This window comes from Pyrgilauda ruficollis, unplaced genomic scaffold, assembly GCF_017590135.1.
Source record: "Pyrgilauda ruficollis isolate IOZ18807 unplaced genomic scaffold, ASM1759013v1 scaffold9, whole genome shotgun sequence".
Lineage (NCBI taxonomy): Eukaryota > Metazoa > Chordata > Aves > Passeriformes > Passeridae > Pyrgilauda > Pyrgilauda ruficollis.
The window spans coordinates 4171951-4313419 of NW_024531043.1; the positions used below are offsets into that span (position 1 = coordinate 4171951).

Sequence of the window (141469 nt, forward strand, 5' to 3'; positions counted from 1 at the left end):
GAGGGAGGGAGGAGGCGGCGCGGGAGGGAGGGAAGGGCTGGGAGCCGGATGCTGAGCGGAGCCAGCGGCGCCCGGAGCTCGTCCCGCCCCGTGGGAGCCGCGGGGCTGCGGGAGAGGGGCTGGGGCTGAGCCCGGCCCTGTCTGCAGCTCCCCACGAGGCGCAGAAACATCGGAGACGCAGGATCCAGCTCTTTCCGGGTGAAGACGGTAACTGGGAATGAAACAGCGCCGTAAATACCCCAAATATTGTGACTTTCCAAAGCCCCGTGCCTCGCGTGGGCAGCTCTGTGAGGATGCTGGCAGGGTGATGATGGAGGGGAAAAGCTGCTGCTTCACCCAGCTCCCTGAATCTCTGTCTGCCTCCCTGCCTGCGTCTCTGTCTGCTTTTCCTCAGATCCTTGATGGAAAACCCATCCAAAGCCAAAATTCCAGCAGCAGCAGCAGCATCCTGCATCCCACAGCCCTGCTGGACCCCCCCACGCTGCACCAAGAGGTGCCTTCGAATTGGGCACACCAAAGAGGATAAAACTTCAATGTATTTATGTGTGTAAATATTTCTCATCCCCTCTGGTATTCCACCAGGCGCTTTGGCTGTTCTCTAAATGAAGCCCTGAGTTTTTCAGGGGTGCCTGGGAAGATGCAGCCCTAGCCCAGTGCTGGTGTGCTGTTCCCATTTTGCTGACCTGCAGATGACTCCCAGTATTAACCAGATCAACATTTCTGCTTCCTTTCCAACCCAGGCTGGGTTTTTAGCTACAAAAATCCTGAAATCCCTCCCTGGGTGAGGGAGTTTCTCAGGTGTGCCCAATGATTCCCACATCACCAGGTGTCTGGAAGCACCCACTCATTTTTCCTGCTTTTCCCCTGTTATGTATGACCCTATCCCTCAAACACTGAATTAAAGGAAGAGCTGTATCATACCCCAAATAACCCCAAACCAACCCCTGCTGCTGGGGTAGGGCTGGGGGACCCATCACTGGGGCAATCCTGCTGTCCTGCACCCACAGCCCTTCCAACACAGGGCAGTTCCTGTGGGAAAGCTGAACCCCACAGGGCTGAGGGGTGCCCAGGGTCTCACTGGCTTTTGGGGGTCCCCCCAAAGCCCAGCCATTCCCCTCTGCAGTGCTCTCCACACCCTGTGTTCCCATTATTCCTCCTGGGAGGACAGAACAGGATCAAAGGGATCTCCATGTGACCAGGGCAGCCATCACTCTCCTCCATCCCTGCTGGAGCTGCTGCTCCCTGGGGAGGATTGCAGGGAAGAACCTCAGCTCTGCCCAGCCCTGGGCGAGCCCAGGAGCTGCCCTTTCCCACGGGAGGGTCTCAGTGGAAGATGAAGCTGGGCTGGAGCCTTGGCAGGGCAGCTGCAGTTTGGCTGTGCCCAGCCCTGCAGCTCCTCCCCGCGCTGGCACCCCGGAGCTCCTCTCCTGCCTGCTGAGGGCACTGCCCTCTCTGCGGCCTGGAGCCTGTGCAAGCCTGCCTGCAACCCTGCATCCCTGCCAGGATCCCTGCCTGCATCCCTGTATCCTTGCCTGCAACCCTGCATCCCTGCCTGCATCTCTCCCTGCACCCATTCCTTCTGGCATCCCTTCCTGCATCCCTGTATCCATGCATCCCTGCATCCCTGCCTGCATCCCTGCATCCCTGCATTCCTGCCTGCATCCCTGCCTGCATCCCTGCATCCCTCCCTGCATCCCTGCCTGCCTCTGCCCCCACATCTCTCCCAAGCCATCCTGAGCATCCCCTCCCCCGGCACGCTTCTCCCCCACCCTTTTGCAGCCTCCCGAGGCTCCCGCTGAGCCAGCCCTGCACCCGCAGCGCCCGGCCCGGCCCCGGCCCGTCCCGCTCCGCCGAGCCCGTGACCCCGTGCCGTCACCGCGGTGTCGCTGCCGAGGCCACGCCGGGGAAGCGCCTCCTCCCCCCCACGCTCGGGCGCTAAATGGAAGCGGCAGATCGATCCCGAGTGTGCCAAACTGACACGGAGCCTCATTAGGGGTTAGTTTTCATCCTCCTGCTCCCTGGCAGCCTTCACATTATCCCATAAAATTTATTTACTATTTCATGAATACATAAGCAGCAGGCAAACGCCGGCTTTTTATATATTTACACTGTATATATTTCACGGGAGAGTTATGTGTGTCTCTGAGGCAGAGTGGAGGGAGCGAGAGGGGAGCAGGAGCAGAAGGAGAAAGCAGCTGTGAGGGAAGAAGCAGGAAAGCAGAGCCGTGGGGGAGGATGGGGATGGAGCACGCCCAGCCAGGGCGGGAGAGGCGGCCCGAGGCACGAAGAGCCCCGAGCAGCCCCAGCTCCAGCCCAGCCTGCAGCTGGGAGCGCCAGGGCTGGGCGTGGGTGAGGGCTGGGGGTGGGCGAGGAATGGGGATGGGTGAGGAATGGGGATGGATGAGGAGCTGAGGTGCAGGGTCTGGGCTGGGGGATGGATGAGGGCTGGGGATGGATGAGGGCTGGGGGTGGATGAGGAGCTGGGGTGCAGGGTCTGGGCTGGGGGCACACAGGGACTGTGAGCTCAGGTTGTGAGGAGCCCCCCTGGCACCATCCAGATCCCCCAATCCCACGATCCTAGCAGCAGAGTGGGATTTTCCCTGTCCCTGCTGTGCAGCACCACCCCACACAATTCCCAAGCCAGCCCAAGGGTACAGTGAGGGGCTCCTGCCAGCCTGGGATCCCTGGAGAGCCAGCAGCTGCCACCTTGGGAATGATCCCCAAGCCCTGGCACCTCGAGCTGGGCCAGGGAGCCCTGACTGGAGGGGCTGGGTCTCCTCCAGCAGCTCCCACCTCTCCCAAACACTCTACACTCAGGAATAATTTAATTCTGAGTGTGTTAAAGTCCTGTAGCTGGGGAGTCACTCATGGTTTGTCTGGGGACAGTGGGGAGAAGGAAGGGACAGTAGAAGGGGGGCTTCATTCACAACAGGGCCTGGCAATGTTATTTGTTTCCTTCAAGCCCAGCAGAGATGTTTCTATTAACCACAGAAATTACAAGAGGATTGTTTGCAGTCTTGTTTGTTTTTCCCTCATTCAGCCTGGCTTGAGGAGGAAGATCCCTCACCCTCCCCACGAGGTTTGGGATGTTGCAGCTGCTGGTTGTGAGAAAGAGTTCAGAGAGGGGAAACCAGCATTTTTGGGGGTCTGAAGCTGGTCTGAACTTCTGAGCAATAAACTTGGAGGCTGAGCTGCATGAATCACTAAGGCAGCTGGAATATGTGGATATGGATTTATATAATGGTGCAGGGAAAGCTCAGGGTCACAGCAGCCTGTGCCAGCACCCATCACACCCCAGGGGTGGTTCCAGCCTGAACACCCCATGTTTTGGGAACCTTTGCCCCTGAAACACCCCACAGCCCAGCCAGGAGCTGTTTCTATGGCCACTCCGTGCTCCCAGAACCAGAATCCCACTGGTCCCATGGCTCACAGGAGCACAGCACCTCCACCCCAGCAGGATGGGGGCAGGGGATTTCGAGGAAAGCCAGGAAAACACTGGCAGCACCAAGCAGTAGGTGGGGCCCACACAACCCCTTCCCCTCCCTCAAACCCCCTTTGATCCCCTGTTCTGAAGGAGAGCTCCTCTCTGTAGGAGGGGTGGGCACCCGGCCCCAGCACTGCTCCCCCAGGTCCATTTGGTGAAAACATCGAAGGATCTGCTCCCTCTGGGCACCCCAAAACACAGGAGCACCACGGCTTAAGGCACCTGCACTTCCAGAGCTCTCTGCATTCCTGGAGTTTGGCTGACATCCTCTCAGAAGGGGACAGAGGGACAGGCCCAATCCCTCGGGAATGCAGCTGGAGGAGAGCAAACATCCCCATGGCCAGAGTGGATGCAAGGGGAAAGGAAAAGAAGAGAAACCCATAGTGATGGTGCTCATTTTCATTGTTCAGCCACTTGTAGCCTGATGCCATTAGAGGGAACAAACAGGTGAGAGGCACTCAAACAGGAGATGGGAACAGAGACAAAACAAGGGCTGGGAGACAGAAGGAAGCACCGTGGCTTCCAACAACCAGTCAGGATTAAACAGTACCCTTTAAGAAAAGAGGGCAGGGAAGGAATCAGGCCAGTGATTGAAAACTTTTTACAACAAGGATTACTAAAAGAATGTCAATCTGACTTTAATACTCCTATTTTACCTATTTGGAAACCTGATGGATCATATCAGGTGGTGCAGGACCTACAAGCTGTTAACAAAATGACTGAGGATCTTTACCCAGTGGTAGCAAACCCATATACCCTATTGACATGTTTAATGCCAGAACTAACCTGGTTCACTGTTCTAGACTTGAAAGACGCCTTATTTTGCCTTCCTCTCCATGAAGCCTGTCAGAAATTTTTTTCATTTGAATGGGAGAACCCTAGAAGTGGACATAAACCCAGCTCACATGGAAAGTGCTTCCCCAGGGCTTCAAAAACGGCGTGAGCAGCAGGAGATGGGAACAGAGACTAAACAAGGGAGACAGAAGGAAGCACCGTGGCTTCCAGGAGAATCCAGGAGCTGCAGCAACGCTGCCTTCCCGGGCTCCACAAAGTTGGCAGCAATGCCTGTAGAAGTCCCTTTAAAGGCTGCGAGGGCACAGCCCTGCCCCAGTCAATGGCACTGTCACACCCTGGTCCCCGGGGGGCTGCTGGCGCCGGGAGGGATTGCTGCGGGATGGATCCTGCCGCTTCTCCCCGCTCCCAAAGCATCGCTGAGCTGCCGGTGTGGCTGGCAGTGCTGTCCCCGGGCGGTGATGGACGAGGGGAGCTGGCACCGTCCCCGCTCGATACCTCCTGGAGCGCGGCCATTTGTACCCCGTGATGGATGCGCCCATCAAGGGCAGCGGCCGCGGCTCCTGCCACCCCCTCCGTGCGCCGGCAAAGGGTGTAAATTTGGCAGAACAGCTTCACTAAGCTCTGGTTGTTTATTTTCTGCATCCCCAGCTCGGCCCCGTGCACCGGGAAAAGCGGGTGGGGGATGCTAAGGGACATTCCTCACCTGGAGGAGGGCTGGGAAGCACGGCCCGGCAGCAAAGCCTGGCTATCCAAGCACTGCCTGCCTCCAGCGGGGATTTTTGGATGTCTCCTGTCACCCCGAGCAGGCAGAACCCCCATCCCGTGTCACCCCTCCAGGTCCCCATCCCCAGCAGGAGCAGGGATTCGGCCCTTGGTGACCCCTCCTCATGGCACTGCCCGGTGTGGGACCCCCGAACCACCCCAAATCCCCCTCCTCTCACACACAGCGGCCTCAGCCGAGCCCGACATGTCGATCCATCCCCCGATTTCCCTCGGAGAAATGAAGGGATTTCTGCTCTCGAGCTGCGAGACGATTGCAGAAATGGGTTTGCTTTGCCCACTTTCTTCTCCCTTCCCACCGTGCATCACCTTCCCCCCCCAGCCCGCCGCATCCCCACGCCAACCACCGGGACACCGGGATGGCCTCTGAGCTCCTCCAGCTCCAACCAGCCCGAACTGGGCTCATGAATATTCATCAGCCAAAGGGCTGGAGCAAAAGGTGCGCACAGCTGGGCAGCAAACAAGGCTGGGACGCGGAGATATCCCAAGGAAAAAGGGGAAAAGAGGAGGAATTGCAGCACCGAGGGGGTCAGGGGTGGGTGAATAGAGAGCACCAAGCGGCTGGAGCTGCCGCTGGCGGGGCGGCGGAGGAGGAGCGGCCCCATCTGTCCCCGCTGTCCCTCCTCCCGGCGCTCCTGGCAGGCTGCAGAGCCATCGATGCCATTTGCCTCTGCCCCGGCGGCGTTTTGGTGATGGAAGATGCCTGCATTAGCACGAGGGGAAGCAGCAAATGTCTAGAGATAAAGAAAAAATATATCTATTAAAAAAAAAGATAAAAAAGATAAAAACCAGGCGAGTTCCGGAGGTGCATGCTACAGGGGTTGGGGTGCGGCAAGGGTTAAGCACAGGTTTGTTTCGGGAAATGGACACCTGGAGGGGAGACATGGGGAGCAGGAGAGTTCAGTCAGTGAGAGGAGCTGCTCCCCGGAGTGTCCCGGCCGTGCTGGGGTCTGTCACCCCCTCCCTCCCTCCCTCCTGCAGCAGCAGAGCCGGCTGTGAGGAGCCACACAAAGGGGGAGATGGCTGGGCCTCCTCTGCAGATGTCACAGGTCACAGGGAGGCCACCGGCTCCAGTGCTCCGAGGTGCTCCAGGCACACAGAGGTGCTGCCAGTCACCGGCCCAGCAGCAGCTCCTGGCTCTGTGCTTTGATCAAAGCCTGCCCAGGAGTGGAGCTGGGACCTTTCACCTCTGCCAGGGAGGTTTCAGATTTGGGGCTCAAATAATGGAATGGTTTGGGTTGGAAGGGACTTTCCAGCTCATCCCATCCCACTCCTGCCATGGCAGGGACACCTTCCAGTGTCCCAGGGTGCTCCAAGCCCCATCCAGCCTGGCCTTGGGCACTGCCAGGGATCCAGGGGCAGCCACAGCTGCTCTGGGCACCCTGTGCCAGGGTCTGTCACCCTCACAGGGAACAATTCCTTCCCAACATCCAACCTAACCCTGTCCTCTGTCAATTTAAGGCCATTCCCCATCACCCCAGGCTTTATTGCCAGTTCCTCTCCAGGTTTCTCCAGGGCAAACCAGTGTAAGAGCCCCAGCCCTCAACCAACCCTGACCCTTCCCAAGGATCAGCTTTTCCCGGGCCACCACACCCAGAAGCTTCCCTCTCCATGGCCAGGAGGTTTGCGATAAAAACAAGGCACTGACCTTCCCAGCTCCCTGCACAGGCACTTTCCCAGTGGGAAAACTCTCTCCACACCCAGGCAGGTGCTGCAGACCTCAGCTGAGGAGCAAACACAGCTTTTCCCCACACTTCCAGGCAGGGAAAAGGGAGCAGCCAGTACCAGGGAGATGACAAGGGTCACCTCTCCCTGTCCTTGTCCCCAGCCCCAGGTGCCTTTCCCACAGAAGGATGCACCAGTCCTGGGTGGGTGTTTCAAACATCACTGAAACACTGAAGGGAAATAAAGAGATGTTCCCAGGATTGCTGAAGTGGCTGCTGTGCCAGTCCTGCTGGAACATTAATATTTGCCAAAGATAATTTGTCTTTAATCAGACACGGCCATATATATTCAGTTTTATGTCCATTCTGGATCAGACTTTATTACCTGGGGCCACTTCAGCTCCTTCATGGCCAGCCAGGGATCAGCACCCAGGAGGGCAGGAGCTGGTGGCACCCAGGGGAATGTCCCCAGGGCTGTGTGTGCAGGGTGAGCCCCAAAAGCAAAGTGCAGCTGGAGAACAACCCCAAGCAGAAGAAGTTTTGTGTTTTTGTGGGTGGAACACAGCTTGGAGGAGGATCAGGGGGTGTTTCATTCACTTCTGCTCTGGAACAAGCCCCGTTATTTTTCCTCCTGGCCCCACCCAGCAGTAACAGGTTCTGTGCATGCCCAGGACAGCTTCCCAGGGATGACAAGCCCGTTCCTGCCTGGGTTTGCACCTCCAGCTTGTGCCAATTATCGACGTGTCACCCCTGAGTGTCACCCTGAGCCCGCCCTGCACAGCCCCCTGCCCACCCTCACCCTCCTGCAAAGCTCTCTCAGCCCCTCTCCCCAAACAGGGGGTGCCCAAATCCCAGAGGATGGGCTGGAGGAGGGAAATCAGCCCCCAAAGCCCAGTGCCACCCCTCTGGCTCCAGGCTTCCTCCCAGAAGGGAGGCTCCAGAGCTGGGCAGAGCACCCTTAATTCAAAAGCTGCTCCAGAGCAGCCCTGCTGTGGCCCTGGCAGCAGGCAGGGACCTGCCCAGGGACTCTCCTGCTCCAAACCCCATTTCCAGAGGCAGAGCTCTGAAAGGAGGGCTCCAGCTGAGCAGGTTCCTGTGGTCCTGAGCTGGGCTGGCTCTGCAGCCCCACACGACACCAGGAGCAGTGACTTTGGGCTGGCAGAGCTCGCTGGGGTGGTTTGGGGAGCAGCCCCAGCCCTGCCCTGCCCAGGTGGGAGCTGAGCTGCTCCCTGAAGGAAGAGCTCACCATTCTCCAAATACAACATCTGTCAATAAATCCCAGTGCAACACCCCAGACCTGCCTGGAGGTACCACAGATGTTCATCAGTGATTTTGCAGTCGTGGGGATCCCACCAAAACCACCCAGAGGTGCCCAGGAGCCTCTTCCAGCCCCCAAGGCCAGCCCTGTGCATCCCTCACCCCAAACCACATCCAGAACCTGCATCACTCAAGGCTTCTCCTCCCACCCAGTTCATCCCACAGACACTCAGAGAGTCCATGTGGATTAAAGACCATCAGAAGTGGAGAATTCTACAGCAAAGCTCAGAGCTTGCAAGACAAGGCCAGGTTGGAGGGGCTGGGAACAACCTGCTCTGGTGGAAGGTGTCCTTCCACCACAGGGGTTGGGATGGCATGAGCTTCAAGGACCCTCCCAACACAAACCATTTAATGATTTTAAGATCCAGGCTCCCTTTGGTTGAACTCTGCCCCCAACCCACAGTTGAATGTAGGGGGTGGGCACAACCACGAAACAAAACTCAGAATATTCACAACCAAGGCAGTCAGGAAAGGTTTGTTGAATACATTCACATAATTAATACATATGAGAACATTGCAATTCCCCTCTTTGCTGGTCCACAAACAGAAAGAAGCTAAATTCATTAGATTAATATTTGTTGAGACTTATTAGTTTAGCTCTAATTTCATGATCAGATGGCATTTTTGGGGAGTTGAAAAGCAAGCCCTAAAGATTCATTGGATCTAAATCATGGCACTAAAAAGCAAGGAATTTTAAAAATTTCTAGGAAAAGAAATTTCCTGTTGCTGGTTTTCTTCTAACGCTGTTCTCCCACCAGCTGGGGAATCAGGCACTTCTGTTCCTCACTCAGTCCCAGCCCAGGGTCCAGGCTGGTTGATATTAAAGCAAATAAACAGCTTCTCAAAGCTTCCCAAAACAGGATGGCCTCCTGGCTCTGATGGTGCCACCACCCATGAGAGCTCAGAAGAAGGTCCAGATGCCTTTAAGTCATTCTCACTGAACTGGGTGGTGACACCTGAGCAGACTCGGGTGGTGTCCTCATCACCAGGGTGACCCCAGCCCAGCAGAGCCCTTGTCCCGAGGTGGGGCTGCCCTGCAGCTGTTCCTGGAGCCCCCACCCCATAAAACCACGGCAGGAACACAAACCACGGCTGCCGATCCCGCTCCGCCCCTGCCGCTCCAGGCGTGAGCTCCTGCAAGCCCCCGGAGCCAGGGGAATAAATTTCATCCCAAGGAAGGCTTTGTGCAGCAAAAAAGGCTTCACTGTGTGCACCAAGGGCAAGGAATGCTCAGGGGATGGCTGTCCAGCAAAATTCCTGCCCCCAAGCAGCTCTGGATGCTGGAGGATTTCCCAGGCTGGGGAAACCTGGCCACATCCCCGAGGCAGCCTGGGGAAGGGTACTGCCCTTGGAGTGACACCATGCTGCATTCCTGCACCTGAAGGAAACTTTCAGGGAGGCAGAATTAATTCTGAAGTGTCATTATCTCAATTAGAGCACGGCAGCAGCCAAGGCTCTCAGCTGGCAGAAGCCACGGCAGAGTTTTGGTGGCTTTGCCGCGGCTGGGGAGAAACCAAAGCTCAGGTGACCCTGCCAGGTGCAGATTCCAGGTCCATTCCCAGGCTCGGAGGCACTCAGGGCTCAGTCCTCCTCCCGTGCCGTGTTTGCCGTGGCCAGGAGCTCCCTGGCGGGGCCAGCAGCCCGGCAGGGCAGGGTCCATCCCGGCGGGACCCCTGGGCCGGTCCCGCGCTGGCAGCTGCCGGGTGGGTGACCCCCGCGGGTCCCCGCGCTGACAAAAGGCCTATCTTCTCTCCGCCTAAATGATTTAAATTCTAATCAAACATCATTTATAGCACATCTCGGAGCCGTCTCCCGGGAGCTGGTCCCACGTGAGCCGTTGCCAGGGCAACCGGGGGGTCTCATTTCAGAAATGTCAGATTGCATTATTGTCTTCACACTTCTCTGATAACCCGGTGTCTCTCCCTCTCCTGCCAGCACCCCCCTCCCCGGCAGCCAACCCCCACTCTCGTCCCTGCCCCGCTCCCCGGAGGAAATCACCGGCTCCGTTTCACTCCCTGCCCTGCCAGCACCACCCTCCCACGGCAGGGTCCCCCCAAGGTGGGCTCAGCTGCCGGTTCGGGGTCCCGTTATTTAGGATGGGAGGGAAAAGGAGGGCTGGCTTTGTGCTGGGATGGAGGTGATGCTCCCGTCACCCCCCTTGCATTCCCTGCCTCGCAGGGAGAGGAGCTGCACGGGGCTACTCGCTGGGCACCCAAAAAATTAAGGGGAGAGGGGTGGACAGAGCTCAGAGGGAGGTTTTGGTCTGCCTGGATGAGCTCCTGCAGCTTCCACAGGGCATGTCCCAGCACATCCAGAGCAGGGTGTCCTGCAGGATGCAGCCCTGAGGGGACACTGCCCCACGGCAGGGTGAGCTCCGGGGCCAGGCCAGTGAGGGACAGACCCCAGGGACACCTTCTGGAGCACAGCTGCTCCTCTGCTCCGTGGTTTTCCCTTCCTCCCTTCTAGGAGGGGTGTCCCTGCCCGTGGGGAGGGGTGGAACCACTTGAGAGGATCTTGAGGGTCCCTTCCAACCCAAATATAAACTCCAGCTTCTCGTCATTCCCACATCTTCTGGAGCCACCACCAGCTCCCTGCAGCCAGCTGAGCTGCTCTGGCCCCCTCCATGACTCCAAGGAACCCCCCAGAGGTCCTTGTTCTCGGGTCCCAAAGGCCAGCCTGGAGCAGTGACACCACAGATGAACCTTCAGTGAGGTCTTGCCCAGCCCTGAGATGTCCAAACCCAGCAGAGCTAGGTCTGGCACAGCCATGGTTCTCACACACTGCTGGGAATAAATCCTGGGGAAAACAGTCCTGGCAAGGGTTTGGCCAGGAGCCAGTGACCCAGGGAAAAACTGAGGTGTTTTTATGATTGTTCTGCTGCAGCTTAGGGGAGCTGGGTGCACAAACTGTGCCTGGTGTTGTGGTTCAGGTGGTTTCCTGCAGGAGCTGTCCTTGCTCATCTCCCACACCATCCCAACAGCCCAAATTCCTCTGTTTTTAACCCTGTGTCCTGCTGGAAGGTGACAGGGAAGTGGTGGTGTCATCCCCACAGTCCCCAGGCACTGTCAGGAGCCCACATGTGCTGTCCCACGTCCGTCCATCCCTCCATCCATCCATCTGCCTGATAAACCCCTAATGAACCTCCCAACTCTGCCTCTTCCCAAAGAATAAACCAGCCCTGGCCCAGGCGGTTAATATTTAACTGAATAAGGGCCATAAATATGGAAAATGGGACTTTTAATTAAATAAGCAGCTTTTAAAAGGGCCCTTGGGCCGAAGAGGCTTTTGTTTAAATATGATTGATTTGACACGTCCTTTCCCTCCCGCTTTCTCCCGCTCTCTCCCTCTCCTGCTTGGTGCAGGGATGGGAAGCAGGCTGCAGCACGGGCCTGCTGCAGGACCCTGTGCCTGCCTGTGCCCCAAAACCTGCCCACAGCCTCGGGCACCCAGCTCTGGGAGCGTGGGAGCGCCTGGATGGGCACCCAGGCAGGACAGCTCCTCTGCAGCTGCTCTGGTTTTAATGGGAGCAGGTTTTCCCTGGCTGCTGAGCCCCCCCAGCCCACCCCAGCTGCTGAAACCAGGGATACTGGGGTGCCCCTTGCACCCCCGGGGCAGCACTGACCCCTCATCACACGACCCTGCGACTGTCCCCACGGAGGATGTGGTGGGTCCCTTACAGAGGTGAGGGAAGGGAAACTGAGGCAGGCAGCAGCTGGGCAGTACAGCCAGGGGAAGGGACTCTCCTGGTGCTTTGAGGCTGGATTCACCCCGCAGAATTTCCTCACACACACACACAGACTCTGGGAGCAAAGACGGAGTGAAACCAGGTCCTAATGACTTTGCTGTCCCTGACATTTGGGCACTGCCTGCTGGAGCAAGCGGCACTAATTACTTCCTCCTCAGCCAGGCACGACAGGAGCAGGGGGTTCAGGGAGTGCCAGGATCTTTCCAGCCTTGGGGACACCCTGGGGGGGTGCTGGGGTGCGGGGGGCCCTGTCCAGGCCAGCAGTGTCACCCCCTGAGCAGCAGTGCCCTGGGCTGAGGGACCCTCCGTGCTCCCAGGAGCAGCTCCAGGCCTGGCTCTGCAAGGAACAGGACGGGGGTGAAGTTACAGGGGCCTGAGGGGCAGGAATCCTTGGGAAAAGATGGGAAAAGAACCAGGGCCTGAGGGGCAGGAATCCTTGGGAAAAGATGGGAAAAGGACCAGGGCCTGAGGGGCAGGAATCCTTGGGAAAAGATGGGAAAAGAACCATGGCCTGAGGGGCAGGAATCCTTGGGAAAAGATGGGAAAAGAACCAGGGCCTGAGGGGCAGGAATCCTTGGGAAAAGATGGGAAAAGGACCAGAGCTGCACCCACATGGGCAGGGAAGGATTCAGTGCCCATCCCTGGATGCCGTGGGGCACAGAAAAGGATGTGTCACCTGCGTGGGGCACCTGTGAAAGGATGTCCCCAGATCTGAATGGCCCAGACTGAGGGACAGGGACAGACCAAGGGAAGAAGCAGCCCAGGGCAGGTTGCTCTCAGCTGGTTCCTCCCGTGTTTTCCAGCTGTGGTTGTCCCAGTCCATCCCCCATGGATGGCACAGGCCCCAGGCTGCCATGGCAGGTTTCAGCTGAGAACACACAGTTAATTATCTCCACAAACAAGCAAAGTGCTCCCTGGGCCCAGACCTGTTGCTTCCATGGGATTTCATGAGTGAAGATGTGAAAATGGGGGGGAAAAAAATGGGAAAATTTGGGAAAGAGCAGGTAAGGATTCCCATCACTTCTGGGTATCCTTGGGTGTGGAAATGCCCAGCACATGGTGCCCAGGGCCAGACTGTGCTGCTGAGGGTGCTTGTCCCACAGAAATGCCAGTGGGATCCCCTCAGGTGGGTGGATCCAGGGCTGGAGGCACTCCCTGGGGAATGTGTCCAAACTCTGCCCAGCGCTGGGTCCCCAGAGGTCTCTGGGAGCAGGCAGGTGTCCCTCAGTGGTGGCACAGGGACAGCTGCTGGCACTGCTGGATACCTCCAGCTCCTAATCCTTCAAACCCATCACTAAAGTTTTTGTGTTTCCCCTTTAAAGCAGCCGAGGCACTGCCTGGATGAGTTGGTGATGAGCTGCTCCCTGCCAGGGCTCCTCTCCCCCAAATCCCCCGGTGGCACCCCCAGGTTTGGGTGCCCATTCCAAGGCACTGCAGTGTCCTCATTTTTCTCCCTCTGAAATCTGGGCATGTCTCAGCCCTGGTGTGCAGCTTCTGAGCAGCAAAACATCCCTGAATCCTGGTGTTCCCTTCATCCCACCTTCTCCCAGCCCTTCCCTCTGGGTGCCAGTGCTGCTGGGAGGACACGGGATGGTTTTTGGACGGGGCAGCTCAGGAGGTAGAGCCAGGGGACAAATCTGGGCAGGGGTTTCTCAGCTCTGCTCATCTCCTGCTGGTACCATCTGAGGGTTTTAAGGTTTTCAAAGCCTGAACAGATTTGAAAAGCAAATTGTGAACCTGTCCCAGCTGGAGATGGGAGAAACCCTTGGCTCATGAGTTGGGAAGGGGTGTCCTGATGTCCCTGAGGTGCCGAGAGGATCAAATGTGGTCCCCAGTGTGACACTGGGAGCCTGGCCCTCAGCACCACTGAGTCCCCCTGACCTCCAGGGATGCTGTGGCTGCAGCATTTTTGGATGCTGAGGGCTCCTAAAATCTCCACCCCCCAAACCCTGAGCCAGCCCATCTGATGTGCTCAGCCCTGATGGAATCAGTGACATTTTCATGGATTCAGGCTCAAATTAACCTCAGTGAGAAAACCAATCTGGCCAGAGGCAGCACCCAGGAGGTCTGATGCCACCAGCAGATCCCAGCATCAGGCTGCTCCTGGGGGCTGGAGGCAAAAGGCAGAGCTCCTCCTGGCACTGCAGAGATAGAGATTTATTTTTTTTTTTAAGAAAAAAAAAAATAGGGGGGGGGGAGGGGGTAAAAAAAGGCCCCGTGTTTGCAGCCAACACGTGTAATCTGTTGCAGCCCTTGTCAGACAAAACAGTTTTGCCGTAAGACAGCGATTCCCAGAGGGGAAAGGGGCGAAGTGAAAATACTTTATCAGCTGCCTACATATGTAAAGCAGTACCCTGGTTGAAAAGCAAAGCCTCTTTCCCTTTGAAAGCTGGGAAGGGAGAGACGGGAGGCGACTGCGTGGGAGCGGGGACAGAAATGACACAGGCACAAAGCCCAGCACAGCAAAGCCCAGGCCTCCCTCCTGAACTGCTCTTATCTCCCTATCGGCCCCAAAAACTACCTGGCTGTGGAGGAGAAACAAAGCCAAACAAAACTCAGACATGGCTCAGCTTGGGAAATTAAAAATATGGTTTTTAATGTACAGAATGTGGTTTTTAATGTACAGGAATTATTTAATTCAGATATTAAGAGCAGGTTCTGTCAGAGTCCCCAGGTCAGCAGGGAAGTGTCCATTGCTCCAGGTTCCTCTTCCCTCAGGTTGGGCTGAGATGAAGGGAATCATTGCCTGCCTGGATTTAAGAAGTGATGCTCAGGAGCTGCCAGCAGACAAGGGTTTTCCTTCCTCTCTGAATTTCAAGTCTGCTTCAAAGGCTGGGAATCCCAGGACCTGGACACACGGCATAAATCAGCCCTTGGGGTCACAAGATGAGTGGACTCTACTGGCAACAAGTGGGCTGGCTCCTCATGGAGGCTTCTCCTGCTCCATCCATCAGCCAGAGACCTGAGAAGGTGGGAAAAAAAATGAATTCCACATAGCAGCTCCCTCAGGGGACAGGGGGGACACGGAGCTGGGCTGGAGAGCCCAGGAGGGGCTGAGATCCCAGGGCACTTCCACGGATAGGGATGCACAGAGGCAGGAGGGAGATAAGGAATGGGATGGGGGGGAAGGGGAGCAAAGGAAGGAGGGAAGCAGGAGAAGGGCAGCAGGGAAGCAGTGGGAAGGGGGAGAGGGAAGGAGCCCGCGTGCCCATCTGGGCCATGCATCACATTGAAATTGTCCCGCATTAAAAATTCACCAGCCAGTGAATTTTCAAGGGATTTGTAGTAATTAGATGACAAAATGCTGGCAAATCTCAGGCTTGCCAAAGATGTTACTCAGGGGTCAAAGACTCGACACTTTTGGCTGGGTAATTTGTAAGTGTCAATCACACTCAGGCATCAGAGGGAAAGCAGAGCTCCAAGGGCTGAATCCTAACGAAGCCCAAGGCTGCTGCCTGCTGAGGCCCCCTCCTGCTGCCACCCAGGCCTGAGACCCCCAGCTGAAACCACACCGGGCTGATTTGGCTTCTCATTTTTTAAATTAAAAGAAGAAACTTCCCAGGTTTTGCTTTTCAGCAGGGAGAGCTGCTGCTGCTCTGCCTGGGGTGATGTGCCTGTCCTGTTTATCTTGCTGGGGGGCAGAACGGGCTGTGACCCCCCCAAGGCTGATCCTCTGCAGCCCTGCACCAGTTCTTATGCCACCTGGTTGGAACTGCTCCTGGGACAGTCCACCCTGCTGCTTCCTGGGGCTGACACACTGGGCTGAGTTGGGCTGAAAATGGAATTAAAGCATCTCCTGCCTTGTTCCTGCCTCCCCATTGGGTGTCACGGAGACTTTGGGGCCACCAAAGCAACCCCATGGGCTGTGCCTGCCTGTGCTGGCTCTGTGGAAAACCCAGGTTCACTCAGAGCCACAGGACACTCCTAGCCCTGGGCTGGAGGGGGGCTCACCTCAGGCTGAGCCCATGGCAGAAGCTCATCCCACACACCCACCAGAGCCTGGGGGAGAAATGTAAAAGTTTTCTACATCACCAGCTTAAAACCAAACCATAACATGCAAAAATTAATACTTTGCCCAAAACACCAGGGGAGATCCCTGTCCCAGCCAGGTGTGAAGCTCCAGTGTGAGCTCAGCCTTGCTGAGGCTGAGGTTAAGCCTGGGCTTTGCTGCTGGGTTTTGGGGCAGAGGATGGATCAGAGGGGTGGCTGCCTAGCCTCAGATCTCTCCTGGAGAGATTTTTGCCTTTTGTGGTCTGGTTTCTAAGCTGATGAAGTAGAAAAGTCCTGGATTTCTCAGCCCCACCAGCACCAGGGGCTACTCTTACCTCCAAAAAGATTTGGGGTCACCACATGTGGGAGAGGCAGGAGCCTGCTTTTCTCTCCATCTCTCGTGACTTACAAAGCTGTCCTTGTTACCCCTGCTAAACCCCACCTCCAGTTTTGGGTGTGAGGGATGACTGAAGCTGTAAGGGAGGGATGGGGAGATCCTGGCCATCAGCTGTGAGGTGCTGAGGCATCAAACAGCACCCAGCACACCCCAAAGAGAAGCACTGCACACCCCAAACCCCTTCCACTGGAAGGAGCCAAGTCCCAGAGCAAAGGAAGCTACAGGAGCATTGTTGGCTCCATCCCTCCCCGTGTGCTGGATCTGGGGAGTGCTCTTAATCCAGTGGTGTGGGGAGGGGAGAGATGGGAAAGGGAGGGAAAGGGCAGCAGGGAAATCACCTCTGGTCAGAGCTGCTGTGGTTTAGGTGAATGCAGGGCCATTCTTGCTGCAGGCCAGCAGCACTGGGAGAGCTGGAAAAGGAGGCAGGCAGCAGTGTGATGCTCTCCAGCCACTGTGCTGCCCCAGACAGGGGAGCAGAGGGGACTGGGAACGTGGCTGGAGGTTCCTCCTCAATTTCCAAAGTCATTCAGCAGCTGCAAAACACCTTGCAGGGGCAGCCTTCCTCCAGCTCCTCATCAGCTGCACTTCCAGCTCCTATTCCATGTATTTAAATAGCCCAAATCATAGGCTGAGGTCTGCAGGGGGGCCGGGCTGAGGGGTTTTTCCCTGGTTTTATCTTCACTTGATCTAACAGTGCCTTCAGATGGTGCTGCAAGGATATTTGTTGGGAAGGACCCTGCCTGTCACTGCTCTGTCCAGTGTTGGGCACTTTGAGCCATTCCCTGCTCACAGGAGGTGTCCTTGGGATGTTTCCTGCCTGTCAGAGCCTGCTGCTGGCAAATAGAGACCCCCAGCCCCACCCCACTGCACCTGAACACAGCTCCCACCACCACCCCACTCACTCTTTCAGGAGAAAATGAACCAGAAAACGCCAAATTTTACTTGAGGGAACACAAAGAAAACCTTTTTCCCCACAGATCACCTCTCCTGACACACACCACAGCCCTTACTGCCCTCCCACTCTGTCCCAGCAGCTTTGCTAAACCCTGAGCTGGGGATGATGTCATGTGGGGACATGGTGATGCTGGCTCTGTACCCCCTGGTCCACACTCACCCCAGCAGCCCACCATGCTCCTGGGGCTGGAACAGAGAGACAAACGTAATTACATACTAATTATGGCCTGTGGAACGCAGGGACTGTGCTTCTGCAGCTCCCAGGGGAGGTGAGATCCTCCCTTCTCCAGGAGCCTGCCCACCTCCCTGCTCCTGTGCTGGCATCACTTCCCGTTTGTCACCGATCCAGGTCACACCCTGCACATCCCCAGCTCTGCTCTGCTCTGCCTCCCTTCCCAGCTCCAGTTTGGGGTGAAAGCCTCCCTGATTAGCCAATTTGGATCCCTATTTACTGTGAATTACTGAGCCTGATTATTATTCATGGCTGTCGAGGCTGAGCTCTCAAGCCCGGCCATGCGATTTCTCTTCCTCTCCAATGCATATATTTAGGGAAAACAGGAGGCAGAGTGCCTCAGTCAGGGAAGCTGCACTCTGCCTCCTCCTCCTCCTCCTGCTGTATTTCCTGCTGAGGAAGGTGCTGGTGGGTGCTGGAATGTGGTGCCAAACACTGGTGGTGATGTGACCCAGGGTGAAGTCCAGATGTGTTGGAATATTGGTCCCTTTCAATTCAGCTTCTCTTGGGATTCTGGGATGAAGGAGAAGCTCCCCAAATCTCCCAGCCAGCATCCAAGTCAACTCTCTCAATCTGTATTTGCAAATTCTTCCTGAAGTCCAACCTGAACCTCCCTCAGGAGATTCCAGAGCTCCAGGAGTCAGCAGCTGGGCTGGAAGGCAGCAGGCAGGACACAGGGGATGCAGGATCTTCCTGCAGCCCTGCAGAGGGTGAGTGAATGGCATTTACTGTGCCTGCTTGGCCTTTAAGTGCTTCCCAGACCTCATTCCATGTGACACACTTGGGAGGAAGACCAGGCAAGATGGGCCTGAAGGGGTGAGAAGAGCTGGAATTCCTGAATTACTGCAGGAGCAGTGCACTGGTGATGAAAAGAAGCTCAGATATGCTGCCTGCCTGTCCCTGCCAGCTCTTCTGTGGGACAGAGAGGAAAACACAGATGGTGGTCAGGAGTTTTCCAAAGGGAATGGGTCACTTTGGGCACTCCCAGGGCACCGTGGCACAGCAGAGCCAGGCTCCCTGGAGATCCTCTGTGCCTCGCCTTGCTTTGCTGCCTGTCCCTGTAAGGAGATAAAAGCCCACACAGGCCTCTGGCAACAGGCAGCAATGAGGGAGAGCTGCTTCTACATTAAAACCCCTTAACCCTCTCATTCAGTAAAAAAAGCTGCATTTGAATAATATCCTAATCCAATTGCAGAGCTGGCCCTGGGGAGCAGCTGCAGCCACCACAGCTCCTGCTGCTGTCCGGCTCGCCAGGGTCTCACCCTGCATGAAGCTGTCACAACCTGACAGACACCCACTGGCCAAGGCAGAGGACTTCAACCCCTCAGGGATCCTGCAGTGTATGCCAGCAGCCAGAGCTGAGTGTAAAGCACTCGTTTGGGCTCTCTGAGGGGAGAGCAGAGGCTGAGCACAGCCCAGAGAGTCCAGCTGGGGTGGCTGTACCCCTGCTCTCATCTGCACAGCCAGGGCTGGTGGATGACTCTGCCTTGGAGCTGCTCATCTTCTCTGCCACCAGCACAGCCTGGCTACAGCACTCACACCCAGAAAGGACACCCAGATGAGCATCACACCACCCTGTGCCCAGCTCTGCCCAGGGAGCACAGGGCAGCTGAGGGGTGACAGGCACACACGGTGACACCAACCCTGGGCTGTCAAGAGCCAGCAGAACGAGGGGGACAGGGCTACAGCTCATCCCAGCCCAGTTACAACCATCAGTGTGCAATCATTTGGTACAGACAAAACCTTCCTGAATAATAGAACAGAAACTGGTCCCTCTCCCAAAGCAAACAAGAGCATTGCAGCAGCACTGCTGAGGTTGAGGACCAGGGGGAGGCTGTTCCCTGCTTTGGCTCCATGGACAGGTAACAGAGTTTGCATTATTTTATCATTAGGATCGCTTCAGATCAGGGGGAAAAAAGAAAACAGCCAGTGGGGAGTGCTGAATTTCTGCAGACCTACTTAAGTGATCATTTTAATTCAGGTGTAGGCTCGTTTTTAGAAAATTCCTGCTGTAATTTTAGGGGTGCAAGGTGTGGGATTCTCAATACGTAACAAATAAGTGGAGCAGGAATTAACTCCAACTGTTCTCCAGAGCTGTGATCAGCACTTCCATAATTAATGTCCAGGCACATATATATCTGTGTACACATACACAGCCCCCCCCTGCTCACATCAAACAGATTTCCTGATACCAAATTGCCTGAAAAATTAACCAATGTCAAACTGCTCCACAAGATAAGTATCATTAAGGGAAAAAGAAAATCTTCATTATGTTTGAAGGTACAGGGAAAAAAAAAACCCTCATGAATGTTTTCCAGCCTGTTCCCAGCCTGGGAAATAACATGTTTTAAAACATATCAAAGGGTTAAATTAATTTTCATTAAAATTTAAATTTGAGAAGGCTCCCTCTCTTCTTTCCTCCCTCCTCCCCCTTTGAACGTTTGACTGGCAACCATTTCATATTTCAATCTCGGCAGAACAAATTGAATTAGATGTTGAAACCAAACTCTGCTCTGTTCTCTAAAGCCTACATGCTCTGCTTGTGCTAATCCTTTTCGTCGCCGCTGCAGACCTCAGAGACACTCAGCAAGAAACCTGCCCTGCCACAAAAGACAATGAAGGGAAAGAGGGAAAAAAAAAAAAAGAAAAAAACAGGAAAAAAAAAAACCCACAGGAAAATCCAAGCCTAACCTGCAATGCTGCAGAGCTTTGCTGAAATCATGTGCTGGGTGATGTGTGTGCCTGGAGGGGACCCTGCCCAGCTTCTCTGTCCTCTGTGCTGGATTTGGACTGGTCCTGCCCAGCCAGGGTGGTCAAACATCCCTGCTGAACTGAAATTTAACTTAGCTAAGACTCAGGTTTCCCTGCAGTGACCCCCTGGTGCAGAGCTGTGCCAGTGCTGGGGCAGGTGGTGAAGGCAGTGGGGAACAGGGACAGGAATGCCACTCATCAATGCCAGGCAAAAAAAAAGGGAAGCAAGCTGGTCACCACATCAGGTGACACTGCCACCCTCTCTTGACAGCACTGCTTCCACCCCTGTGCCTCAGTTTCCCCACCTGCTGCACAGGATGAGGGTTTCACACCACAGCCCTGAGACATCCCAAAGGGCTATTCCTGAATTTTGGTGTGTCCCCTGAGCCAGCACTGCCAGGTCCTGGCAGGAGTGGATGCTCTTGGGTTTGGGAAGCCTCTCAGTGGCAGCAGCAGGGCTCTGGAGCTGCAGCACAGTTTGGGGGACCAGCAAGGGGTGTCACAGCTCTGGTCCCTGGGCAGGAGCTCAGCCTGGGACTGCAGCTCAGTGCTGAGCCCTGTTCTTGGGAATTCTGCAGAGAAGCTGGGACTGGACATGTCTGTAAGCACAGGGTGGGCTCTGAGCAGCACCGTGTGCCCTGGCCCTCGGGCTGCTTGCTGGACAAGTGTGCACAGCACACACCCCTGGAGGCACCCCCAAATCACAGCTGGGCAGACAGCACCCCAAAGCCCTGGCACTCCTGCAGGGGCCCTGCATGGAGCAGGCAGTGTGGTTTAACCCAGATCAGGTGCTGTGAACAGGCTCCCAGCAGATAGCTCAGCATTTCCCCTGTGGCCACACACACACCAAGGACACCACGAGCCCATCTCACCTCTCCTGAGCTCACACAGGGTGAGCTTGGGGGTCTCAAAAGGATCAGAGGGGCTGGCAGGACTGCAGGGTTTGACCTCAGGGAACCATTTCATCCTGGCTCCCTCCTGCCATCCCATATTTTCCAGCCTTGAGATGCTTCCAGCCAAGACACACCAAGGAGGAGTGATGGCAGCCAGGACTCACTTGGGGTCTGGTGCTTTTGGAGGGAGAGAAGTTGTGGAGATTTTGGTGCTGGCAGGGAAAAGGCCTTTGCCAAACTATCTGTGACATGGTGGCAGCTGCAGGTTGGTGTCCAAACAGGGATTTTGATTTTTTGGCAGCCCATCTGTTCTCCCCCAGCCACAGGGAGGGACAATTCACACCCTGACAGCGATTCCTGCTGCAGCAGAAATTCTGCTGCCCTCCCCTGGGAGGATGCCAACAGCTAGGGGAGCACACAGAACACACCCAGGGCTTGCACTCACTTCAACACTGGGCTCCAACCAAGCCAAATCTGGGCTGTAACCCCTGGCAACACAGCCAGGAGCCTCTGGGGTCACAGTGGCAAGAGGCAAAGGGTGGGATTCCTGCTTGGAGGCTGCTGAGCCTTTGGAATTCCACCTTCTCCTGCCCCTGGCACTGCCGACCCTGCAGTGACACTGCCAGTGACAAGCCAGGACACTGTGACTTTTAGGGCCAGCTGTGCCCACCCTGCCCCATTACCCACCTCACCAGACCCCAGGCAGCTGTTAAATGTCCTCATCCTTGTTATTCTCCTCCTCTTCCAGGTGCTCCATGATTTCATTCAAAAGCTCTGATCGTTTTTTCTTCTTTGGGGAGTCTGTCCAGGCCCAGGTGGGAACAAAGGGGAAAAGAGAAAAGCAAAAATTACAACCTGGACCCACCTTGGAAGGAGCTGAGGGGGCTGGAGGGAGCAGGATACCCTTCCAGGTGAAGGCCATCAATATTATCTACTTCTCCTCCCCAGGCAGGTCCTGGCAGGAGCTGGGATTCCAATACCTCCCACCCATGCTTTAGTTCACAGGCTGGGAGCAAACAGCACCCAAACAGGTGATGGTGATGCCAACCCTTCCGCTGACCCAAATTCACCACGGAATTCACAATTTCCCGGTGGAAAAGTGGCTGCAAGCCTCAGCAGGAGCTCATCAGGGCTCTTGGCAGGACACAGCCCCACCAACACCCTGGCTGAGACCACCCCATCCCAGCAGCCCAGTGCACATCCCTCACCTGGTGGGACCACGTCCCTGCTCTGCCCCTCCTGCCCCGCAGCGCTGCCCTGGCACTGCCTGTGGCACACAGCACCATGCACACATCCCTCCCAATGCATGCAACCCTGGGGGCTGCCAGCACCTGAGGGAACATCCCAAGCCCAGCTCTGAGGTGACAAAGCCATTTGGTCCCTGATCTGAGGCTGACATCCTCCTTTATGCTGGGCAGGCAGTGCCCTCCCGGCAGGAGCCGTGGCACAGCCCCCTCTCCCCCCCTGGCTCCCCAGCTCGCTCACAGCACATGGAGAACAGCTGTTTAAATCCTGCTTTCAGACATCAAAAGCCTCGCTGGGTTTCTCAAACAAACAAACATACCATAGGACTAAAGAAAAGGTGTAAAATAAATAAATGGAACAAGCTGTGCATTTTCTTTTAGTATTACAGCTGCTGCGGGAGATAAACAACAAGTAAATGTCACAAAACATCAATACAGAAGAAATTAACCTGACAAAAGCTCACATCCCCCCCCTTTGCCTCCCCCCAACTCCCAACAATTTTGCATTTCTGGAGTTCCCATCTAATGATTTTATTTTTCAATTAATTCCTTGACAGAGAGCCAGAACCTGCCTCCCTTCTCCCTGGGGGCTGTGGGGACAGGAGGGGGACGAGGGTGCTGATGGACCCCACTGCCCTCCCAGCACCCATCCCACTGAGCTCAGGGGAGCCATGGGGGCCACAAGGTGCCACCCCAAGACCCTCCAGCAGCTCTTCTCAGTTCAATCACCCAAAGGCACCACCCTGGAGGAAGGTGCCAGCTCAGCAGTTCTTCCCCTCCTTTACTCTGCTCTCAGCTCTCCTGTTTTGGAATGGCATCAAATGTGGTCTCATCTCCCAAATCCACTGTAGGAGTGTGTCCTGTACCTGCCACCCCTTCCCAACCAGAGCCTCATGGAGATCCCACAAAGCTGCAGAGCAGAGGAAAAGCTGGATATGGGACACTGGGTGCACAGGGTACATCCCTCAGCAGAGCAGCACCTGCCATGGCACAGGGTCTGGCAGGGAGATCCCCCCAGTGCATCTCCCAGGGAGCACCAGCAGCATCCCCTCTAGTCTAACAAGGGGAAAATAAAAACCCAGGAGGGTGGGGAAGCGAATTGGTTGGACTTCCTTCCGTTCTGCTGCTCCAAGCTGGTTAAGGTTTGCCCGCTAACGATCCCATTTGCTTCCTTTAAACAATGGGCAAAGCCGGCAGGGGTGGGCCGGGAGGGGGATTACCACGGGATTAGAACGTGGCAGGGTTGTGGATGCCACGCTAATCCTGCAGGGTTTTACTCTCCGGCTCCGGCATGTGTTTGCATTAGTTACAGATGCTCTCGAGAAAAAAAAAAAATTAAAAAAAAAAAAAAAGAAATAGGAAAGGACAAAGGAGAAAAAAGGGAGCCCAGCGGTGGGGAGGTGAGGGAAAAGGAAACCTGGCGGTCTGTGGCCAAAGGAGGAGCGATCTGGCAGAGGGGATGGAGGGGAAGACTTTCCCACCCCGCCAGGAGGATCAGGACCATGCCTTCCCCCAAGGCCCTGCTTCCAGCAGCAGGTGTGAATAACCGGGGATGAGCCGCAGCGGGGCTCGCTGCTCTACAGCCACCCACGGCCCTGGGCCGAACCCCTCCTCACACGCCTCCCTCACACAGCCTCCCCACCACAACCCCCCCAGCAGTCGTTGCTTCCCCTCCCGGCGTGGCGAAATTCCCCATCTGTCAATTTAATTCTTTGATCGATGGGAAGGAGCAGGGAAAGCGGCCCGGCACAGCTGGCTGCCCACGTTAGGCCTGGCGGGAGAGCGGGGAGCGGGCTGAGGAGAACGAGGAATTGTCATTTAGTGCGATTGGGAGGCAGGGCCTTCCCCGCACGGCCCGGGCTCCCGGGAGAGAGCCCAGCGGCCGAGGGGTGGGCAGGGCTCGCCAAGCTCCCCTCAGGATGGAGCTGGGGGAGGAAAGGGGCTTGGAGCTGTTCCAGACCTTTGGAGCGGTGGCTCCGTCATTTGGGGACACAGGGGTGAGTCTGGAGAGTTCCCCATGCACAGGGCACACATCCATGGCTGCCCCTTGGCCCAGAGGGATCCCTTGGTCCCAGAGCCGGGACAGCCACCCTGCTGGTTTCCAAAGCTTCAGTGATCCTTGTTTTCCAAAGGGAGATCCCCCTGCACAAGCCAGGCTGAGATGCTGCTGCTGGCAGCTTTTGTCACCTGTTTCTGCCCTGCTGTGGCGTTTGTCACAGCCTGCTCCAGGTTATGGGCTGCACTAGAGGGTACAGGGATAACTGTTGGCCAAGCTTTCCCTGGCTGCTCCTTCCCACGTTAAAGAGTCACCAATTTTATCCACACAGCCTGTCCCCCGGGCCCTCCGGCCACCTTGCAGCAACGGATCCCCAAATTAAAAGTGGGGTGCAAACAAAATTCAAAGTGTCTTTTTTATTTTTTCCCTAATGTAAGAGCCTCCTGCCCCAGGATGAATAGCAGATACTCAGAAATGAGCAAAAAGCCTTAAACCCCTCCCAGACTGCTGGGAGCCAGCATGGAGTGCAGGGCTGAGGTGCCAGGCCTCAGGGCTGGGCTGTGGCTTCACTCCTGACAGAACTACTGAAACCACCCATGGCAGTCAGTGACCACTCCTGGGCTCCTCACTTTCTCCTGGAACATTACAAAGCCTCAGAACAAGCCATAAAGAATGACCTGAAAACTACACAAAATGGGAAGGAAGCCTATTCCATTTTATTGCATCTATTAGACCTATTGAAAAGTCGGCTCAGAAGTGGTTTGATTGCCATGACAAATGCCTGCATGGAGAAAAGATTTGGGAGACCAGACCTCTCCTTCACAAATAACAGCAGAGACCTGGAACTGGAAGCCCAATCTCTCTAAATGATCTCTAGAAATAAGGTGTGTAATTGTAGCAGAGAGCAGAGTGGTAGGACACATCTGTCACAGCCCAGGTCAGGACCTTGAAATACTAAGACAAAGATGATGAGGCTGACATTAGAGCTGGGGACACCACAGACCTGTCTTGATTGTTTCCTGAGGCTTGATGATCTGAAAGGATCTTTTCTTTCCCATTTCCAGCTCGGGATGGGGACCTGGCCACTGCAGCTGTGGGAAGACCTTCCCTCACAGTTCACCCACACTGTGCTGGGAGAGAACCCATGGGACCTTGACAAGCAGCACAGGGATGTCTGAGCTGCTCCTGTGCCCTGTGGGGAGAGGAGGAGGCTTGGGAAAATGGGGATCAGCAGGAAAAATCCTGGTTTCTGGGCTGTACCACCAGTGAAAAGAGATGCACAGTGTCAGCCTGGCTGTTGGGTGCTGTGTGTGCTCTGCATCCTCCCCATGCCTGCTCCATGTGGGAAAAGCAGCCTCCAGGCACGCCAGGGAGGAAAGCTGCAGGAGCATCCCGTTTTCAGAGGGCTGCAGGCAGAGTGGTGCCAGTCTTTTTGTCCTTCTTTATCACTATCACCCTTTGCACACCCACAGAAGGGACAGGGTGCAGCTCCCTGCTCACCCCAGAGCCACTGAGCAGCCCAAAGTGCCTTGAAATCAGGGGCAGGCACTTTCCAAGGGAATAAAATCTCACCCCTGACCCTCCAGTGTGGCACAGAGAGGATGAGACCTGGTCCCAGGCACCAGCCAGACCCTGGTGCCTATGGGTGTGCCCCAGCCTGGCTTTCCTGGCACAGATCCCCTCCTGGCACACCCTGCTCTGCCACAGCATTAGCCACTGGCAGTTTGGCCAGGCCTGGAGTCACTGGATGTTCCTGAGACAGGCTGGAGCACAGCAGGGATTGTGCTGCCATCCTGTTTCCCATCCCAAAAGATGGGGAGTGGTAGCCTTGCTCCTGTTTCTCAGCTGAGACCCCAGAGCCACTTCAGCTCCAAGGCTGCATTCCTGCTGGGATGTGAAAATGCTCTTCCTGCTGCCCTCCCCAGGGCCCCAGCTCGGTGAGGAAGAGCCCAGACAAGGAGGCTGGAGCAAAGGCAGGCAAAATCAGGAATAAGCAGAGCTTGGGGGAGGTGACAGAGCTCACAGCCACATCTGCTGAGAGTCTGCAAGGATCCCAAAGCCAAGACTGCTTATTTCCCCCTACACTGGGCAGAGTGGAAAGGGAGGAAGGAGATCCTGAAGATAAAACTAGGTGCTTGGAACATCTCACCTGCTGTTTTCTCCACCCAGGCAGAGCTTCACGTGCATGACGTGTCCCCACTCCACTGCTGGGTTCTGGGTGGGCACATCTACCCTCAGCCCTGCCACCACCAAACTGCAGCTTCCCCAGCCTGGAATGAGCAGCCCTGCACTATTTCAGGGACACGGGGATCAGTCAGGATCACTGAATAACCAAGCTGTGCTGCTCTTCCCTCACCAGGGATGTGCAGCCCCACAACTGCTGCCAAACCCCCAGGCCACGGGCATGTGCTGATGGAGAGGGGAAGCAGGGAGGGGATGCAGGAGGAGGAGCATTGATCTCCAGCTTAGCCCTGCAGCCCAGGGGAGCCCTTCCTACATAAATATTTGCCAAGCAATGCATTTGTGCCTGTCGATGGCTGTCAATAGGAGCCTGCAGTGCTGTCATCTGCGGAGCTGTCACTCCCAGCAGCCTGAGCCAAGCAGCCCCTTCTGCATCCCAACCCATCACCACACAGTTTTCCCTTTTAAATCCATGTGCTGCATACACAGAGCCTGTCCCCACCTCGGGAGCAGCCAGGGGAGGGAGCAAAGGCGCTGTGGCTGGCAGGTGGCACCGTGGTGCCCGGGCACGGCTGGCACAGGCAGAGTTAACAGCTCCCAGGCAGAGCTGTCAGACAAAGGCCTGGCCTGGATGCCTCCTGGCTCCCCAGCAGGGAGCTGGCAGCCCCAGCAGTGGCAGCAGTGACAGTGACAGTGGCAGTGGCAGCAGGAGGGGTTACCGTGGAAGTGCTGGGCGGTTTTGCGGCGCAGGGCCTCCAGCGTCTCCTCCGTGTCTGCCCACTCCAGCACCAGCCTGCGGCCGTACAGGTGAGTGCTGTGGCACAGGGCCTGGAAGGCTTTCTGCAGAATTCAAAGAGAAAAAAAAAAGAAATTAAAGGAGAAAATAAGAACAGGCTCACAGGAGGGAAGGCAGAAATGTCGCTCCCTCTGCCCCGGAGCGGAAAGGCCACCGGAGAACATCGTACTGGGAGTGCTTTGCTCTGATGGGGCAGGATCCATCTCCATCAGAGGCTCTGACTCCGTCATTTATCTTCTCTGCACTTGCAGCAGAGCACATTCCCATCACCACTGCTGCTGGCTGCTGCTCGTGGGGGGCAGGCTGGAACCCAGCACAGGGTGGGACCACCCTGAGCTGGGAATGCTGCAGCCTCTGGAGCTCTGGGTGGGACCCTGTGACTCCCTAGCACCCTGTTCTCTGCTGGAACACAGGAAAGCACAGCTCAGCTGTGAGAGAGAAGTTTCTTTCTGCTCTGGAGGCAAGATGGAAAACTGCCTTTCTCCTGCCAACCATTTGGTGACTTGGCCATGGTAGCAGCAAATGTGGCAGAGCAGAAGCCAGTACAGAAGTCCTCTGCTCTTTCCGCTCTAATGCAGAAATCCAGAGGTTTCCTGGTGTTAGGTCCTGTTTGGTAACACCCATACAGCTGGAATCTCTTGCTGATGTTGAATACAAACGTGCCAGACAGTCCAGAGCTCAGATGGCTTTCTCTGTCCATAGCCAACCAGCAGAGACACCCAGAAAACACTGACTCAGCCCAGGGAAGTTTGATCTTGTCTTGATTTCCCACAGAATTTTAAGGAAATTCAGGACTGAGCAGGATTGGGCCCACAATGCAAATACACAAACACATTGGCCGAATATTTTTATCCCCAGGGGCCCACAAAGTGCTCCACAGTAAAGGCTGGGCACAGGGGGAGAGAAATGCCCCAAATGCTTTTTCAAAACTCCAGCTGAGACTGGGAATAGCTCAGGTTTTGAGTTCTGCAAACTCTATCCCTGGAACAAAAATGGCAACTGTAGGATCAGACACACATCCTGCTGTCCAGCAGGGCCCTGTGCTCCCATCTGGAGGCCCAAACCAGCTCCCAAGCTGTCCTGTAGAAGCCCACATCTCTCCTGTGAGCCACCTGCTAAAAGCAGCTTTGAACCACTGCAGCTGTCCCCAAATGCCACATCTCTGGGCAGAGGGGCTTGCCCTGCTTTGCTGCCCACAGCTGCTCCTCAGGACCCTCCTTGAGCTGCTGGGTTATGAAACCCATTAAAAAAATCCCATTTTCAGTAACCAGCACCCAGTAACCTAAGCTTTCCTCTCTTTCCACAGTCCTGTCACTCATATAACCCTCGTGTGCTATAAAACAGTGACCAGGAGCACCAGCTCCACCATGCCATGGGTTAATTCCCATTATCCCAGCACTCCCAGCCCCCCAGGGTGATCCTGGCAGGGCAGAGTGCCCCCTTTTCCAGGGGCACATTCCTCCTGGAAGAGCTGCAAGCTCCAGCTGTTTTTATTTGCTGCTGCTGTGTTTTCAAGGCCTATCTCCCAATTAGCAGAGCAATGTGTTGGCTTAAACAAACACTGGGGGGAGGTGGTGGGAGGGAGTTGTGAGGGCTGTTTACGTTGGCACCAGGAGCCTTTTCCAAAGCCTGGCACACAACCCACAGCTCTAAACACTGCATTTCCTTTGTTAATTCCTATTTTTTGATTCCTCCTTCCCACAGCACAAGGAAGAGGAAAGTTGGGTGACAGCACACAGCCCATCTGTGTTCCACAGGTCATGGAGGAGGGCAGACCATGATGAACATGGCACTTGGTGGGCTCTGCTCCTCTGAGCCACTTCTCTGCCCCCACCACCTCCTCCTCCTCATGGGATTGGCATCCTCTAGTTTTGCTGGCAGCCCTGGGAAAGGTCATGGAGCAACAGAGAAGGCAGATGCTGCCATCAAGTAGTGTTATGTGCAGGAAACCCGCTGGGTGAGACACATCTGCCACCAACCTAGTGACATTGGCCTTTCCTGGCCAAACACATCCCCAAAATGAGTTTGCACCCATGATGAAGGAAAGCTCCAGCCTGTACTGGGATCTCTGCTCCCTGTCTTCCAGTGGACTCCAGGAGCTGGGAATGCAGAAGGGAAGCTGCACATTTCAGGTGACAAACACACAGATGTCACTTCTTTTGAAATGAGCTAAAAGACAAAACTAGCTATTCATTGCTCTGAGAGGAATTAAGACTTTTTCATGGGAGAAAAAAAAAAAAAAGAGAAAGCACTGATGATTTAAAAGACAAAGGGATGAAGGGGAGAAATGTCATCCCCACTGCTGGAAATCTTCCAGGGAGAGGAGGAAATCTGCCACGGCTGTTATTCCAAATGAAGAGATAGGTAGGGAAAAAATATATTTTAATTAGGTGACAAGTATGAAATGAGGAGAAGCAGGCTGGCTTTTACAAAAAGCAGGAGCTATTTGTGGGGTGCAGCTCTTCTCCTCCTCTCCTTCTCTCCTTTGTGAGCATCTGCCTTCCCAGGACACCTCTCTGGAGGAACAAAGAAGGGCCAGAGGTTTGTGGAGTTGTATCCAAATGAGGAATAAAGGCAGGTGTATTGTCTGCTCATCCAGGAGAGAGACTCACCACAAAAGCCCTCTAATTCCCAGGGCTCCATATATTCCTACACCTTAAAGGAGAGCCTTTGCCACAAAAAGCTCCTTTGGAAATGCCCAAACCTGATTCTGCTGCATTTGGTAACACACCCTCTGCCAGGCCACCCCAAAGCCCGCAGATCCCTGGCAAACCTTCTCCTGGGCCTCTTTTGCTTTCCAGATGCTTTAGGGGTTGCATGAAAACACTATGGGCTTCTCCTCCTTGAGAACAGGATGTGAGCATGATTAAAAATGCCATTTCTGAGCATTTTTTGCAAAGTTTGGTTCAAGCTTAACATTACGGCTCAGCAAGGTGGGAAAAAGCGGGGAGAGGAAAGGGAGCGGCTGGAACAGCAGCTTAAAAACGTCTGTGGGATTCAGAAAGAGAATTTCCAAGTGAAGAGGCGGCTGATAAACCCCCAGGAAGGCCAGGCTGCTGGGATGAGGCAGGCAGAGTCTGGAGCAGAGCCTGCTGTGCTGGGAGGGCCGGGAGCAGAGACAGGACCGCAGCGTCTGTCACCCGCGGGTGTGACAGCGCCAGCCCTGACTGCTGCATTCATTTGGAGGACAGTGCTGCTCTGCCTCCAGATTCCCCCTTGCCCTATTAAATACTCAAGCCAAAGAGCCTCCAGGCTGGAATCATTAGAGGGACAAAGGGTCAACAACATTAGGAGACTGATAAATATCCCTCCCTTGCAAGAGCTGGTCCCAACTGAGGATGCTCTCTGCGATGCCAGCTGCACACAAGGATTTTTCCTTCCGTGCGTGTGCATTTTGAAAGCATTGGCTGTCTCTCCCAAATGGGCAATTTCTATTTGGAGACCAGATGTATTTTTATATCAACAGGGGAGAAAAGTGGGAACTCGGCTTCCCAGTTAATAGTTCAAAAATAAAAACAATTCCGCAACAATTCTGCACAGGGAACGTCAGGAAACATTTAGTGCTTCCTTAACTGGAGTTAATTTGGTATTGCCAGTGCATCAGAGTTGCAGGGGAGGCTGAGGAGATCAAGCCAAGCCTGATGGGGCAGATCTGCAGGCACAGCAGCGGGGATTTGGGAGGAGGAGCCCCCATCTCTGTGCTGGCTGTGGAAAATCTCCATGTGCGCTCCCACAGCAGCCGTGCTTGTTCAGAGAAAAGACAAACACGGGAGGTCACAGGCTTTAAATGCCCAACAAAGGCAGCCTAACTATTCTATTACAAACCCATCATGTTTTATAAGATGCTTATAAGCAATTTCCAGATTACCACTCTGAGCAAAAGCGTCACTGACAGTCAGAGCTATTCAGCTCAGAGGTCTCCAGGCCCACTCCCCTCCTCTCTCATTTCACTCAGCAATAAACTCTAAGCCAATTATGAGCGTGTTTACAATATTCAGGATCCTATTCATCAATACACCGTGCATCCTCTTCCAGACGGCCAATGGAGTGTACTTGATGTGCCACTTGTGAGACAATTAAATCCCTCAAAGAGATGAGGGTGGAAAAAAAATATGAAGAAGGAAGAAGAGCTGCTTTGCTGGGAAAGAAGAAAACCCCGCTGAGAGCTGTTCTACAGGGCAGCTCTCTCCCTGCATGCTCCCCTCCATGAGCTTTGGGAGCTGTGCCCTGGGCCAGAGCCTGCCTGGCTCTCTCCCCTCACCATAGATGGGCTGCCTATCACTGAGATTTCCATTTGCCCAGTGCAGCTGGAATCAGCCCCTGAGGGGATGAAAAGGGATGGGAAGCAAACACTGAGCCTGTGCCTGTTTCCCCCAGAGAGCAGCAGTAAAGAACCCTCTATGTACCTTTCCATCCAAAGCCCAAAGTTTCCTTGGGAAAAGATTAATTCAAACCCCAGGAACAAAGCCTGAGTGACTGTGGAGTGAAGCAGAGGTGAAAGCAAAGCTGCTTTGAGCAGAGCCACAGGCACAGCTCGAGGTACAGGGAGAGGAACCAGGCTCCTGGGGGGATCCCTGCACCCCCAGCTGACCCCCAAGGGGAGGAGGGAAGCTGAGCAGAGAGAAGTTTGAGTTAGGATCAATACAGGACTAACAAAGAAACTCCATGTACTGTGTTATACAGGAGGTCAGGCTGGAAGGGATGATCTAATAGTCCCTTGTGATCCTGGATCAATGAATGCTGTCTAAAAACATAAACACAGGCTCTGGCTGGCTCCCCCCTCCTCTCTCCTTCATCTGTGCTCACAGTCTGGAAAATCTGGAGTTTTGGGGGCTCATGTGGTCCCTTCCCTCCAGCAGTAACATCCCATGGGTAGTGCTTACAGCCACTCCCTTCCAGACCCTGCCCAAACCACCAGGAATCAGCAGCAGGATGAAATCCACCCTGCTCCAGAACCTCTGGCAAAGGATGAGAGCAGGATACCATCAGACAGGCTGCAATCCCCTTGTTTCTGCTAAAAGCATGGAACTTAAAGATATAGGAAAGCTTTCAAAAAATAAATGAACGAGGCCAATTCATAATTACTGATCCTCTGGCACAGTCATTGGGAAAGCAGCAGGGTAAGGCTGCTCACAGGGGGCTCTCAAAACACACAGAACTGGTGAACACAAGCCTTGCACAGGTTACAAATTAGGGAACAGCCACAATATCCAAAACTCCCCTAAAATCAAGGTAGTGGAGGAGGTGGGACACGTGCAGAGGTTTCCTGATGTGTTAATGTTGGGTCAAAACCATCCTGTCTCACCTTGCTGCTGGCAAACCTGAAAAATAAGCTCCTGTCCTTCTGTATTATACGAATTTTGAGTTATTTTATCAGTTGCACCAAAATTACCCCCTTTAGGGTTTGGGTTGTGGGTTTTGTTGCTGCCCACATGGGGGTTTTGGCCTGAGTGCAGCTTTCCTCGGGAATGCTACCAGCCCAAACCTGGGCTAAGCCTCAGTGGGACAGAGCCTCCAGGCTGCCCTCCCCACCTGGGGCAGTGCCAGAAGGGCACAGCTCACCTTGGCATCCTGCTTGGTGACGAAATCCACAAAGCCAAAGCCCCGGTGGGATCCCGTTCCTGCCATTTTCTTGGGCAGCCGGACAGTCTTGAGCTCTCCAAAGGTGCTGTGGATCCAAGGAAAAGCAGGGACAGCATGAGATGAAGGCAAGAGTCACCCCCTCCCCACAAAGCCTGGCAGTGCCAGCTGCAGAGCCACACTGAGTGGTGTCCTGCAGCCACTCTGCTGCCCTGCCCAAAGCAAATACAACCAGCTAAAAACTCAGCTTGGATTTCAAGGATAATTCTGGATATAAAACTTAACAATACAAGAAACTTCTTTAATGTAACTGCTTTTCTCCTCCTTCCCTCAGGAGATCCAGCCAGAATGCCATGCCCTGCTCAGGGTGAGCAAAGCATCTCCAGGTTACCAGGGCTGCTCCAGATCCCACCAGAACAGATTTATTTGCACCTTTAAAGAGGGGCTGGAGTGCACAGGATACTGGCAGGACACAGAGCATGGCCCCACAGAGAATTATTCTGTTTTCAGAACAGCTCCTCCATCCCCAGAGGTGTCATCCCTCCAACTCCAGGGATCCTGGGCATTTTTTATGATTGGATTTCCTCACTCTAACCCTTCAGCCTCTCCCATCCTGCAGCTTCTGTGCTGGAATAAACTGGTTTTACCTAAGCTTTCTGGATGTAGAAAGGGAAACAGGCGAATCCAGCAGACCACAACAACCTCCATATCCAACAGCATTTCAGACAAGTTTTGCAGTGTCAATGGAAAACCAGGAATGGGGAGATAAGGGGGTTCCTGTCCCACAGAAGGAACCTGTGGCTTGAGCAGCAAAGCATGCAGCCATCCCACTTTGTCCAAAAACCCTAAAAAGGTTTTTTAGCCCCAAAGGCAGCACGTGCTGGACATCCCTCTCCAGTGCCATCCCCTGGAGAAATTCCAGGACAAAGCCAGCGCTTTCCCTGCTGCCAAGCTCCCTCTTCCCCTCCCCTCGCACCCATTTATCAAACACATATGCACAAACTGCAGGCAATAAATATTTAATGTGGCCCAGGTCTGAAGAGATGTGTTATTTTATTTGAAAATCTCCACACAGGCGTGCATACACAAAAGGAGCCGGGGATACAGCAGTGCCAAAGAGCACCTGGGAATAAACACAGTAAAGGCCATAAACGCTCTCGTGAAATGATATAAGCTAAATCCTGGGAGTTAACCTGCTGCACTGGCAGCATGACCAGGCATTCATCCACCCAATTTCCTTAGGCAACGTGGTGTGTAAATGCACCATTATGAAGCTTCAAAATGAATCCGCACGTCTCCCGCTCGGTGCTTTCCCTCCCTCTCCCTCCTGCCCCCTCCGAGCTGGAGCCACGCAAACAAACAAACAAACCCAGCACAGGAGAGGGAGCAGCCTCAGCTGCTGGGAGTGCTCGGATCCTGGGGTTTCCAGAGGTCCTTCTGCAACGGGGTGGGGGTGACAGCGACTCCCAGGATCCCTGGAGCACCTCAAGCGCTGCAGTTGGGTGAAGGGAGAGGCAAGGGGACAGCTCCTGAGCCATGGAGATGCCCATCTAGCTAGGAAAAACGGGAGGTAGGAGCCATGGGCACTCTCCAGTCTCTCTCTCTCCATGAAAAATATCAAGGACATTGCCTGGGGGCAGCAGAATATTTGCTGAAGGAACAGGAGCAGAGTATTTGCTCAAAGGGAGGTCTCAGACAACGCTCAGTCTGTGCACTGAAACACCAACGTGTCATTTTGACACCAAGACCCAGCACTCAGGGTGGCCAGGGGGTACCCACAGGAGCAGGATGGCTCTGGATTCAGGGTGCCAGGGAAGCTGTCCTGGCCCACATCAGCTTGGGCAGAGCTGGGAGAAACTGGCTCTTCCTTCCTCTGCAGCTCAGAGCAGTCCAAGCCACCCACACATGGAGAGGTGTGGAGGGAGGGGACACCTGCTCCAGATCCAGAGCAGGGCTGCCCAGGAGCTTTCCCCGGGCAGTGGGAGCCAGCAGGGGCTTCCAGAGGGATGGATCCAGGGAACAGGCGAGGTGGAGGGGTGAGGGAAGCCGAGGGCACAGGGCTGACCCCAGAGGGGCCATGCAGGGGAACAGCATCCCCCCCACTGCGGCGCTAATTAGAAACCACAACACAGCAATTACCGGCGGGAGCTGCGAATGAAGGCAGAGCTCCGGCCTTTAATGTTCTCCTCTCTGGTGCCAGGCACAGACTCACACCTCTCCTTTCCAATTATTTCTCCTGGATTTGGGGGGAGAGAGAGGCAGAGGCAGAAGGAAACCCAATTACCCCCTGCAGTGCCAGGCTCCCTGCCCAGGGAAGCCAGAGGGAAGCCAGGTGCTGACAGGTTTGCTCCCACTCCAGCTCATCCAAGCTCCAGGATGGCCAGGCATGGATTGTGTCATGGGCAAAGGCACAGGAATGGGAGGAGGAAAAGCATGGAGCACATCACCCAGGTGACACTAGAGCATAATGGCAAGAGAGGGAAGAAAGCAGCTTTTCCATATGATGTCGTGGAGCTGTTTGAGAATGTGCTCCCAGACGTTGGGATGGCTGTGGAGTCACAGCAAGTCAGACCTGGTGGCACTGCCAGCTCCTTCCCCTTCCAGAACAGAGCTCTGATGGGCACAGATGGAGTGAAAAAATCCACAGGCAGCCCAGGGTGAGGGTTTCTCTGGGTGCTGGTGCCTCTCTCCTCTCCAGGTGAGCAGAGATCAGCAATCCTGCTGCCAGCACAGCAACAAGCCAGGCTTCCCTTGAGCAGGATGGTTTACAGGGAGGTTTCCAGCATCAGTGAGTGTGAAACCAGAGCTGTTTCTGGATTTATACTCACTCACCCATCCATGCCTTCTCCAAGTGCTCCTGACCCCCTGCACCAGGGCTGGTGGTTGTGGGAGCAAAGCCCTTTCAGCTTGAGACATCGACTCGTTTGCAGTCAGCCTGGCTTAACTTTGCACAAGACTTGAACCTCAGTGCTGAAGAGCCCACCAGCCCCCTGTGCCTGGCCTGGAGCTGGATTTCTGACAGGACACTGGGATGGGATGGGATTTCAGTGCGGCCAAGGTGTGCAGCAATCCCAAATCTCTTGTGAAACCCCCATGGAGCTGCTCACAACTAACACAGGAAGGTTTGGGGGCCAAAAGCAAAGAGTTTTGCTGCAGAAGCAGCAGGATGGCAGAGCCCCTGGTGACCAGCCATGCTCCAGCTGCTCCAGGCTTCCTTCTCACAGATCCATGAACAACATGTCCAACAGCTATTCTCTGAAATCCCCAGAGAAATCAGGACCAGGAGGGGAGGACAGAGGTGTGGAGGATGTGGCTCTGCCTGGGCTCCCCTGTCCCTGCAGGCCCTGCCAGCCAGGCTGGCAGCTCTGGCCTCACACCTCGCTCTCCCAGGCTTGGCACGTTTTCCTGCTGTTGGCTGGGAGGGATGACAGCCTCCACAAACACTGCAACTCCTATTTCCTAAATGAGAACCTTTGTTTTGTGCCCATCCAGATTTGCTGGGAAACAGAAAAAGCCTGTGCTGGCCCTGGCTGAGCCACGATCCACGGGGCTGCAGAACAGAGACAGCCACGAGCTCTCCTTTGACAAGTCACCCCTTCCAAGCTCAGCAGAAACACAGGGTGCATCCCAGAGATGCCAGCAGGGACATCCCCTCCCTCCCACCACAAGAGATGCAGCATTTCTCCATGGCACTGCTGGCTATCAGCTGCTCTCCTGCTGTTTTGGCAGCTCTTCCAGCTGCCATCCTGCTTCCCTGGCTGAACACAGGGAGGAAAAGGAGATTTCTCCTCTTCACTGCAAGCTGGCTGCAGGTCAGAGGAACATCACTCCTTGGGATTGTAATTATATCCTTCTGGCACAGGCCAGCTGGGAGGCAAGTCCTTTGCCTGCTAATTATAGGACATTATATTGCTATTAACCAGCACATTCCAGCTCGGGAGACAACCCACAGCCCACTTGGCTTTGCATGGTCATAGGAGCCTGCACATCCTTCACCAACACAGCCCAGAGGCCACGGGACAGAGGAGAATGGGCACTCAGGTGGGCTCCAGAAAACCTCTTCCCTGTCCTTCCTGCCTCCCTGCTCTCCAGAAAACCCCACAGCTTCAGGCAGCTGTGAGGGCCGTTCGTTCATGGGACAGGTACCTGCACATCAGGGTCAACGTGGAATCAGAGTGCTTTGCTTGGAAGAAACCTTAAAGTCCATCCTGTTCCACCCTCCGCCATGGGCAGGGACATCTTCTGCCATCCCAGGTTGCTCCAAGCCCTGTCCAGCCTGGCCTTGGACACTGCCAGGGATCCAGGGGCAGCTCCAGCTTCTCTGGGCACCCCCCCACCCTCACAGGGAACAGTTTCTTCCAAAGAAGAAACATCTCTCCAGATGGGAAGTGTTCCCTCCATTTCAACCCCTTCCCTGTCTCAAAGAGCAACATTTAAACTGCAAAATCCTTGGGGCAGGCCAGACCTGTCTGTCCTTGATGGGTATTTTCAAGTCACTGGTGTGTTCATCTGACTTGATCTTGGTGCACCCCAAGTCAAGGACTCTTGGGTTGTCATGTTCTGAGGGGAAAAGCACAATTGACACCATCAATCTGTCCACTGCCAAAAACACAGAACATCTTGGAAATCCCACCAAAATCACCCTGGTCTTCTGCAGATGTGTACAGAGGTCCCACTGCACACAGCAGTCCTAAATCCCCCTCTCTGGTTCATATTCCTTCAAGAAAAACAAAACAGCAAAACCACGCTGAAAAACTGATTACGAAAACCTCCATCAAGGCTGCCAACCTTCTCCTGGGTTGCCATCTACTGCCACCACCTCCTCCTCCTCTCCTCTTGCTGCCTTCCAATGCCAAGCCCTGCCCAACTCCCCCCGGTGACTGCTGGCAGCCCCAGGCCGAGCTCAGGCGGAGGAGGCAGGCAGCGTGACCGCTCATCCCAAACGGCTCTGGGCAGGAATGACGAGTCCAAAAGAGACTCAAGTCCTTCCCTCCCCTCCCCGCACAGCCTCAGCCCCAGCAGCCACATGGAATTCACTCAATCCCTTTGCAATGCTCCTCTTCATTTTATTCTTTTTCCCTGCTCGCCCCCAAACAGGACCTTCCCCCCTCAGCGGCCCTGCCACTCTCTGCCTCTGAATTTGCTGATTAAAAGGGGGAGGAAAAAAAAAATACAGTAATGGTCCTTTTTTTCTTTCTTCCTCCTTGAGGAAGGCAGGACCCTGGCAAATGGTTTTGCCCCTGGGCTGAGCCATGGCCAGTTCCACCCCCTGCATGAGGGAGTTAATGGAATACGCAGCAGAAGGGCCCTCCCGCCTCCTGCTCCAGGACTTCAGCTGACTCCAGGATGGCTAATCCCATTACAAGAAAATAACGTGGATAATTCAAGCTAATGAAATCGTTACAAGAATGTGGACAGCCAGGGGTGGACATTCAGAGCCAATTTAACACTCCTTGGTGTTGTTATCCCCAGCACAGGAAATATCTGAAAAGGAGGAAGGGAAAGGGAAGGAGGGAAGAAAAAAGCCTTCCTCTCTTGTTAGTTTAAATCCTGTTAGAGAGTTCAGGAATTATCTGGCATCCATCTCCCCTATTACCATTATCAGCAGCAGCATCAATAATGTCTCCTTCACCTCTGAAAATCAGCAAATGAAGGCACAGGAAGACAAGATGGGAAGGAAACCTCTGGATCCTGGAGCCCAGTCAAACTGAGGCTCCCTCCAGCTCTGGCAGAGCTGTGGGTGGAGGGATTTGGCAGCACAGCAGGGGAGCAGTGTCCCCCTGGCCCACACCAGGATACAGCTCCCCAGTGCAAAGCTGATCCTTCATTTATGTCCTGCTGGATAATCAAAGCTCCTGCAAAATCCCTGTGAAAAGCCAGCGGGACAGGGGACAGCCACGTCTGCACCTTGCTCTTCACCATGGATCATCAGTTTTTCCAGCTTCCTCTTTGCCCAGGAGCATCATCTTTGTTTGGAAGCCCCTTGATCTGCTGCTGCAGCACAACTGGGTTCTGCTTTATGCGATTCCTCCTTTTCCTTGTGCTGCTGCCTGTCCAGGCTCAGCTGCTCCAAGCTGTGGATCCCTTCCCAAGCCTGGTTTTCTGGGCAGGGCTGTCCTTGCTGCCAGAGGCTCCTGGGGCAGGGCCAAAGCCAGGCTCCCCTCACTGCAGCATCTCACACACTCCCTACAATAACACTGCTGCTGCTCCCAGCTCTGGACTTCCCTCCTCATGGAAGAAGTCCATGAGATCCACTAGAAAACAGTCCTGGGGAAGCTGTTCCAGCTTTTGGATTGTCCTCACTCCCTTGGCACCTCTGGAGAACTCCAAGTTTACTTCTTCCTGGATTTATCAGATTTTGGCACAAATCTTCAAGAATTATTTAGATGCCCAACACCACAACTACTGCAAGTGCCAGGGACTATGTGGACACAGATGTGCTTCTTCCAAGGAGCTGGGAACTGACCCACAAATCCCATTTTTAGTGGAAAGTGGCAGCAGCTTCCCTTGGAGCTCGTGGCAAAGCAGGATCAGGAACACAACAGCTTTGGCCCCAGAGCAGGAGGCAGCCAGGGATCTTCCCTCTACTCAAGATGCTTGATCAGGAGGCAGTGGCTACTTCCTGTGGCTTAACTGGCTTGTTTAAAAACACAGCAAAACATTTTATCCCTTCTCGATTTATTTTCCTTAACAGTTGCTTATGAGGGACCTTATCAAAAGCGTTCTGAAATTCCAAGTAAATTAGTCATTAGGCAGGTTTTCAGAACAGTAATTAGGCCACTCCATGCCCCTGATGTATTATTTACCTGAGAAGATCTACATAATTAGGGCTCTTCTTTATAACTGGTATTACACACACTAAATTCTACTCCAGTCTATCGTGTAATTACGCAATTAGGCCGCACGCTAAACAGAAACCAATCCTGAAAACCAAGCAGAAAGAAAAAAAAAAACACCCAACAGTAATTATTATTTTTTTAAATCCTCCATCAGAAGCACAGCAGCAAGTCTTAAAATTTTAATATCCCTCCACTTAAGTCATTTCTAGGCAGGTGCTGCAACCAGGTTTGGTTTCTTAATTTTGCTGTGTTTAATCCTACTTTTGGAGGTTTTATCATCAGGAGATATCAGCTTTAAAGGCTGGTGGGAAAAGGGCCTTTCCCTTGCGTGGATTTGCTGTGCTGGTGGCAGCAGCATCATGTCCCTGCAGCCTCCCTTTGCAGCTCCTCACCCCCTTGCTCCTCCCAGTGCAGGCTGATTTTCCAGGGGGCAGCCAGGTCCAGCTGCTCTGGTGTGACTGCCACACTCGTTCTGCCCTCCAGAGCCAGCTCCCATGCTGGAGTTTTAATGTGAAGAAAGAAATGAGCCCTGGAACCCCTGCAGCAGGAGCTGGGATGTGCAGACCCTCACCCAGCAGCTTCACACACCTTTAGGATGGAGGGATGGGCGTGGGCATCTCCTGATTTGTTTCCCTCTTTCTTCTGGTCCAACTGCAAAGGAATATCCCAGGATGTCCCTTCCCACCTGTGCCTGCCCATGGGTACTGCACATGCTTTGCTTTGTTTCCTGCTCCTTGCTGATGGACAAGCCTGCACCACTGGGGTGGGAAGGATTTCTTTAATCCACTTCTTGCCATAAATCTCTTTTAGATTTGGTGACATCAAGGAAAAGCAGCCAGGACTCACTGACACCTCCTGCAAAAGACACCTGCCTATTCTCCACATTTATTTCCGTGCTTTAAAGACAACGATGATTCACTGTCTGATGAAAGCAGGAACAGATTCCCTCCTGAAATTTCACACCTCAGTGCCTACAATTTCCAGTTCCTAAGGGCAGAGGAAGGTGCACAGCTGGAACAGGGAACACCACAAGCTTTAGGAAGCCCTAGGTTCAAGCACTGCTGAACTTGAACACTGACAAGAGTTTGGGTGTTCAAAGCCACCCCAAAAGAGTTTGAGGATTTAAAGATAACGGGTGGATGTGTGATGGAAGAGGTTACCCAAAACCAGGATGAAGATGCAAAATCCCACTTTAATATTATTCAGGTTTTGTTGTTGCTCCTCTTCTCTTGGGCAATCTTACAGAGCTCTGAGCTGGTTCTGGTCACAGCAGGGCTCTTGTCCCCTCTGCTGTCATGGGCCAGCCACTCTCAAATCCCCTCATTTCACCTATCCAACATCTTCCTTCTTAATCCTGTTAGTAATACTAATAACTATTTTGTTTTTTGCTGGGGGAGACAAAAGTCATTCAAGCTGGTGGAGAAAGAGCCAGCTCTATCAGGACATCTCCCCCCACATCCCCTCCCTGGAGCACAGCAGAACCAAGCCACGCTCCCCTGGCAGCTGTCCCTGAGATGTACAAATGCAGCAGTCACCTACAGACCCCTATATCCCAACCCTCAGGAAATGTCAATCCTTGCACAGCCTTCAACAAGAGCCTCCAAATGCCTGCAAAGCCTTTCTCAGAGCTCACACTCCTAAGCCACAATTCTCCCAGCACGCAGCACCTTGCAGGACCAGGGCTTAGAAGCCACCAAGTCACTGCCCTAATCACCACAGGGTCAGGATTTCAAAGGAACCTGCAGCTCCCACAGCGCTGAGATTTGGGGATTTATCTCTCCTGGGCTCTTTTGAAAATCCTGATCAGAGTGCAGCTTTGGTCAAAAAAATAAGTTATGCTAAAAATAGTGCTCACAGGAGGGTCTGGTGCAAATCTCTGCTCCTGGAGGATTCTTATGAGTCAGCTCCTTTCAAAGACAAGAGGAAATTTGTACAACTAGCAACTAGGAAACACAGAAGGAACCCAAAGGTGTACCCAGGGCAGGCTTTGGAGAAGGCAGCCTTGCTGTTAAGATACCAGCTGCATCAACAATCCAAAAAATAAAGAAATATCTTATATTCAGCTGTAGAACCTCCAGCACTGAGCTGGAAAATAAATATAGAAGCAATGAGATATTTATAGGCACACAGCTATTTTAACACAGCTCTGCTTTAAAGAGAATCCTTATTTAAGTCTTGTCCCTGTAAAGCTGCAGGATGACTTAGAAAAATAACCTGATTAATTATTTTCATCAGGAGAACAGAGAAACACAGAGGGAAGATCAAATGCACGCAAGCGCAGCGGCACCGTGGGAGCTGTGCTGGAGGCTCGAACACAAGCAGGCTGCCCAGCTCTCCTGGGCTCAGCACTGTCCCAGAGCCAGGCTGGCCACATGTGGCACCTGCCAGGGGTCAGAACAAGGCGAGGCATTAAGAGCAGGCACAGAACAGCTCCTGGGTGGGGCAGGCTGGGAGCCACCATGCTCCAGAGACAGCAGAACATCCCATTTTCTGCTCGTGCTGGAAAAGCCCTGGGAGCAGAGGTGGCTTTTCACTGCTAACAGTCCCATTTGCCCATGCTGTGCCCCAAACTGGAGGTGTGGCTGCTGCCCAAGCTACAATGGCTCTCCTCCTACTCCAGGACCTTGGTCACCCCTTGCCAACCTGCCATGACACAGCAAAGCTCAGAGGCCACTTTGCACAGTGGGATTTGTCTTTACAGGCCACCTGGAAAGTCCCAAAGGACAGGGAGTGATCGGTGCAAGCACCACCTGAGCCACCATAGGATTCAGTGATGATGTTCTTCCCACTCCATTTGATGGAAAGCTCATTGCTCTCCACCTGTCTCAGAAAGTGCAGGATCTAGAGGACAGAGATTCCACAGGATCCCTGGATGGTTTGGGTTGGAGATCACCTAGCCCAACCCCCCTGCCAAGAGCTCCAAGAAGCCTGGCCATGATGAAAGAAAAGAGGAAGGGATCATCCTTCCTGCCACAACACACCAAAAAAAAAAAAAAATACAAGCATACTTCTGGAAAAAAGGTGAGATGGGCTGTAGGGGTGAGAACAATCCAAATGGCAGGGACAGAGCAGAACGTCTGCCATGGAGAGTGAGCTCCAGCCAGGATGGGCTCAGCAAAGCTGAGCTTGTGTGGGAGCTGTCAGAGGCCCAGCTGATGGCAGTAAGTCCCTGCAGAGGTGACAGCTCTGGCAGATGCACTGAGCAAACAGCAGAAAAGGGGGAGAAATCAGACAGGAGGCAAAGGCAGCTCAATCTTTACAGGCAGAGCTGGGCTGTGCTCGCTGGCATTAAAAAAGGAAGGCAAGTGGTTAAAAAGCAACTTTTAAGCAGCATCTTTGCTGAGCACAGGTAAGGCAGGGCAGGCTGGCAGCTCCCCTCCCTCCCTCCTTCCCTGCTGCAGACCTCCCTGCTGCAGCAGACCCAATTTCATGGGGTTTTTGCACAAGCAGCGGGGTGGAAAATGATCATCGGGAGGCAGCGCACGGCGCTCCCCACATCCCCCCGCAAGGTGAGCGGCCCCAGCCCCACCTGGGTGGGCACCTGGGTGAGGACAGAGGCACCAGTGAGCTCCCAAAAAGGCAGCCATGGTGGGGATGAGGGGCAGCCACGCTCCCCCCAGCACCGTCACCCTCCTGGCTGCTGCCGGCAGAGACAGCGCAGTCCTGCGTGACAGCGTGAAATTAATATGATTTTGGGGGAAGCTGGCAGTGAGTAATGAGCAGCTGAAACACCTCGTCCCCACCCCCTCGCCCCCCAGACTCTTTTAACCCCTCAGCTGCTGGCATGGCATCAAAGAGTGGGAAGAGTAAGAGCTGGGTTAAAGAGAAGTAGAGAAGGGCCATGGAGCACACCTGAAATGGGATTTGCAGGGTGGATTTTGGCACAAATCTCAGTGGTGCTGCTTGTGAGCAGCCCCAGCCTGTTGAGATGCTGAGATTGGCACTTCTGGGCCTGGAAAAGTCAACACTGCTGCTTTTCCAAGTGAGCTTTCACAAAGAGATGTAAAAAAAAGAGAGAAAAAAAAAAAAAAAAAAAAAGGGGGCTGAAGGAAACCCAAGGCTGTCCAAAACACCCCTGGGCAAGGCCCAGAGCCCATCCACGAGTGCACAAATCACTGATGGACAGCAGAATAAAAAGTGGTTTTCCGGCTTCCCTGGTACCTAATAAATGGGAATATGGGCAGAAAAACCATCCCATCTTCACAGGCTGCTGATGTGAATCCCTGGATGCCTGGTAAGGGTCAGTCCCACAACAGCACCTTCCTGAGAGGACAAGGCTCAGCAGCTTCCCCCTGGGCTTAACTGCAGCAAATTTAAGATCTCCTGTCCTCTGCCAGATGCCTGGAAGTGCTCAGGATACTGCTGGGGGAGAAGGAAAGAGAGGTGAGAAGACAGATGGTCATCCTGATCTGCCTTAACTTGATTTCTTCGGGAAAAACAACGTGCAGACAGAGATGCTGCTGGTGCCAGCAGCTGCAGAAGCCAGCACAGTTCAAAGGCCTTGGGCACAGGCACTGCCTCAGGGGAGGTGAGAGACTCTGCAATGGAAGGGCTTTAATTGCAATCACATCCCAAGGCTGAAAATCTCCCAGATTGGGAGAGGGAGAAAAGCTACAGCAGGCATGAGGTTAAAAAAATAATGATGCAAACAGAGATGCAAATAAAGGACACGATGTCATCGTGAGGAGAAAGCTGTGATTCATTAGAGGCTTGTACAGGACCTTCTCGTGAAGTGAGACTGAAAAATACCCACACAAGTGAAAGGCAGGGGGGGTGGAAGGATCAACATCACCAGGAAAGAACTGGAGTTAACAAATCCAACAGACAGACAGAGGAATTTTAAGAGCAAGGAGATAATCATCTTGACTGTACCTTGATGAAAGGCTGAGACACAAGTTCAAAAGTTAGTCCAGTGGAATTTCAACATTATAAATTGTGCAGTGCCTCAGCTGCCAGCCCCAAAGGGCCAACTCTGAGAATGAACAAGAACTGGTCACAGTATAAGGCAAAAAAGAAGAAATGCCAGGTTTTTCCTTTCTTAGACACACACATACTCTTATTAATTCAGACAAAAAGACACCTTCTAACACTAAGAACCCTGAGTGGGTTATTTCCAGGAGACAGCACAAGCAGGCTTTGGTTTTCTCTCTATGGAGAACCACCTGCCCACATCTGAAATTTTTTTGCACTGAAAAAATGGCAAAAAGCCCAAAGCAGAACCCCAGAGTGGCATTTGAACAAGACATTCCAGCAGCCCCTTCCCCAGCTCACTCCACCTCCCCGAGCCCCTCCATGCTGCTGAGCTGAGGAATTTGTGTGGAAAACTAATTAAAGTTCCCTTGGGAAGCTCGGCTGGATGCCCTGGAGAGAGGTGGCAGGAGTCAGGAGGAAGCAGCCCAGAAATTCACTTCATTTGCACAGGACAAATCCAGGTTTTGGGTGGACGTGGAGTATGTGGAGAGCAGAAAAGGGGGAAAAAATAAATATAAAAATCAAATATGTAATGAATATTCAAACCCAGGAAAGGGATGTGCTGAAAAAGAAAATCTTCCTTCTGCTCTTGGGAAGAGCCACCTTTTAAAGCAACTTTGCTAAGATAACACAGAGTTAAACATTTCCTTATCTATGTTAAACACCTTTATGATTCAAACTGAAAAACAGCACTGCAAACCCATTTCCCTCTCCCCCACCCCATGGCTTGCTTTGGAGAGTGGCCAAATTAAAGTGGCCACTTCCATTTCTGGGCTCTGAATATCAACCCAATTCTGCTGTGTTTGGGTTTCCAGCACACAAGAAGAAGGTTTGAAGAAGAGGGGGGGGGAATTAAAATCAGTTTAATTTATGCTGTTTGAAATAGAGAAATAAAGCAGCCCAGCAGATCCCTGTATCCCTACCTGCAGCTCATGAGGCTGGTGCACATTCCTGCAAGCTGCTTCCCAAAAATCTCCTGCACCCTGTATTTTCCTGTGCAACATGCCCTGGCACTGCAGTTTGGGCATGGAAACATCAGGGTTGGTCAAAGGCTGCAAGGATGCAGCTGGCATCAGCTGTGCAGGAGAGCCAGGGCACAGTCCAAGGGGTGGAGCAGCAGAGGGCATGGGGTGCTCCAGGGGGCAGCCTGTGCCAGGGCTCCCCACCCCCATGGGGGAATTCTTTCCCAGTATCCCAATCCATCCCTGCCTCTGGCAGTGACAGCCATTCCCTGTGCTCTGTCACCCCATCCCTGATCCCAAATCCCTCTCCAGCTCTCCTGGAGACCCTTTAGGCCCTGGAGGGGGCTCTGAGGTCTCACTGGAACCTTCTCTCCTGCATCTCCCAGCCTGGCTCCAGCCTCTCCATCAACTCTGGGGCCTCCTCTGGACTTAGTCCAACAGCCCCACATGTCCTGTGTCACCCTGGCAAAGAAGAGACAGACTGACAGCCAACAGTGGGGCTGATCCCTTCAGCCAGGACAGAGGGAGCCAGCAACCACACAATTTCCTTTTATCCAAAACCAAAAACCAAACTCAGCATATCCAAAGGTGCAATCCTTGTGAGAACCTTCAGGCAGCGTGGGTGGGACCCCACAGCCAACGGGTGACAGGGACAGAGGAGGGAAAGCCTCAATCCATAGGAGCATCCTGCAGCCCCAGAGGCAGCCAGGCTGCTCTCAGACACTGAGCAGCCCAGCACAGCCCTTGCATTGCAATGAGGAGCTGCAGTGTGAACACAGGCACCACATCCTCTGTGCCAGCACCCTCAGGAGCAGCCCCGAGCCCAGAGCTCCCAGCATGGGCTGCACCACGGGAAGGCAGCCCTAAAATGTTGTTATCCCAAAGGACAGGCCAAAACAAGGCTTGGGAATCCAGCCCTGTGCTGGAAACACCAGAGCACAGCCACACGTGTGCTGGGGTGCCAAGCCCTCGTGATGATGAGTCCTGGCATGTGCTGGCCTGGAGCAGGGGCCTGGGGAGGGCTTTGGAGAGCTCATGGCCCCACGTGAGAACATGATGTGGTGGCACACTCACCACATCAAACTCAGAGGCACCTTCCAGCTGCCACTGCACATCTGAGACACCTTCTGGTCCAGCTCCCAGCCTGTTTGGGGCAGGTTTCCAGCTGAGCCCGTGCCTCCAGGCAAGGTGCACATTCCAGAATCCTTCCAGCCCTCAGGGGAGGCAGCAAGGTGGGACCCAAACCCTGGTCCTGGCTGCAGGTGCCCAGCTGCCTCTCCAGGGCTTTCTGCTTCTCCAAGACTCATTTCTGGGCACTCCCTTCTTGCAAGCAGAGCACCCTGGGACAAGCAGAGGTGTCAGCACTGCAAGGAAGTTCAGGATTCACTCCCCTGCTCTGCCTGTTCCTTCTGCCACCCTACCACATCAGCAGCTCTGTCCTGCCTCACGTGTCTCCTCCTGGCTTCTCCCAAACCACCGGCAGCCCCTGTGCTACCCCAGCAGTCCCTCACAGCCCAGGGAGATGCTCCCAGTGACTTCTGCAGCTGTCCCCAAGCCCTTGGGCCACTGCCTGCAGGGGGACAGCACGGGGACAAAATTCAAGCAGCTAAGAAGCAGCAGCTATCAGTTATGAGCCATTTCTAGCACAACATTTGAGGTTTTGAAAGTGAAACCCAGCAGTCCTGGCAGCACTGGACATTCTGTATGCATGGAATGCTCTAATTAACTCTGCCCAGCACTTGCTTAACAAACTCACATGTTTTTCCTCAATTTTTTTCTCCTCCTGTGTCTTTCACCAGCACAGATTTTCCACATCTTCAACAGGGGAAGGAGAAATTGTCTCCAGTCATGTAGACTCCATTACTGGGAGAAAGGTGTGAACAGCAAGCATGTCTGGCAGACGGATTCATTATCCCACCGTGTCCTTTATAATGGGAAATGAAAGCCCATTCTGGTAACTACACTTTATTATAATAGGTCAGAAGAAGTGAAAGGCATCATCTTATAAAATTAACTTCATAAAGACTGCCTTAAAAAAAATAAAAAAATCTCTCTGCCAGTTTATCCACTGCATCTCCCTGCAGAGAATTTTTTTTCTTCTCCCAGAAGGGGCTGACTCCCAAGTCTTGTCCCACTTCACTTTTCCCCTCTATCAGAAGGAATAGTTCTTTTTCCTCCTCATCAGGCCCAGACATTTGCTTTGCCAGATGCAATAAACACCAAGTCTTTGTCAAGACAAGGAAAATAGTCAGCAAAGGAGTTAAAATTAAAAGAGACACCCACCCCAAAGGTCTCTGCAAGAAGCAGTGTTACTTTCTCTGTAGGAAAGCCAGGCTGTGGAGATAAGTGCACCTGATAACCTGTTCTTTGCCCTGCAATACCTTTCAATTGCTTTTCTGCTCACTGCTTCTTTAGTCAAGCTCAAGTCCAGCCTCCCAGCTGATGATAATTTTGTGATTTAACAGCTTTGTGCAACGTGTTTGACTGCAGTTCCTACAGATGCAAGGCAAGGGATGGCCAGAGGGGTGATAAACCACCTTCCACACTGAGTCCTGATCTCCCTCAGCTAACTGGCAGGGCAGGGCTGGAACTAAAAACTGCTGCAAATTCCAGAGAAATCAAAGATAAAACCAAAATGGCAAGTTCTCAGATATATCCTGCAAAGAAAAGAAAAACAACTTCATCCCCCAAACACACAGCTCCAAGAACTGCATCCTTTGGTGGGATGAGCAGCAGCTCTGCCAAACTCCAAGCACACGCTGGACTGAGTCCATCCCTCAGCTTGCCTTGGATTGGGCAGGAATCCTTTAAGAAGTGTTTTTCTAAATTTTATCATTTCCTTTTTGAGGAAAATGAAACCCCCATCTCCTCAAAACATTATAAACCACTTGCAAAGCAGCCTGATTTTCAACCTTCATGGAGTTGGTACAGCCAGAGGGAAGGAGGATGGAAGGGGATGCTCTGAAACAAAGAGTTAATTGGAACTCCCAATGAAGGCTGCATGGATCTCATGTGATAGATTCTTAAAGGAGCCCAATTTTCAGAAATTGCCAGGGCTCCAATCTGTGAAAATGTGGCCTTTCACAGATCTCCAATTCAGCTTGCCACGTTTAGAGTTCCTTTTGAAAAAAAAAGTCTTGCCATAAAAGCCCCACAATTTGGTAGGAAAAATTAGCAGCCTTCATGGGATAGCAATCCCTTTGTCTCTCCTCCCCTAACTGTGGCTCTTTGCAAAGAACTAAGCACCATTTACCTTTTGTTATTTTTCCAGGTAGTAAAGAGAAGAGTAGGATCTAATAAAGAACAAAAATGGGTGAAAAACACACACCCACAAAAGCTAAATCTTCACACCTCGCCCAAGAGCGGCCCCTGTAATTGAACAGCAGTTCTCCCTCTGAAGAAGATAACACCTATCTTAAAAAAAAAAAAAAAAAAAGGATAAATAAATCTCTTTAGGGTGCAAGAGAGAGCAGAACCTCCAGGAGAACGTGGCAGGACATGCTCTGAACCAGTGTCACACCCCAGAAAGCCACGGGGGCTGGGGTAGGAGCAGGGCAGCACCTGAGCCTTGTGGAACTGCTACAAGAGGATTATTTTGCAGGCAGAGAACCTGAGTGTTGATCAGAGCATTCCTGACTCCCCCCAAACACCTTAATTAAGCAGCACCTTTCTCCAATGCAGGAAACAGAAGTGCTGTCCCCAAATTCCAGAATGAAGAAGTTCCTCCAGGCTGCTGTAGGAACACAGGCAATGGTGCAGGGCAAGGCTGGAAATGTCAGTGATGGATCCATAAAAAACAAGATCCAAAAGTGTAAAACCAGCCAGGGCAGGGATCCCTGAACTGCCAGAGCTGGGCAGGCACAGCAGCTTGAAAAGTCTACTCTTCAGAACACCCAGCTCCCTTGATTTGCTGTTCCAGGGCCATCAACAGCTCCTGTGGGGCCATTTGAGAAGGGGCACCGAGTTCCCTGACAAAGCTCAAAACATGGAAATATTTGTTTTGGGGGAAAAATAAATATAGCTACACAAATATGTGTTACAGATATTTTTTGAACAATATTAGCATAATCTATGTATTTTTCTGGGGTAATACATACATGTATATAGATTCTGTGTGGATGTATATAATGTGTGTGTACACAAAATAAATACACACACATATAAATTAATATTTATTCCTAAATTAATATTTATTTATTTAAAAATTAATATTTATTTATTTAGAAATTAGTATTTCTTGATTTTTCTCCTGCTGCAGGGCTGGAAGGTGGCTCTGGAGCAGGGGGAACAATAGGGAAGATGCTCATCCTGTAAAACCTGGGACCTGGGGCTGTCACCCTGCGTGGTGATGCCTGGCTGAGTGGCCTGGTGGTCCCCAGGCTGGCTGTCCCTTGCTGTCCCCAGGCTGGCTTTCCTGGGCAGGCTAAGAGTGCCCCCTGCAGCCCTGCCAGCCCTTCCACTGCCAAAGGACTGTTTGCCATTCCCAATAAATCCCTAACAAAAGCCAAACTAAGGCAGGCTCCGACATGCAGAGCAAGCCCAAAGCTGCAGAGCAAAGGCAGCTGATTGAAGGGCACAAACAAAGCAGTCCAGGAGGGTGAGGTGCTGGGCACTGCTCTGTTGTGCCTCGTTTGGGCTGCTCCAGAGGATAGGAGGAATGCCAGGAGTGAAAGGAATGTGTCCCCCCAAGCTGCAGGTTTTTGTTTTGAGGATAAAGCCCAGCTCTGAACAGCCCAGGTGAATGAAAGGGATGCTCTGAGAGCGCTGTCACCAGCTGCAAGCTGCAATATCAATCAGATGTTCCCCTGCCCCTCCTCTCCACAGCTCTGAGGTGCTAGACAAGACAGGAGGGAAAAATCCCACACCAAAAACCCCCCACAGGCTCTGTGCTTGTGATGTACAAACCCTCCCAGCGCCTTGAACTTGACCTTAGTCCCAGCTTTGCCGGCTCGAGCTTTACGAGGGTCACGTCTGTAGCTCAGAGTGTTGGGATTTAAATTAGCAGAGCTCCACGTGCTGAGGAATCTCAGCATGGGCACTGGCAGCCCAGAGGCTTTGCCTGAATCCCTCAGGGCAAACTGAAGCAAAGGCAGCCAAGCTGCACAAGAAAAACCTTTTGCTCTTCTAGAGGCATCTTGTTGTTGTGACCATCATCACATCCCTGTCCAAAAGCCAAGGCATGCTTTGCCTTTAGTGAAATCCCTGGAATTCATCCCAAATGAGTGCTGGAACACAGAGCTTTCCTCACAGCCTGCAAGGGAACAGCCTCCCAGCCACACAGGAGCCACATCTTCACACAAATAAAGGAGGTGCAATTCCATCAACACAGGGAAACACAAACAAATCACTGCCAGGGGCGTTGCACGGCGTGGTCTGAGCAGGTTTTAAAGGGTTAAGCAATATCTCAGACCTCCCCTTTGGAAAGACATGCCCCAGCAATGTGACAAAATCACCCATCTTCTGCTAGGACAAGCCCACAGAGGCCACCTCCCAACACAGGACCCTGTGGCAGAAAAATCAACAATTCCTGCAAACCAAGAGCAGAGCAGGGACCACAGCCTGGGGCAGTGAGCAAAACAATCTTGTCCTGGGAACAGCAAAGATGGTTCTCCTTTTACAAAGTTCCACTTATTTTTCAGGATGGAAGAAGGCTTAAATCACAGCACAAAAGGCTGAGGACACACAGAACAAAGAGGTGATCCCAAAATCCCTGTGTTCTTCCACAAAGACAAGAAAAAACTCACAATATTTACAAATGTGAGAAAGACCCTGTGTGAAAATCACAGCAGCTCCATCCCAGAGGGACCCACAGAGTTAACAAAGCACTTTCCTACCTGAAGAGCTCCCTGATTTCCCTGACAGTGGCCTGGAAGGGGATGTTTCTGACCAGGATCTTGGAAGTTTTCTGCTTCTTGGCAGTCTGTTTCTTCCGGGCTGATTTCACAGCAGGCCTGCAAGGCAACAGGAAGGGCAGGTGAAGAGCAGGGAGCAGCAAAGCCCCTTTGAACTGTTGCTCCCTCGGGATTTGGAATGTGGAAAATTGAGGCACCAGCACACATTGGCATCCTGGGTTGTGGCAGTGGCAGTACCACACAGGACACCAAGAAGGGTCAATTCCAAACACCTGAAAATCCTACATCTGAAAGTGAGATAGCCCATCTTGCTCCAGTTGAGGTCCTCATCTCACATTTGCCACATTTGTCACAAAATCTTACCCTTTAATTGTCAGGAGAATGCATTAATGAATATATTTTTAAAAAATAGCTTAATGTAAGCTAATTTTGATTCTTTTTATTCCTGGCTTATACAACAGTACATGAAATTTTGCAACAGAGTATTAATTTTTATTTTTTTTTTTTACCTCTGGAATTGTATTGCATTCGGACAAGGTCAGAATTTACCTAACATAAAAGACAGCAGCTTATTCCATAAAGCAAAGCACTTCCCATTGTGGCCTGGATACCTCCTGAAGGGATTTTCAAAATCAAACTGGATAAAAATGGTTTATGAAAGAATTGAAATACAAAGTGCAGACACAGGGAGCTGTCAGAATGCTTGTGGTCCCCAGGAACCAGATTTTCAAACAAATTTTGACATTTAACAGGTATCACTTCCAGTAGGGTTTCCAGAGTGTCTGAAGGACAGTGTTTAGATGCCAACATTCGAGTAACTGGATTAATTTGCAACTTTACAGTTAGAATATTCTGTGCTGAATAAGATCTAGGAAGGAATCCCTAAAACTGAGGCTAATTCCAAGTAAATTCACCCACAAGTAACCATCTCCTCTGTGCCTGATTGCTCACACGAAAGGAGCTAAATCCAAACTTTTATTTCAAGCAAGAAACCTGGTTTTGTCTTGATTTGATCAGAATATTATTTTTAAGCTCCTCTTCTCTCAGATCAACAGGTAAAGGACTTCAATATTCAAAAAAAGATTTCTCTCCAAGAACTTTTTAAACCCCTGGGAACTCACAGTGCTGCCTGAACTGCCACCAAAGCAGAGGATTTTTCCTTGAGCAGAGAAGAAAACTCTGCCTGGTTCTCACTTTGGGCTCATTTTTGGCACCCCACTTCAGCTCATTCCTCTTTTTTATTTTTTTTTTCTTTCAAGCAAAACTGAGTCAGCAAAGCAGAGCAAAGGCTGATGTGTTCAACAGCTGGAGCACTCCTGGCCACATCCCTCAGGATGCAGATGTTGGGGAAGAAGGGAAGAAGGTCCCAAGGATTACTGCAGCTGAAATGTTACTGAGGGGAGAGGTGTGCCTTACCTGACAGCTCTCTCTGACAGCTTCACTTCCAGCTTATGGCCATCCACAGTGCAGCCCTGGGAGTGCAAACAAAGAAACAGCAGGAAAAAAGGGATATAATTAATAGAAATATATAGAAGAATTAGAAGTCAAAGCAGCACTAAATTAACGTTAATCAGTATTTGTTCTGTGAGGGGATATCTGGGTCTGCCCCCTGCAAGGGGCACCTGACAGGAAAACTCATGAAAATTCAATCCTTGCACATTTTCTGGGATTTCCACTTTGGATCAGCACCAAGAAACATGCTTTCCCACCAGTCTGTCTTTTTACAAACCCTCTTCCCTCCAAAGCCTGGCCCATTTTAGAGCTTCTCCACCTGTCCAGTGCAACCCACAGCCCTGACATCCTCAGCTACATCTGGAAGTGCCAGGTTGAAGCAAGGCTCAGGACACAACTGCAGGGTGGCAGGCTCAGGCTCACCTGGAGCTGGCGCAGGGCCTTCTGGGCACTCTCTGGCTTCTTGTACTCCACAAACCCAAAGCCCATGGAAAGCAAAGTGCCTGCCAGGAGAGAAAGGGGACTTGGTAAGAAAGCAGTGACAATGTAAAATATGAAAACAAACCAGGAGCAAGCACTGATTGCCAAAATTGAGGGGACAAAAAGCTTAATATCCCATGAAAAGGGCCAGCCTGTCCATGGCTGACCTCATGAGCAGCCCTGGCTGAGATTTTTGAGCAAGGCTCTGCTCTGGACCAGCTGGTTTTGGTGCTGATGTGAAGAGGGGTAACAGATGTTGCACACAAAACCAGTGTTTTGCTTTGCATAATCTCATTGCAACTTCCTTAAACCAAACACTGCAAAGCAACTGCTGGTCCCAATCAGGGGGAGAGATCCTGTTGTGGAGACAGACATTCCCCAAGCTGGAGTGGGCAGCTGCCACTTCCAAAGGAGAGCCATCCTTCCCCTCCCTGCACAGCAAAGGTCTGCAGTCCCACCACACCCCTGAGGAACATGCTGCCTGACACAGCAGCCATCATTAAGGGACAATTAATAATGAGGGGAGAAAACAACACTCTGTTTTCAATTTCAGAGCCTCAGCAGTGGCAGAGTGTAGAGATGACCCCCAGTGCCAGAAGGGATCAGGTGCTGCAAGATCAGCCCACACTTGGTGCTGCCTGCTCAGATCCACGAGCAGAAGTGAAGAATTCACTTTATTTTTTTATCTCCCAGCAGATGTGAGTTTTTAAATATCACATGACAAGGAAGCTCTGTCAAGGGGAAATGCCACAAAGCTGTGCAGCTCCCAGAGAGAAGCCCCAGCCCCTCCAGCCAGGGCTTGCCTTAATCCAGCTCCTTGGGAAGGGAGAGCAGCCAACAACAGGCACAGCCACTCATCCCTGCAGCCTGGGGGGCTCAGGGCTGGCAGGGAGAAGGCAAACCCAGCCCACTCAGCACAGCTCTCAGCCAGGCATCCTTGAGGATCTGGCCATTTGCAGGATAATGCAGGGTTTAATCATCACGGGGCACTGGCTCCTGTCAGCCTCCATCCCACTCTCCTCTGTGATCCTGAAGGAGTTTGGCTTCTCCCATCTCAAGATCTCAAGAGAAGGCCACATCTCCACAAATCCCACAATGGAGTTTAACCTTCTAGACTGAACCCTGGGGGAAGGTTTGGCTGCTACTTGCAGCCATTTCCAGGGGAACACTTCTGGAAGCACTGAGGATTTTGCCAGCAGGAACACAAATGCTCAGCCAGATGAGTGCTGAAGCAATGCCACACCTGAGCCCTCAGCTCAGCTGAGGGAAGGAATTGAACAGCAACATCTAGAGTACCTGCTTTGTCTTTTTTCTTGGATATTGTGCAGCTCTTCAGGGCTCCCACTTTGGAAAACATCTGCAAGGAATTTGGACACGTGACTCAGTTCCCTTTGTCACAGGCTTGCAACTCAACTGCCAACGTGGCCCTCTTCCACACAGGCACACCTCCCCCAGCACACACCTGCCAGCAGTGCAGCTGAGCCTTCCCCCATCAAACTATTTCTGTACAAACAGACACACACACAGAGTTTGAAAGGGATTAAGACAGGAGATGAGTGCTGAAGCAATGCCACACCTGAGCCCTCAGCTCAGCTGAGGGAAGGAATTGAACAGCAACATCTAGAGTACCTGCTTTGTCTTTTTTCTTGGATATTGTGCAGCTCTTCAGGGCTCCCACTTTGGAAAACATCTGCAAGGAATTTGGACACGTGACTCAGTTCCCTTTGTCACAGGCTTGCAACTCAACTGCCAACGTGGCCCTCTTCCACACAGGCACACCTCCCCCAGCACACACCTGCCAGCAGTGCAGCTGAGCCTTCCCCCATCAAACTATTTCTGTACAAACAGACACACACACACAGAGTTTGAAAGGGATCAAGACAGACGCTGCCAGGAACCCTCCAGTGCCCCTCAAAGTGCAGATCTGAGGTGGCTCTGGAGGAACACTCTGGATTACAAGATGCCCTCAGCCAGGCAGAGGCCTTAAGGGTGGGTGGTGCCTGTGATGTCCCTAGAAAACAGCTCTTCCCAAAAATGGGGGGCTAGAGGGTAGCAAACTATTTATTTGACTCCCTTGTAAAGCCAGAAAAAGAAAAGGGGACAAGTCCCAGCCCTCCTCTGGGTATTTATTTGTCCACAGCTGGAGCAGGGTCTCCAGGTCCAGGATGCTTGGGCATGGAATGTGGCATTTTACACAGCTACAAGAAGTGCCAGAGATGGAAATCTCAGCTGCTTTTCCTTATTTTGGTATCAGCACCCCACATAACTTCAGGAATGCCATGCTCTCTCCCAAGTGCTTATTGAGGTGAAGCAGCACAAGGCAGCACACTGTCAGCAGAAGCTGAGAGGAAAAGCACATTCAGAAATCATCATTTATTTATTCATTCCCTGCCTCTCACACACCAAGCAGGGGCAGAGCTGCAGCAGTGTCTGTCCCAAGGAGGAGCATTACAGAAAACATGGCAAATCAGGAATGTTAGAAGATTTCCTACTGCCTCCACCTGTCTCTAGGTGGAATTAAACCCCACCAAAACAGCTCCAGATGCATTTGTCTTAATTGACACCTGGAGTGATGTTCCCAGTCCCAGTAGAACCCAGTGTTCTCTCATCTCCCACCAGATCACACTGGCTGCAGCTGAAATCCTTTAAACACTGTGTCCTTATTGCTCACCTCCTTCAGTGTGTCTTCTGTGGTGGCAAAGTTCAGGTTTTTGATGAACAAGGTACAACCAGGAATATTCTCTTCTTCTTCCTCCTCCTCCTCCTCTTCCTCCTGTACTGCTGCTTCCTCTGAGTCTTTTATAGCTTCACCTGAACCAAGAAGAATAAACCCAACTTTGTAAGATGCAACAAAGCCAAATTTTGGGGGAGGTGCCCACTCAAACTGTGGGGGAGCCCCTGGGATGGGGAGAAAGGTGGTGTATTTAGGGAGGGAAGATCAGCCCTCACTGTGGGAGGTCACGCAGACAAAACACATCCTGGGGCTTGACACAACAGCAGAGAAACACAGACACCCCCAGCAAGTCAGCCAGAGCTCTTACCTGCTACCAGCCCTGCTCCATCCTCCTTTCCTGGAGCCCCAGCTTTTTTTTTCTGAGGGGCTGGGTTGAGGAAAACCCCCATTGGAGCCCACTCCAGATACAAGGGCACGGAATGAAACTGTGAAGGGAAGACAGGAGAGAAATGAGGAGTGAAGGGCAAGGCCTGAAGGAAAAACTCTGCTCTCAGCTTCATTTTCACCTTGCTCTGTAATGGCAAACAGCAGTGGAAAAGCTGAGTAACCTTTGCAAGAGGCTAAACTCTGTCACAAAATGATCCACCTTACAGGACCAGAGCCTGCCATGGGTCACTCCTGGATTGTGAAATGGAAAAGAAACCCTCCAGCTGTGTCACAGCCCCCTTCTCCAGCACCCTCTGCAGGCTGAGCCTTGCTCTGCTGTACCAGGCACCTCCCTAAATCCAAAGGGCACAGCTTGGAGCATCAGTGCCTCTGGGATAACAGCTTCCCACACCCCCTGTGCCCCTCACGCTCAGAGAGCCCTCCTGCAGCTTCCCAACCCACCAAGACCCCCTTCCCCAAGCAGTGCCCCCACCTTGGAGTAGGCCAGCCTGGTGAAGGCTAGCTTGGCCTCTGTGGGCTCCAGGAACTCCACGATGGCTGTGATACCTCCCTCTGGCAGCAGCACCCGGCCCAGCCCCCCGTGCTGGCCAAAGAGCTCCTCCAGCTCCAGGGCGCTCGTGCCGGCCGGCAGGTTCTTCACCAGGATCACAGTCTTGCTCCTCTCACCAGCAGCCTGACACAGCCAGCAGGGAAAGAAAGAGAGAATATGGGATGGAAGAGAGCAAATCCAGGAATTTTCTAACTGGAGACTTTGGATCTCCAAGGCTGTGCTCTCCCTCTCTCGGTGTCACTCCTGTCCCAGATCCAAAAGGACTGACAGGCATTTAGGAAACACTCCCTGGCAAATGCACATCTCATGGTTGGAGGTGTCAGCTGCAGGTCCACAGGGCTCCTTCCCTGCCTACAGCAAGCTGCCCACCATCCTAATGCCATCATATCATGGATTTCACCCATCCCAAGAGCTGCTGATTTTGAAATAGATACATTTCCCAACTCATCAGGGAGGGTTCAATCCTGCAAGATGTTGAGGATTTAATTACCAATTTCCAAGAGAACTGGGCACACCAGGACTAGAAGAGGTGGATCCCCACTGGTGCCTCCAGCTGAGCCTCTCACCTGGCTGAAGGAATCCAGGCTGACTCCGTTTTCCACGAGGAACCGGCGGATCTCCTGGACCAGCTCCGTTTCTCCCAGAGCCACTCTCACTGCCACGCTGTCTTTGCTCTCCTGCAGGCAAGAGTTCAGTCACCTGCTGCTCTCAGAAGCACATGCAAAGGGAATGTGGCAGGAAGCTAGAGGGTAAAATGCTCCAGCTCCTCTGGAGCTGTTGGAAATTGTGCTGTTGGAATTCAAACACGTCCTGAAGTAAAATGAAATTTCCAGGAAGGATCTGAGCTTTAGGGTGTAAATTCCCACCAACTTCTAGTTATGCAGAAATGCAAAATTCAGCCACAGGAAAGCAGAGTGGGAAGGAAGGCTGGGGACCAAGGGATCAATAGGCTCAGACCCTACAGAGCTGCTACAGCACCACAGGCCTCAGCCTGTGTGGTGCCCATGGATGCATGAAAGCTTTTCCTGTGCAAGACCACAAAGGCCCTGGCCACAGAGGCAGGAAAGTGATGTCCCACCCCAGCTGATCCATCACAACCCAACTCACAGCATCCAGCACTTGGCTTTTGTCAGCATTGTACTTGTGGGCCATGGCATCAGCCACAGCGTTTGTCCCCACGAACAGCGCGTTCCAGTTGTGGGAGCTGGCAAGAGAAAACACAGCCAGGGTCAGTCATGGGCTCCCCCAGCCAATAATCCTGGAAAAAAGCAGCTCTGAGCACCACCACGAGCAGGCAGGGTGAAGGGAGAGGGAAAGAAGGGTGGAAGATCTCTAGAGAAGGGACAGGATGAGGGAGATGTGAGTGGAGAGCAAACGGGAAGCAGTGCAGGCAGCTGAGCTCTGCTTCCCAGACCTCACTGGTCACAGCTCTGCAGCTGAAGTTCAGGTACTGGCTCAGAGCAACACACCTTTCCAACTGGTTTCCTAAACCATGCAAACCCCTTTGCACCCTTTTCTCTTCAAGACAAAGTATCAGCCACTTCTTTCAAACTGATTTGTCACACAGCAAGAAAAAGCCTCTACAAGCTTTAGAATTACAGAAGGCCAAGCAGAGGAGCAAGGCCCAGCTGATCTGAAAGCACCCCCCTGAAGAATTGCAGAATCAGACTAACTCTTATTAGAGAAGTAACTCATACCAAAGCCATTCAAACCTCTCAGTTTCTGCTGCTCACTGAGCTACTGCAGCTACTTGGGCAGAGGAGCTGGGGAGGTAAGAGAGAAAGGAAACAGAGCTGCACAGCAAATGCATCATCAACTTTGGGAATCTCCACAGCCCCTGTGAAGATCCCACATGCATTCCTGGGAATCTGGCAGCTTGTGTTGTACCTGGCACTGTTGGCTTTGTCCTTGGCTTGTTTGCTCTTTTTGTAGGAGGAAGATTCTTCTGCATCTCCATCTTCCACTTTTTCCTTTTTGATCGTGGAGGGTAAAAGATGCATCATTCTGCCCTGCAAGACAGGAAGGAGAGGTCCAGCAGCTCTGGAATAATCCACAGATCTCCACATGGAAGGAATTTCCTGGCACCTTCCCCAGTCAGACAGCCTTGGTGGAAGGAGGGAATTTTCCTTCCCAAAGGAGCTCCAACTGCAAGTCAAAGTGGCCACACAGCATGAGACAGACTCAGAGCTCCTTCCCCACCTCTACCAGGATTTTGGTGTCTGAAATCTGCTCAAACCAAGCTACTCTACCAAAAGAACCTGCAGGAAAGCCTCAACCTCCTTTTAACAAAGCCCAGGAGCAACTCTCAGCCCCATTCCCACCAAGCATTCCCACCAGCTGCAGTTCAAAGCAGAGAAGCACCAGAGCTGTACCTGGAACACCTGCCCATCCAGCTCTGCCAGGGCCTTCACAGCATGCTCAGGGATCATGTAGGTGATGAAAGCAAATCCTTTGGGTTTCTTGGTGAGTTTGTCAATGGGGAAGTGGATCTCTGAGAGGGGTCCTGCAGGAGGAAAGGCTTGGTGGTCACAGATGTCCCTGCACAGCTCTGAACTGGCACCTCCCAGGCACAATCAGGGATGAGGGGAGCAGCTCTGGATGGGTGGTGAGCCACCAGCCTGGGCCAGGAGCTGCACAGGGACAAGGAGGGCACAGCACAAGCAGCCCAAGTCCACGTGTGGCAGCTCCTGGACTCATGGGCTCTGACAGGTGACACAAACCAGGCAAGCTCTGAGCGGCTGCCTTCACCTTCAGTCAGGGATAAACACCTCCACAACCTCACCCTCTCTGCCCCAGGATGCCCAGAGAACCATAAATGTGTTTAATTTGGCGGTAGAAGAGGGAAACCTCAAATTTACACCCCAAGTTTGGGATGTCAAGTGGATCTGAAGGGTTCACCTCTAACCTGCAGGAAGCCTCCTGCCAAGCAGGCTCACAATCACACCAGAAAATAAAGATGATGGGAGCTGGGCCATGTCCAAGAGATGTGAGACACAGAGCTTTGTCCATCCCCACCCAGCAGAAAAACCTCTGGACAAAGGAAAGACATTGCCCTGCAAGTTCCAGTCCCACGGCAAACACTCACCATACTTGGAAAAGATCTTCTCCAAGTCCTCCTCAGTGCTGGTGAAAGGCAGATTCCTGACAAAGAGTCTCCCTGATTCAGACAAGTCCTCTTCCTCCTCATCATCCCTCAGTATCCTTTGCCAGGGCTGGTGCTCAGGTTTTGCTGGAACAGTTTCTTTTGGGGTGTTCTTGCACCGGGAAACCTCCACACAGCGTCCACCTGACCCCCAAAGAACACAGAGGGACCTTGGATGCTTCCCAAGGCCATGAACAAACAACACCCATGTGCAAATGATGTCTGAGAGGCTGCCTAGAACAGAGGCTAGGCAGTGTTAAAGGAATAAAGCAGGTATTTATTAAAAGGCTTCAAAGGACACACCTTGGGCAGTACGAGAGCCCGGCTGAGGCTCCAGCCTCAGGTCACAAGGTTTCACACTTTTATAGGTTTTGCTCCATTTACATATTGGGGTTCATTGTCCAGTTACACCTTCAGGTTATGAAGTCCCATCCTCCCAGACTGCTCTCCTGAATTCCCTGCTGTTTATACTTTTTGGGCCTGAACTGGAAAAGGATTGTTTTGGCTAACTAGGCTGTGAGCAGAACTTGCTAACACTTGGTATGAAGTTCAGAGTTATATACTAATGCAGAATCTGGATAATGTGAAAATTAAAACTTAAGGCATCCCAGAGAGCCCAGGGTTAGACACAATTACAGCCCCACAGGCTCTGAGCAGGACTCAAAAATAAGGGGGAGGAGAGGGCTGTAAGAGTCAGTCTTCATGAAAATCAGGGTATCAACCCCAGCCCCCTTTCCTTTCAGAGAGCCCCAGCCTGTCTGTGCCAGCCCACACAGCATTTGCAAACAGAATTTCAGAAGTTACTCCAAGGGTTAGGCCAAGCCCAGGGCTCCAACCCAGCCTTGCAGCAGTGTCTGTACAAAGCTGGACTCCAGCAGTGTTATTTTTACCCCACAAGAACCACCTCAAGCACACGGCAAAACACGAGGGCCCCAAAACCCCACTCCTGTCACAGCACCTGGTTTATCCCAAGGAACAACCCCCCCATCTGCCTGGGAAAAACTCCAATCACAGGAGCTACTTGTGCAGGGAACACTTGAGCAGCTGAGCTCCCAGGCTGGAACAGAGAGGAACAAACAGCCCTTACCCAGGAATTCTTTTTTCCGCTTCAAGGCCCTTTGCATTTCTGCTTCACTCTTCAAGTCAACAAAGATGTAACCTTGGAGGAAGGGAAGGTTCAACTGAGCATCATGTGGGGAACACACACAGACACTAATTGGGTAATTAAGGGTGAATTGGGCTTGCTTTAATATAGATTCCTATAGATAGAGCATTCAGCTCCCATGGAAAGTTTCAATCCAGCCTGGAGATGACGATGTCAGACTGGAAGGCTGCCTTTTCAAAGCTTATTCTTCATATACAAATCACAAAAACTTTACTTAGCAGCTGGAAGAGGCTTTCACAGGTGCCTCTGAGAGCAAATAAAAGGTGCATCTGTTGTTGAACTATTAAAGGAAAAGAGTACACAGCAAAGCTCCAAGGACCTGCTCACACAAATCAGCACAGTGCCCTGGGCTGCTGCAGCTATCCCAGAGGAACAGGCTTTTCCTTGGCATGCTTTGGGGTGTTTAGAATAAAGTTCTGGATGTAGCTCAAGGAAAAAAAAAAGCTCCTGCTACTCCTAAGGGAGCACAGCCAACATTACTCTGCCCACGGCATCCTGTGGACAGCAAGTAGGGCAGGAGAGCTGCAAAGTCACAGAAAGGTCTCCAAGAATCAGGCCACGAGCCAGGGATGTGGAACTGCAGGCTAAAAGAGCAGAGGGGAGACCAAGAGGTCCCCTAACTCACAGATCCCACCCCCCTTCCACACACAGCTCTTACCTGAATTCTTTCCCTGGGCCTTTTTTCCCATCCGGATTGCCACTGGCTTCAGAGGGAAGAAAAATTCCCGAATTTTTTGCTGTGGGAAGAATTAGAATTGTTTGAATAATTCTCAGATACAGGAAGCAGCAAATTGCAGGTTTTACATATAAAACACCCAGATCTCTGCACCAAGTTCAGAAGCTCCCCTGATCACCCACAAAGCCCTCAAAGGAGTGAGAGGTGAAAAGTTTCTGCAAACATTCTGCAGAGGTACACTGAGACAGCCCTGAGCCTCCCTCCCTCCCCAGCTGGGAACCAAACTTGCCTCAGTGATGTTGGAGGGGGCCCCACGAAGTTTCACTGTGAATGGAGTGCTGGCTTCCCCTGAGCTGGCCTGGCTCTGCACAGAGGAAGGGGAAAAAAAGGGACAAAAAACAGAATGAAAGCACAAAAATCACAGCACAACCAGCTGGGCTTGGCCAACAAACAGGAGGTTGAGGAGTGGGAGGGAATATCAGGAGATTCCCACAGCTGCAGCAGCCTGGGGCAGGAGGTGCCAGCTGAAGGTGCACTGCCATGAAAAACAGTTCTGCTGTTTCCAGGACAGCATTTCCTGGAAAAAAGCCTCTGAGAAGGGCACTGGCAGCACTTATCTGGAAGCCCCATCTTTGGGAATTTAGTCAGCTCTGAGGGGATTCAGTGAAATTTGTAAATGGGTCACACCCAGAAGGCCAAGAAAGCTGGAACCCAGTGGGGCCTGCAGCCTTCCCAGGCTGTCAGCTCATTCTGCAGGGGCTGACAGACACCTGCTAGCCACAAAGCTGCTGCTTCAAAGAGAACGAATCTAATCCAGCTCTACCTCTAGTGTGGATCCTTTTTTCTTCTTCCCCACTGGTGTTTTTTGCTCTGTTTGTTGGGCTTTTGGCTTCCCCCTTTTCTCTGGGTGGGTTTCTGCAATGCCTGAATCCTCCTCAGTCTCACTTTCCTCCTCCTCCTCAGTCTCTGTTTCTTCCTCTGAACTGGATGAGGAGGAAGAATCCTTCACCACTTTAGATTTCAGGTAATCCATATCTGAGAGGTCTTTGCTGGCAGCTGCCTTCTTCCCTTCTTTCTTTCCTAGCAGAGGAGAGAGCAGAGAAGTTTTTTCACACAGATGCTGTTGCTCTCCCCCCAGGCCAGAAAAAAGCTGAGAACTGACACAATCATGGCCATCACCTCCTTATCCTCCACCTTTTCCATAGGAAAGGTTTGAGAACAGCAGAGCAATTTCATCTTGGCACTCCCAGACAGACAGCCTGGATTTCAAAGCAACAGTTCATGTATAAAACACATTAGAAAGGGGTTTGAGGTACTCCAGGAAGAAGCATTTTGTCACAATTTTAACTAAATACCCCAAGCAAGCCTCAGAGAAGGTTTTGAAGTGTTTAGTTTTACAAGGAAAAGGACACAAGCACACCTGCATTTGAGTAGATCCAAGGAGAGATGAGGAGCAGCAGGGAAAACACCACTGACTCCACCAGAACAGATAAGGAAATTCCATGGAGGAAGGGAAGGAGAAAAGCTCCAAGCCCACACCCACCCCCACTGCAGGGACACTGGATCCTAAATTACACCCACCAGGCTGTGAGGCTTCAGACAGAAGCCACTACTCCAGGTTTGCTCTCAGGAGCCAAGGCACTGAACCCTGTCCCTCCACCCCAGCACAATTTCCAGAAACATCCATCAAAGGCACACCAGACAAGTTCCCAGCCACCCACAGGTTCCTAAAGCAATAGAAACCACATCCAGCCCTGGAAATCCTGGAGATGAAAGGGGCTGCAAGCAGGAAAGCTGCAGATGTTTGCCCTGGTACTCCTCCCTAATGACACAGGGAAAGCACAAATGGTATCACTCAAATATCAGACACTGCATTTGCCACAGTTCTCCAAACTTGGGGAAAGAACCAGGCATTCCCAGCACACAAGGTGAGAGCCCACCCTCCTGGTGACACTGAGTCCAATGCTGTCACTCCCTGTGACAGGAGTCACCGTGACTGACACAAGCAAAGGGTGACAGCTCCCTCGGGTACCTTTAACCTCCTCCTCATCTTCAGAGGGTTCATCCCCAGCCTCACTCAGCTCCTCAGACTCATCTGAATCAAAGTTCAGGTAATCAGCTGCTGCTGCCTTTCCCTTCTTAGGCTCCTCTGCCAAAGTGTCATTGGCCCAGGTGGCCACCTGGGACCGCTTCTGGTGAACCACCAAAAACTCCTGGAATGTTTTATCCTCCTTCAGCTGTGGGAAAGAAAAAGACAAGCTGTGAAGAGAGACTCATAGTGAATCTGAAATCCAAGACAGCACCTCATTTCCAGCAGTGTAAAACCAAAAATCCCTTAAGGGGAGCTCAATTTACACTGACAAAGTGATGAAAGTCTTCTCAAGGTGTCTCATTCCTACTCTTTTTTATAACTGGTATTTAAAAAGTACTTTGAAGAGGAAAACAAAACAATAAAAAGATAAAAAAACAGCCAAGTTAAATGTGACACAACTCACCTCTGGTTAAACCCCAGAACTGCAGAAACAGAGCAGACCTGGCTGCAGTGTGTGCTCACAGGAGTAGCTGACCATTAAAACTCCGTGTTGGGGTTGTTAAAATGATTTTTTACACTAAAACTGGGCTGTCCCAGCCTGAATGAACAGCATGGGAAGTAGGACAGAAAGGAACTATTCAGCAGCAAGAATGCAGGGACAGCAATCCAACCTCAACTCACCTCCTTTAAGTTATCCACGGGATCCTTCTTCTTTTTATCCTTGGGGAGAAAAACCCAGAAAGGTTTATTGTAAACACAGGCAATTCCAGGTAATCCAACAGCACCGGGAACAGAGACCCTGAGGCAGAAAACACCAGCACCAGGACCCCAGAACCTGGTGTCCCAGCTGCTCTGTCCCTTCCCCACAGCCCAGGCCACCCCTCTCTGGCACTGGCACACAGCAGGGCCCCAGGAACCAGGCAGGACTCACCTTCTTTGTGCCTGCACTGGCCAAGGGCTCCTTGATCTGCTTTTCTGGGGCAGGGGCCTTCTGAGAGTGCTTGCTCCAGGCTTTGGGTTTTGTAGGGTCACCAAAAGACTTGCACAACTCCACCTGGAATGAGTCAGGTCTGTAATTAAACACAGGTTGTAACTGCTGGGTGACTTCACTCAGGAATTACTGAAACCCTGGTGGGACGGAGGGAGGGTGCAGGAACAGCTTCAAAACACAGAGCTGCACATTCAATCACCATGGGAGAGTCAGGAGTGGACAGGCACAGAATCCCAGGATGGCTTGGATGGCAAGGGGCCTTAAAGTGCCACCCCCTGCCATGGGCAGGGACACCTTCCATCATCCCAGGTGGCTCCAAGCACCATCCAGCCTGGCCTTGGACACTGCCAGGGATCCAGGGGCAGCCACAGCTGCTCTGGGCACCTGTGCCAGGGGCTCACCACCCTCCCAGGGAAGAATCTCTCCCTAAGATCTCATTCCTTAGGAATTTCAGGGAGGTATTTCTGGAGATGAGCTCACTGTGACTCTGGAAGTGTCTATGAAGCTTTTGTTGAAGTGGTTCAGGGCTGTTTGAGCCTCGTCCTCAGACTTGTAGCCAATGAAGCCAAATTTCCGGAACTTTCCATCCTTGGTGTACTTGAGGCAGCAGTCAGTAAGGGTGCCAAAGGCAGCAAAGAGCTTCCTGAAGCGCTCCTCTTTCATCTGGGAAAGGAGAGAGGGAAGCAGGAAGGGAAGTCAGCCCCAGAGAGACTCTGAGGACAAGTCCAACCCAACATATTCATTCTCAAAATGCTTCTGGAAGGCTGCAGGAAGCACACTGTGAGCCAAATCCCCGCTTCAGCCATCACACCCCTTCATGTACCCCCCGAATCCACACGTGGGGAGGGGGAACGGGGCGGGATCCTGCCGGGCACAGCAGCACCGAGGGCACCTGCACCCAGCCCCGACAGCGAGGGGGCACAGCGACCACAACGAGACCCACCGCCCACCCTGAGGGGCTGCCAGCTGCCAGCCCATGCCCCTCACGCTGCTCCCTGCACCTTCCTGACTGCTCCAGGAGCTCTCCCACCATCCTGCCCCAGGAGCGTCCCCATGTTCCCCATCCCAGCACTCCTTAACCACTCACAGCTCCTTCCCCCGGGACATCTCGCCGCTCCCTCTCCAAAACCTCATCCTCCCACCACTTCAAGCCTTCTCTCCCGGGGTTGGTCTCTCTGCTCTCCCCCGTCCCCACCACACGCTCCCCTCCCGGTGCATCTCCCTGCCCGGCATCCCGCTTCCCCCCGCAGCGCCCTCAGACCCTTCCTAGGCCCCGCACGCCCCCTGCACCCTCGGCACCGCACAGAGCCTCACCCCATTGGGGAGATTCTTCACGATAAGCCGCGACATGGCAGCGACAGACGCCAAAGCAGGAGAGCTCAGCGCCGCGCACGCCGCCCCATGGGCGCCGCCATAGTCTCCGGGTCACGTGGTCTGCGGGCGGTACTGCGCATGCGCGCGCCGGGACCCGGATGTTGGTCCTTAGCAACGACCCCTTAGCAACGGGGCCTGCAGGGCTGGGGGCCGCGGGAGCGTCCACGGGGCACCGGGGACAGGGACCGGCGGGGAGGGGAGCAGGGGCAGGATGACGAGGGGGTGGTCACCCCCGGGTTTCTCCGCAGAGCGGGCTGCAGTCTCCCGGTCCGTCCGCGCTGCTCGGCGAGGCCGCAGGAGGGAGCTCCGCGCCCGCCGCTCCCGGCTCCGGGCGGCCGCTGAGCCAAAGGCCCTACAGGGATGTTGAGTTTGCGCGGGGGGGTGGCGCACGGAGCCTCGATGTCACCCCTAAAAGTCATGCGGAAGGAGGACAGAGGGTCTAGCCCAGGGAAACTCTGGATCCCTGGATGTTTTCAAGGTGCCAGGTTGGATGGGGCTTGGAGCAGCCTGAGATAGCAGAAGGTGTCCCTGCCATGGCAGGGGATGGAATGAGATGAGCTTTAGGGTCCCTTCAAATCCAAACCATTCTGTGATTCTGTGAATAAATGCAGCTTCCCTCCAAGGAATGGCTAAATAACCCTACAGCCAGAGGATGTGCTGTGAGAGATCCAAAGGATGAAAGAGAGCAAGTGCTGGAATAAAAAAATCCCTGGAGGGTTACTAAACACTGCAGGTCCTTTCCTACCTGAACACCACCCACAGCTTCCTCATGAGGGACAGCTCCAATCTCTGCTGTGCCCCGAGGGAACAGCTGCAGCTGTGCCAGGGGAAAATCAGGTTGGATATTAGGAAAAGGCTCTTCCCCCCACAGGACCTCCGTGATCCTTGCAGGTCCCTTCCAGCTCAGGGTATTTTATGCTTCCATGATCCATTGCTGGAGGCTGAGCATATCACGGGGAGCAGAACTGTTGTTCTTCAAGCATCTCCTCCTGCTCAGAGCCCTCAGCCCTGTCTGTCTTTTATGCCAGCTGGAAATCCAACCTCACACTGTTATTCCAGAGGAAGATGCTGGGGAGAGCTCTGAGCTCCAGCACCAGCCCTCACCCACTCTCCCCATGGTTTGGAGTTACCCCAGGGATAAATGGAGCAATTCCACCCCCCTGACACCCTCTCCTGATGGCCCTGGAGGCTGCTCCGGCTGGCTGAGCTCATCCCAAAGGCTGAAGGCAGCAGGGAGACAGGGCAGGAACAGTCTGGGGGAGGCAGCCCCGACCCAGGCACACCCCAGTGTTCTGGCAGGACTGGGGTGCAGCCCTCACTCTCCCGGGGTGGACAGAAAGAGAAATGCATTTTCCAGGAGGCAGAGCAGAGCCAAGGCCAGGCTCGGGGCAGGGGGAGCAGGATATCCTGGGAATGCCCTGCTCAGAGTGCACAGCACAACCCCTCTGACCCCACAGCCCCGGCTGGGGGCTCCCAGGGGAGCTGCTCTTCTGTCCCCTCACAGGGCTCTCCGTCAGGTGTCACAGCACAGGGACCCAGCTCCCTCCCCATCACCCTCTGCTCCTGCCTCGTCCTTGGCCGGGCTGTCAGGGCTGTCACTTGGCAGGAAGGCTGGCACTGACAGGACCCTCACACCATCACTAACGCATCCAGACCTTGTCCTTGTCACTCCTGTCCTCTCCGAGACACTTGTCCCCTGTCTCCCTGCCCGTGTCCTCCTCACCTGCTGCGTGCAGCTGGCAGCAGTGCCCACACTGCCCAGACAGCGCTGCCCCTGCCCCCCGAGCAGCCGGGCAGGGATGGACCCTGCCTGTGTCCGACCCCCCTGCTCTGGGCAGGTCCCCACCACAGCTGCACCTGCAGCCTCCTCGTTGCCTTTTCTGCAACCAGGGGTGATTTTGCCCAGGTGGGAGCTTGGCCCCAGTGCTCAGTTGCTCCAGGTGTGACCCCTAAGCATGCCTGGGATCAGAAAGAGATCTCTCTGTCTTCTCTCAGGGAGTTTGGGGGCCAGTGCTTAACTGAGACCGGGCCAGGTACCCAACTGACTCTTGATTCCAGTGGCCACGCAGGAACGTGGCCAATCCTGGTCTCACTTAACTGAAAATAACTGATTTTATCCCTCCCCACATGCAAAGCTTCAGTACAGAAGCACAAGATTTACACACACTGACTTCAGGTTTGATTTAATTTGTGGGTTCTGCTCCTCAGGGTGGCTCAAGATTTTAAGTTTGCAAATGTAAGAGTGGGAACATCCTTTTTCTGGAGAACTAGGGATTTTAAGGGGATCAGAGAGATAAGAGAGTTGCTCCTTCAGCAGGTGGTTGTGCTGTACCATGGAAGGTCCTTCCCAAGGCAGGCTCAGTTCCAACCTGAGATCCCAGCCCTGTATACATGGAAAACTGAGGCCCTGTCCTGAAAAGGCTCAAAGGACATTTTGGAAAGTTCCCATTGCTTGAATGGCTGCTCTGAAAATCATCCTTAACCCTTCTGCTGCTGGCACAGAGCATGGGCAGGGGACAGACCAGGCACTGTAGCGCCAGTGTGGATGGCTCACTGGGGCAGGTCACCCAGCACATGCTCTAGAACAGAGACAGGGGAAGAGTCAGAATCAATGATTTGGGATGTTTTTCCCCATGGGAACCATTGTCTTTGATGGTGGCAGTATGACACACTCCGTGTCCCAGCGTCACTGTGTGTCACCTGTCTCCACAGCAGTGCTGGGGTGGGTGCAGGTGGGAGCTGGGTGTGGCAGGGAACGAGAAGGCTGTGCCCAGGCTTTGTTCCCTGAAGTGGCTGAGAGCAGCAAGAGGCAGAGCATGACTGGGAGGTGACAGGTCCAGCAAAGGTGACGCATCCCCCACAGTTGGGTGCTGTCCAGAGAGAGCCCCACGTTTGTCTGCTGTCCCCCCACTCCATGCTGGGTGCCCACACACTGGTGGCAGGGTCCAGGTGACAAGTGTCCCTTCTCCCTCGCTCTGCAGAGCCAGGCTGGGCACAGAGGGGCACCCAGGGCTCCACCAGCCCCAGGGGAGGGACAGGAGGGGTCCCTCGGTGAGCTACAGCCAGGGAAGTGTCGGACAGGGCCGTGACAGATTCTCCCTGCCAAAGAGCAGGGATCACCTGGCTGTGAGGGGTATTATGGGCTGCCTGCAGCCAGGGAACTCAACTTTGCAAAGCAGGGCACCAGGGTGTCAGGGCCACCTCTCTGTGGGGAGAGGCAGGTGTGGGCAGAGGGACAAAGGGACGTTGTGCTCCAGGTTTGAGGGCACCGGGGCAAAAAGTGCTACTGAGGAGGAGAGGAAGAAAAGAAAGGAACTGCTGCAGAGCCTGTCTGCCCCTGTGTGGGAGAAGGCAGAGGTCAGATGCAAAGGCTGCTGGGCTGTTTGGAGGGGTGCTTCTCTTGCTCTGTGCCCAAAGGGGCACTGGACGTGTCCCCTGACTTCTCCAGGTGCCACTGATGCCATGCAGAGAGCTGTGACCCCGAGCCAGAGCAGCTGCTGTGCTGTGGTGCCCTGCCCTGGCCAGCCCTGGCACTGCCAGCCCTGTGAGAAGGACGAGCACAGCCCCGGGGTGCCCTTCATGCCTGTCGGATCGGGAGCGCCTCGGCCACCGCCGGACGCTTCCAGAGGTGAACAGGGAAGGTAAAAATCCCTCTGAGCCGGGGTCACCTTGGCTGTGACAGATTCCCCCACACCAGGCAGCCTCTCTGGTGCTCACAGCATGCTGCTGAGCAGCTCTGGGGGCTGTGGGGGGTTCTGACTGTACCCACACCCCTCCGTGGCAGAAAGCACGGGATGTGCCCAGTTTCCTTGGCACCCAGACCTTGAGTCCTTCTCTTTTCTTTTAGATGTGGGAAATGAGCAGAGTTCAGCCTCAGTGGGTTACTGCAGAGGGCTGTCACCTGGCTGAGGACCTTCTACTGACTAAATTCACCCATGGATAGCAGCAAGGACAGAGATGGATGGGACCCAGCAACACTCACAGCCTGCTTTTGGTGTGCTGGCCCTGCTTCAGTGGGTAACATTATTTCAATAACAGCACCATAGGAAATGCTCCCTGAACCTCCTCAGTTTTGCTGCTGGAGACATTAAATTTTCGGAGGGGAGATAGCCAGAGCCTCCGTGTATGAGCAAATTGTCCTGACAGTCCTGAAGGAGAAAAAAACTGCTTTTAAAGATAGGGCTGGTGCTTGGAAAAGTAGTGCCTGGGACACTTGTCCCTGCTGTGTGCTGCACAATGGGATGGAGCCAAGGGAAGAGGAGGAGAAGGAGGAGAAATTGCCCTTCTGAAGGGCTTCATCCCTGGGGCTCTGCCCAGCCTGGCCTGCCAGACCCGCTGCTAGAGGGACAGGATGCTGCAAGGATCCTGTCCTTGCCTGGGGGTGTGACTGCTGCAGTGTCACTGTGGGCAGCACAATTTGGCTTCCAAGCACACCTGCCCTCACCTGAACCTGCAGCTAAAGAGACAGGCTGGAAGTGTGTCTATGCTCTTGCTCTCTGCCCTCTTTTTACCTGCAGGGTTTTTTGTGGAGATTGTGTCTTTTCAAAGCCTTCCAGCCAAACTGCAGTGCTGAGTATCAGCGATGGGGGAGAGGATGAGGAAGGGCAGGGGGGATTTTCCCCCTCACATTGGGCACAAACAAGCTGCTGATGCCAGCTTGACTTGCCATGGAGGAGGATTCACAAAGGACTTGGAAATCCAGATAATCCAAGTGCTTTGCATTACAGCAGCTGGGGAGCAGAGGTTAAACCCTGTCCACGAGCAATAATTAATTCATCTGCCAGAACAGCTAATGGGACCACACCTGCCTGGGAGAGGAGCCACCACCAGAGCAGGTCTCAGACCTTGCTCTTCTCCCTCTGGAGCAGTGGATAGTGGAGGCTGGCAGAGCTGAAGGAGATTATCCATGAGGTCAAATCCCTCCTAGCACTACTCTACCCATCCCGTGTCTCCCAGCAGAGCCTTCCATGGTTCTCCAGAGGGGATGGGCTGGATTTGGCACTGAGCACACACAAACTGTCAAGATTGCTGTGGGATTACAGCAAAGGTCGATCCAGACTCTCTCCTGACCCCTAAAGCTGGGGAGATGTTGGCTGTGCTCTGCCACAGCTGCAGCTGGCCCAGGCTGCTGCTGTCACCCACCCAGCATAGTTTTCTCCAGCTGGCAGATAAAGGTCCAGCTCATTTTTTCCAAGCTGTCCCAAGCAGCAGTTCCCTTCAGACCTTGACAGACTCCCCACCAGCCTTCCTGAGAGGTGTGGATGGGACCCTCCATGAGGAGCTCAGGGAGAGGGATCTTCCTGCTGCTGCCCTTGCCTGGTCTCTTCTTCATCCATCACCCCTTCCACCGCCCTGAGTTTCCTTTATTTCTGTATTTTCGGGTGTGTGTGTGTGCAAATGGGCTCAGGGGAGGGTCCAGGCAACAGCTGCCTTTGATCAGCACAACATGTGGGAGATGGAGCACTCCAGGAATGCCGACTCCTGATCAAAGGTGGGAACACAGTGACAGCCGGGACTTGGCAGAAACCCATCCCAGCTAATCCCTGCTGGGGAGCTGGGGGGTCGCTCAGGGACCCACACAGGCAGAGCCCCCGGCCCAGCAGAGGGTGAGGGGAGCAGGGCTGCTCCATCAGCCCCAGGGCTCGGTCCTGAGCAGGGTGTTATCCTCTCTGCAACAAGAAATGGCATTCCCATCTCTTCCTTGGTTCCCTCCATGGGAAGAGGTTTTACAGTGACTTCTGTGAGCCAGAGAGAAGTTTGATAAGAGGATCCATGTTTAACCCTCAAAGAATTTTCTACCAAGTTTGTTGACATAGAAACCAAGAAAAAAAGGATAAATAAGAGAAACCTGCAACTGCCTATTCCAATAAGCACTTTGCTTGTCTTTAGTGACCAATGAGTAAAATGTAAATTTATGAGTTTTATAAGAATGTATAAAAAGCCTGCATGCTATAATAAAAACAGTTTGAAACCTTCTGAAAATGGAGAGTTGCTTTGTATTGTGACACTCCATCATCCCTGCTCCCACACGCCGGCACCCCCCAAACCCTGCAGCTCCTCCCTGGAGAGGCAGCTGAAGGAAAAGAGGGGCAGTGATGCCCTGAGACTTTTATCACCTCCAAAAAGATGGATTGGCAAGGTCATTTGCTCTAAAAACAGCTGGGAGGAACGGAGAAGACAAATTGGCCCCTCCTGACAGACGGCCGGGCTGCGGGGACAGCAGGGACACAGCGGGGACACAGCAGGGACACAGCAGGACACAGCTCCCAGCCCCTGCTCCGTGCCAGGTGTGTGGGTGGCGGTGCAGGACAGCCCCGATGTGTGGGCCGGGCCCCGGTGCCAAGGATGTCCCGTGTCACCTTCCCCCGCGGCCGCCCTTATCTCCCTCTGATAATCGCGGTGGGAAGCCTGTCTGGAGGAGCAGGTGGACTCAGGCAAGGCGTTTGTCAAACTCAGCCCCACAGCTCCACGCAGCCCCTCTCCACTGCAACACTCAGCTCTTCCCAACCTCAGGAACACCCTCTACTCCCAGCAGGAATAATCCACCTCACGTGCCTGATGCTTCCTGCACCCCTCATGCTGCCCGCTCACACCTTCCTCCTCCCGTGGCTATCCAGGCTTGGCCGGGGCTCCTCTGTCATGTTAAAGAGGGAAGCTTTTAAACAGGGCCGATAAGGGCGGCTCCCTCGGGGTCACCCCGTGTCCCCGGGCGGGGTCACAGGTCGCTTCCTCGCCGTGCCGTGCCTGATAATGAGTCCATCGCGGCCGGGGCCACGGAGACAGGATTTATCAGCAAACCCTGGGAAAATAAAGACATGGAAATGCTCGTGCACCAGGCTGGGAGTCTGGCAGGGATGAGCCTTTTTTTTTTTTTTTTTTTGGGTGGATGGAGAGTTTGGGCTTTAGGAGCTGATGGGGGTGGCACAGAGGAATTGGGAAGCAGGGAGCAGTGGAGGGTTGGGATCCCCATGACTCCAGAGGTGCCTCCACTGCCAGCTGATGGCTCCTGGAGAGGCTGCCAGGGTGAGAGGGGATGGCTGTGCTCATGGGGTCATTTAGATTGGAAAAACTCTGCAAGATTATCAGGTCCAACCATATCCTTCAGTGCCACATTCACCCATCTTTTAAATTCCTCCAGCTTTGGGACTCCACCACTGCCCTGAGCCAGTGCTTGGCAACACTTTCCAGGAGGAAATTTTCCTTAATATCCAAACTAAATCTCCTCCAGTGCAACTTGAGGCTGTTTCCTCTCTGTCAGTCATTACCTGGGAGAAAAGACCAACCTCCACCTGGCTCCAGCCTCTGCTCAGGGAATTGTGGAGAGCAGGAAGCTCCTCCTGAGGCTCCTTTTCCCCAGGCTGAGCCCCCGCAGCTGCAGGTGGCCCATTCCAGACCAGGATAGGCAGCAGGCAGGGAATGAATAGGGTGCCCCTATGCCAGACCTGCAGAATATGGGGCTGAGGAGGTGCTGGGTCTTCCCAAGGAGCAAGTGAACCTGAAGACTCCTTGGAAAGATCTGCCAGAAGAATGAGGTCCCAGAAAGTGTCAGTAAGGCAGGAGGGATGGTGTGGTCAGCACTGCCACAAGTCCCAGCTCAAAGGGCTCACCTGCCAAAATAACCCACACAAACCAAGGCCCACAGCCCCCACTACAGCCACACCCGCACCAAAGAGCAGAGGAGGAAACTGAGGCACAGGGAAAAGCCTGGTGACACAGCGAGGGTGCCACCCCTTGCCCACCCGGACTATTTGTGCTCCAGCACTCAGGACAACCCAAGGACCCTCACATTTGTGGGGTTTCTGGAAGTGGCCAGAGGCTTCCCAAGCTGTGAAATCAACCCTTAGCACAGGGATGCAGCTCCATCCCATCCCATCCCATCCCATCCCACACCCAGGCACGGATGGAGGGGAATTTCGGAGAGGCAGCAGTGAGGGACAGACAGCTGTGGCAGAGGAGGGGACAGCACTGGGCACTGCTCTGGCTGCTCTGAGGCAGCACAGGGTGACAGGCCACTGCTGACACCTTGGGAGAGCCACACTCGGTGACAGCAGCACGGGGAGGGCCCAATGTGACAGGGACAGCTGTGACACAAGGCCACGGGGCAGTCCCCACCAGGGACTTGTCACCTACTCTGGCTGAACTCCCTCCTCCTCCAGATGAATCTCACAAACACTTTTCCCTCTCCAAGGGGCTGAGCAGGGAATATTGGAAGCACCTGCCTGCCTTGGCTGGGAATCAAAGGCCTGGTGCTGGGATCCCTGCACAGAGCCATGATCCTGGGAAATGCCACGTGTGGGAATGTAGGGCACCCTCTCTCCTCAGGGACCCTCCCTGGGAGCAGCACACAATTAAAACAAGCAGGGCCAGATGGTTTATTAGCAATCACAGAGCTGGGAGCTGCCACTTTTGTGGTTCCAGCTCCAAGGAATCAGGAATGGGTCCATCTCAGAATGTTTCACACACAGTCCCTGGCAGCGGGGTGGGAAAAGTTTGATTTATTTGGGAATGCAGCACTCTGAGTGCTTTATTTGGGAATGCAGCAGTGAGTTTGGTGAGTGGAGAGATGGGACTGGAGCAGATTGTGGCATTTAGGAGGCAGATAAGGGAGAAACAGAAATTGTCACCTGCCTTAGCAGTCATTTGTTTGGAATTAAGGAATCATTAAGGTGGGAAAAGGCCTCTAAGATCATCAAATCCAGCCTTCAACCAAGCCAGTTCTGGAATTTCAGCAGTTTTGGGGGCTCTGTTCTCTCTGTCCAGACCAGCATGGTCAGGCACCACATTGCATCTCCCTTAGCATGGGTTTGTGAGAGCAAACAGGGCTTAGCAGCAGGTGCCCCAGGGGAGGAGGAACCTTCATTGGTACCTGAGAATGTGCAAACCTAAGGCTGCTGTGTCACCCGGAGGATGATGATGAAGTCCAGTTCTGCAGAGGGATTTGCCAGGCCCCCACATTTGCAAACAGAGCTGAATTCTCCGCATTTTTTTTGCCTGTTCCTCTCAGATTTTTGCAGCAGCACTGGGAGGTGACCTTGGACTTGACCAGGATCCACACAGTGACACCCTCCAAGCTGGAGAGCCCAGCAGGACCCACAGGGGACTCCCAGTCTACAGCTCATCTCCTGTCAGCACCCAGCTGAGGCCCCAGTCCCTCCTGGGCAGGGTGCAGGGCCCAGGGGGAAGCAGCCAGCCATCACCTCCATCTGCACTGTCCCCTCCTCTGCCGGACCAAGCACACCTGCAGGGACATGTTCGTTGGAAGGGGAGCTGTCATTACCCTCTGGGCAGAGTGAACATCACTTTTCTCCCTCTCTTTCCTTTTGTCTTCATGCTCCCATACCAGAGCACCCACCTGAGCTGGTGGTGCTTTCCCCACAGTGCTCCATCCTCCCCAGGGTCTGTAGCCTCCCCATGAGCCTCTCCCTGGACACCTCTGGCAGTTTATATCCCATGCTGGGCAGTTTGTATCCCACCTTTTCCCTCTCCAAGGGGCTGAGCAGGGAATATTGGAAGCACCTGCCTGCCTTGGCTGGGAATCAAAGGCCTGGTGCTGGGATCCCTGCACAGAGCCATGATCCTGGGAAATGCCACGTGTGGGAATGTAGGGCACCCTCTCTCCTCAGGGACCCTCCCTGGGAGCAGCACACAATTAAAACAAGCAGGGCCAGATGGTTTATTAGCAATCACAGAGCTGGGAGCTGCCACTTTTGTGGTTCCAGCTCCAAGGAATCAGGAATGGGTCCATCTCAGAATGTTTCACACACAGTCCCTGGCAGCGGGGTGGGAAAAGTTTGATTTATTTGGGAATGCAGCACTCTGAGTGCTTTATTTGGGAATGCAGCAGTGAGTTTGGTGAGTGGAGAGATGGGACTGGAGCAGATTGTGGCATTTAGGAGGCAGATAAGGGAGAAACAGAAATTGTCACCTGCCTTAGCAGTCATTTGTTTGGAATTAAGGAATCATTAAGGTGGGAAAAGGCCTCTAAGATCATCAAATCCAGCCTTCAACCAAGCCAGTTCTGGAATTTCAGCAGTTTTGGGGGCTCTGTTCTCTCTGTCCAGACCAGCATGGTCAGGCACCACATTGCATCTCCCTTAGCATGGGTTTGTGAGAGCAAACAGGGCTTAGCAGCAGGTGCCCCAGGGGAGGAGGAACCTTCATTGGTACCTGAGAATGTGCAAACCTAAGGCTGCTGTGTCACCCGGAGGATGATGATGAAGTCCAGTTCTGCAGAGGGATTTGCCAGGCCCCCACATTTGCAAACAGAGCTGAATTCTCCGCATTTTTTTTGCCTGTTCCTCTCAGATTTTTGCAGCAGCACTGGGAGGTGACCTTGGACTTGACCAGGATCCACACAGTGACACCCTCCAAGCTGGAGAGCCCAGCAGGACCCACAGGGGACTCCCAGTCTTCAGCTCATCTCCTGTCAGCACCCAGCTGAGGCCCCAGTCCCTCCTGGGCAGGGTGCAGGGCCCAGGGGGAAGCAGCCAGCCATCACCTCCATCTGCACTGTCCCCTCCTCTGCCGGACCAAGCACACCTGCAGGGACATGTTCGTTGGAAGGGGAGCTGTCATTACCCTCTGGGCAGAGTGGAACATCACTTTTCTCCCTCTCTTTCCTTTTGTCTTCATGCTCCCATACCAGAGCACCCACCTGAGCTGGTGGTGCTTTCCCCACAGTGCTCCATCCTCCCCAGGGTCTGTAGCCTCCCCATGAGCCTCTCCCTGGACACCTCTGGCAGTTTATATCCCATGCTGGGCAGTTTATATCCCACCTCTGGCAGTTTATATCCCATGCTGGGCTTCCTCACCACTGGCAGGGTGAATTTGAGTGTCCTTTTGTGGTGGGTGAAGCATTGCAGCAGAATAAGCTGTTCCAGCAGGGGAGAGAGCTCCAGCCCTCCTCTTCCTCCTCCTCCTCCAGGGCTTGACAGGCTCCCTGCACAGTTCTGCTCCATTCCCAGATGCACACAAGTGGCACCAAGCTCCCTGCCAAGCCCAGCATCCAGGTGGGGCTGCAGAGGAGGCTCCCCACCCTACCCTGGGCAGAACAAAGGTGTTGATTTGGTGAGGTTTGCTGCAGGTGGTTTGCTCCCAGGATGCTCCACACAGGTGGATCAGCCCACAGGGAGAAGCTCCTGTGGTCCCTGAGCTCCTGCCTAGAAAGGATTTGGAATTTCTGGAAGAAAATGCTGGCTGTGGGAGAGCACAGTGTGTTCTGTGCCCTCCTGCTGCTTTCCCTAAACAAATCCCTTCGTTCCAGCAGTGGTGCTCAGGCACCACCTTGCACCTCACTTCCATGTGTTTGGCAGGAGCAAAGAGCCTTCCCCAAGCCCAGATTCCCCACTGCAGGAGGAGCCTCTGTGCCTGCAGCAAAGCCTGGCCAGGAAATGAGCAGAGCACCAAACCTCACTTCTAAAGTTGTTATTTTTAATTTTATTTTACTTAAGGGTGGTTGCTGCAACTGCAACTTTGCCTCCTGCAAAGTTTATTTTTCTGCTGGCAAAGCTGGATGCTGGATGCTGGAAGCTGCCAGGCAAGGGGCTCTCCAAGCAAGGAACTACAAAGCAGGCTGACACCTCTAATGAATTACAGTAATACCAGCTCGGGGTGAACTCTAAAGTGCCTGTTTACACAATCACTGACCTCTCCTCACCCCCTCTCTGGGGCCAGGCCCCCCCTCCTTGATGGATCACAGCTGAATGGAGGCAGTCCCCGGTGTTTATCATCTCCCAGCTCCGGGAAGGGAAGGAATAGCAGCATTTCCTGGCCACCACTGACAATTCAATATCCAACCAGCACTTGTTCTGAGAAATAACCCCTGCATCTTCCTCTGAAAATCCCAGTTTTGGTGGGAGGGCTCTGCACACAGGGATGAGGCTTTTGCAGCATCAGGCAGTGGGACAAGGCAAGGACACTCATGGAGCAGGGTCCAGGGAGCAGGGACAGCCCCTGTGCCCTGCAGGGATGCTGCTCTTGGCCAGGAGATCCTCTTTGGGCTGTTATTCTGATTTTTTGCCATTTTGGCACAGGATTTTTTTCCATTTTCCCCTGTCTCCTGGTGCTCAAAAGCTGCCAGCTCCTGGGTGTTATGGGTCAGGGATTGCTGCCTCTGACAGGAGGGATCTGGCAGGATCAGTGCCAAGCTGGAGGGAACAGGTTCTTCAAGGAGCCCTCACTTCCTGAGGTGTTTAGATCAAGTGGGGTGAGACAAAAACCCAAAAAAGCCAATAAAACAACAGGTTCCTCCTGTCCCACCTGCAACACTTCCAGCCAGAGCTTCCCACAACCACCACAGGCATCTCCCTCTGTCCAAATCAAATCTGAACTCTGGGTGGCTGGAGATGTGTCCCCAGCCTTCATATGTCCCCAGAGGTCCCCAGCCCTCAGGAGTCCCCAGAGGTCCCCAGGCCTCAGGTGTCCTTAGCTCTGCTGAGATCTGAGCCCAGCAGAGCCTGACCCTTCGTCCCTCTCTGCTGAGCTCCCCTCCCTGCAGGCAGAGCCTGGTGAACACCACAGCCCTTCCCAGCCTTGGGCAGTGCCATCCTTCATCTCCAGCACAGACACCCATGGGCATGGAGCAGCACATCCACAGATGAGGGACCACTTCCACCGATGTGACCACATCCATGGATAAGGGACCACAAGATGTGACCAGATTCATGGAAAAGGGACCACAAGATGTGACCACATCCACAGATAAGGGACACAGGAGCCCCTCAGTGCCCTGTCCTTCCCTGTGCCAGTCACAGCAGTGCTGGGGGTGGGAAGCAGCTGCAGCATCACCAGAGACAAGGCAAGGACAGGTGCCATGGCCATGTCCCAGCATGTCTCAGCCCTGAGCAGCTGGAAAAGAAGAGTTTGTTGGGAGGATGCTCAGCTTGGAACATCCAGTGGAGGAAGGGCAGTGGAGCCCTGTGCCACCATCCCCTGCTGCTCTCACACGTGCCTGTTTTAGCTCTGCAGCTGGGGACTGTCTTTAATACAGCCAAGCTTTCCTGCTCAGAGGATGAGAACTCCAGGGCTGCTCCCTGGAGAAGGCACTTCTCTGTTTCCCTGCTTGCCCTCTGCCCTCTTCGTTTTGTTCCAGAGTTATTTTTGGAAGTAAAAGCTTTTTTCCTTGCCCTTCCTCTGGCCCCCATCTCTCTGCCAGCCAAAGTGGCATTTTAAGCCTCCTGCCCACCCAACCAGAAAAATGGTGGCTGAGGCAGGGTAGAGTTAAACCTTTCCATCCTTCTCGAATCATTAACTGCCCATCAACTCAGCTGCCCAGAGAGGAGCTCTCAAAAGCCTCTGTGGGGACAACCTGCCCCCCATCAGGGGTTCATGAGGGCAAGGAGAACCACAACCCCCAAAGTGGGGTCTCACTCCACATCTTCTACCCTCCAACACTACACAATCCACTTGATTAATTCAGCATTGAAGTACCTACAGCTGCAGTCCCCCATTTAATACAAAATCCCAACTGCACTCCAAGTCCTGCTCCCACCCAGAGCTGGGTGAACCAAGAAGGTTCCACCCCAAAAAGTGACTCAAACCAGGGACTTTGTGCCACCAAACTCACACACACAGAGCAGGGGAGGGACCTGCTGGCAGCCAGGGAAGGGATGTCTGAGCCAAAGAGCAGGAGCCCAGTGACCTCCAGGTACCAACCCCCCCAGGCCTCCTTATTCCTTGATTGCTGCTGGAATTCTCTGGAGCTGGAGGGATGGACACAGCAGGAATTGCTGGCTGCTCCCTCAGCATCCCAGAGGAGGCAGGACCCTGTCGCTCATGGGGACCAGGACAGTGGCAGGAGAGTGCTGGGAGCCAGAAGCCAAACCACACTCCAGGGGAATAAGAAAATCCCAGTCCTAACCAGGGATGAGTCTTTTCCTGCAGAGGACAAGCACCCCAAAGAGCCATACACTTCCAAACCTCCCCATTTCCCAGGAAAGCAGGGTGCTGGTCCCTCCTCCCTGTGCTGGAGCACAGGGAAGGAACTGCCTGCAGTCTGAGGAATTTTCAGAGCTTTAATGTTTTATCTCAGCATATGGGAGTGAAAGTGATTCCCAAAAGACACAAAGCCCATAAAAACCAGCAGGAAGAGGTGAACACCCAGAGAGCTCAGCATCCTCCTCCCACCAGCCAGCATCAGGCACTCGGGCAAGGAAGCAACACATGCACAGTTATTCCAGCCTCAGCTGCTGCTGGTCCAGGGACATCTCATCCCCAGTTATCTCCAAGCCCTGGTGTTTAAATCTCCTGACAGACAGCCCTCTGCCTCCTGAGGGTTTCCAGAGCCTGATATTGCTGGCTTCCCTGGCATCCCACAGCAGTGAGTCCCCACTGGGTCCCAGAGCCTCCGCCAGGTTTGAATCCAGTGTGTAGGAACAGGATGGGCCAAACTGAGCACCCCAGCAAGGCAGGGCCCAGGAAAACCCATCCAACAGCTCTGCTGCTCAGGGTGGCTGAAATCTTTGCTCCCTGGCACAGATTCTGATTGGCACAAGGAGGAAAAAAAAGGCTTTTAGCCTCCTGCAGGACACCGGGGCTTTCTCCCTTAGCTCCATCCTCCCACCGCGGCTGAGCCCGAGCTGTGCGGGCGCTTCGGGCAGGAAGGCTGCCAGGGGATGTCTCCCCATGGCAGCCGCCGGGAGCTGAGCGGAACGGCCCAGCAGGCTCTGCTCCGGGGGCACAGCCCGGCGAGGAGCCGCCACCACAAGGTGTCACCCGCCCCCTTCGCCCCGAGAGCCCCGCGGGGCCGCCGCTCCGGAGGGGCTGGGGCAGCGCCCCGAGGGCTCCCCGGCCACGTCCCCTCCTCCCCGGCCACACCAGTGGGGACCAAACCGCATCCCAGGCTCGCTGCTGTCCCGTCTCCATGGCAACCCCCGGCTGCAGCATCCCTCAGTGACCAGCGCTGGGCCGTGGGATGCTCGGCACAGCCCAGCCCTGGAAGTCCCAGTCCTGAACTCCATAATGAACGGGAATTATTCCTCCTTAAACACAGAAAACTACAACCCAGACTTTTCAGATAAAAAGTAACTTGTTTTCAGACTCATAATTTTAAGCTTTCTACCTCAGGAGTGCAATACAGTCATGGAATGGTTTGGGTTGGAAGGGACCTTAAATGTCTCATTCCAACCCCTGCCATGGACAGGGATACCTTCCACTATCCCAGGTTTTCCAAGCCCTGTCCAACGTGGCTTTGGGCACTGCCCACTGCCAGGGATGGGACAATAGCAGGTACCTGTACAGGAAAATGTGCAGCTGAATTATCACAGAGGGGTTGAGTGGAATTATCACAATTGACACCAGAACATCCTGGGCTTGCAAGTAAAGAAATCAGAAATTTATTTAAAACACAGACTTGAGATATTTTGCTCCAAAGTAATTCTACTGATTTAAACAACCTCAAAATCAAATATAAAAAACAATTCAATGACAAGGTTGCTCCAAAGCAGAGAAATGACAGGACAATTCTGCAAACACCAGAGGTGAACAGTGGGGATTCAAGCAGAAATTTTCTCTTCTCCAGCAATATGCTACAGCCTGGAGCTCCCACAACATACTCAGATTGTCAGATCTCCATTTTTTCCAACTAAAAACACTGATGAAAACTGCAACCCAGCCTCGGTGTTAGCCCACAGTCCTTGGGCATTGTCTATCAACTCCTTTCCCTCCCCCAGCCTTGGCAGGGAGAAAAGGAGCTGCCATCAGGTAAAAGCCTTCAAGTGAAACACTGAAAGCACTGGGGAAGGACAAGAAGACACAGGTCCTCTTCAGATGACACGAAGATGTTCAGTTCAAGTGACAGCAGCTGAGAATCAAGGGCAGCCCCTGCAGAGGAAGGACAGCAGAGGGCTCAGCCAGGCCAAATTTAATGTAAAAAGTAGTGGTTTGTTTGTTTTTCCTGCCCCCCACCAAGTCCATGTCAGTTTTGTCCCAGCCAGGTGATCTCCAAGCCCAGCAGGCTCAGCACTGCTGGATTTCCACACTGCTGCCTGAGAGGGGAAGGGCTGGAGCTGAGGGAAGAGTTTCAGTGCTCTGGGTGGCTGTTTCTTGGGAAAACACCAGCAAACCCAGCAAGTGAGCAAGGCAGGGAGTGCCTGTGCCCTTGGCACACAGGGAGGGCAGCTGGGGTTTGGAAAAACCAAGTGCTTAATCCCTTTTTCCTCCCTTTTCCTTGTACCCCCCCTCACAGCACCAACAGCACCACAGAGCGAGAGTCCCTCACTTGATGTTGGTAGGCCACAGCCCCTCCTTCTCCTACAGCCCAAAAGAGAAATAATAGATCCCCAAAATTCAGGCTGGCTTTGTCTGAGGCACCTTCCAGAAATGTTGGTGTTCTTGGCTGCCCAGAGCCAGCACGGCCACACCATGTCCAGGGAAGGGTGGGAGCTGGGGGTTGGGGACATTGCCCAGCAGACAGAGAATATCCTGAGTGCAAAGGGACTCTCAAAAGTCATCAAATCCAACCCCTGGCCCTGAACAGACACCGCAAAAATCCCACCCTGTTCCTGGGAGCACTGTCCAAACACTCCTGGAGCTCTGGCAGCCTCGGGGCTGTGCCCATTCCCTGGGGAGCCTGGGCAGTGCCAGCACCCTCTGGGGAAGAGCCTTCTCCTGAAATCCATCTCAAACCTCCCCTGACACAGCTGCAGCCATTCCCTGGGTCCTGCCACATCTCCTGGACTGCACACCAAGACCTCAGGAAGAGAAACCTCAGCAAGGATCCCAAAGTCACACACACAAGGCTTGGCTCATTATCAGAACCAGCAGTGCTTTGGCCAACTGCTCCTGTAGCAACAACCAAACCCTGAGGAAAAACCCCAAGCCTGGCCCTTTCCACACTTGACCTTCCCTTCAGCAATACATTAGCCTCTGTGCCCAGGCTGTTTGCTGCTGGAATTCTGCAAGGGATGCAGCTGAGTTTATTACAGGAGCAGAGGGCTTGGCTCAGCAGGATCCCCGGGGCTCCGTCCCCCGCCGCTCTTTAGCTCTGCTTGCTGTGTTTAATGGACTGGGCTACAAAAAACTCAGCTGTTGGGAGCCCCCACCGTGGCTTGTAAAAGCCAGCCCCAACAATGAGCTGCAAACTGGGCCGTGTGGCTTCCCTGCTCTGCTTCCCAAACAGGTTATTGCTTGTAAAAGCTCTCGCTGGAAGCAGCAGCGCTCCGAGGGCAAGGCAATGAAGGCTTTGGAGATGTTCAATAAAAAGGCCCCCACACTTGATTCCTTTCCCAAGGAATATTTGATATTTGTTGCTCTGGGGTGCCTAGAAAGGAAGAAAATTACTGGCCCATTAACAACTGCCCCTTGGCCTGTTTTGCCAGATTTAAAACAATGCACTCAAAATTGGCAGTTGAGGCAGCCTTAAACATTTGTTTTGCCTCAGATTATTTGCAACACCCTGTAAACTCAGGGGCTTTTCACTCCCTGGCTGAGGGGATTTCTCCTATGCATTTTGCCATGTGTCTCCAACATATGTCTCAATTAAAAAAAAAAAAAAAAAAAAAAAGAAAAATCAAGCTCATAGCTGTCACAAAATATTTTGGGGGTGGGGAGGCCTTGGGGAGGTGGTGTGGGACTTGGATCAGTGTGACCTGGCAGAGACCTGGGCCTGAAGGAAGCTCATGTTTTTATGAGCCAGGAAATTGCAGGCTCAGCTTGGGCTGTGCCAGTTGTCCAGAAATGTTCAAGTTTCACATCATAACTTGGGTCTCGGTGGAGATGAGGAGGTGGAGGGAGATAGGGCAGCTGCATGGGAAGGTGGGCACCAAGAGGTGCAGGGATGGCTACAAGACATCAAGGAGGTGCTTGAGGAATACATCTAAGAGCCTGTGAAGGGAGAAAAAAATTCATCCAGTTTCCACTGCCACCCACAACTGCCCAAAGCTGATGAGTTGGGAACAAGTTGCTGAGAGTCCCCATTAGCCAGGGGCACAAAGGAGCCTGGAGCACCTTCCTGGGCCAGCTGGGAGCAGAGACACCCATCCTGTCTCCTCCCCATGCAGCTGCTCCACCCCGTCCAACAGGCACAGGGAGGATTGCTGGGGCTGTCCTGCCTGGGCCAGGAGTTGGTCTTAAAGATCCTTGTGGATCCCTTTTAGTTTCTGATATTCTTTGAGGGTTTTTTTTTAAGGGGAGAGAGAGCTGGGAAAGAAGAAAGGGTGTGGGACCAAACTATGGAGAGCCAGAGAACCAGGCAAGAGAGGAACATCAACCCACAGAGCAGAGACAGGAGATACCTGAAGAGCACTGAAACCCTTTCCCTCTGTCCATCAGCAAGAGAAGAGTTCAGCTATGCCCGAGTTTCCAAAAAAAACCCCCATTTTTTCTGCTTCTATCTGAAGATGTTTCCATGCTCAAGGGTTTTTGGAGGAGTCCCTGGCTGCCTTGAGGCGCCCAATGCCCAGCTGAGCACTGCCCCTGAGCTGCAGCATTGCTGGCAGTGAGGAGCCAAACACACTGAGGAGTGCAAGACACACTGGACTTTGGGCAAAGCTGGTGTTCCCCAGAGCACAGCAGTCACACACTCAGCCACATCTCGTTCTCTAGGAAATCCTGCCGGGAAAATGGGAATAGTATGGGAAACTTTGGGGAGAGGCTCAGTAGCCACAGAAAAGAGTGAAGCACTGCTGACATCCAGGTGCTCCCTCTGTTCCTATCCACAGCCTATTCCCTCTGAATTCCAGGGCTGAGAGTTCACTTTTCCAGCAGTGGGTGGGCATCCCACAGTGCAGGCAAGTGGCCAGAAAATCCCAGCTGCTCCCAGCACCCCCCAGCCAGGGGCTGTGAGCAGCCCTTTCACACCAAACACAGCACAAACATCACTGCAGCACCCCCAGGCATCTGTCAGAGAAACCCTCTGCAGGCCACCACAATCCAAGAGAGGGGGTGTATTTAACCTCCTATTTAAATAAAAGGCAGAAAATTCATCAAGCAACCCAAATTGTGGTGTTTCCCAGCTTTCTTCATTTGTCACTTCAGCGTTCTTTCAGTGCAGCTTTTAGTGGTGACTTGGACAGGCCAGCAGCAGCAGCAGGGCTCTTGGCAGGCCCAGCAGAGCAGGGAGGGAATTCCCAGCCCTGTCTCCTCTCAGCCAGGCTGCCCCAGCACAGTGCCCACAGCAGCCCCATGGAGCCAGGCAAGTCCCTTGGGCCCCCAGAGCCAGGTCTCTCCAGGGCAAAACACATCCAGGGGCAGCTTTGGAGCTGGAGCCTCATCCAGAGTCTTTCAGCTCAAACCTTCCTGTGTAAGGAAGAGATGAGTGAGTTTTCTGCTTGGCTTCACTCCTTGCTCTGGGCACACAGAGGGTGGCAAAACCCCATTGTTCTTTTGCAAAAATCCCCATTTACCATCTCTTTCCTTCCTTCAGCTGCCTCATTTGTCCCACTGTGCTGCTGTTGGGATCCAGGCACCCATCCCATGGGGACGGCCCATATCCACAGTCCAAAGAGACCCTGGGCCATGGCTGTGGGCTCAGGGTGGGCACCACATCCAAACAACCCCACACAGCCAAGGGGAGCACAGCTCTCCCCCCTGAGCTCTGGGTGAGCTGGGCTGGAGTTTGTAATGTCCAGCTGTCATCGCTGGCATTTGTCAAATGAAGTGACCACTCTTGGGACAGGTACTATTTCAAAAGTGGACATCACTTTTAAAAAGTGCTAATGTACAAGGCTGTCAGGTCCTGGCCTCAGGAGCAAGATCAGGTCTCTGATGTTTGGGGGAGAGATAAGGCACTGTTCCCTGCCCGAGCCTGGGCTCTTTCTGAGAGTCACTCAGCAGAGTGCTCACCAAGCTGGTCCTTCCCAGATGTTTGAGCAGCAGCTCGAGGGAGCTCCAGCCTGCTCAGCTGGTCCCCAGCATCTCCAGAGCTTCACCTCCATCTGTGTGCTGGGGCCTGAAAAGCAGAGGCAGTAAAGGCTCAGCGAGATTCAGGGGGTTAAAGCACAGAAAAAAACCTTCCAGAGTTAAAACATCCCAGGTTTTAAGGCACTTCATAAGAAATCTGTGCTAGAGGATTTATTTGACAGAGCAGGCAGTGGCTTCCATTGCTGCTGCTGCCCCTGAGTGCCATGCTTCATGCAAAGAGTTTGAGGGCTTTTCCCAAAACCAAGGGGCCTCTGCAGGTGGGGAGGGAAGGCATAAACCTTCACCGTGGTGTCTGTCACCTCTTGTCCCCAGCAGGGCTCAGGGACACACCAGACTCAGCTGAGCCCTGCTGAGTGAAGGCCACTGGGGCAGAGGCCTCGCTCAGCCCCTGGAACCTGCTTCTCCACCTTAATTTGGGAGAACAAGGAAACAAATACCCCAAAACTAGAGCTCAGCACATCCATGTTGCCCTCCTGCTTGCAGTTCTGGAGCCAGCCAAGCCCCAAGGCAGAGGCTGTCAGGATTTTTTGGGATTATCAGCTGGAACAGGAACCTCGGAAAAGCACAAAGCAGCCTGTGCCTGAGGAGGGGACTCCATGGAATCACTCAACAGGACAGGGAGTGACTTAACTCTGTCCCTTGGTCCAGCCCAGAGCATTTCCTGCAGCCACCCTCTAAATGCTGCTCCCCAGACACCAGCAGCACCCAGGGCAGGCGATTTCTACACAAAAAATAACACAAACGGGTGGGGACGGTGTTTTTTGCTCTTCTGCATGTGGGAAAGAATTCCACCTACCCCAGGGAATGCTCACCTGGCCAGCACCCACTGCAGCATTCCAGCAGCTCCTGCAGTCCCAGGGCTCTATATAGGATTTAGCACCCCAGGGAGGGAGAGTCCTGCCCCCTTTCTCTGATTACTGGCAGCTAATTAATCCTTTCTCCTTCCCTCCTGGGTGTTTTACCAGCTGGGCTCCTCAGGACACCCCATTCTTTATTAAAATCAGAGTGGAGATCAACTCCCTTGTGCCTCTCCAGGGTGTGGAGTTCTACAGTTGGTCTGTGGTGCATGGCTGGAAATAAAATGACATTTAAAGAGTATTTTCCCCAAATGATGTTGTATTTACCATGGAAACATGAACAAGTGAAACCCAAAGAACCAAAATGATGCCACAGAAACACAGAGGGCACCTCCCTGATTGTTGATTTTTGGGTGGTTTTTTTTGCAAAGATCATTTTAGGGAAATCCAGTGGCAGGGGAAATTATTTAAATCAGAACTTTTTTTTTTTTTTTTAATGCCAAAATTCCTATTCTTGAGTAAGGAAATATATCTATTTATTTAAATTAGAACGAAAATTCTTTATACCTTATTAATAAAAGGAGGTTGTGATGGGAGGACAGAGTTTTGCATTGAGCTGTAGAAAAAAAGCGAATTAATCAAACATCCAAGATAAGCAGCCCAGAAAAGCTCTCCAAGCCCTTGCTCAGGGTGTCAGGCCAGGAAGGTTCTGTGAGTCTGCAAGGAAAAAGAAAAAAAAAATTAAAAGAAAATCAAAAGCTGAAGCCCTGCAAATTCCAAGCAAAGCCAAGGCACGCATGTTTAAGTGAGGGTGATTAACGCTGGCACAGCTCTCCATGCGAAGTGATGGATTTGCCAGCTCTGGATGTCTTCAAAGCACATCTGGATGATTCCAGGGCCTGGATGTGACCTTCCCTGGCACTGGAATTGCTACTGTTCACCTTGCAGCTCCACAAAAAATGCTTGGAGAGACCAAATTTCTCCTCCCAGCTCTGCTTCCAACCTACTCTGGGCTCTTATTGGAGTTGTTTCTTCTCCTAGTGATTTTTTGCTATCAGTTCTTCACCCTTACTGGGAGTGGGATGCCCTGCATGGTGCTCAGCAGGATCAGTCAGGCTGATTTTAGGGCTTTATAACATTGGTTATACAGGAATTTTCAAGGGTTAGGTAGTTTTTGGTGAGGATAAGAAGTCTGGGGGGATTTCACTGCCAGCAGGTTCCATGAGCACAGTGACTGTACAAAAATCCTTAAAATTCTTCATGCAAAAACTTCTTTTTATAGGTAGTAAAAATATGGGATTGAATAATGAAAAGGATCAGAAGATTTTGCAAAAGGGAATAGATGAGTGAACTCTGTATCAATGTAAACACCTTAAAATGCAAATCACCAAAGGTGGAGCATCAATTTTAAATTTATCCTCTTCTGGAAAAAGGATGAGTTCATTTAGGGACAAAGAGCCCGAAGGGAGAGATTGCCATTGCTGAGACATCTCCAGGTGTTGGAAAATCAGGAATGACCAACCAGAACAGCACCACAGACATGAAGAAATATAAAGGAGAGGAATATCTGACCAAGCTGGGCTTGAATCAGAAATGTCCTGTATTTTACAGGGATTTTAAGGAAAATTGTTAATATTAAATGTGATGTAGAAGCAGAAGTTTTAACCAGCTGGGCTGGGAGACAGGAGATGTCAAAGCAGAGTTGCCAGGCTTTTTTTTTAATGGACTTTTTGTGAATTTTGGCTTTGTGTTGTAGGAAAGAGGGGATGCATCAGCCCAGGGGTTTGTGGGGTGCCAGGGCAGGGGTGGGACAGTGGGTGGAGCAGCAGGGATGTTCCAGGGGGGTTGTTGCCTCTCCTGAGAGCTCCTTCCAGCCCGAGCCACACAATTTTGTTGCCTTTGTAGCTGCAGAGGAAGGGTGGGGTTTGCAGCAGGCCCATGGAGTGGTTTGGATGGGTTAGCGAGCACAGAGGGACAAAAATTCAGGTTTTAAAAAGACATCTTCACCTGGGCGCTGAGAGCTCCCTGAGTCATTCCTTTTTGCTGCCTTTTTCCACAATTTGGGCCTTCCTAGACCTGAATTTCTGAGCTGAGCTGAGCCTAAGGTGCAGGCAAGCAATATTTTGGTGTTGCTCCTCTGCCCTCTCCTTGCAAGGATCATCCCAGTGGCTCGGTGAGCCCCGAGGAGGATGAATCCCAGCACATCCCATCCCTGCTCCCTGTCCATCCCCTCAGCAGGCTCTCCCACCACCCCAAACCCCACCTTGATTCTTTTTCTGCTGGCAATGCTGCAGGGAAATATCAGAGGCACCCATGTGGCTCAGAAAGGAGGCACTGGCCGTGGAAGAAACACCCAATTATTTAGCAGCTGTCAAGGTTAAGCTGAATAACCCCGGCATGGGGAAGGCTGGGCTTTGGGAGAGGCACAAAAGCATCTTCCCCAGGGGCAGCACAACCCCCGGAGCCAGAGCAGCGCCCGGGGCTGCCGGGGCTCTCCGGCTCTCCCGGAATGAAAGGAAGCCGGGGATGTCCTGGCAGACGCCGGGGCAGGGCTGGGCAGACGAGCTCTGCCCATCCATCAGCGCCCATCAGGCTCCCCAGCCGGCCGTGGGATAAATCAAACCGAGAGGGGAAGGGGGAAAAAAGTGTCCGAGGGGGAGCTGGGGGGGCTGCGAGCAAGGGGGAGAAGAGGGAACGAAAAGGCAGCGCGAGGGAGAGGAAAAGCCAGATCAAAGGCAGAAATTCATCAGAGATAACGGAATTATTTATTTTTCCTGCTGCTAGTGGGGATTTTTTTTTTTTTCCCCTTTGAGGCCCCCCAGGCCTTCTGGGCTGCTCCGTCTCCAGCCAGTCTGTTATTCTCAGGCGTCCCATCACCCCACCCCAGGCACAAAGCAACATGTTCACTTCATCACACGGCTCTGCTCGGCACAGCGAGACCTTTTGATCTCCGTCTCTGCTGTGTTTATATGTGACAGTGCAAGAAATGTATTTACAGTACACGGGGCTCTGTTAGACACTGCCTGCCTTCATTTGAACATTAATATTGGCAGCAGGGGAGGCGGGGGGAGCAGCACTCCTTTAATTCCCCCCTCATTTATTAAAATGTTTATTTGGAAATCCGCAGGCCCATTTATCTGGTTATTACTCAGAGCAGGATCAAATAATAACTCAGGTTCTCTGTGTCACACAAGACAAACCAAATATACGCCGGATGAGGGCTTTCAATGGCCCTTGGATCCATCCTCATCCTGGCACTGGGCCGGCTGCAGGGCCCTGGGTGGGCTCCCTGGACCTGTAGTGCAGCTTTTCATCCCCGGTTCCACTCAGGATCCAGCCTGAGCCAGTTGCTCCTGCTGGAGGTGCCCCCAAAACCCCCCCGGCAGCAGGGGGTGCCTCACTGGTCAAGGGGGATTTCAGCAGAGCTTCTCCCCAGCTCTGCCTGACTCAGGCTCTGCTTTCCAAACCATCTCCATCACCTTTCCCAGGAGGAGATGGGTGTGTGCAGGACCACGTCAGCACCAACAGCTCACTCGCTGGAAGCAGTCAGAGAGCACAGAGTCAGCACAAAGATCCTGTTCTCACACCCAAACTCTGGGCTCAGTCTGGTAGTTCTGCTTCCCTTCCTCTCTGTCTACCCCACCATCTCCTTCCAACGTTCACTCCCCATCTCATCTTCTACTTCACTTTGGGTTTGCCAACCATATTTTGAAAAATGCCAATTTCAAGCTCTCAGCAGGTCTAGGCAGCATTCAGAGGGTGTAAGAACCCCTGGCACATTTCTGGTCAGCAGCTCTTGGTCTTCAGAGGCTCAGAAAACATTGAAGCCACTTCTAGGTGGAGCTTGGTGTGAATTTTTGAGCAGACAGCCTTTGGCATTGAAATGGCAAAGGAAAGGTGACTGTGGCTCATCTCAGGTGTCACAAAGAGCTGGCAGAGCTGGGCAGGAGCACTCCCCACACGGGTCCAGAAGGGAGGCTGGAGGTGCCAGCCTGCAAAACACTTGGGAAAACATCAGTGCTTAAGGAAAGGAATAATTCCAGACACTGCCTGGTGCAAGGAATGGTAAGTTCAGTAAATGAGAGTGGACATGTGGGATCTCATCCCTCTCACTCTTGACTGCAGAGGCTGAGCAACCATCAAATCCCAGCTCTTCTCAGCTTCATGAAGGGCCTCCCGTCAGCAGCTGCTTGCAAATTTGGGGTTACAAAGTCCTGATTTGTGCTCTGAGAGCTTCTGCATCCCACCCAGCTCCTGAGCCCCAGCTCCACCACAGCTCTGCTGCCCCACAGTCTTTCTGGGGTTTTCGGAGGTGTTAGAGGTGGTTTGTCCCACCCTTGGAAGTGTCCAAGGCCAGGCTGGATGGGGCTTGGAGCAGCCTGCAATAGTGGAAGGTGTTCCTGCCACGGCAGGGGTGGAATGAGATGGTTTTTAAAGTCCCTTTAAATCCAAACAATTCTGTGGTTCTGGGGTTTAACCATGAGGTGACTCTGCCTTGGTGGGTCCCAAGTGCTCCCAGTGCAGGGTGATCCCAGTGGGAGCTTCCAAACACACACACCCATGGCATTCACCCCAAAAGTCTGCAGGGAGCTGGGCTCACTCATCCTGGAGTGGGATATTCTGGATCAGGGCACTGGAAGATGGCACTGCCCCCCACAGCATGCCAAGCCCTGAGCCCTGGGGAATCATCCCTGCTGCTGGAATCCTCCTGTCCCAGAGCCATCGCTGGAGCTCCTCAGGCTTTACAAATGCTCATTTTTAGTGCCTCCTTTCCCCACATGTGGATTTAAGGTGCCCAGGATAAGGTGTCACAAAAATCTCTGAGAAGCCAGGAAACCCCAGGCTGCTGCTCACCCTCTGTCCTGGCACCATTTGGAGACTTGGCTTGGGAAAATCCTGGGATTCTAGGACAGAAGCCACTGGTGGCAGGAGCACAGAGCCACTGTCACTTCCTGGGAGCCTTCAGAGCCCTGGGCGACCCTGGGCTGGGGTATCAGGCCCAGCAAACACAAACTGGTTCCAGTGGAGCTGTGATCACACTGATGAAAATGGCATTTTAGGTAAAATCATATAAACTGGGGGGAAAATTTACTTTAAAAAAAAGCATATTCACATTTTCAGTGAATATGAAAATATTCACTAAAGTATCTGGTTTTCAGTTTTACACATCCTTTGCATCTGAGAATGGATTTACTTTCATTATTTAGATTTATAATTATATATTTTTCCATTAGATATGGATTTATTTAGTTATCTATACAGTTATTGCAGGGAGGGAAAAGGCAGTTTCAGTTCCAAGCATTTGCTACATGAGTTTATCTACATTATACTCAAATAAAATGTTTTTACTCTATATTAAATTATTACCATGACTTCCCCTTTCATGCCTTATCCTTTGTTAAAAAACTTTGAATATTGGCCTTTCATTTACAATCATTTTATTTTCTCCAACCTCCTCTTTCCAAGGCCACCCATTCATTTTGTAGCCCTTGCTACTGAAATCTTTTAGTGCTTTTAATCCTTCCTGAGCTCACACACCCAAAACTGCCTGACACAGAGGCTCAAAAATAAAACTCAGTAATTGACCACTTGGAAAACGTTTATTTTTAATTTTTTTATTACCTTTTTTTCACTCCTAACTCTGCAAAGAAGGGGTGAGTCACAGCTTTGAAATCTGCACTGGATGCCAGCTGAAAACAGAGGCTTTACACGATCAAATTGACAGATGATTCCAAGGCAGCCCCGCTCCACACAGACCCATCCATATTCCCAGTTAAAAGAAATATTGCATTTTTAAGGGTAAAGAAACATATTTAAGAGATAAAGGAAAAGAAAAGTTTGCTGGTCATCAATTATCATAATAAAACAGAGCAGTGGTGGGGGGGATGAAATTCACTTTAAAGACATGTTAAAGCCCCCTAATCTTCAAAGAGATAAAGGCTGCCCCTGAGAGAGCCACTTTGCCAGGAGGCAGCCACGGGCCTGGCCTCAGGGGAGGCTGATCCAGCTCCAAAATAAACTTGGGACCAACTTGAACCGAGCGTGGTGGGGTTCAGGGGGTGATGGAGAAGGAGGAGAAGGGGCACGGAAGGACACAGAGAGGCCAGGGCTGGGTGCTGGCTGTGGGGACAGCCTGTGCTTTGTGGTGGCAGCAGGGCACACAGAGGGATCCCTCGTGGTGTTCTTGTCCCTCCGAGCCCTGCTGGTGCTGCCAGACAGCCTCAAAGCAGCTGGAAATGGGACAGGAATGCCGAGTGGCGCGGTCCAGGCGCGGCTGGGCCTGCAGGGCAGCGCTGCCCCTCATCCATCCCTCAGGGAATTCCCTGCCTGGGGAGGACACAGCAGGCTGGCACGAGCCACCTGAGCTGGGCTGGGGCTTGTCTTGTGCTTCTGAGCACAAAATGGGTGTGCCAAGGCCAGGGATGTGCCAGAGGCGGGGACAGGACTCTCCTGTCCTCGGGCCTTGCGATGGCTGCTGGCAAAGGCCAAGGCCGAGCCGGAACCTTCCCCTGCCGTCACTCACAGGAGAGGCAGCAGGGCAGAAAATCCTCCCTGTCGCGGCTTGGAAAGCCAGGTGTCTGCTAAGGAAGGCAGGAGCCTCCCCTGAAATGGAAACTGTAAACCCCCTCCCTCTGAATTGTTACAAATTTGAAATTAAGGGGCTCTCAGGCAAAGATGAGGGAGCAGGAATAACAGTTCTTTATTAGGGAAGAAAAAAAAAATAAAATAAACAATGCAGTAAACCAAAACAACACTGCCAGAGCCAGAACACAACCTGACAGCCTGTTGGTCAGGGTGCTGGTAGCATCCAATTGGAAATGTGGCTGCATTCCTCCTGGGGTGTCAGGGGTGGTTCTGCTGGAGCAGGGATCCTGTAGAAAGGTGTAGTCTTCCTCTGAAGATCCAGTGGAAGAGGCAGCTGCTGTTCCTCTGGGAAATCCAGTGGAGAAGCTGTCTTGCTGTGCCAGGATCTCAGATTCTATCCAGGTAAGAATGCTTGGCTCCTCCCTCTGGGTGGATCATCTCCCAGTGGGATGCTGTAGTTCTTATCAGCCATGCAGGGACATTGCATAGCCTGTTATCAGCAGATGTCTCCCCATAGGGAGGAGTGGGTGTGGAAGAGATAAAAAAACCCTGCCCACTTAACAGAAGACAACTGCCACACCTCTAACAGTGGCAAATAGAATACATCTTGCCTTGCAGCCTGGGACACTGTCCTTTCCAAACTCCTTCCCCTTTCCACAGTTTGGAAATTCAAACCCCACCCTTTAAGCAGCACCCCCCGTCCCCAAAAGGTTTCAGCTTATCCAACAAGGACCAAAGGGGATGCTCCATCTGCAAACTGCATTTCACAGTTCACCAGGTGGAAGAGGCTTTTGTGCAGCTCTAAATAGTTTCCCATCATTAATTTTTTTTTAAACAATTTGAGAAAGCAAAGTTCAAAAATCCAGAGGAAAAATCACCAAAAAGATGAAAAATGGCAAGGCCAGGTGAGCAGGGATTTCTTCTGGAAGGGTAACATTTATTACAGCCCTAATAAAGTAGAAAATTAAGCATGGAAGCAAAAATGAGACTGAGTGTTGCCAGATTTTGGTACTGTGGAAGAATTAGGATTTGGGTCCATATTCTGGGGTAAAGATTTGGAGAAGAAGGATCCTAAACCTTGGTGAAAGGAGTGTGCCACTCAGAGCCAAGCAGCAGGAATCATTGGGGGCAAAAAGGACCACCAGGAAATAAAAACCTGGATCCAGAAAAGGGAGAAAATTCCAGCTCTTTGGAGAGCCCTGCTGAGTTCTGAATGCAGGGAGCTGAGCACACCCAGTGCTCACACCTCCCAGTGCCATCAGAGGGGCTGCCTGGGCACAGAGTGCTCCAGAAAAATAGGAATTTGCTGCAGCATGCATGGATTAGGGATCATGCATTGGAACTGCATTATTGGATCATTCATGCAAGCACAGAAATGCTCCCCATCCATCCATCCATCCATCCATCCATCCATCCATCCATCCATCCATCCATCCATGCTGTGTCCCACTAACCAGCAGCTCCTCAGGTTTTTCCAGAGTATCTTTCCCCAGCCAGTAGAAAACTGGCCCAGCTCCACCCAGGAGCCATCCAGAGCCACGTCAAAGCTTGGCAGGATCCCAGCCAGGTTCTCTCCAGCCCCTGCAGCTCTGGCTGCAGGGCACAGAGCACAAAGCTCATTTTACACCCATGAGCTCAAGCAGGGATCTGACAGCAAAGCTGGAAAGGAACTTGCCAAGGACACATGAGGGGTGACCTGCCACCAGGTGTGGAACAACCCCAAATCATCCCAGAGAGTTTTGGTACTCAGAGCATGGAAATAGCTGGATTCTTACAGGTTTGGCCAACTCACTTTGCTCCTCCAGCGTGGGTCAGCCCTGAGGAGAAGAGTGGCCAAAGCTTTGGAGAGCTTGGATCCTCCAGCAACGAGGGCTCATCATGCCCCAGAACACACCCAGGCCTCTTATCTCAGCCCTAATGGTCACTCAGCTCGTGCTGTGCCAACCTCTCACCCTCCTGGGTCTTGGAGGCTTTAAAAAGTTGTTTCCAACCTAAGATGGAGGAGAGTTTATCGTAAAGTTCAGTACCAGACTTTTTCTGCAGCTCATAAGCCAAAACCAACACAAACAGCAGGCTCCTCATTCATTATTCTAATTCCACCATAAAACATTCCCAAGCCAGCTCTGACTGAGGGTTTTAGCTGATTTACTGCCTTTTCAACAGGCAGTGTCTATGAACTGGGTGAGCTTGTGGGTCAGATTTACACCGAGGAGCAGCTGAAAGGAGCTCACCCTCAGAGCAGGCTCTCCACACACCCAGGGCAGCAGGAACACTGATGGCCTGCTGAAAAATTCCCAAAATGTTCCTGTTTCCCACCACATGGAGGTGGCTACCTCCAAAATTTTTCTCAAAGAGAAAGGGAAAGGAGAGCATGGGGGTTGGAAGAGTTATTGGCTTGGGCTCAGGAGTTTGCTTTGAGGTGGGGATTAAGGAGCATGGCTCATCCCCTGCCTGGAAACATCCAGCAACATCCAAGCCAGGCTGGATGGGGCTCTGAGGCTGAAGATGGCCCTGCCCAGGGCTGGGGATTGGATTTAATGCCTTTTAAAAGTCCCTTCCAACCTACATTCTTTTATCCAAGCCACCATGCATGGAACAAGAGGCTCTGGCATGTGCCACTCACTGAGGACACCCACACTGTGGAGTGTCCTGCCACCACATCAGGGGGCTTGGGTGGCCAAGGAGGTGTCAGTGACAGCCATTCCTTGTGCTTCTGGCCACTGCAGAGAGCTGGAGCCAACACTCATCATGGATGCACTTCCACAAATCCATTGCTCCTCCTGGATCCCCTTTTTTCTCCCTTCTGTTGGGGGGAGGATTCCCAGCTTCAGCTTTGACACGTGTCACTCATTGCTTTGAGAAGTTTCATCTGACCAAGTGACTCCAACATGTGCTTTATCAAAAAGATTCCCATCCAGCTCTGCTTCCAGTGGCTCCAAAATCCCCTTGCAAGGTCTGTTCCAATGACTGGGACAGCAGTGCCATGTGTGTCCCACAGCACAGCCTGGTTTGCCTCCAGCTGTCCCCACCAGAGCCTCCTGAGGAATGGTGCTGCCTCTGGATGCTTCCTAATCCAAATAAAATATAAATCCTTTGCCATTTTCCCATTTTTCTGTATCAGGTTGAAAACCAGATTCCCAGGGAAGCTGGTACATGGAAAGAGGAGCTCAGTTAAGCATTAACCCTTCGGCATCCCACAGCAGGTATTCTGGAGTTCTTTCAGAAATCCTTTTTATCCTTGAGATGGTGCAAGTTTAATCATGGCCAAGCTCCCAGGTAAAGCTCCTGAGCAGCATTTTCCCAGCAACATCAGCAATGAATCCAGCAGCATTCCAAGGATGTGGAGATCTCTTGGGAGCAAACAGGAGGTCCCAGATCCAGCAGATCCCGGTTCAAGGCACAGTGCAGCGATGCCTCATCGCTCCCTCAGCCACAACCAGCTCTGACACCAGCCAGATGCTTTTCCTTCCTCGAGCTGATCCAGCTGAGTGAGCCACGTCCCTGGGGACTTGGGGAATTGGATAAACCCCTGCTCAAGCTGCTGGGGATGAAGCCACTCAAGCCATGCTGCTAGCAGGGCAACGATGCAGCTCTCACCCAGAGCATCCCTCAAAGGCTTCCCAGCCATGCTGTGCACCCCAGCCTTCCTGCCTCCAGCTCCCCAGGCCCTGGCTGTGCTGGAGACAGCTGGCAGGGCTTGTGGCTGCCTGGGTTCCCCTGGAGGCAGCAGGAGCTGCAGTGCTGCAGATGTGTGGAGGGGAGGCAACCTGGCTTTCACATCAGGGCTGCGTGATGAGGGAATTTTGGTGTTTCAGCTCGCTTTGGCACAGGGGAAAATGTATTTCCCCTCCTTCTGTGGGCTGGACTCTTTAACAGCAGCCACTTTCATGTTTCAGACAGGATTTTTCTTATTCCTGCTGCATGGAACTAAACCAGTCTAACACTAAGAGCAGGAATTTGGGTCCTTCTTGACTCTGGAGTGCTGGAAGGTGCAGCTTTCTCCAGTCATCTCCAGGCTGCTTGGGAGAAGACGCAAAGAAGAGAAGGAAAACAAGGCTTTATCTAAGTGCCAACGTTGTTCAGTCTTGGCTAAAATCAGATATAAACCTAGCTCAAGGCTTGGCGTGAGGAGCTCCTGTAGCTTTAGCTGTTAGTCAGCCACACTGTCAGCCTTATTGCTGGGGCCACGTGTCTGCATGGTGACTCTTCAGTTGCCCAAGCCAATTTAAAATCAGCCAAGACCAGGAAAAAGCCTGAGAAGCCCTTTCTTCCATCCTACAGCCAGCCAGAAAACCACCATTCACTTGGACATCAGCACTCCCAAATCTTCCTTTGGCATCAAGCAGCTTTAGGGTACCTTGCCTTGCTTAGCTGCCCAGGTAGCCACACTTTTCACTAAAAAATAATATTTGAGGATGATTCCTTGCCTGTGGCAACAGACAATGGGGTGTGTTAGAGCAGGATTTGTATTTTTCTGTGGGTTAAGGGCAAGGACACACCTCTCTGCCAGGAAGGGACCATTCTGCATGGCTTGTAGACAGAAATCCGGCTCCCCCAGTGTGAGACAGGCCCTGGGTTTTCTCTGCCTTCCCCCTTATCAGAGGTGAGAGTTGCCAGCAGCTCAGCACGGTGCTGAGCTCCCCCAGGGGCTCGGGGAGAGCTGCAAGCCCTGACTCCAGCCATGCTCCCAGCTCCACCAGCTCTGTGCTAGACCAGTCACAGCAGAGCACTCAGCTTCTCCTCCAGCCTCTCCATCCCTGCCTGCTGCTGTCCCTACAGCGGGAAGGGGATCACGGTGCTCGTTAACCAGGTGACATTCGAATCCAGCAGCCTCCCCCACCTCCCCCTAGGCACAGCCCCTGCAATTTAAATTACATCCAGGGGTAGGATTTAGAGGGCTGCTGGGAGCAGACTTGGCGCCCAGATTGCCATATCTGGAAGAGCTCTGTCCTTTGTGAATTGTGTTATGAGACAAAGGCGGAAGAAAACACCTGGAGCACTGAGGCTGGGGTGGGGGCGAGAGATGTGGCTGCTTGCAAGATTTGGGCCAGATTTGTAGAGGTCCTTGGAGATCAGCAACCTCTGCCAGAGGGACCTGTGAACCACGGCTCAGAGAGGTAACTGACTGCCCAGAGATGTGGGTCAGGGCTTGCTCTGGATGGCCAGAAATCCTGGCCCATCCTCCGTGAACATACCCGGAGCAGCTCTGCTGCATCCCGGCAACACCGACCTGCTCCAGATGTCAGGCAGAGTCAATCTCTGCCTGGGATGTGTTGGATTTGCTGCACACACTCAGGCAGGACCACCTCCTTTCCCATGTGCTGACAGGGCTGTACTCAAGCACCTAAAGATATAAAAATGTGCCTGGTGGGACGGAGCGCGAGGCCGAGCCGACTCCTCCTGAACTCACAGCTTGCACCTTCCAGAGCTGCTCTCTGCACCTCTCAGCCTCTGCTTCATCCTCCCAAAAACCACAGCACCCTTTTTTGGCACTCTAGCAACGAGCTCTAACAAACTTCAGCTCTTCTCTACATGAGGACACTGTGGAAGAGGTTTTACAGTGGCTTCTGTGAGCCAGAGAGAAGTTTGAAGAGAGGATCCATGATTACCCCTCAAAGAATTTTCTACAAAATTCGCTATAAAAACCAAGAAAGAAAGAAGGGTAAAGCCTCAAAGAATTTTCTACAAAATTCGTTGACATAAAAACCAAGAAAGAAAGAAGGATAAAGAAGAGAAACCTTCAACTGTCTATTCCCATAAGCACTTTGCTTGTCTTTAGTGACCAATGAGTGAAGTGCAAACTTAGGATTTTTGTAAGAATGTATAAAAAACGTGCATGCTATAATAAAACCAGGTTTGAAGCCTTCTGAAAATGGAAAGTTGCTTTGTTTTGTGGCCTTCTCAAGTACAACAGGACACTGCACAAACCTTTTGCAGCCAAGTGAGGGATGTAACAGCCCAGGGCGGGGAGGGAGCAGAGGAAAGGCAGATAAAGCCTCTCCCTCAGCTTTTCACAGGAAATCCTCCTCGCAGGTGCGAAGAGAGCCGTGAGAGCTTTGCAGGACGATGATAACGATCTCCACACCCTCCCTTCAGAGTCTGCAGCATCGCAGATGGTGAAGGAGAAAGCTGGAGAAGCGGAGACACCAAGAGCACCGCAGTGTCCCTACTGTCCCCCTGCATCCCTGACAGTGTCACTGCCCCGCACCCCGCTTTGGGAGCTCCAGAGAATGAGCTGCAGAGCTCAGGCTTCGCTGTGCGAGACACAGCCCCTCCCTGCCTAGCGGGAGGAAGGGAAAGCCCCATAAATAAATGGCAATAGGAAAGAGATTGCAGGTCCTGCAGCAGCGCCTGGAAGCCGCCTCGCAGGCGAGGCGGGGGGAGGAAGGGAGCCTGACTGACAGCCTGATTTAAGACCTGCCTGAAAAGCAAACAAAAGCAATTGAAAACTGCATCATCTAGGAAAACTTAGTAGGTTGTATTTTCACAAGTGAGGACTGATGGTAAGACCAGCTTAATCCCCCGGTGGACTTGCCACACCTCGGCAGGGGCCAGCTGGTTTGTCTTGCAGCTGATTGCTGAAATAAGAGCGGTGGGCTGGGGGCTGGAACAGGATGGGCTGCAGGGAGCGACACACAGCAGAGGCTTCGGAAGAAATGGGCTTGTTTTCCAAAGCCTCCTGCTCCCTGTCAGAGGCAGTGGCACCTCCTGGGCTTTGCAGCAGGGAGCGAGGATGCTCCAGCCTGGCAGAGTCTGCTTGCAGCAACTGCAGAAGAATCCCTGGAGAATCTTCCTCCCCGTTTCCAGCTAATTTGGGGGGAGCAGGAAACACAGCCAAGAGGTAAAGACATAACTTAGGGCCTTATCTTTCCTTCCCAGGGACTGAGCTGGGGACACAACGAGCTGAACATGAGCTGCAGAACAGCGCTGGGGCCACACCGGGCTCACCGAGGGCAGATACGGTGCCTGACACAGACAAGTGTTAAAAGATGACATCATGTGCAGGCAGACAAAAAACCCCAACCCACAGCATTCTGAAGCCTTCTATAGATAATATTTCCATTTAGGTTTGGCTTGAACAAAACTGCAGTTTCCTTCTGCAGAATCCAAATCAAGCCAGAAAAAGAGAGAGAGAGAAATGCCCCTTTGCCCAAGCCAGGTGATGTTCTGTGCCCTGACTCCCTTCTATCCCCTCCCTGAAATGATGAACCAGGATGACATTTCCTTTCCCAACATCAGCCTTGTTAACAGGGCAGAAAACCACAGGTTTAAGTGGCCCAACACAGCCCTGAACAGATCAGACATGCAAGCAGCAGATGTACAAGCCCCCCGTGCTGAGCGTGAGCCTTTTTGTCAGCTTGTGGTTTCCAGTGCAGACCTGATGGCTGGAGAACAAAAGGCAAAGCAAACGCTCCTCAATCCTTTCCTTTCCAAGCCATCTATTTTCCCCTACAAGCTGGGAGACTGGATCTATCTGTAGGAGTGGAGATAGATAATGAAATGAAGATGGGAGGTGCCTCACCTGGGATACTGGAACATTTAGGGCTGACAGCCTAACAAGTTCCTGCAGGGGAATAAACCCAAGCCTGGCATCTGGGAGCTCAGGGCATGTCCAGATGATTAAAAGCAGCTGAGGTAGATTTGGTAGCTGGGTCTTTAATGACCGTGGTGTGAAGTTCTGTTCTTCAGCTTTTGGTCAGAGAAAGAATTTAAATAACACTTCATGCTTGCAATGGGTTACATCCACTCAGTGATGGGTGGTAACTCAGCAGGAGATGGAGCAGGATGCTCCAGAGGATGGAGCAGCTCTGGTGTCCCCAGGGATGTGCTGCTGTTATCAGGAGGGCCCAGTGCTCTCCAGATCCAAGGGCTCTGCTGAGACTCAGCATCCCAGGTACTGCCACACATCTGGAATCCAGACCAGGCAGGGAATTTGCTCCTTTCCTTGCCTGAAGGAGAAGATGAATGAAGCTGCCTGGCTGACCTGGGGTTGTTCAAAGGGACAGATGATATATCAGGGTCTCTCCCTCTGCCAGCACCTATGCAGGGATATGGACCTGGTCTCAAGGCCATCAGTCCCCTGCTCTGTCCCCTTTCCTGCCCTCACTGTGGCATTTCCCGTCCTCATTATTTGGGCTGAATGACTGTGCTTGCTGACCCAAGTAGCCATTTAAAACCTGGTATTTTGGCTCAGACAGTTTTTGCTTTATGAAAACATGACATCACAGCCCAGACCACTGGATATTCTGATCTTTTCAAAGCAGAAAGCTTTTTGAAATCCAATTCCTTGGGATGTTTGATCTCTTAAACTCACCTGCATCTTTGCAAATATGTTGTTTGGCCCTTCCTGATTAAGCCAGTGCCATCTCTTCCTCCCATGCTCAGGCCTCTGTGCAGCCAGCACTGGAAAGGGTTGGGCAGTTTTGATTTTTGGGGGATTAAGTGAGGAGCCAGGCAAGCAAGGTCCTGAACCACCAAGGACAAGTGACAAAGAGGCTCTAAAGAGCAGAGATTTGGTCTCAAAGCTGGGTCACTCTCAAATCCCAGATCCAGACCCCTGGCTAGGTCTGCTCCCAGATACAGCCAGCCCTGCTGAATCCATTGAGCCTGATCCGTCAATTTTCTGCTCTCCTGGTGCCAAAACTGCATGCTGCCCCTTCACTTTGGTGGTTTTCCCTGAGCAGAGCTGGATTTAACCCTCTTCTCAGCCTTTCGTCATCTCTGGTCAAGCTCAGAAGCCAAACCCTCCTCTCCTTCACCCTGAACCTGAAAACCTCCACACCCTGCTCTGGGTACTGCTGGTTAGGACCAACTCCCAGGCTAAAGCACCTCCTTTGGGATGCAAACAGCTCAAATGTGTGGCCCTGGAAATCCTCCCAGCTTCAGCCCCAGCTTCTCTGGATGGGGGGACAGGGAGCAGCACAAAGCCCCGGGGCCATGGGCTGTGCTGCACTTCAGCTGAAAGCAGAGGGACCAGCAAAGCAGCAATTGCTCCCACAGCCCTCACCTTAGACACCCGCCTGGAAAATGGAAAAGAGGATGGAAAACAGGGAAAAAGCCAACCTAAAGGCCCCTTCCCATCAAATTGATTTCCTGCTGGAGATGGCTGCGTTCTCACTGGCTGTTTACTGAGCACTGCAGCGTTCCTGCTCCCGGGGGCTCCTGCCTGGCTGCCCCTCCCAGCCTGCAGGGAAGGGGATGGATGGCTCCAGCCACTTCCATTTGTACCCCCAGCCCTGCCGGCCATGGATGAGTGGGTTCTGCCTTTCCCTGCAGCTCCCACCTGGCCCTGCCCCGCACCAAACCAGGCAGATTTCCCCCTAAGAGCGTTGGCTTTCCCTGAGCTCTGGCACCGAGCCATTGGAAACTGAAAACCTCTCATCCAGAAGCCTAAAAGTGCATTCATTTTCAAATTAATTATTAATTTTCAGCTTTCCAATTAAAGGAAAAAAGCAGGTTTGTTTGTTTTTTTTTTTTTTTTTTTTTTTTTTTTTTTTTTTTTTTTTTTTTTTTTTTTTTTTTTTTTTTTGTGTGTGATGGACATCACGGAAAGGGATTTTTTTCTCCTACCACAGCTGTAACTGCAACACATTTATCCAGGTTTCTCTGGTGTTGTGAGTGCCCCAAAGCTGTTATTTTGTCCAGGTTTTCCCGGTGTTGGGAGTGCCCCAAAGCTGTTATTTTGTCCAGGTTTCCCGGTGCTGTGAGTGCCCCAAAGCTGTTATTTTGTCCAGGTTTTCCCGGTGTTGGGAGTGCCCCAAAGCTGTTATTTTGTCCAGGTTTTCCCGGTGTTGGGAGTGCCCCAAAGCTGTTATTTTGTCCAGGTTTTCCCGGTGTTGGGAGTGCCCCAAAGCTGTTATTTTGTCCAGGTTTTCCCGGTGTTGGGAGTGCCCCAAAGCTGTTATTTTGTCCAGGTTTCCCGGTGCTGTGAGTGCCCCAAAGCTGTTACTTGCTGTCCCTTGTCCCCAGTGCTACCAAGGGGACAGCCAGAGCCACCAGGCCCTAGCAGCAGCACTTCTGACCTGGCTTTTTGAGCAAGGAAATCTCCCCAGAGCCATTAACTCTCCCATTTTTTTTTTTTTCCAGCAAGCATCCTCTCTCCGAGGTCCATGCTAGTAATTCCTAGACATGGATTTATGCTGGAGCACGACTTTTATGCTGGGATACTCCTAGGGAGGACACCATTCCATGAAATGGTGGGATTTGGGCTGAAGTTGTCCTGTGTCAGCTCCTGAAGTCATCCAGCTACACCTGAAGCTCCATGGCAGAGCAGTGCAATCAGCATCCTCGCTGTAATCCATGAAGGAGGAATTGGTTTTCCTCCCAGTCCCTTTCACAGGGCAGCTATAAACTGTTCCAGCATGCAAAAAACTCCAAGAAAATTCCCTGCAACCATTGTAATCAGCCTGCTCAATCCATTTTCACACCCTGGGGACTGTTTTGTGTGGCTCAGTGTCTCCTCCCCACCTCCAGAGCACCAGCAATTCCCCTGGCATCCCAGGAAATGGATTTCCTGGTCATGTCCCAGCGCTGGAATCTGGAATCCTGCCACAAGTAACCATCCCTGCAAATGGTTCCCTTTGTTTGGGCACCTCTCCCTCGGACCCCACTGGGCAAGAGCCACTGCAGCACTTCAAAAGGAGAGTTCACGCATGGGTAAAGGTCATTTGCAATGGGATTAAAAATTCACATTTTTGTCCTGCATTTTTTTGATGTTTCTAATCAAACCTATCCTGAGACAGAGAGGAGGACAGGCTGAACTTGCTGCTTTTCAGTGATAAGGCACAGGGAGGTTTTGGTGGGTGTTTCTAATCAGCTTGCTTTTTTTTTTTTTTTTTTTTTTTTTTATTTCTAAAAATAAAACCCCTCTGAAGCACTTATCTGAACTCCAAAATTTGCCATTGAAAACATAGAGTTTTCAAATAAATAAAAAAATTAAATAGATATATATGCAGCATTTTCTCCACAACATTTCACTTGCTACATTTTCACCAGCCTGGCTACACCAACAATTTTCTGTTCCCACCAAATCCTAACCAAAACCTAGCCAGGTTTAACACTCCAAAATCCTATTTTAGGTCTGGCCATGATGCCCAAAACCTCGAGGGGCTCCTCTGTGCCTTCGTGCGCTGTGGAAGCGGATCCTTGGATTGCTCTGCCTGCTGCAGTGTTATTTCCAGCGGGGCAAAGCCCTTATTCCAGCGTGCCAGCCCAAGGGATTTGTGCTCAGCAGCAGGTAAATGGCCTTTGATCCCACGGGGCAGCAGGGCTGGTGGCTAAGACCCCAGGGAGACAGACTCCACAGCCATCCCTGCTTCCCTAATTCCCTTCTGAAGTGCTGGAGCCACTGTCAGCTCTCATTAAAAGAAGGGAATGCCCTTGTTTTAATTCCCAACCAGAGCCAGCTGGATAATGATATTAACCCCGGCAGGGGGTGGCAGGAGAAGGCACCTCCTCGCTTCAAATGTTTGGACAAAAAATTTGCTCTCATTAGGGCACAAGCCCAGGAGATGTCCCTTTGTAGGGAGGGGGACGGGGCTTTGTTGGGTTTGAAGTCCCCTCTGGGAGCGCCCCAGGCTGTAATTGGGGCTGGGCCACGCTGGGGGAAGAGAGGGAGAGGCAAAAAAGGGCAAGGAAAGCGTCAGATCTCCTCTGCAGTTCCATATTCTGCTGCAAAATGTGCTCCTGGAACGGGGTCCCTGAAATCAGGGGCAAGGTGGTGGCCATGGATGGCCTTGGGAAAGGTCAGATCCTGCTCTGTGCAGGATGGTCCCACTGCTCTGGGAGAAGGGCTGAGGAACGGCCAGTCCTGAGGGCAAAGAGATTAATTCAGCTTAAAATATCAGGGCTAGAAGGGGAAATCTATGGCAGGGACCCAGAAGGGTCCTTTCTACCAAGAAACGGGGAGGGAAAACCAGCCCCTAACTGTGCACAGCGTTCCCGTTTCTCCTCAGGCACAGAAACATTATTCCCATCATTTTCAGGAGCTTCCACATATTGCAGGGGACAGCGATGCTGCAAACCAGGGAGGAACAGGATTGGGGAATTCCCAGTGCCAGGGACACCTAAAGGTGAGGAAAAAGCTCATTTTTCCAGCAGATATTTTTCTGTAGCTGGACACATCCCCTGGGAAAAGGAGGTTCACTCACAGTTTACCTGCTCTTAGGGATCCCAGCACCTCTCCGAAGTCACTCCAGACCTGGAGTATCCAAAGGTGCAAGCAGGGATGTGATGGGAAACTCCTCAATCCATGATCCAGCCCGTGGTCTGCAGGTGCTGCACAGGATGTGACACCAAAGAACTGAACTGAGAGAAGCTGTGGCTGCCCCATCCCTGGAAGTGGCCAAGGCCAGCTTGGATGAGGTTTGGAGCAACCTGGGACAGTGAAAACCAGCAGGGGGTTGGAACAAAACAAGGTCCCTTCCTGAGGTCCCTTCCCGTCACTGTCATGTTTTCTGGAAAAATCCCTTCAGCAGGATTTCTCTCCTGGGAGGCTGAGAAGCCTCAGAGAAGAATGTAAACAATAATTATCTGATTTGCTTCTCCTGTGTTTTGCTGCTTTGGAATGTGGTAGGTGATTGTTTCATTGGTTGCATGTGATTTGTTTTTACTTCTTGGCCAATTATGGGCCAGCTGTGTCCGACCCTCTGAGAAGAGTCAGGAGTTTTTCATTAGTATCTTTGCAGCTTTCTGTCTGTATCCTTTCTCTACTCTTTAGTATAGATAATATAATATAATATAATATAATATAATATAATATAATCCTTCTAAGAACATGGAGTCAGATTCACCATTCCTCCTTTGTCCTGGGGATCCCAAAAATACCACACCTTCTCACCCAAATTCCTTCCTGGAATTCTGGGATTGACTAAATATTGCCACTCCCTGGTACCATTGACATCTTTTCCACAGACATTGTCCCAAATCCTCCTCTCAGCTCACCATGCTCAGAAAAAAAGAGAAGAACTGGTGGGAAAGAGGAAAAAGAACGGGCAAAAAACCACCCAAATCAAGCAGAAAATGATGGAAACCCCAACCAAGAGGGGAAAATTGCCACCACGCCCCTTTCCTGCAGAGGGAAGCACGTTGTCCAAGGGTTCTGAGTTTGGCTCAGTCTTGGGCAAGGAGCAGGGAAATGAAAAGCAAGTGTTCAATTAATTCCTCATTTGCGGCCGAGGAGCCCAATTATTGCTTCCCTCATTCCAGCTCAGCACTGTCAGAACCTTTGGAAACAGGTTGGAAATGAGGGCTGTCCCCGCCACAGGACATCAGGGATCTCCTTGGAGGTCACTTTTGCAGGGTTTTGCTGGAATTCCAGCTGGGTGGAACCTCAGAGCTGCCCTGGTTACTGCCATGTCTGGCAGCTGTGGAGTCAGATCCTTCCAAGGACAGCTGGGATGCTGAAGATTTGGGAAGGGACAGATCCCACTCATCAGTGCAATGGGAACACAACTGCAACTGCACATCCAGAATGGTGCTTGGAAAAGGACAAAAAATGCAGAAATATTTGAATTCACCTGACCTTGTGGAGACTTCCTCCTGTTGGCTTCTCCAAGCAGAGGAACAGACCCTGGAATCCAGAAGGTGGGACCTTATCCTGCTCCAAGACCTTAATCCCAGCTCATTTCAAACCTCCACCAGAGTTTTGGGTCAAAGTGCAGCAAGGGCAAAGCTGCTGTGATTAACTGTAATTTGGAAATTATATTTAATTTATTTATTATATTTATTATTACCAATTTCAAGCTAAAGCTGACTCATTAGAGACCTTTCTTTAGCACGCAGAGAACTCACATATCAATATTTTGGTTATTAAAACTTGTTGCCATGAAAAAAACCCGGATGGATGCAAATCCATAAGGTTATTTATTTGTTTTCAATAGGAATTTTGGGAAAAAAAGGAAATTAATCATGTTCCTAATGTTCCCTTTCAGCCTGAATCAGTTTTCAACACTTTAATATTAACAAAAACCCAGTTTATTCAATCACTCTTGAGTCTTCCCAAGGACTCCAGAGATCTCCTCCAGGGGAAACTAGGCACTTTCAAAATAAAAAAGAAACAGGTTTTAACTCTCAAATCTGGTTGCAGATCTGTTGAGGGTGACTTGACGGGACACAGCCTGACTGTGACGGGACAAACGACACTTGTCATGTTGTTTTCAGGAAGCTTCTCCTAAAATCAGGATCAAGGAGAGCCTGGGGAAACGGGACACAACCTTCATTCAACCCTGAGCAGCTTGGCCATGCTTCCAGTTTGCAGCAAATAAACAGAAAATTGGGGAATATTCAGGGAATTCATGGTGGGGGCAGCTCCTTGCCAAGGAGGTTAGACTGGGAAGTGGCAAAAATTCAACTGGGAAATGGCGAAATCCAACTGGAAAATGGCAAAATTCAACCTGGAAATGGCATATTCAAACTGGGAAATGGCATATTCAAACTGGGAAATGGCAAAATCAAACTGGGAAGTGGCAAAACTCAACTGGGAAATGAAAAAAATCCAACTGGGAATTGGCAAATTCAACCTGGAAATGGCATATTCAAACTGGGAAATGGCATATTCAAACTGGGAAATGGCAAAATCAAACTAGGAAGTGGCAAAACTCAACTGGGAAATGAAAAAAATCCAACTGGGAAATGGCAAAAATTCAGTCGGGAAATGGCAAAAATTCAACTGGGAAATGGCAATAAGTTGAAGCAACAATCCTGGCTGCAGTGAGTAAAATCCCAGTTTATTTGGGATACAGCACAGCAAACCCCCCCAAAAGTGGATTTACCAGGGAGGTTGATTCTCATAGTCCTCCCACAACCCCTAATCCAGAACATTCCTCCTTTGGGCTTGGAGGAACATCCACGTTGTGGGAAGCACCGAGCTGGCCACTAAACCTTGGCTTTCCCTCCTGCTCTCCCTAAAACTTGGCTTCCTGGGCAGTAAAATGAGGATAATGACCAATTCTGCCTTTCCTTCTGGAGGGATGAGATAATTTGATTTAAGGAAATGACAAAAAAAGCATATTTTGGAGTTCCAAGTGCAACTAGAGAGCCACGGATCCAAACGAGTTGATCAAAGAGTTCCTGGAAGTGAAGTTCTTGCTCCTTCCAAACCCACACTTGGATGAAAATCAGAATATTTTGCAAGAACTTCTCAATTTCTCTGAAATTTTTGAAGAGGGACTAAGCTTTTCCTCAGTTTTCCAGAGGCACTGCTGGAATATTTCATTTCACTTCGGGCATTATTTCACTGGACCATTTTGTTTAAAAGAATATTAAAATATATAATGACATATTATTATATATTAAATGTCATAATGCATTTTGATGCTGGTAAATGCCAACTATGTATACAAAAATCCAAACAAAACATTTTCTCCTAGTGAAATGGCAGATTTTTATTGAAACAAATTATTAAGAAAAAAATGGCAGAGTCAGGAAGCATTATAGACTTCCTCCACACTTAACTGCTTTTCTCCCATTTTCCTGCATGAAAAATGCTGGTTTCTAATTGCTTTGCAGAAGGGAAAAATTTCATTTTGTTATTTTTAAACTAAAAGGCTGCCGTTTTCAGTCAGCTCTCAAGGCACTGGCATTCCTCAGCTTGTATTTTTCCCACAGAGGGAAAAAAGGAAGAAAAGACCATAATTTCCACCAAGATTTTTGAGTTCTCTCTTAAACAAAAACTTGATAGAAAAAACTCTGCTCCTGTCAAGCCAAGGTGGCAAAAATTTTGTATGAAAAACCCCAAATTTGCAAACAGACCTGGATCCTGTGGAGATCAAAGCCATTGTACCTTTCTGGGATGGCATTTGACACATCTTGGTCCTCCCTCATTACTTGGCAAATCCTGTTGATGTGAGAAGGGAAAGAAAAAGAAGTTTCCTTTGTTGGGTGTTTCTCTTAAGCTTGGGGAAAAGAAAAGGAGGAAAAAGAGGAAAGAAATAAACTTGTACTGTAATTTCCCAGCATCTTCTTCTGTTTCTGCTGGGAGAAGAACAGGAGCAGGTGAGTTGGAATTCTCTGCACAGCCACAGAAATTATTGTTGATATCACTCCTGTAGTGGTGAAAGTCCTCCTACAAAACTCTGTCTGCTGGATCAATCCCTTATTTAGTGCTGAGAAAAGAGAAAAAACCCATGGAACAACCGGTGCCTGGTACTGGTGGGAGTGGTTTCCTCATGGATGAGATTTCATGGAAAAGAGAGGCAAATCGTGCTCCTGAACACCCCAAAAGGCACCAAAGTCCTGTGGAGTCACAGAAATGCCAGCTCAGAAGGATCCCTGGGAGGTTTCCAGTCCAACCTGGTGCTCAAGGTCCCCACTGAGTTCAAAGTGGGTCACTCCTGGCTGTGTCCAAAAGGCAGGACAGTCACATCCCTGTGCTTCCAGGCAGCAACCTGAGTTGTTCTTCCCAGGTTTCTCTGAAGAAAAGCTTCTTGCTCCCTGGAAAAGGAGTAGATGGAGGTGTGGAGGCCAGGAGAAGGAGAAGCAAGGAAAAGCCAGGTGCTCTCAGCCTCTCCATTCTGAGATTCCACATCTCTCAGGCTCCAGTTCCTGGAGCCCTGTTAGTAAAGGAGAGATTATCATCCCAAACAATTCACAAGATGAATGCAGGGAATAAAAGAGGAGTCAGAGAATATCCTGAGCCAGAAGGGACCATCAAAACCCAGCCCACTCAATAGGAAGCTTTTACTGAATGGGTTTGGAGTGCAAACCTCTCCAATAGTTCCCAGGACTTGAAAATCCCCCAGGGGAGCAGGGGGTGAGCAGAGTGCAGGGAACCCCTCACCCCAAGGAAAAGCTGCTTTTCCCAGGATGCTGGAGGCAGAAACAGCAGCATCCAGGGCCTGGGGTGGGAGAGTGGGTACCGACACTGGGTCTAAATGATCCCCACAGTTTGGGGCTGGAGGATTGATTCTCTGACAGTCCTGCCCTAACTATGGCTGGAGTTCTTGACTGTTTTCATTATTTTTTCATTTGTAATTTTATTTCAGAATGGTAACAAGACACCCCTGGGCAATGTGTTTCCAGGGGATTATTGCCTCCAGCTCTTTGCTTTATGACACATGCCATAATCACCAAGAAATGTACAGCCTGCCACAGCTCATTACTTAAGCCTGGCTTATACAGCCACGTATTAGGCGTGATGGATAGACCAGAGCCATAAAATTATATGGAGATTTGGTGGCAAAAGTGAGGCTGTCCTGAGAATGGCTTGCAGCTGGGCCAGCTGTGCTTGGAGCCATCCTCAAGTTCAGAGCTCTCACCAGTTGGTTTTGCTCTCACTCTGCCCATAGAAGGTGCCTGAACTAATTCCACGGTTTCTCACTCCTCTGCTGCCCCTCTTAGCCTGGCAAGGCTCACCCACCTGCAGCCACCAGCAAGAAACACCTTCCAGGCAAGCTGAGCCTCACAAAACCCCCCTGAGGCCTTGCAAAAGCAAGTCCCAAGTCAGGCTCCTTCTCCCTTTCAGTGCCCAGAAATCACCATCACCAGATTTCCTGGAGAGCAGCGAGGCACAGGAGGGAAAGGGGAGGGCACGGAACGTGGGGCATGAGCTTTCTTCCAGGGAATGGTGTCAGCCTGGGTTTGCTTCACAGTTTCAGGCAGTCTGGGCAGCTGGCACAGGAAGCCAAATGTCTGAAAGCAAGGGGCAAAGGTTTTGGGGGCAAAGGGAATTTGGGCAACAGCCAAGGGCCAGGAGAGCAGCAGGGAGGTGGTGACCCCAGGGAATGTTCTTGGCCAGCAAGGCTGGGGAGATGGGCAGGACCCACATGCAGAGCAGCCCCACAGAGTCCCCCCAGCACTCCAGGGTGTTTAACCAGAGCTGTTCCACCACTGCCAGGACAGTTGGTGCTTCCAAGGTTTTCCCTGGAGCCCCCAGGGATCCGGACAGGAGGCCTTTCATGGGATCCCATCACTCCCAGAGCTGTGGCACTCACGGGGCTGAGCAGGGACAGGCTGGGATTCCTTCCCTCCACAGAGCCCAGGGCTGAGGTTACAGCTGGAGGACGTCAGCACTGGGCCAGGCAGGCAATGAGGCAGAAGAAGAGCACTTTTGTACAGCTCCAACACACAAACACTCTTCAGAGCAGGGGTTCCTGAGCCACCACCTTGAAGAACCAGCAGGATGAAGCTGAAGACAATGGAGAACCAGCAGGATGAAGCTGAGGACAATGAAGAACCAGCAGGATGAAGCTGAAGACAGTGGAGAGGCAGCAGGACAGAGGGGAAACCTCTCCAATAGTTCCCAGGACTTGAAAATCCCCCAGGGGAGCAGGGGATGAGCAGAGTGCAGGGAACCCCTCACCCCAAGGAAAAGCTGCTTTTCCCAGGATGCTGGAGGCAGAAACAGCAGCATCCAGGGCCTGGGGTGGGAGAGTGGGTATTGACACTGGGTCTAAATGATCCCCACAGTTTGGGGCTGGAGGATTGATTCTCTGACAGTCCTGCCCTAACTATGGCTGGAGTTCTTGACTGTTTTCATTATTTTTTCATTTGTAATTTTATTTCAGAATGGTAACAAGACACCCCTGGGCAATGTGTTTCCAGGGGATTATTGCCTCCAGCTCTTTGCTTTATGACACATGCCATAATCACCAAGAAATGTACAGCCTGCCACAGCTCATTACTTAAACCTGGCTTATACAGCCACGTATTAGGCGTGATGGATAGACCAGAGCCATAAAATTATATGGACATTTGGTGGCAAAAGTGAGGCTGTCCTGAGAATGGCTTGCAGCTGGGCCAGCTGTGCTTGGAGCCATCCTCAAGTTCAGAGCTCTCACCAGTTGGTTTTGCTCTCACTCTGCCCATAGAAGGTGCCTGAACTAATTCCACGGTTTCTCACTCCTCTGCTGCCCCTCTTAGCCTGGCAAGGCTCACCCACCTGCAGCCACCAGCAAGAAACACCTTCCAGGCAAGCTGAGCCTCACAAAACCCCCCTGAGGCCTTGCAAAAGCAAGTCCCAAGTCAGGCTCCTTCTCCCTTTCAGTGCCCAGAAATCACCATCACCAGATTTCCTGGAGAGCAGCGAGGCACAGGAGGGAAAGGGGAGGGCACGGAACGTGGGGCATGAGCTTTCTTCCAGGGAATGGTGTCAGCCTGGGTTTGTTTCACAGTTTCAGGCAGTCTGGGCAGCTGGCACAGGAAGCCAAATGTCTGAAAGCAAGGGGCAAAGGTTTTGGGGGCAAAGGGAATTTGGGCAACAGCCAAGGGCCAGGAGAGCAGCAGGGAGGTGGTGACCCCAGGGAATGTTCTTGGCCAGCAAGGCTGGGGAGATGGGCAGGACCCACATGCAGAGCAGCCCCACAGAGTCCCCCCAGCACTCCAGGGTGTTTAACCAGAGCTGTTCCACCACTGCCAGGACAGTTGGTGCTTCCAAGGTTTTCCCTGGAGCCCCCAGGGATCCGGACAGGAGGCCTTTCATGGGATCCCATCACTCCCAGAGCTGTGGCACTCACGGGGCTGAGCAGAGACAGGCTGGGATTCCTTCCCTCCACAGAGCCCAGAGCTGAGGGTACAGCTGGAGGACGTCTCCTTCCCTCCACAGAGCCCAGGGCTGAGGTTACAGCTGGAGGACGTCAGCACTGGGCCAGGCAGGCAATGAGGCAGAAGAAGAGCACTTTTGTACAGCTCCAACACACAAACACTCTTCAGAGCAGGGGTTCCTGAGCCACCACCTTGAAGAACCAGCAGGATGAAGCTGAAGACAATGGAGAACCAGCAGGATGAAGCTGAGGACAATGAAGAACCAGCAGGATGAAGCTGAAGACAGTGGAGAGGCAGCAGGACAGAGGGGATGTGCACTGTGAGAGGCTGTCATGGTGTGACACTGGCCAAAGGCCAGGCACCCACAGGAGTCATTCATTCACCCTTTCCTGCTGTAGCTGGGCAGAGGAGAGGGGAAAAAAATTAAAAAGGGCTCATGAGAGATCGGGAGAAAAAGCACTCTAAGGGCAAAACAGGTTCAAATTTAAAGGAATAAAGCCTAAGCAAGCAGGAGAATCCCCTCACACAGATTGTCAGAGGAGTTCCAAGATGCTGTAGGAAAGCCTCCTCAGCATTCCTGTGCCTGGGAACGCTCACAATGAGGCTCTGAGAGCTGGACCACCGGGACAGGCATTCCCCAGAGGGCAGCTGAGATCCAGGGCTTGCTGGCAGCTCCTGGCTCTCAAAGCCAGGTCTGTGCTAGCCTGGCCAGCACACAGCACCACCCTCCTGGCCATGTCCCAGCCCCACAGCAGGCTCAGGCCCCGCTCAGTCAGGCCAGGGTGGAGATTGATTTTGTTCTTTGGTTGGGGACAGCCTGCCCTTAACCACAAGGCCTGAAAGAACCCACGGCTCAGCCCTCTGCAGGGAATAAATTCACAGCAAGGCTTTTCATCCCCAGGGAAGTTCATCTTACCTGAGTCCTGGGACAATGCCACAGGGATAGAGCCTTCCTTTCTCCAGGGAGAGGCTTTTCCATGTTCTGTGCCTTTGACTCTACTTCTGCCCCTCTTTCCAAACAGCCACCTTTTTGTTCTCCAGCTCTGCAGCTCAGATACATGCACCATGCCCTCTTTCCCTGAGATTTTTGGGGTTTTTCATCCTTCTTGCTGTTCTCCATGATCTAAAGTTAAAGACATTCAGGTTAAAAATTTGTGGCTGAGGTGGTTTTTTCCAGACCCCCTCAGGAACCAAAGGTTGAGCAGGATCAGCCTCCCACAGGTGACAAAGGTGATTTAGGAGGACATAAACTGCAGTTGTGCACAGTGAATTGCTCCTCTTGGCTATATGGAGACAAATCCCCTTTGCCCACATCCCTTCTGCCATACCTGCTCCCCCTCAAGATTCCCTTTATTCCTGAGAGCAGCTTAACGTAAATCCCGGCCATCCCTGGAGCTTCTAAAGGCTTTTTTCTCCCTGCCAAGTTTCCTGCAGCTCTTGGAGGGCAAACAGCAGCCACACAGCCCCTTTTGTGCTCCAGGCCTTGGCTCCTGGTCCCCCCTGGGCTGGTGGGCAGGAGAGGTGCCCTGAGCCACGCTCAGAGGGCTGGCACAGCATCACAGCAGGCTTTGAGCAGCAGCTGCTGCTGGCTGGCCATGCCAAGGGCACCTCACCCAGCCCAGGAGGGCAGAGGAGGAGGGATCTGCAGGGCAGAGCCTTGGGCAGCACGGGGGAACTGGGTCTGGGGGCTGGAAACCTCCAGGGAGGATGGTGCTGCTCAGGGAATAAGAGATCAGCCTGGGAGTAGGGAGCTGGGTTATCCAGATTTCAGTTTGGAAGGCACAAAATACAGCACTGAGTGTCACTGGGTCACTGAGGGACAAAAATCAGAGCCTGCAGCTTCAGAAACGAGACCTCCTCACCTCTGGTCTCCCTGGGAGAGAAAAATCCCAATGCAGGCACAGGGTTCAGCTCATCAGTACCTCCTCATTCCCTCCCCTCCGCCTGTGGGAAGGGACACAAGAGATTCCTGCATGGCAAAATCAGCTTTAAGGGATGTTCCTGTGCTCTTGTCCCGCTCTGAAGGGGCAGCAGCTTCGAGGGGAGGAATGGAAACACCACCCAGGACCCTGCAACAACACCTGAGTGCCTCAGCTCTGGCCCTGCAGCCTGGAGAGCCACGATGGGCCCTGTGCTGGTGTGGCTTGGGGACAGCTGTGGCTGCTGGAGCACCACTCTGAGTGGTGATCTCCACTGGGGCCTGTCCTGAGCCATAAAACCCTGCGGGGTCACACAGTGAGTTAATGAAACCCTACAGTCACCCAGGGAGAGATTCAGGTAATGGAGACATAAAATCCTCCAGGTGAGAACAATAAACCCTCTGCAAGGGCTTCACTTCCTTTTGCTTTCTCCCAACTATTTCCTCTCCCCCATTATTGCTCTGGAGTTGGTTTTTTTTTCCCCCACATGGTCCTCTGACTTTCTACATCACTTTCTCAGTCTCTCCTTTTGTTTTTTCCCCCCTGCCCTTGTGTTTTTCTGTGCAATCCACATTCACATTTGATTTATCCCTCACCTTGTACCTGTGGTGCAGTTTGTACACAGTGTCACAATGTGGGCTGTGGTTTGCGTGCATTGGTGATGTGCTCCCATACCTTCTCTACCCTTGTTTCTTGGAGAAAAAAAAAGTATTATCTATGATTTTCCTTAGTGGCAGCTTTATATAAAAACTTCCACACACTTTAAAGTCTCACATAATTCCCTCTCCCTTTTCCGTGTCAGGCAGTGGGACACGCCAGGATGATGATGATCCCAGTGCTGCCCATCCCTGTCCCACATAAACCAGGGCTGGAGGAAGAGCCCAAAATCTCAAACCTCTCCAGAAACACCTGCAGAGGATGGGATGACACCACCTTTCACCCTCTCCTGCAGCACCTTCTCCCCTTGCCCAGCCCTTTGGGACCACCCCAGGGGAGATCACACCAGGGAGGAAACGTTCCTTTAGCCTTCCCTCATGTCTCCAGCCCTGCCAGGACTGTATTTATTTATAAATGAGAAATGAGGCTGTGATCTCATGTCTGGGGTGAAGCAGGTCCTGACAAGTCACGCAAAGGGTTCCTGTTACTGCAGGGACCAGAATAGCAACACCCAGCTCCACGAGAGGAGGGATTCGTTCAGAACAACACTTTGGGAACAGAACACTGGCAAGAGCAGGATATTTTTGCTCTCCAAAAGGTCCTTATGTATTAAGATAAAGGGGGAGGATGAATATGGGTAAAATGTGCCATGCATGGCTCTTCCAGCACTCCTGAAAACCCACAGTGATTCTCCAGCATCTCCCTCCCTGCATTCACATGGCTTTCCATCAGTCCCAGCAGTTACACAGAGTGCGTTCCCTCTGCAAACTTCCCTCCTTCCCTGAGTTTACCTCTCCTTTTCCTCTGTTTCTAGTGTTGGGAGACTGTTGGATCCCATGTGGGAACCAGAGATCCCTCTTGGTCACGCTGTCAAGAGCAGCAGATGCTTTCTTACCTCAAATAAATTAAAATATCGTTCCCTTCTCCCAGCTAACAACCATCAGGAGGACAGGAAACAACCCCAGGTTGTGCCAGGGGAGGTTCAGGTTGGATAGTAAGGAAAATTTCTTCACCAGAAGGATTATCAAGCACTGGAAGCTGTGGGGTCACCATCCCTGGAGGCTGTGGTGACCTGGGCAGTGCTGGGGGAAGGGTTGGGCTCAATAATCCTAAAGGGTTTTTCCAGCCTTAATAATTCTGTGATTCTACGAAAATACATTTCCAATAAAGCTGGTGAGAACTCCAAACTGAATTCCCCGTTCCAGCCACCCTCCAAAACCTCAACTCTGAGATTCCCTGCGTGGGGGAACCACCCCAAAGGGCGGGGTGGGGGCACAAGCGCTGTGCTGGGGCTGCAGCCAGGTGTGCTGCACACCTGACCCGAGACACGGCCAGAGCCCGAGCGCGGCTGGGCTGGCACAGCCCGGGGACAGCGACAGCGTGCTGTGTGGCTGTCACGGCCCAGGGGACACGCAGGGGACAGGGAGCGAGTGCTCTGCTCCTGGCACAGCCCGGGGGACACGGAGCGGGTGCGTGTGGCTGTCACGGCCCAGGGGACGCGGAGCGGGTGTGTGTGGCTGTCACAGCCCGGGGGACACGCAGGGGACAGGGACCGGGTGTGTGTGGCTGTCACAGCCCAGGGGACACGGAGCGGGTGTGTGTGGCTGTCACGGCCCAGGGGACACGGAGCGGGTGCGTGTGGCTGTCACAGCCCAGGGGACACGGCGCGAGTGATCTGCTCCTGGCACAGCCCAGGGGACACGGAGCGGGTGTGTGTCGCTGTCACAGCCCGGGGGACACGGAGCGGGTGCGTGTGGCTGTCACAGCCCAGGGGACACGGAGCGGGTGTGTGTGGCTGTCACAGCCCAGGGGACACGGAGCGGGTGCGTGTGGCTGTCACAGCCCAGGGGACACGGAGCCGGTGCTGCCGCGCCGGGCGAGCTGCGCTGAGCCAGCCAAGGTCCCGGCTGGGGACAGGGGGTGGCAGCGGGACCCCGCAGCCCTCCCCAAGGGACCGGGAGCGCCCCTTGCCCAGGCCGGGGGCCACTAGAGGGCAATCGTGGAGTGTCCCACGCCCGGAGAGGGCCAAGGGCTGCTCCGCAAGGACACGGCAGGGCACCTGTCCATCCTAAAGTTAAAAAAACCGGAGTATTTTCTAACTCTGCTCGGGTTAAGCGCTGCAGGTGGATAAGGGGGTGGATGTACCTCTAGGATTCATGCAGACACTCGCAAGTTGCTGCAGCCCAGCACCCACACAAAGCAGAGGGTGGAGCCCAGCTGAGCTGCGTTTTATCCCCAGCTAATTAAGTTAATTTAGGGAAAACCTGTTCCTAAAGGCAGGCAGGTGCCAGCAGTTGGTTTCCTTGATAGAAATATTGGAGCCACCCACTATGGTGAGGTCAGACTTTCCCCCAAGTAAGGGACAAGAGGAAACATCCTCAGGTCGCACCAGGGGAGGTTTAGATTGGATAAAAAGGACATTTTCTCCACCGAGGGGTGTCAAGCCCAGGCAGTGGTGGCGGAGTCCCCATCCCTAGAGGGATTTAAAAGCCCTGTGGATGTGCACTTTGGGACATGGCTTCATGGTGGCCTTGGCAGTGCTGGGATAACTTGATGATCCCACATAAATTATCTGCGATTCAGAGCATACCTCTAATTCTCCCAGGGATGCATTTCCTTGTCCCACACCCCCTCACCCCTCCACGAGATGTTCCCTCTGCCCCAGGCCTGGACGCTGCTGTTCCCAAATTGCTCAGAGGGATCCTTTGGAAAGGCTCTGCTCTGTTCCTTCTCTCCAGCACATCCTCGGCGACACAAGGGGCTCCCTGGAAGAGTCCCCAGCCCTGCTGGCTTTGCTTGGCCGGTCCCCAGCTCCGTCCCCGCTTCCCCCGGGTGCCAGCAGCCCCTCCCTTTATCAGGCTGGGGCGGTGGGAGATAGGCAGCGAGGCTGATAAGCCCTCAAGTGGCAGCGTGCTGTAAACATTCCCACTGGTGCTGTTAGATTAGAGCGCTGGGAAAATGCCTCCAGCCCCCGGGCCACCAGCGCAGCCGGCTGGGGCTGGGGGGCTGCTGAGCAGCGCCGAGGGAGGAGCTGTGCAGGGGCTGAAGTGCTCCAGGGCACGCTGGATGCTGCTCCCAGGGAAGCAGGGTTGGCAGGGGCTCCCCAGGATTCCTAGGAGGGCTCATTTGGCATCCGAGCCTGCCGTCAGTTCCGTCTGCATCCATGGGCGTCGCTGCCTTTTTTGTCCAGATGGAAGGAAAAACTCACTGCTCCCTCCATCTCCCAGGCTTCTGGTATCCAGAGGGCTCAGCTGGAAGCTCTGACTGGGGGTTTTCACATCTACCTGGAGGATGGCACAGAGTTAAAGGCTGTGCTCCTCCTTTCAGAGTAACCTAAACCCATTTTCCACCAGTAAAACCAACCCATCCCAAGAAGCTCCCAAAGCTTACTTCCTCTAATTTGGAGTGGGCTGAGGAGAGCAAACCCTTCAAGCCACTTGTCCTCGAGGCAAAGGGGCTTTTTCCCTGCAGGAGCCCCAGTGCACGGGCTCAGCTGGAGCTGGGAGCCTGCCCCCCACCTGAAGGGGTTTGCAAATGCTGATGGTTGTCAGGGCTCCTTGGACTGGCTCTGCAAAGGGAGGTTTGCCAGTGCCACCAGCAGCGGTGACAGCGTGGCCTGTGTCAGTGTGGGGTGCAGGAGCAGTGCCTCGGGAGGAGGGGACGTGCTTCCAGCATTCCCACCAGAGCTGGGCACGGCCGGAGGCAGCAATCCCCCTCAATCCCCACTCCTGCGTGTCCCTGCTCTGCATCAGCATCACCCTGCCCTCCAGCTCCAAGGGCTGAACACCCTGGCTGATGAAAGCTCCCCATCCTCCTTTTCCCGTTACCCCGAGAAGGAAATTCTCCATTTCTCGGGAATATCCAGGGCTCCGGGAGCTCGGGCTCGGCAGAGCAGTCGCAGCTGCCTTGCGGAGCCGCTCGGAGGCAACCTTCCCTCCTGTCGCATTGCCAGCAGCTTCCAGAGCTCACAGCCAGGCAGCGCCGAGCCTGGGAACCTCCCACTCCCACTTTCTCCCTAATATTTCCACAGTGAGTAAATCTCCATCCTTTTAGGGCTCTCAAATCTATTATTTTTACATTTGCAGTGGATTCTCTGGCCCTGTTATTAATGAAAACCTCCAGGAAAGCTCCTCAAATACAGCTTTGACTTTCTGCCCAGGACCTGTGGACAAGGGGGGGGGGGGGAAATAAAAATCAGGCAACATTAATAAAGCAGGAGGTTTCTATTAAGTCTGAGGGACTGGACTCTCTGGCTTTCTTGGATGCTGAAATCCTCTAGTGCAGGATAAATCTTATACACTTCATTTTCCCAATCTCTCCTTCAATATATTTTAAGAGAACACTGCAATATCGGGGTAAATAATGTCCCAACTGCAGCGTGGGGTCTGCAGCGTGGCCCGGGGTCAGCCTGTGGGCTGGGGCATCCTCCTCTGTGGCTGCTTGTGTTCTCTCCCTAATCAGGGGGCTGAGCTCGGAGAGGTTTTAATTAGCTGTGAAAACAAATAACGAGCAATCCCTGCGAGGCTGGGGAAGGAAGTGGGTGAGTGGATGTGCATGAAGTCACTAAATATGCAAATCTCTGCAGCCAGCATCTCCTTGGTGGGAGCAAGCCTCCCCCAGGTCTCTTCCCTCGGAGCAGGACTGTTTTCCCATCTGCCTGTGAGGGAGTTTTCCATTTGTGGGCTCTGCTGCTGCCTTTGCACGGCACCTGCTCCTCCTAGAGCTGCTGCGTGTTCATGGAAAAAGCTGTTACCTGGAAGCGTGCACGCTACAGGAGCAATTCCACGGGGTGCTGCGAGCCCCGGGTCAGGCTGGGAGATGATTTCCCTCCGCTTTTATCCCTCCCAGAGCCTTGCAGAACGCCCTGAACGTGAGTTAATGCAGCATCTCCAGCACGGGCAGGGCAGGGGCTGCCCTTGGGGCTGCTTTTGGCACCCAGAGCTCGCACGCAGCCCCGGCCAGGGATGGAGCTGGGAGCAGGGGCTTTGTTCGGATCCTGGCACCTCCATCCCCTTGGGTTGCTGGGGATGGGGCTGCTGTGTGGCAGAATGCACAGGGAGAGGCTGGTGCTTCAGGCCACTTTGGGGGATAAACACAAAGGAAAACTCTCTCCTTCCTTAGAGCAGGAGCCTGAGAGTTAGGAGCTGCTCGTGACTCTTGGGGTTGTTACAATGATGGTGCCAGAGCAGCAAAACAACATTTTTCCTGCCTGGAAGAAAAAAGGAAGGAAAAAAAAAATTTTTTTCCCGGAAAAAAAAAAAAAAAAAAAAAAAAAAAAAAAAAAAAAAAAAAAAAAAAAAAAAAAAAAGCCAGGCCAATCCTAATATGCAGAGGCAGCAGAGTTCAGCCAGCACAAGGCAGGAGCCTTGAGCTCCCAGCACCCTGGTGCTGACACACCCACCTCAATCACCGGTAATTGAGAGCAGGGAATGGCACAGGCTCAAATCAGGAAGGTCCAGTGCAGCTCACAAGGCAGTTCTGGGGCTTGGGAAGCCAAGGGTGAAGGGCTGTGGCCCAGAGTTGGGAATGTAGGGCTGGAAAGCACCATCTGGGTTATAGAGTATCCTGAGTTGGAAGGGACCCACAAGCATCACTGATCCTGATCCTGTCTCCTGCACCCCACAATCCCACCCTGCTCCTGGGAGCAGTGTCCAAATGCCCCTGGAGCTCTGGCAGCCTCAGGGCAGTGCCCAGCAGCCTCTGGAGGAGGAACCTTTCCCTGATATCCATCCCCAAACTGCCCTGGCACAGCTGCAGCCATTCCTTTGTGTGCTGTCACTGGTCCCCAGAGAGCAGAGATCAGTGCCTGGGTGGTGACAGGCCCCAATCCACTGGCTCCGTTTTCATCCAACCTGGAAATCTGAATTTATCCTCCCATCAATGAAGTGCATCTTCAGAATGCTTGTTCTCTTTGCCCTGCACCTTTCTGGATCATCACAGGGCAAACTCAGCCCTGCCTGGGGAAATCCATGTCCTGCTCCTGTGGGAGATGTGGCTCTGAGGATGATGACAGGCTGACAGCTGGGGCTGGAGAGGAGCAGGTTAGTGGAGACCTCAGAAGAGCCTGCCAGCATCTGAAGGGGCTGCAAGGAAACCAGAGAGGGATTGTTCACCAGGAACTGGAGTGACAGGACAATGGGAATGGCTTCAAACTGACAGAAAATAGGTTTACGTGGGAGATTGGGGAGGAATTGTTCCCTGGCAGGGTGGGCAGGCCCTGGCATAGAGAAGTTGTGGCTGCCCCTGGATCCCTGGCAGTGTCCAAGGCCAGGCTGGACAGGGCTTGGAGCAGCCTGGGACAGTGGAAGGTGTCCCTGTCCTGGCAAGGGTGGCACTGGAGGGGCTTTAAGGTCTCTCCCAACCCATTCTGGGATGCTGGGAACAGCTCCCATCTGTGGCAGATGAGGCATGGAATGAGTCCCTGAACAGAGGACAGGACTTGAGGTGTTTCCCCTCTGCAGGCTGTGCTCTGGAAGCTCTGCAAGGAGCTGGGAACCAGATCCCTCTGGCTCCAGCCCCTCTCTGGGATTTTACAGGTCCTGGCAGCCCTCAGGGCAAACTAACTCCAGTGAATTTAGGAGAGGGGGCAGAGAGAAAGCTCCCTGAGTGGCCAAGTGTAATAAACACAGTCACCAGGCACTGGTCAGGATAATGTGTGGGAGTTATAATTTTACCAGCCTGGTGGGATGTTGGCAAATAAATCAAATTTCCCTACCCTGACCCAAATAAATGTCCTGGAGTGGAAATAACAGATTGCCTTTGCCTGAAATCACCATGTGCTCATTCCAAGGGGATATCAGTGAGCAATCCTCACTTCTCTGGACCACTTACAGCTTCCCCCTCTTCTCCCTGAGCTCTGTGAGGACCCACTCCCATTGGGCCTAATTCAAATTCCACCAAAGTTGGGGGTAAATCTCCATCTGGTTCACAGATTTTCAACAATTCCTCAGCCATTAAAATGCTGAAAAGGATGGGGTGGGCAGAGTCCACACTTTTCTGATCCTCCTCAGAAAGATCCTTGCCCAACATTCCAGCCCCAGTTCCTGAAATGCCCCTCCATTAGGAAGACACAGAGGAGCAATCCCCCAGAAAGGAATCCTCACCCCACACATCAATCCCCAGCCTCTTCTTCCTCTTCCTCCCATGGCAGGATACCTTTAAGGCCATGCTCTTGTTAGGATTTTCCCTCCTGCTCCCTTCCATGTTGTCTGGAGCCACCAAAGCACAAAGCTGCAGCAGAATCATTTCCCAACCTGTCCTGCTTGTCCAACCAAGCTGGTCCCTAGTGCTTCTGGAGGGGACATCTCATTTCTGTCCAGGATATGGGTTTAGTAGGATGACCAATGTCAATTTAAAAAGCATAATTGAGGTCCCAGTTGCCTCCTGTTGATACCTCAGGCATCCTTTGAAATCTCCAGGAGCTCTGCATGTTTCAGGGCCCTCAGTGTGGTCAGAGGCCAAGGATTGAAGAACTGAAGTGGTTTCCTGTGTGCTGTGGGCAGACCTCAGATGGTTCATGTGGGGCTGGTGTCCCCTGGCACTGCAGGGGCTGCTGAGGGGTCATTGTCTCAGTTCAGGCTCCGTGCCTCTGACACCAGGAACAGCTGTCAGCCCCTCTCGTGCCCTTGATCAATAACGCCCCAATCTCGGCGTTCGATGGCATCAATTATTTATCTCTAATTGGATTGGATTCTTCCTCCGTCCTGGTGAATCAATTAATGAGGATTTGCCACCAGAGCTCCTGGTGCCCTCCAGAGAGGCTTGTCACAGCAGCACCAGTGGAAACTGGGGCAGGGAAGGTTGGGAGGAGCAGAAGGGAAATCTCCTGGGGCTCCTTTCCTTGCAGGACAGGCTGAGCAGCTGTGGCAGCTGAGCTGGGAGAGGGGCTGCACAAAACCTGTGTTCTCATTGAAAGACCTTTCCTTGAAAACTAAAGCTCCTTGAGGTCCATGTGGAATGGGGAGAAGTCCTCAGCCACACAATCCCAGAGTGGTTTGGGTTGGGAGGGACCTTAAAGCTCATCTCACCTCATCCCATCCCTGCCAGGGCAGGGACACCTTCCACTGTCCCAGGCTGCTCCAAGCCCTGTCCAGCCTGGCCTTGGACACTGCCAGGGATCCAGGGGCAGCCACAGCTTCTGTTCCAGTGCCTGCCTACCCTCCCAGGAAAAAATTCCTTCCCAATCTCCCATCTAACCCTGCCCTCTGGCAGTTTGAAGCCATTCCCTGTGTCCTGTCCCTCCAGGCTCTTGTAAAAATTCCCTCCCCATCTTTTCTTTGTAGATTCCCTTCCTGTCCTGGAAGTCAGCATTGTCCACTCTGCATTTCCACCACTTTCCTCTTCTGCCTGTGAGCAGTTCCCCACCCCTGCTGTTGTAACCTTCAGCCCCTTTTCCAGGGCAGTAGCCTTCATTCCTATAACTGCAGGATCCCTGCCAGGATACTCTCCCATGGATGCACAGTTGGGCAGCAGGGATCCCCTGCACGCCAGCAGCTGCCTTTGATAATGAAGGAACTTTGGGAACTTAAACGTTCTCCTTCTGAGCTCTGACAATATTTAAGCATGTGTTAACAGTTTAAAGAAGCAACCCACTAGAGGAAGTCTCATTTGTCAGGAGCAGTTGCTCGAAATTTCATCATAACTGAATTAAGGCAGCCCAGAATGGAGCGGGTTAGAGCGAAGACAGGAGCACTGATGGATGGTTCACACCAGCTGCTGAAACGGTCCTTTGAAAGCTCCTCGAGCTGAGGTTCTGCAGATCAGCGGCCCTGGCTCCTGAGGGAAGGCTGGATGGGATTTCTGAACCCTCGTGCAGAGCCACACATCAGCACAATGCCTGCCAGCAATGCTCCTCATCCTCCACATCATCCCTGGGAAATCAAAGAGTGCCTGCCGTGGATTGCAGTGCATGGGGAGGCTCAGAAATCACCTTCAGACTTTGGATAGAAGAAAATTCACCATGGTACGTCCAGGAGACCCTCACAGTTTCTGTGCCTGTTCTGCATTTTTAGCCACAAGGCCATGAAATACCTTTGGAGCCCCAGTGTTCCTGATCCCTTGTTCTCTGGGTGACTGAAGTTGCTTGGCAAAGTCAAGGAGTGGTCCTAAAGAATGGTTTAAATCTTGCTGCAACTGCTGAACCTCAGAATCAGCAAATTCTGCTGCAAGGGGTTTTCCTCCAGCCTATAAACCAGGAGGACCATGGAGTTTGGCTGCTCAGTAGGCCAGGCAGGAAACAAAATCAGAAAGTCCCTTCTGAAGTTATCCATGAGTTTAGTTCACCTGTCAGAGGAATATGGGAGAGCTGAGGGCTTTTTGGGGCAGCTAGGGCAGGGCAGGTCTCTGTGCAAGGCAGGACAAATGGCAGAAAGTTCCTTTATCACTCTGCGGATTTGTTATGAACCAAAGTTTTCTTGTATTGACTGCATTGAGACCGAGAACCTCAAAATGCAGGAAATGGGGTCTTCATCCCACGGTGTGACAGTGAAGTGGTGACATGGGTTAAACCATGCAAAGAGCTGTGCCAGGATAGAAGAGACCACTTGGGACAGGCAGGGGAGAAGGAAGAGCCTCAGCCAAGCCCCCATGGGTGGGCAGGCTGGCACCTGCTGCTCTCAGTGTCCCCTGTCCCCAGCAGCTCAGCCCAAGGCTGCCCCACGTGTTTGTGGCTCATCAGCACCGAGTCACCCCAGCAGGGGAGGGACATTATTCTCCCTTTTGGGGGAGTATTCTCTCTGTGCCATCCTGAAGCTTTTTAGCACCCTCAGCAGCCTTCCCCACGCTGATTTCCAGCAGATGTGGTGCTAATGAATAACACTGTAATCTCAGTGCCTTAATATAGTGCTGGGGGGTGATAAGTCAGAAATTGCTGTCATCGTCGGAGCGAGGACGATCTGGTCATTGTTCAGAACTGTCCTCCTCTGATGATTACATCAAGGGCAATGCATTTTCTCCCATCTACTCCCACTCTGCTTCCAAATTTAAAGCTATTCAGGCATCAGACACTTCTATTTTTCTAAGGGCTTAATAAGAGGCCGGGATGCAGATGTTCAGATAAAGCCCTGACAAATTGCAAGTGGAGGAGCCACATTAAACTTGACCAATTACGGGATGCAGGGCAGGGAAGGGCCCCAGCAGCTCAGCTAAACCAGCTGCCACCTCCATGGTGGAGAGGGCAGAGATGGCTCAGAGCCCACCAAGCAAATATTGCCACTCAAAGCTGAGAGCTGGAGATTAAATACAGGACTTGGAGGGAGCAGATGGGTGAAGGGATGTCCTGGTTCCCACATCTGGGATGGAACCACACTGAGATCACAGGATTTCATCAGCAGAGTCCAGCCAGAGGAGGCAAGGCCCAGGAGAAGCTCCCTGGTTGGGCAGGGTGGGCATCACAACGGGGCTGTGGAGCTCCCACCTCTGGAAAAGTTGGGAAGGGATGCTCCAGGCAGTTCTCACTGTCATCACTGCCACGATGGGCCTGGGGACACCACAAAGCTGAGGATGGTAAACACCATCCTGCTTTTAAAGGGTCTAAGGAACACTCCACATGCCCACAGAATCAAGGGATTTTTGTGATCCTAAAGCCCTTGGAGATCATCACATCCAGCCATCCCCCAGCACTAAGGCCATCACTAATCCTTGTCCCCAAGTGCCACATCCACACAACTTTTAAATCCCTCCCTGGTGACCCCACCACTGCCCTGGGCAGCCTGGCCTGTGCCTGACCACCCTTTCAGGGATGAAATATTTCCTAATATCCAACCTGAGTGTGCTCAGGAAGGGAACAGTGCAACTGAAATAGGACAAGGAATGACAGCCCAAGCATGGGGAGGGGAGTAGGGGTGAGACACAAGAGGAAGCTTTTCCTAAGAGAGAGGATAAGGGATGGGAAGGTAGTCTGGGAGCAACAAAACTTCCCAGAGTTCTGCAGAGTGGACAAGTTGGGGGCAGAGCAGGAGACAGGGCAGGGGTGAAGTGCCAGGTGTGAAATCATTCAAGCAAAAGGAAACATCCCAACACCAGTGTTGGTGACTGCAGGCAACTGCATCTCCCAGGACATTTAATTCCAGCATTTGGAGAGGCATGTAGGCTGGGACGGACCTCTGGAGATCTCCAGTCCAACACCTTGCAGCTTGTCCTGCTTCCAACATCCCCATTTCATCCTCCCAGAGAGCCTCAGGAGGAGGAATCCACCTGCAGGAAGCTCAAATGGATGTCTCCTCTCTTCTGCATCTTCATTTCTACATCACCACACCAAGTCCTGAGCCCAGACTGATCCTCTTGCCAAGCTCCAGAGTGATTCTGGAAGCCAGCTATTGAAGTCTCCCTGTGCAGGCTGCCCAGGGAGTGGTCCCAGCCCCATGTCTGCAAGTGTTGGGACAACACTCTCAGGGCCACGGTGGGACTGTGGGGTTGGCCTGTGCAGAGCCAGGAGTTGGATTTCAGAGATCCTCATGGGTCCCTTCCCATTTAGGGTATTCCATTATTCCACACTGGCAAAGCTGATAAAAGCAGGATGATGGAGGAGCCAGCAAACACAGCTTAAAAATGCCTCTGTTACCCGGGGACAAGAGAAAAGTGGAGATCCAGCTAAGTCCCCCAGTCCTGGGGAAATGCTGGCTGTGCTCCTTTCCCTGGGCTCTGCAGGACAGCTAAATCCCACCCTAAGCTGATGAAATATCGCCTGCTCTTTATGCCTGGATCTGCTGCATTTGCTGATGGCCAGAGCCGGCATCTCCGTGGCTCCTCTTCCCAACCCCGTGGTCTTTGGAGCTGAAAAAACCCTGCTGGAGCAGCTGGAAATGCAGGGCTAAATCAATCTCGCTTGCCTGGTGTCAAATGTAATAAAAAGGGGGCCCAGAGCCCAAGCCTGAGGCTGTAAATTTTCCACCAGCACCGAGCCTGCCGTCCTGCTCAGGCATTTCTGCTGCTCTGCCTGCTCCCACCGCTGGGACTGTGCTGTCACTGAGCCTTGCTGAGCCAGGCCTTTTGAAGGAGCTGATTTAACCAGCCTCAGTTGCACAGATAGCCTGGCAAGGGCGAGATGGCTGAAGGGAAAGGCAGGGGAAATAGGATAGTCTTTGCTTTTGCCTGAGAAAAAGGGAGGGAGGGATGTTTGATACAGAGGGAGGAGGCAGAGCCTGGCAGCTCCCAGCCCTGCCTTGGAACAGCATGGGAAACACCACCAGAAGCAGCTAATTATTATATCTTAATGAATGGCTTCATTACATACCAGGTAATAAAGAGGCAGATGTGTCACACACTGTCCCTGCCTCTGTCTCGCTCCCAGGGCTGCTGTTCCCCCAGGTTTTGGAGGCAGGGATGTGAGTTCCAAGCCTCACCTGCTGCCAGCCCCAAGCTCTTCCCTTGCTGTCCATTTTCACCTCCCTTGTGCAGGAACAAATCCATCCCAGCTCAGGTCACACCTTGTGCTCAGAGGCCAGCAGGGAGGGAGCTCTGGGGTGCTCAGCCAGGCTTTGGGATATCCCAGCTCAGCTCCCTGGGCTCTGCTGCAGGCTGGGAGGGCCAGACCTGCTCCAGCAGCTCCAGGAGGGGGATGGCACCCATGGGGTGACACCTCACCCCCATGGCTGGAGGCTCAGAGCCATCTCAGCACCCAGGATGGATAAAAAGGCTCCTCCCTTGGGAATAGAGGCTGCAGCTCCACGTGGGATGCAGGTTTTGCAGCAAACTCTCCCAAAATGTGTTGTTCCAACAAAGATTTTAATCTTCAAGTAAAGAAAGAAATAATTTTATGGAAAGCCCAATGATTTTTATCTAGAACAGATTTTTTTTGGTTGTTTGAAGTTTTCCTGGTGGACCCACTCCACCCAGGGAAGGGGGATGAGGGTGACACTGCCCAGTTCAGTCACCCCAGTTACACAGCAGAGGAGTTCAGGGCTGGGGGAGCCTGGATGGATAAAGGGGACAGAGACAGAGACTCCAGAAATCCCACAGGCAGAGCTTCCCTGGCAGCCCACTCTCCCAGGGAGCCCATCCTGCACCCCTGGGAGCCAGAGGAGCCAGAACCAACCCCAGCCTTGCAGAGGAGGAAACACCTCTCCCTCCCTCCGTCCCCTCCCTCCTCACCATGCCGTGCTGCCTCCAGAGCTCAGACTCCTGCCTTGGCTTACCCAAATCCTGCACATCCCTGGCTGCCAATGGTGCTCAGAGCCAGGAGCTGCCTCATCTCCAGCCCAGGAAGAGGAGGAAACACAGCCCTCCTCCTCCTCCTCAGCTCCCTCTCCCCCATCCGAGCTCTCCTGCAGCCGTGGCAGAGCTCCAGGGCTGGGATGCTCCACACGTGCCTCTGGCATCCTCCCATCATTATCCTCCCTGTAATTAGGGAGGGAGCAGGGAGATTGGATGTCCCAAATCACATCATCTCTATTGCTTTGTGTTAAAACATCCCATGACACGCTGCAATAAATAGACAGACAAATAGCTGGGTTAAAATGTGATCCTGCTTTGGGCAGGAATTATCTCAGCAGAGTTGTCCTTGATACTCACCCCTCCCTCTGCTTGCCTGGAAAAAAAGGAAAAGCCCTGAGCCAGCAGCTCCTGATTCATGGTGCTCAGTGACAGAGTTACTGGGGGAGCTGCTTTGAAACCCTTCCTTAATAGAGACACAGATGGCAACGTGGGCTCAGCTCCAGATTTGACCTCCAGCTCCAGGAAAATAATATTCTAGGGTCCAACATCTTCCTCCAGAGCCTAAATACCTGTCAGCACCTGGACATGCACAGGTTGCTCGTGGAGTGGGATAAAGAGGCACATTCCAGCCCCAGCATCTGCTGCTGCTGCAGGAAAACCTGCAATCCTAGGAATAAACACCTCTGCTGCCTCCACGAGGTTTCCCTGGTCCCAGATACTGGCACAGCTTTGAATTCCTAAAAGCAGGAGTTTGGCTTCCAAAGGGCTTCTAAAACTGGAGTTGGAGGTTTTTTGTGTGGTTTTTTTTGTTTGTTTTGGTTTTGGTTTTTTTTTTTTTTAAATAGAAATTAATGGAAATTAAGACATTTCCCCCACTCCTTTCTTTTAAAACACTTCCCACTAAAATCACCCTGAGTGCTGACACCCTGTGCAGCGATGCCCATCAGCAAACGGCTGCTAAAACAGGAGCTTGTCTTCCAAGGGATTGGGAAAACAGGAGCTTGATTTGATCTCTGCTGTTCCTCAGTCAAATCCTTGAGTCTCAATCAACCAATTTAAATATTTCTGAAATATTTACAGCTTCCTGTTGTAATGTCAGAAGTGCTTTTGTAGCCGAAGCCTGAACTGAACATATATCCAAAATATAAAAATTGGAGATATTTTTATCACCATCTTTCTTATTCTTCTCACCAGGGAGAAACTCTTCTCTAGAATTAAAACCCTGCCCTGCTGTGTTGGTGATGAATGAGTATTCTCACTTGATGGTAATCGTCAGGATTTTAATTTCATGGCATTCCATTTTATTTTCAGAGCATTTTTGGAGTTTTCAGTTGGCCTTATGGCTTCAGAATGAAAACCATGAGCTCACCCTGAGCCACTCTGTGCCCTCCAGTGCAAACTTTAATAACCATCCTGTGGAGGAAGCTGCCCTGAAATTCCCATCCCACTCCAAGTTGTCCAGCTCTTCCAAGGTATTTTCCCACACCTATACACAGGAACTTACAGGAAATGGGGAAAATAACATCCTACAAAATCATTCTTCAAACCCCCCTTGTCCTCACCACAGGCAGGGCCTTTCCACAGCACCTGTTTCAGCTTCTGACTGCACGTGCTCCAGATATTTTTGTGGGGTTTTTTTTGAGTTTGTTTTGTTTTGGTTTTGGTTTGGGAGGGTTTTTTTTTTGTTTGTTTGGGGTTTTTTGGGTTTGTTTTATTTGTTTGTTGGGCAGTTTTTTTGTTTTATTTTTGGGTTTGGGGTCTTTTTGTTTGGTTTTTTGTTTGTTTGTTTGGGGTTTTTTGTTTTTAGGTATTTTTGGGGTTTTTTTTTTGTTTTGGTTTAGGTTTTTTGTGTGGTTTTTTTTGTTTGTTTTGGTTTTGGTTTTTTTTTTTTTTAAATAGAAATTAATGGAAATTAAGACATTTCCCCCACTCCTTTCTTTTAAAACTCTTCCCACTAAAATCACCCTGAGTGCTGACACCCTGTGCAGCGATGCCCATCAGCAAACCAACATTTGGGCCTCCCTCCATCGCTAGCAGCCACTGCCAGCTCCCGCAGAGCCAGCAATGGGTGCAGAGCAGCTCCGAGCCGGCCTCTGGAAGCCCATTACAGTTTTATGGAGGTCACCCTCACCTAATTATGCCACTGTTCCTCCCAGCCCCGCCTGACCCTGAGTGATCCCCGGAGCATTAACATGTCCTGGTGTCCTGGGCACCGAGTGCGGCCCTGGGGCTGTGGGCCAGCAGGCCCGGGCTGCTGCAGCCCTGGGGGATGCTGACCTCCGTTGTTTTTTTCTTTTTCTTTTAATGGAAATTAAGACATTTCCCCCACTCCTTTCTTTCAAAATGATTCCCACTTCAAAATTGCCCTTTCCCCTTCAAAACTGCCGTGAGTGCTGACACGATGCCCATCAGCAGGAGCAACATTTGGGCCTCCCTCCATCGCTAGCAGCCACTGCCAGCTCCCGCAGAGCCAGCAATGGGTGCAGAGCAGCTCCGAGCCGGCCTCTGGAAGCCCATTACAGTTTTATGGAGGTCACCCTCACCTAATTATGCCACTGTTCCTCCCAGCCCCGCCTGACCCCGCCGAGGATGAACATGTCCGTGGCTCTGGGGCCTTGGGCCAGCAGGCCCGGGCTGCTGCAGCCCTGGGGAATTCTGACCTCAGCTGTTTTTTTCTTTTAATGGAAATCAAGACATTTCCCTCACTCCTTTCTTTTAAAACATTTCCCACTAAAATTATGCTGAGCGCTGACACCCTGTGCCACAATACCCATCAGCAGGAGCAACATTTGGGCCTCCCTCCATCGCTAGCAGCCACTGCCAGCTCCCGCAGAGCCAGCAATGGGTGCAGAGCAGCTCCGAGCCGGCCTCTGGAAGCCCATTACAGTTTTATGGAGGTCACCCTCACCTAATTATGCCACTGTTCCTCCCAGCCCCGCCTGACCCCGCCGAGGATTAACATGCCCGTGGCTCTGGGGCCGTGGGCCAGCAGGCCCGGGCTGCTGCAGCCCTGGGGAATTCTGACCTCGGTTGTTTTTCTCCGTGGCCAGCCCTTGGAGGAGCTGTTGAATGGGGCTTTCATTTGGCTGACCCCCGGGGTCAGCTGTTTTCGGAGCATGAAATATGGCAGTGGCTGGGCAGGAGGGAAGAGATAAACTCGGCTGAGGAGCCTTAACAGGCCAATGAGCCGTGACTAATGATGATTGGGGTTTGTCTTTCCAGGCCCTAATTTATTGGGCTGCTGACCACTTAGTGCACTCCTTGGGGAATTAACTCCTTCAGGGACAGCAGGGATGGAGATCCCGCTGTCCCTTTGGGGTTTGTCTGCTCCTGGCCTGATGCCTTGTGAGTGCCTGGTGCCTGGATGTTCCTCTGCTCTGCTCCAGAGGTTTCCACACGCCTTCTGTCCCCAAGAGTCAGCAGAAACTGATGCCTTAGGAAGGCCGATCTAGAACAGGGGCTAGAGACGGTTAAAGAATAAAGTAGGGATTTATTTAAAGCCTCAATGGATCCACCTTGGGCAGCACAAGAGCCCAGCCAGGGCTACACCCAGGGTGACCCCAAAATGGTCACAAAATGGATGGCTGGTCACAGAGACTCACTTTTTAAAGTTCTGGTCCATTAACGTGTTGGAGTTCAATTACAGCTTTAGGTTATGCAGTCCCATCCTTGTTTTTCTCTCTTCAGTCCATGTTGTTTCTGCTCTTGGACCTGAGATTTGGATCATTTGTCCTTGGTGCCCAGCTGGAGAAGGAATTGTTTTGTCTGGCCATTCTGTGAAGAGAGCTCACCATCCCCTAATATGAAGCCCAGACCCACACACTAAAGCAGCATAGAATCTGAAAAATAGAAAAGCCCAAACCTGATGCATCACACTCATCCTTCCCCACTTTTTCAGGGTGAGCAAACATTTCTCCCTGCACCCTTCCCTGCTGTTACACACCCTGGTTGTTTTCTGATCTTTTTACCCCATGTCCCCCCAAAAAATGCTTTTTGAAGCTTTTCTCTGGGCAGATTTCCTATTGGCCCAGCTTTTTTTTGTAGGCAGAGAAAGTGCCACGAGTCCCTGTGACCCTTTTGGGCAGGAGCGTGGTGGCTCCTGCGTGGCAGGCGGGTGGCACGAGCCACCAGTGCCCCAACAAAAGAGTTGGCGTGTCAAACAGGCTCTTACATCTTCATCAGGGGCTCCTAAAACCTCCAGCTTTCTCCTGGGAGGACAGCCCCAGCCTGAGAGCACGTTCCCAGCAGCACCATCATCCATCTCTGTCACTGCTGGGCAGATGGAGATGGACAGGGATTCTCTGCCATGGCTGCTGTGGCAGCAGCCCCTGTTCAGCAAAATGTGGGCTCAGCACTCTGAGATCCAAGCCCCAGTTTTGACTTTTTGTCTTCTTAAGTTTCAATTTTTTAAGGATTTAATTGCCAAAATTTGGATTTCTTGCTGTTTAGCTGGTGGAAATGTTGACAGCACAAGGAACTCCTTGGCAATATTATTTCATTTTGTGGAGGGATCTGTGACTTCTCCAACATCCTAAAAACTGGATGATAGAAATCAGAGTTATTTTAATGGCTAAATTCTGCCATGGGTGTGATTAAGGAGGCTCATTTTGTTTACAAGTGCCTCAGTTTCCCCATCTGAAAATAAGATCGGGGAAGAGGAAGGATTCTGCCGCTGACATTCCATGGGTGTGTTTGGGGATCAGCAGGGGGAAAGATATTGTGATAAATAGGTGTGATTCGTGCTGATAAAATTGAAACAGTAATCAATATGGATATAGTAATCACCAGCAGGGGCTGGGGGAGGGATTTGGAGCAGGGAATGCTTCCAGTACCAATGACCTTTCCTTGTCACCCCACACATGCCTGGGTGCTGTGTTTTGGGGTGCTCAGAGCCATCAGTGCTGGGGCAGTGCAGAGCAGAAATCACAGTTTTGGGGAGAGCCCTGAAAGAGCCATTTTCAAACCAGCCACAAACTGAATCAATTAATTGAATTATCAGTCAAGCCCTATTTAATCGCTGATCCCATAAATTGAAAGGAGAGTGGCCTCCTTTGGATAATTCCCTTAAAAGCACAGAAAAACAAAAGATATCAGCATTCCTCGGGGGAGATGGGATCCCCAGAGGCTTGCATGGGCCCAAATCTATTTCTGCCTTTGAAAAGCTGTAATTATTCCCCCATTAAGAGCCATTCTGACAGAGCAATTCCACAGGAGCTATTCCTGAAGGAGAAACTCCCAGCAGTAGGGTCCTCCAGGACAGAGGGACTCCAGCAGGGCCAAGGGTGACAGAGCAGAAGCCACAGGATGTCCCCAAGAGCTCCCTGGCAGGTGCAGCTGGCAGGGAGCTGGGGTGAGACAGCCACAGGTGCCTCTGCATCCCTCAGCCAGCCTTCCCTGCCCTTCAGGGATGTTTTGGAGCTGGTTTTGTGCTGATTTACAAGGCCAAGCCATAAACCCGAGCTCTGGAATGGCAGAGGGAGCAGGGGCACAGCCCCACGGTGACCTGGCACCCTGCAGCCTCAATCCCCCTGTAACTCATTAATGCAAATTAAAGTGGAGCCCCTGATCCCTGCAGGGCTCGCTGAGCATTCCTGGGCAGGCACCAGAGCTCTGCAGCTCCTCCAGCAGCACCCGGGACAAGATCCCACTGCAAATCCAGGGCTGCTTTACCAAACCAGCTGAAGCTGAGCTCAGGTGAGGGGTTTGTGCTGGGGCTTTGCAGCAGCTGAAGACAATTCTGTAAATAAATGGGTTTGGCAGAAGGATTCTGAGGAAGGTGAGGGTTTTACATTATTATTTGTGGGGAAAATGAATAATTAAAAGAAATTGCAGGCAGAGCCTGGGAGCTTCTGTGTGTTCATACCTTCACATTTCCAGATTTCTAACTACTTCTCAGTAACTTAAAAAATAGCAGGGTTATTTATTAATCTGCTTTTTTGGGGGGGCAGAACGAATAGATTTTTGGAAAGAAATTAAGCAGTTTTTATTTATTTTTTTTTTAATGCTTAAAAATAGCAGGGTTATTTATTTCTCTGGTTTTTGAGGGGAAGGGAAGGGAAGGAAAGGGAAAGGGGAAGGGGAAGGAAAGGAAAGGGAGGGAATTGCCTCTTTCCTGCCCAGGCAACACACTGGCACCTCGTGGGCATCATCCAAGCCACCATTCCCCGTCCTGTTGGATGTCCCCTGGCCACTGTCCCTGTTACCAGTGCCTGGTGCCCGGGCAGGAGGGCTCCCTGCTGCCCCAGGTGAGGACCACACACGAGCAGAGCTGTCCTGCCCAGAGGATGGACAGGAAGGATGCAGGGATGGTGAGGGATGGCAGCCGGTAACGATGTGAGAAACGTGAGGCTGAGTCAGCAGAGAGGAGGGGAGGGAAAATGCACAAAGAAGAACTACAAAACAAAAAAAAGGGAAGGCAGGCTGAGAAAGTGAGCTGCTGCATGGCAGGCTGGGTGCAGCCCCTCAGGGCTCTGGTGATTAGCCAAGACATGATCCAGCCTTGGCTGGCCCGTGCAGGGTAAGAGGTCAGAGCAGTTTGATAAAACAGAGCATCCCCAGCTCCTCCGGGCTGAGCCGGCTCAGACTGCACTGCACAGGTCTCTGGGCAAGCAGCACCTAAAAAATACCAATACCAGCGGCCTCTGGGCTCAGCTCTGCTTGGAGCCCCAAAACGGGCCCGTTTGGGGACAGATGAGTCTTGCAAAGACAAGGGGCAGCTGCTTCTTGGTGCGCTGTCAGAGCTGGGGAGGGGAGCTGGGAACGGGGCCTTTTGAAGTGACCCCGGTACCTGCTGTCACAGGGCCCTAATGGATGGGAGATGGCTCCTGAAATCCCCCAGCCCAGCCTTGTAAAAGAGGAGCTGAACCTAAAAGAGAGGGGGAGATGTTTAACAGAGACAAGACCTGGAGATCAAGAGGAGAGAGGAACATCCCAGCACATCAGCTTAACCCTTCCAGTACCAATTTCTGTGCCCCTGCAAAGAAATCCCAGTGTTGTATAGAGCAGGAAGAAAATCCTTTTCACAAACATCCCAGCTTGGGGTTTGGGAGGGGAAATGCAGTTTCTCCTGCCCTGAAGGCTCTGCTTTCCTCTCCCATGCTCTGGGCAGCAGCTCCCAGCCCACAGCCAGGGTGTGAGTGGCTGGGAAATCATTAAGTGAGCTACAGATGCTTTGGTGAGTTTGGATAAACAGCCTGCTGTTGTTCTGCACATGGGAGTTACTGTAGGAGCTGCTGAAAGGCCTGGGATTTATAGCCTTGGAAAATGATTTATTTTGTTAAGGCCACAGCTGATACAGCTGGGGAAATACCAGTGTGGGATCTCCCTGCACTGCTGCTCCCTCGAGTGCTGCATCAGAGCCACCAGAATCCTGCAAGGAAGGGGGGAAATGCTGGGACAAAAGAAAAAAAAAAAAAAAAAAGCCAGAAGATCTGCTGCTCACCATGGTGGTGAACACTGTGTGTGCAGATCTGTGCCCACACTCATCCCTGGCAGTGCCCAAGGGCAGCTTGGACAGGGCTTGGAGCCACCTGGATGGTGGAAGGTGTCCCTGCCATGGCAGGGCTGGGGCTGGGTGAGCTCTAAGGTCCCTTCCCACGCTAAGCATTCCATGATTCTGGCATTCATTGGGCACAGACCCAGGCAGCCCCTCCTATTTCCAGGATGAACAGGAGCAGGCTGGCCATCAACAAGCTCTTATCCCAAAAGCACATCCTCAGCACAGCACCTGCAAATGCCTCTCAAAGCTGCCCCAGGTCTGCTGGGATCACTCCTTTGATTCTTTTTTCTGGGCAAAGTGCTGGTTTGGGGTGCATCTGCCTCTCCCCTCCCACAACCTTGCACCCCCTGCTGCACCCTAGGGCCCTCCAGTGCCTTTCACACCCTCCCCATGCCACCAGGAAAACCTTCTCTACTTCTGCCAAGGAGGAATTTTGTGTTGCCACTCTCCCACCGGACAGCAGCAGCTCTCAAGGCTGTTACTTCTTCATCCACAGCATCATTTTGGGGTCAGGAACCATTGGAACTAAGGCTCAGCCTCCCCTAAAATCCAGCCCTACCTAGAGATGCTTTTGCCACGCGATTTCTCCAGATTTACCTCACTGGAGGTCACAGCCATGCAAAATCCCATTTAACACCAAATTGTCCCACCTGCAGCATTTCTGCTCTGCCCCCGGGAGTTCAGGGAGGTGTCAGCAATTAGTGCCAATCATTTTACACCCCCCAGGGCTCAGCACTCCCATTCAGGTGGGGAGGTGCTGCTGCTGCCTCTGGAATGATCACTGGTGGGATGGGCTGCAGTAAATCAGCTCTGACAGAGAGAAACCCTTCCTAGAGGAAGCATCTACTCCCTTGATTCTGGCATTCATTGGGCACAGACCCAGGCAGCCCCTCCTATTTCCAGGATGAACAGGAGCAGGCTGGCCATCAACAAGCTCTTATCCCAAAAGCACATCCTCAGCACAGCACCTGCAAATGCCTCTCAAAGCTGCCCCAGGTCTGCTGGGATCACTCCTTTGATTCTTTTTTCTGGGCAAAGTGCTGGTTTGGGGTGCATCTGCCTCTCCCCTCCCACAACCTTGCACCCCCTGCTGCACCCTAGGGCCCTCCAGTGCCTTTCACACCCTCCCCATGCCACCAGGAAAACCTTCTCTACTTCTGCCAAGGAGGAATTTTGTGTTGCCACTCTCCCACCGGACAGCAGCAGCTCTCAAGGCTGTTACTTCTTCATCCACAGCATCATTTTGGGGTCAGGAACCATTGGAACTAAGGCTCAGCCTCCCCTAAAATCCAGCCCTACCTAGAGATGCTTTTGCCACGCGATTTCTCCAGATTTACCTCACTGGAGGTCACAGCCATGCAAAATCCCATTTAACACCAAATTGTCCCACCTGCAGCATTTCTGCTCTGCCCCCGGGAGTTCAGGGAGGTGTCAGCAATTAGTGCCAATCATTTTACACCCCCCAGGGCTCAGCACTCCCATTCAGGTGGGGAGGTGCTGCTGCTGCCTCTGGAATGATCACTGGTGGGATGGGCTGCAGTAAATCAGCTCTGACAGAGAGAAACCCTTCCTAGAGGAAGCATCTACTCCCTCCACCCTTTTTATTAATTCAGATCCTGCAGGGTTAAAAAGTGAAGAATTTCTGTCTGGGAAGTCCTTGAAGGAGGAATTTACACTCAGTGATGCTCTGGGGTGCTCAGTCCAGCCCCAGCTGTGTCCCCCCAGGACAGACATCCTGGGATGGGCTGGGAGGTGCAAAATCCTCCCTGCCTGCCTTACTCCAGGCATAGGGGCAGCTGATGTCCCCTGTCCCTGCTGTGGCTGAGTCTGACCCTGCCTGCAGCACTTTAAACCAGGTTATTCCCATTTTGAAACTGCAGAGGAGCTCAGGTCTGAGAAGCAACGTGGGATTCTCAGGTGGAGCAGGACATTTGGGCCAGGGACTGCAAAAGGGGAGCAGGGCATGGATCTGTTCACTCAGCCTGGTGTCCCAGCCAGCCTTCATGGGAAATAATTGCAAATTTCTTCATTGAGCACCCATCCATCACCCCCTAGTCTCACCCACCAGCAGAGGGGTCGCCTCAAGAGCAGATTCACCTCTTTGGGCCCAGCTGAGGTGAAAAGTGGCAGAACAGCTGTGGGACTCACACATGAATAATCAGAGGTTACCAAAGCCCTCATTAAGCAAAGCAGGCTGGGCTTTCCAAGGGATGGGATGAAAGGCAAATGTCTCCTGTTACAAGTGCAGTGTCCAGCAAAAGAAAAATCCCTGCCTGGTCTAGATAAGGGCAAGGATAGGTATGCCTGAAATATTTCTATTACTTCAAAGTTCATAAATCTATTGGTTTAAAACTGTCAACAAGAAAGAGGAAATACGAGCTACAGACATGGTTATCATCAGGAAAGGAATTTCCTCCAAAGGGAGAGCAAGACAGTAAGGCCAGGAAAGAGGGACAGATAGGGAAATAGCTCTATGAGATGTCAGGAATCTGGATGAGCCTGGCCTAGGAATATCTTTTCATTGACTCCAGCAGACTCTGTCTGTGCCCAGCCCAAAAGGATGCTCAGGGAAGACTTGTTTGACACTCATCAGCTGAAAAAAAACAGGTAGTAGAAAGTGTGTGGGTTTATTGGGATGATTTTCTTGGGTTGTTTGGATATTTTTTTTTTTTTTAAGCTTTTGAAATATTTCAGGATTTTATCAAAAAATCCCTGATTCTGCTTTTTGGTGCACTGAACTGGTGTTCCCATGGAGAAAAGTCACATGGCAAAGAGGTTCAGTGGTCTGGGAAAGAGGTTCCAAGAATCTTTGGGCCTCAGACAGAGAGGGCTGCAGTGCAAAAGGGAAGAGGAAGGAGAGGAAGCAAGGACTGAAGAAATAGGCCCTGGAGTCCGCACTGGACACTGTTTGCACGGGGGGAAATCGGTATTTAGCCTCAGCAGCAGCTTTTCCACCCAGAAACATCCAAACCATGAGGGATGCTCAGTTTTCCTGCCTTTACAGCAGGATCTCTGCAAACACAGCCCCTGCCCTGTTCATCCCCTGCCAGTCACTGCACACCCCTGGGGCATCGCTGCTGCAGCAGAGGGGCCTGAGGGGCTGAGAGCTCCCCAAAAAGGGATGGAAAAGGACAGAGCTGATAGCAGGAGGTGCCAGTGGGAGCTGCACGTGGAGCCAGCACTGTCCCTGCTCCAGAGGTGATGGAATAGCCTCTGGAAGAGTCACAGACCAAACCAGGGAAATGGGTGTTTCCTTACAGGTGCACCAACTAATCCTCCAGAGGTTAATCACATTAATCAGGATTAATCATCCCTTAATCAGAGCTGTGCTCCCTCCCAGTGCTGCAGAGTGGGCATTTGGGGTGTCACCTTTACTGTCCCCAGCGGGGCTGGATGGTCACTGTCTGGAGCTGGGAATCCTTCAAGGATTCCTGTTCCCAGAGCTGTCAGGGCAGCCCTACCCCCAAACCCCAGCAGGACCAGACAAACACAGCAGACAAAGCTCAGAGTTCACTCTCACCTCCTCCTACCTGAGAGCAGCCCCATCGCTCCCCGCCTGAATTTCACCATTTCATTTCAAACAAAATTTAAAATTAAAACAAAATTTCAGACATTTTAATGTCTGAAAGTGAATCTTTCATAAACCCCATCCTTCTCCTGCTTGTTCCCTTCTCCTTTTATCTACCTCTGCCTGAAGTCAGCATCGTGTCTCAGGGCCAGGTTCCCAGTGCTCCCCTCTCCCTCGATAACCCAGCCCCTGCTCTGCTCCCTGCCTAAGCAGTAACTTGCTCCTAGAAGAGTGTTTACATTTGAAAATAAGTCCAATTACACCAGCCCATCTAATAGTCCTCTCTGTATATGTTACTGAGTACTTAGGGCCATTTTTCTCAAAGCCATTATGCTCATGTGATTTTCCTCAAAGCCTTTCGAGGGGATTTTGTTTTGACAGCAGGGCATTAAGGGGGTGAAACTGATAGCATAAGTACCACTTACAGACTTTGATCAGCTTGCCTCATAATTCTCTTGGAGAAAGTCTTGTATATATTAGAGAAGGAAATTAATTTTATTGCCGCTGTGGCTTTTTATTTTTTTTCCCTGCCAGTAACATCCAAGCACTTGTGCTCAGATTTTTTTGGATTTTTTTTTTGTTTTGTTTTTTCTTGGCAAGCCCCTCATGTTCAGAGCTGGAGTACAAATTGGGCTGTCCTCCTCCCAGGAGAGAGCCTGGAGAGGGCTTGTGCTCTCATCCTCACCAGGTTATTCCTTCTGATATGATCCCAACAAGATAACAAGAGACTTTCAAACCTCTTCCATCCCATGCACTGCATTTCAATGTTGTACAGATAGATTGCAGTGAAAATATAGACATTTTGGTCTGTAAATACCAAAAAATTAGCAGATAACTGGACTCCTACCTTTTATGATATTCCATATCATAAAGTCATAGAATGACTTGGGTTGGAAGGCACCTTAAAGATGATCTCACTCCAACTCTGCCATAGGGCACTTTCCACTACCCCAGGCTGCTCCAAGCCCTGTCCAGCCTGGCCTTGGACACTTCCAGGGATCCAGGGGCAGCCACAGCTTCTGTGTGCCAGGGTGTCCCCACCCTACCAGGGAACAACTCCATCCCAGCATCCCATCCAAGCCAGCTCTGGCAGTCTGAAGCCATTCCCTGTATCCTCCAGGCCTTTGTAAACAGGTCTCTGTCCAAAGAACAATCCAGGAAATGCATCATAAATAAGGAAAACCTCCCAAAAAATCTGTAAGGAAGATCTGTAACCCAGCAGAACAACCCATGTGAGGCCTAACCAGGCCCTGAGTCAGGATCAGCAGCTCCCAGCCCAAATTCAGCTCCCAGGTGAGCGTTTCTTACAAGGGAATTTCAATCCCTGCCCAGCTCAGCCAGGCTGGCAGAGAAAGGGAACTGGGGGCTGAGATCTCCCTGGAATCAGGATGTTTCAGGGATCTTGGGGCCTTTGACAGGGTGATACATCACTGACAGGGCAAGAGCCCCTCTTCATCCTTACCCTGCTCCCTGCCAAATCCGGATTGGAATCGAGAGCGGAAATGTTTGTGAGTAGCAAGTAAAGCTGGTTGGAAAATTTTTTGTCAAAAC

At 52.4% G+C, this 141469-nt stretch overlaps 1 protein-coding gene across 1 annotated transcript; it reads right to left on the reverse strand.

The window, feature by feature from the left end:
- Window positions 1–14362: 14362 nt before the first annotated feature.
- Window positions 14363–66455, reverse strand: RBM19 (RNA binding motif protein 19). Its single transcript, XM_041488788.1, has 25 exons — window positions 66347–66455; window positions 65513–65695; window positions 64973–65095; window positions 64723–64761; window positions 64042–64246; window positions 62833–63089; window positions 62299–62373; window positions 61992–62070; window positions 61256–61327; window positions 60112–60312; window positions 59399–59529; window positions 58914–59035; window positions 58134–58230; window positions 57593–57703; window positions 56949–57149; window positions 56397–56514; window positions 56027–56166; window positions 54985–55045; window positions 53299–53378; window positions 52840–52895; window positions 51406–51522; window positions 32782–32887; window positions 27143–27263; window positions 21690–21803; window positions 14363–14747 (listed from the first exon to the last, which is right to left on the reverse strand). The coding sequence occupies exons 1-24, from the start codon at window positions 66380–66382 to the stop codon at window positions 21712–21714; spliced, it is 2823 nt and encodes a 940-aa protein (XP_041344722.1). The 5' UTR covers window positions 66383–66455; the 3' UTR covers window positions 14363–14747; window positions 21690–21711.
- Between the last annotated feature and the right edge of the window lie 75014 nt (window positions 66456–141469).

Bases quoted from the DNA above. Each gene is read 5' to 3' on its own strand.
- RBM19 (XM_041488788.1), bottom strand. From the start codon at position 66,382: ATGTCGCGGCTTATCGTGAAGAATCTCCCCAATGGG. The intron at 64,247-64,722 runs GTGAGTTGAGGT...TCTTTCCCACAG, and splicing joins CCGTGGATAACTTAAAGGAG to CTGAAGGAGGATAAAACATT. The intron at 56,167-56,396 runs GTAAGAGCTCTG...TTCTTGGTTCAG, and splicing joins TGGAGCAGGGCTGGTAGCAG to GTGAAGCTATAAAAGACTCA.